The sequence below is a fragment of the Dryobates pubescens genome, chromosome 14 (genome assembly GCF_014839835.1).
Source record: "Dryobates pubescens isolate bDryPub1 chromosome 14, bDryPub1.pri, whole genome shotgun sequence".
In the NCBI taxonomy this organism is placed as follows: domain Eukaryota; kingdom Metazoa; phylum Chordata; class Aves; order Piciformes; family Picidae; genus Dryobates; species Dryobates pubescens.
Genome location: NC_071625.1, coordinates 19,211,135 through 19,355,313, shown reverse-complemented (window position 1 = coordinate 19,355,313; position 144,179 = coordinate 19,211,135).

The window sequence follows — 144,179 nt, the reverse complement described above, 5'->3', positions numbered from 1 at the left end:
AGCAGAGCCACAAAATGTCCTTTGGCAATGAAACTCAATTGCTTCCCTTGATAAAGTGTTGGAATTGTTTCTGGTATCCTTTTAGTCAATTGTTCCTCATCACAGCTCAGTAATTAGCACAGCCAAGCAACTATTCCCAATAAGCAGTTTCCATGCAGCTACATTTTCCTGGAGGACGAGACAGTGAGGTAGTTTGGATACTTTTAGTGTAGCCCTGTCAGTGCCCAGTTGCCTCAGTGCCAGAGGATAGTCCTAAACACAGTTAATTTGTTAGAATAAATCTAGTTTATGTATCCTGATTCTTAGATGTTTTGTCTAAGCAAAATCTTATCTGAATATTTAATTCCAAGCATGGATGCTGACACCAAACAAAGATCTGAAGAACAAGAGAGACATCTAAGACTGGAAGGAATTAAGCAGCGAGATGAAACTTAATTGTGTAAAGAGAAGGTTTGCCTGAAGTGCAGGCACATGACTAGAACGAACACACTGCTGACTAATGCAGCTTGGTTTTCTCTATTTTTAAAGTATGCTTTGGCATTGTTTCAAAAGGAAGGTGCAGTCCATGTTAGAGCTTTGCCCTGATATTAGCGGCTGGCCAATGTCAGCTCATTAAACAGCACCACTCCAAAACACTAGTAAAGTGACAATGGCTTGAGCCTGCAGCTGGGAGGATGCGAGCTCTACTGCTTTCAGCAATGGGAGCAGCTGTAAACTTTGTACAAGCAGAAGCAGGAGTTGTGCCTATCTGTGCTAGTGGCAGCTGTGCCAGGGATTTTAATGTGAGAAAGCCATCACTATAATGAACCTCAAATATATAATTCTTATTGGGTTGGAACAGAGTGCAGACAAATGTTTTCTTTCTGCCTTGGTACACTGGCTCAGACCATAAAATTTGTCTCTCACTCTTGAGTCCACTGTGGCAGGTAAAAAAAACTAGGAAAATGAACTGTTATGCTTGTACTACCCTACCCATCAATGACATCCTTTGGAATAGTGCATACTTCAGAAGTCTTTTTCACTAGGTGGTTCTTAAAATTATGTTTCCAATGCAAACACTTTCCCACAAATCTTGAAGTACTGTTTCTAAGCTGAAAAACATCCAGTTGGGCTGAAAGTCTGTCTGTTCCTTTCATCTCTTCTTCAGCATTATGTATTTCATCTTTTGCAGGGCTTATCTGTTGTTCCAGCACTTCTATCTCCTGGTGAGGTATTTTCTTAGATGTTTGATAACCATGGAAGTATTTGTAGCCATTAATCTCAGGGACTGAATTTCCTTTATGTGTGTAGTAATCAGAAACTGCAGATCTTCCACTTGAATTAGCTGGTGACAGATTTCACTACTTCCTTTCTCCACCTGCTCCCTCTAAGTGCAGTAAGTCCAGACTCACAGACTTGCTTGGAACACGACCTGCTTAAATGCCACAGATAACAAAAATCAAAATGAAAATGCTACTTAAACAGGCCAAAATGAAGCTGGCTTTGCAAGCTGCCAGCATACCTGAGGGAGGCCTGGAAGTTGTCCTTAACAATAACTTTGTAACAATAACTTTATAACAATAACACAAGCCAGGCAATGAAGGATGTAGGGAAACCCAAGGGAGAGCAGGGAGCTCAAAGAGACCTGCCGGGGGCAGGCTGGTGAGTCCTGGAGAATGCCAATGACCAGAGCACTGTGCGCAGGGTGTGGTACAACAGTTTGTGTGCAGGGAGGGTACTGTATCCTGCTTGGAGATCCACAGCCCAGGGAAGTGCTCTAGGTGTCTGCCAATATGGTGAGCACTCACTTTAGAGCTAAACCCATTGCTCCTGTGAAAGCCCCTGTGAAGCCTGAGGTATCCACCCAGATGACCTGGACAGGAAGGATACTGCAGTACAGGTGGCAGGTTGCAGCAAGTGCCCAGACCCTTCTTTTGGTATAAAGGGTGCCAACTAGAACACCAGAAGTTCCACCTAAACATAAGAGAAAACTTTGTTCCTTTGAGGGTGGTGGAGCACTGGAACAGGCCACCCAGAGAGGTTGTGGAATCTCCTGCTCCACAGACTTTCAAAACCCACCTGGACATATCACCTGCCTCAAGAATCTTATATATTAAGAAGATAACTATGCAAACAACAAAGTATGTAAAGTACACAAGTATGCAAACACCAAAGGAGATCAGGCAAAGTGTGATGAAAACTTTTTCTGTCAGAACACAATAGGATTTGAAATACTTTGCCATTTTGTGTGGTTTTTCAGCCATATTTTCAGGAATTCTCTTTTACAGTGATGATTAACTAAGTCCACTGTACAGGACTTTTCATTACTTTAGGTCACTTAATATTGATCCATAAACCACAGCAGAAATGTCAGCTAAGGGCCTCCACAATCCTCTGCATTTCTTGCATGTAGGCTAATACACCTTGCATACACAGTCAAGTTTTTTTTACCTCCCATTTCTGGTGGATCAGTGTCGACATAGCTTCATCTCTTCTGATAACTCAGAGCCCTCAATGTTTCTTGTGGAGTGTAGTTACTTGATTTGTCTGACCTAACATTAGGTGTCTACCATCTGCCTTTTATTATAGTCAGTGGTGACCTGATCGATACAGTCCATGGAGATTAGTGTGTGATTCATCAGGCCAAATGCAGCTCTCTCTTTTAAGGTGAGATGAATCTTTCCATAAACTTTATTAATTCTGCTGACTAGCTCTCTGCTGACTACAAAGCATTGCAGAGTGATTTGCTTAGAAGTAAAAGTCTAACTCTATACATAGGTGTATTTAGTTAAATAGATCTCATTTCACACCTCTTTAGGGCTCTCATCACTTCTGAAATAACTTTGACACCTGCATTTGAACATCTGAACTAGGAAAGTCCATGTTTGAGAATTCTGTGTCTACTGATGCTTAATCCATTTATATTGCTAGGACATAAGTGATGGCTCTTCCTAGTACAATATACTGAGGTGTTTTGCAATACAGTCCCAGGGGTGCAGGAGAAGTTTTTGTCTTAAGGAAACATCGAAGATATGATGGAAAGGATTCAAATGATTCAGCTTGAATATAGCAAAGGATCTAGGTGATTCATCTACCTCATCTGTGGTCTGTTCTAAGCACCTGCGAGTGAAATCCTTACTTTAGTGAGATGATAATTGTTCATGGAGGGTAACAAAGGAGAGGCAACATCAGAATACTGACAACTTTAGCTTGCCTGCTATGGCACTGTTCTGTGGGAATCGCACTGCATCTGACGAACTCAGAGGAATTCCTGACTTTGATTTTAGTAGAGCTCAGATTTTATCCTAGAACAGTAAAGCCAAAAACATACATTGAGCTGACTTCTTACAAATTCTGTAACATTAAGACTTGAAGTCTGCAGGTGGGATCTCATTTGGGGGATCAAATTAAAATATGTATAATAGACATACTGCTAAAGCCAAATGAGGAATAATCTGCCCAGCTATGTTATAGTAGATACATTTTTTCTCACATATTCTCTTTCATAACCTGTGATAAGGAGAGTCAACACAGTTTCCCACAGAGTTAGTCATGCCCATGGCATGATATAATCACGAGATTTTAGATGGAAAAAAAATTTAGTACAGCTAAATGTTTATTTAAAGTGTAACATTACCAGTAAGGCTTATCGAGATGTTATCAATAAAGGAATGACTAGGGTCTGAAAACATAACAAAATTAAAACAAGGAAAAAAAAAATATCTACCTTGAATATATAAGAATCTGGAAAATCATTAATAATGCTGCAGAGCAAGGAAAATCATTACCCTTGGATATGTTCTGGACATGGCCTCTAGGTGCTACTGCAAGCAGCACTAAAAATGTTCAGGAAGTGCCTATGTCAGGGCTTCAAAGAGTACACTAGAGATATTTGTTATACTGTATGTGTCATATTTCTCCTTTCTGATTAGTTTAAAAGAAACATCTGCAATGTCCTCCTGGCACTGCAGATTTAATGCCAGCACAGTACAATTTAATCATACACTATAGCAGGTGTTTAGCAGACTATTCTGGACATTAGTGGAGAATAAAACCAGGGCTGTTGTCTAGGGGAATGAGCAACATGATGTGAGAACTCTTCAGTAGTTCCCTGATACCCTCCACAAACACACAGAATGCTGTAAGAATATAATGAGGTATTCTGTGCTGGAAGGACACATCTTGGGATTCCTGAAGAAACTCTGCAAATATTTGTTTTTCCTTTGTAATGTCCTGTAGTGACCTAGAAGAAAGACTTAAAGGACACAGATAGCATTTTCATTGCTGCCTCCCCTTTATTTTTGGAATGTAACCCTCTTGTCTTGCACATATAAGTATTCCAAAAAGCATGTATGAAAAATTAGCCCTAATTAGAAAATTCATTCTCTTTCAGGGAATTAACCAGAAGCCTTAAAGACATTTCATTAGTCAGCTATAAATAAGCCACTCCAGGCTGTATAGATGTGAGCAATATATTATATGTAATATTAAATGCTTTTGCTTATTAAATACTCCTACTGTAAAGAAAGGAAGAGTATTAGGTATTAGGTGTTTTTTTTTTTTCAAGCAGAAAATTAATTTCCTAGGAAAAGGAAAGTGCTACCAAGGTGTGTGAAAAGTATGCCAGAATACTTCCATCACAGGAAGGGCAAAGAACAATCCAAAGGGAAAGTAATTCTTCTCTTGTAATTGAAAGAAGCTGAACATTTGAATCTCTTCCTTATATTCATTATTATCTTTGGAAACAAGGCTAGAGGTTGTGTTTCCTGTATTTTATGGTGTATATTTCACCTAGATGGTGCCATCTGTGGAGCTATTATCTACCCATTGAGACAGACAAGCCCTTTTATTTCTGCTTAGACTTCCCCTGTAGGGTGAATTCTCTCAAACAAATGCCTAGAAGACTCGGTTATACAATCATAATTAGGTGAGTTGAGCCTTATTCACAGTTCATTATTGGTAAATATTTATCACTAATTTTTACAGCATAGAATGTGACACCATCTTTGTAATATATGAGAAATTAAATTGCTCCTCTGAGAGGAGCAAAGAGTTATTTTTTGGGCTGGTTTGTCTAAAGCCAGCTAACCTGGGATCAAGAAATGGGTTCATATTATTGGTCTATGTAAAGGAGTGGTTTTACATTTGGGTGTAGTTTCTGCACATCCCAAATTTTGTTTTGCAGGGGAAAAGAAATATGCCATACCATAAATAAATGTTGAGTTCCTGAGAAATATTTCATATTAAGACATCTCTCAAGAAAATTGTACAAGAAAAGGAGATCTGCTTTAAAATGTGAGCCAAATTGCCTTTAACAGCAGCAGACACCTAATACAGGGAAGACTGCAATAAGTCTCCCCAGGCTGCTTGCTGTCCTGAAAAACAATGTACTGATGTGCAGCATGAGGATGTTGTCCTGAAGGACAAGCTGAGATTTGTTGAAGAGAATCTTCATTTTCTCAGAGTTTCTCCCAGCCTGATTGCTTTTCCCCTCCCTCCTGAGAGTGGTCCCAGAGATGCTGATCAGCTTCACTAAAGCATTTTCCCATTCCTTTGGATCCTGTTCCTTTAAATGTTGACCCCATGACTAAGAATCTCTGATGGTTTTGTTGCATCTGTGCCTTGCAAGATAGGCATCTTGCCTTATCAAGAAACAAAGTAGCAGGGTTTTTTTTTGCTCATCCAGAAATTTTGAACAGCTATGTTTTCTCACAGCAGCAACAACAACAACAAAACCATGATATGAATTAAAAGAATGCTGGATTTCTCTCACTTCTACCTGAGAGTCATTTCTGAGGTGCACTGGCAGCACTGTGAAGTAGAAGCTTATGCAGCTCCAGTCCAGTCTGTGTGTGACAGATGACTGCACCTGCCCTGTGATTTATAGATTTAGTAACGATGTTCTTAGCAGTTGCAGAATTAAGATGAGACAGATTGCTGCATCTGAAAATATGATGTATGATGTTGCATTAAAGCAGTTAGGCAACTGAATCTTAAACTTGGTGTGATTTCGATAGACACGTGTAGCTGGTTACTGAAGGCAAATGAGTCATTAACATGCAAAAACATTTCTGTAGAGAATGATTGCTCCTGAACACAATATGGAGTGTGGACCCTTTGGATGAACTCCAAGTTGTCAGTACTAGAGCTCCGTGAATGATTCAGAGCAAGTAATGTGACTGATTAATTTTTCTTGCTGCTTGTAAAGTGTCTTCAAACACATCAGCACTTCCTGAGACTGATTTGTCTCCAAACAATTTGTATAAAGGGAAAAAACCCCAACAAAACAGCATAGAACCAAACAAACCTTAACTTTATAGACTTGAGAATACACACTCTTAAGCCCTTATGGTCTAGTGCAAAAGGGTTTGATTTTCTTTTTTTTGGGGGGGAGACAAACAAGTAGATATGTCCTCTTATCAGGAAGCTGGGGAGAATTCATAGTGTTCAGAAGGATATGCAACAGACAAAATTCTAGTAAAGCTAGTTTTATTTGTTAAGAGATGTTGGGTTAAATTGGGGGAGGACAGGCTGGACAGATGGGCAGAGTCCAACGGCATGAGATTTAACACATCCAAGTGCCGGGTTCTGCACATTGGCCACAGCAACTCCATGCAGAGCTACAGGCTGGGGTCAGAGTGGCTGGAGAGCAGCCAGGTAGAGAGGGACCTGGGGGTACTGGTCAATGGCAGGCTGAACATGAGCCTGCAGTGTGCCCAGGCGGCCAAGAGGGCCAATGGCATCCTGGCCTGCATCAGGAACAGTGTGGCCAGCAGGAGCAGGGAGGTCATTCTGCCCCTGTACATAAACCAATAGTGAACCCAATACCCTTGATTGCAGTTACATCATCACCTCCACTGATGCTCTGGACAGGCACTGGGGAAGTCCTGGACTGTATTCAACAACAGATGGGAACTAGATTCAGGAGCTAGATTCAGTAACTGGATTCAGAAATACATGAATTGGGATCAAAAGCAGAATGGATAAAGTCCTCTCTGGATGCTGGCCATTGTAGAAGAGAGCTTGACCCTTGTAATCCTTCGGTTTTACACTAAGTGTATATACACACACACACATATATGTATACACATATGCATATGGAATGAAATCCCTTGTCGGTCAGTTTAGGGTCACCTGTCCTGTTGGCTTCTTTCTGCAGGTGCAGACTTTTAGTCTGCACTCCCAGTGTACTACACAAGATTTAGCAGTGACTTTGGTCTGCACACCAATCCTTGGTACTAACTATAAAGGTGGAGCATTACTAATGCTAGAAGCAGACACTGTCACCAAAGTGTAGTTACTCAGAAGTGCCTGAGCTGAAAAGTAAAATCACTGAACAGAATTAGTTCTCTTCTAGCTCAAGACTTCTGAGCTATCTCCACACTACCATTGACAGATTTCTAACAGAAGATTTGTGGCTCATTATTCAGTGCTTCATGTACCATCTCAAAAGTGCAAGCAATATTTTGGAGTACTCAAGCAATCTTTGGTGGTTTAGGAAATCCCTTTTGTTTAAGAGCCCAAGAAGAAAACAGCTGTGGGAACACAAAATGATTTTTTCTTTAATGGTAGGAGAACAACTGTCAGTATATTGAAGGAATAACTTGCTTTGTACTAAGCTGATTTTCCCTCATCAATAGTATAATCTTTTCCTGTAATCAATGCTTCAACTTTTCTACTGAGGCAAGATGGTTTATATGTGTGTGTACTGCCTTGTGGCAGTATTTGCAGAGGATGTAGTAAGTTTAGTGCTATCTCTGGAGACTTGGACCACTATTATTTAGAGTCATGTGAGTGTAACTACTTGCATATAAATTCTGAGATGTCACCCTGATAGAGTATATATCTAAGTGTGAAATTCTGTGCATGTTTGTGCCATCAAATTCTGGCGTGGATTTGGAATTTGAAAAGCAGAAACTGGTCCTACAAATAAACTGCACCTCATGGAGTCACGCCAGCTGCTTCCTGCTAATGTGACCTTTACTTCCATGTTTCTCTTTCCCTGTCTTGCTGATGGATAGGATGAGTTTAAGAGACTTTAGTACATGATAGGGCTGCCAGGTTTGGATCCACATCCAATTATTTCCAAAGGTCAGAGGCACTTGCACAGGGCATTCTTGTTTGCATTCCTTCTCTTAATTTCCAGGAACACTGTTGATAAAAATAAGGCAGGGGATAACTTTACTGAATATATAGACCCTTGGCTAGGTATCCCTGGTATACTTCTTACTATAACATATATTAAAAAAGAAGGCAATTTATTCCATAACTGCATCCTGTAGGGCTTTTTGTACCTTCCTATTCTAGCATTAGTCTTCCCTTGAGACAAAACTGAATTAGAGAGATTGCTGAACTGATTCAGTCTGGCGGTTCCTGTGTTAATATTGGTCTTAACTTCTGGAGTTGTCAAACAACGAATGAATGAATGCCAAAACAAACCAAAACATGCCAGAATTTTTATTTTTGAAATGGCAGAAGAAAGGACAATGTGCAACACATGGCCTCTGCAGTTCACAAGTTTAAATATCAGGAATATTTGCCCCTTGGCCAAAATGGTAAGTTTGCAATTCTTCTATGGAAATGTGTTATTAAACACAACACTGCTTAGCTCTCCTTCTCTGCTTTATCTGTCCTGTGATAGATATCTGGTGATACAGTTCCGGATCAATGACCATTAAAAACTTCTATTAAAAATAAAAAAAAAATATATATAAATGAGAAAATTGTAGACTAAAGGCATATTCTGCAAATTAAAAGTCAGATTTATGTTGTCAGCTACTCTTATTTTGGACCCCTGCATGCTGGCTTCAAATATAAAGATACTGCAGCTTCCCTGAATTGTTTTTGCATTTTATCTTTCTGTGGATCCAGATCTTTGCTTTTGGTTAGAGGGGGAAAAAAATATTAAAAAACAACAACAAACAACTTCCTGAGAGCTACAGTGTTTCAGATTCTGTGCAAGCTGTAAAGTTCCCCTGAAACCACTTTCATTAGTTTTGCAAAAATTGCAGCCTTAAGGCTGTAAAAAGTGCTAAGCAATCAGCAGTCACTCATTTGGGAGCCTAATTATGGAGTTAGAAAACAAATATGTCTTGGTCTATCACTTGCCTTGCATAATATGTGTAATGGGATTTAACCCCACACCTGCTTGTACAGATGTGCAAATGGTTGTGGATGCTGTGTACCAATGCAGGGATATCTCTTTCCTAGTTTGTCACGAAGTGGCATGGGAAAGCATCTGGATCCTCCTGCTTTGCAAGGCAGGTCTCCCTGTGGCTGAAACAGGTACTTCAGGATTTCACATTACATCTGAAATATTAGAAGTAACCCTGAGGAGACAATGATAATCTCAGGAACGTTACTTGCTAAATGTTCTCACATACTGATTCAACATTGTGTAGCCAAGTGCAAACCTGCTTTCCCCCTGATGCTCTCCGCTTGGCTGAGGGTCTCAGCTGGTCCTGTAGAGAGGCTGTTGTAGCTGGCTGGGTCTGGCTGGAATTGGCTCTCTCTAGCACAGGGTACACAGAGATAGCTTCATGGACCTTCATTTAACATAAACACCTCTTGGTTGTAAATCACCTTGCTTTCTGAGAGCACTAAATTAATTTGCATTCCTGTTCCAGAGTAGCTAGGCACCTGTCCCACAACCCACCAGCATCTGGGCATGGACAGTCAGCAGAGTAAAACATTGCTGAGGATTTAGATGAGGAGTTTTTATCAACCAAATACAGTGACGATTCGTTTTTGATGTCAGTGTCAGCAGTTTCTCAGAGTCAGTGACCTGGTGTTGGTCAGCTGGTTTCCATTTCAAATGAGGCATTCTTACTCATGCCCATGACTTAGTGTCACTCCTAGGACAAGCTTTGTGGAGATTTGCCTGCTCCAGGCCTCCTGCCTTCACACTGAGACGTATGTGTTCTTCTCCAGGACAGTCATCTTTGCACACAAATGAGCTCTACCTCAATATTCCTTTTTGATGCTGGGTTTCTTTTTGCTTTCACGCTTCACAATTCCTTGTTCTATTAATGGAGTCATGAAGAATAGCTCAGATGAAGAAGAAAAAGGCACTAAACCAGGAAACTCGAGAGGAGGCAGAAACGCTAAAGCTGTTTTTAGGAGAAAAGTGACAGAACAGATTCTGTTTTGAACACAACTGAGATTTGTAATTAGAGCTGGTCAGAAGATAGGTCATCTTAACTTTAAAAAAATAATAAAATCCTTGCACAGAATTGGTCTGAAATATTACTCAGGGTCAGACCTATCATCCCTCTTCTCCTCTGGTTTCTATCTGTGACTGCCAGCCCTCCAGGCCTCAAGGAAGAAAACTTCACCTCAGCCCGAATCTGATCACATTGTCAGTTTTTCTCCTGGTACCTGATATGATCTAACATCCCTACTAGAAATTGCCAGTTTAAATCATCAATTGCTAATGATTAAATTAGCCTAAGCCTAGTTAGCTATCTAAATGTTCAGTCCCGTTTGAAACTACATTTATGATTTTTCTGATTAGGGAGGCATAGGAAAATGCCCAGCATCATCTTGCGATGATGAGAAAAATGAAACATTTGTGAAAAACTAAAGGCTTTTCCATCTGGAGAGATTAAAATAAGAAAAAAGGGGAAAAAAAAAGAAAAAAATATGTTTTGAGGAGAAGTTGCTTTTGTTTTAATTGGAGAGATCATGGTGAAATAAAGACCAAACAAATCAAAACATCAATAGGGGTAGAATATTCTGAAAAAACTGAAAGGCTTTTTTTTTTTATTGACAAGCAATGTGAATGAAAAATGTCAACCAGTCCTATTTATAACTGGGAATGGGCAAAGAAGATGCATTTAAATGGGGATGTGGGAAGTGTTCTCATTTCTGTAGTCTGTGAAGGCTCTGATTTCTCTGACATGAAAAACTAGGCAAGCAGGTAGGATCTAATGTTTACAAGCATAATCATTTTAGCAGCTCTGAAGTCATCAACTCTATGACAATTTATGCTGAATGAGATTTGCTTCCTGGTACTCTAAGTTCCTATCCTTTGGTGACAGCAGGAAGTACATAATTTTGCTGGTTTATTGTAAAGAGCTCTGCTACTGTGTTGGCCTCTGCATGCCCATTGTGTCGGCCTCCGCATGTCCTTTTTTTATCCCCATTCTCCAGCACTGCTCATTGCATTTAAGTCAATTTTTACTAAGTCCTCTCTTATCATTTGTAGTTCAGTTCCATTCAGCCTTCATCCAGAAATGCAGTTTCTCTTATTCTTACCTGTCAGTATTTGCAGTGATTCTAAGGCCAAAGAAGCTTACAGATAAAATTGTACATTCAGATGTTTGGCTGAATTAAGCCTTATTCTGGCACTAATGCAAGACACTAATTTAAAATATTTGAGCCCGCTCTGGTTTGTACTACTTAGTCTTGAGGGTCATTCCACTGAATTATTATTTCTGGTGAATTTCAATGGCCTCTTCCTGCCCATGTAATTGTAGTACCAGATACATTTGTGTTGGGTTTGGTTTTTTTTTGGATTCCAGACGTCAAAAAGGAATCCATTCCCTAATTAGATATTATTGTATCCACACTGACAAACTGTGGATAACATTCCACAAAAGACACAGCAGTGCATGCCACTTTCTATGGCCTTATTTTGTGGTGTGATATCATGTGATAATTTTTAATATCCCCAGTTCACAAGTCAGGTATTAAGATCTTGTTTACAGTTTATAATCAACCATTCACTATACAGCACAGTTTTTACTGGCAAGTAATTCATTACTTTACCAGATCGGTCTCTAATCTGTCTGACAACATTTGGGGAAAAATCCTATCTTAAGTAACCAAATACAACTAAAGCTGCTTCCAACTCACTTTGGGCTTAACCTTTCCCTTTGTCAAGCCTGCCCTACTCAGCTGCATGATTTTCAGAACACCCACAGCTGCAATTCAAGTGACTAGATGAAATTCTGGCTTCCAGCTGCAAAGCTCTTACTGACCTCAGTTACAAAAAAAACCAACACAAAACACACACACACAAAACCAAACCAAACAAAAAACCACAACCCCCCCCCCCCCGCAAAATAAAAAGGCTTTTACCTAGTGGCAGTCATTCAGCACCTTTGAAAACTGGGGATTTAGTAACTGGCCGAAGGTCAAAGCAGAAATCAATGGCAGAAAAAGAACCAGACCTCTGTAGGGTCTAACTCCCAGTGCTGCCCTGGAAGCAGAGGTGCTTTCTGCCCATGTGCCATGTCATGGAGTATTTCTGTCATTTCTAACCCTTTTTCCCTAGTGCATGATGGACTGGGGAAGAAGTGTGATAATGTACTGATAAAATTGCAACATGCATCAGCTCCTTTACCCTGCTGTGTGAGGGAATTTAAACATTCTGGGAAGAAAAATGTCTCCAGGCAGAAGAAGAAGCAAAAAAAAAAGGTAAGTTTTCAAAAACTCAAGCTATAGAAAAAAAGTGAAAAACACAAGCTGTTAGGAGTATGAAAGGATCAAAAGGGCAGAAGCACTGATGTCTTGAGATTCTAAGAAGGGCTGTGTTGGCTTAATAGGAACTTACCCCAGCTTTTTTCCTACTTTGAGAATGGGGAGCATTACTTACTAAAAGAATGAAAGGAAGAAGCCTGGCTGCTTTGAAGGCTGTTAAGTGTGCTCACCTACTGGTGAAAGAAAAGGTAGAACCAGCTCTGCGAGTTGACAGCACATCAGAAATTGAGTTGCTCTTAGCACTGTGAGGCCAGCAGGATTTTCTTGATCTAGTTTAATAAATCATCTTGCTAATCCAAATTCTTTTCTTTTGGGGAAATATTAGGATACAGAAACCGATTCTTGGGTTTTGGGGTAAGATTGTTAATACAGCAACACAGACAGTAGATCTTTGATTAGCAGGATGAAAAAAAGTAGAAAGCTGTAGATAAAATACACCTAATCCAGGTCCTGTTTGTATAAACATAAACACTGGTGTATTTCAGGTTAACAGTGTCATGGGGACCAGCTTCAGTCTCAGTATGTGTCACCACCTTCTACTAACCAGAGTGGTTGTTTTTCTCTGTCTCCTCCCTGAGTACGTGAACAAAAGCACAGTTCATACTTGCATTTCTGCACTCATGCATTTGGAAGATAAGGGCTTTGGATATTTGGCAGTTTTGCTTTGCTTTGTTTTTTTTTTTTTTTTTTTTCTTAAATAAGAATGTTTTGGTTTTTTTTTTTCCCTCAGTTTGAGTACAGAAATCCAAAACCAGTTTGGAGCATTGAAGGTGCTTTACAGCACCTTTATGCATAGAATGAACTGAAAATGTGGTGGGTACTGAAGTTCCCTAGTATCTTTTAGGGGAAGAATACGTAGTAAGACTGTAGTAGGTTGGGATGCAACGTGCTCCAGCATAAGGACTACTGGATTTCAGGAACCACTGGTTTGCTACACCATCTGCCCTTATCACTCCAAACTCTACAGTGGTGAAGCATGATGAAAACTCAGCTCCTATAAACTTTATGCTTTGATCACAAGTCCTCTCAGATAAACCTCACGTTCTGCATTTGTGAAGGAACTTGTGCTGTGAGCCTCCTCCTGTGGCGTGCATACTCTGGGTAATGCAACATTACTATAAGCATATAGGTACATTCAAAATCAGAGAAATGTGTATGTGGCTAGGATTTGAGCTATCAGCACTATACAGTAATCAACTGGGCTATCAAAGAGGCAGAAAGGTGTCCTGGCCATTTGTGTGACCCTGGAAACTAGTGCTACCTTACTACAAGCAGCCAATAATAAATTCTGCAAGATCTGCTTATAAATCTGTAGCTACTGCAACAGAAACCAGGTTTTGTTCTTTTTTGACAAGCTGGATAGGTGCAGGTTCTCTGTGCTTTGTGCCTACAGTTAATCATTTGATGACATGATTTAACTTACACATGGTGAGAAGGAATTTTTGGCATTTGCTCTGTGAGCTGGCAGGCTGTCAAGTAACTGTAGGATTCACTGAGTCTGGAAGAGGCTCTGGTCTGACCTGCCACAAGTAAATAATGTTGTTTTCCTTAATCAGTCCACTAGATCTGGTAGCTTGAGTGCCCTTCATCTAATTTTCTTGCATGCTGGAATCTGACGAATATAATAATGGGTTTTTTCCCTCACTTGCTGTAGTGTTTTTCATTCAACAGTATTGAAGTAGCCCTCAAATGCCAAACTTCATTGGGAAAATATTCATGCCTCAGTTTTAGTAATATAAAACTATTATTACTGCCTATCTCCCAGGGGTTTTGTGAAGCTTGTTTAATTGAGGGTTGAGCTGTCATTATTTGTGAGATGAGATTATCTATCATTCATGAGCTTTCAAATGAATACCAGTTTGTCTGGGAGAAAAAAAAAATATAAAAGGCTGGCAAACCCTGAAAGTTCCACGATTTTCAGCACAAATAATTGTTCTTCCAAGTATTCATTCTTTATAGTTTGTTATTTGTGGCTTGCTATTCATTATCCACAGTTTGCAATTTGTTGTATTCCTGTCTAGAAAAATTCAGTCACCCAGTCAGGTACCAGAAGTAATATTATATGACTTTTATGACCATTCACCCACCATAAGTAACACAGAGAAGAACTTGCACAATCAAAGCAAACAGTGCATGAATAACACGTAGACAAAATTTATTTACATGAGCTGTTCTGTGAATATTTATGAACTAGAAACACGTTTGCAGAAATTAGGATCAGAGTGCAAAGAGAGAAGTAGGCCCAAATTTGCTGTAATTGGAGTTCTATCCATAATTTACTACTGCGTTAGAGTTACAGATGGGTAAACTCCAACCTTAAGTTCAGGTGAGTTGTACAAAGTTGTATAGCAAGCTGGTGTGGCCAGAAGGGAAATGGTAACCTGGGAAGGCTTCATAGCTTCATGGCAATGCCTTCACTGCCTCCCAGATTATGTTGCTGTGTTCTCATCCCTGCTAGATCGTGTTGATGATGTTCAAACATGACCAGCATGTCATCAGATTCCCCTATGCTCTGCACTGGTAATTTCCTCCAAATTTCCCATCACAACATGGGAAATGTTCCTCATGCTCCAAATACAAGAGAAGATGTGGAAGGAAACATCTCCATGGACTGCAAGTGCTTTAGATCTGCCTTAAGGTCAGATGGCTCAGCTATCGTCTGTGATTCCACCTTAACAGAGTTCCAATGTGTTGTAAAACAACCACTATTTAATCCAAAGGCTATAATAGATTTCCAGAGCATTCAAATGGATGGACATGGAGTTTCCTTCATTGGCAACACTTTTTGCACTTAACAGATTTCCTATGCATTTTTACACTGCCAGAGGGTCACAGGGGATAAAGCTGTTATGCATTATTTCCTAGTAGAAAAGCTATCTTCTTACCCACAAAATCGAGCAGGGACTTAGATTAAAAGCAGACAAGAGCCTGAGAGCATAAGCAATGAATTAAAATCCTCTTTTGTCTTTCATCAGGCAATAAAATCCTTTCTCAAGTTTTAAAATACAAATGTTGCCTATAAAAAGCAAATATTGTGTGTGCTACACTGACCAGCTGCAGAAATCTTAGTGGCCTTGGAAAATTAATGCTTTGTTTTAAATAAACCTGAAGTTATTCGTGTTATTTTGCCCTATCAATAGCAAGTGTATTAACATTATCTAGTGTCCAAAAGCACACTATTAATTTACCTTGTATTGTCCCAATAGAGGGAAAAGAATTGTTCAAGGCAATGAGGCGTATCCACTTCCACTCCTTGGGACTCCTTACTTCCAAATAATCAATATTAATGTAGTGAAGGGAGGGCAGAGAGGGAAAAAGATCTGACTGATTTATCATCTAAAGCCACATCACAGTGCAATGAGAGCCTGAAGACTCCTTGCTAGACTGAACAGAGACTAAATGGTTTATCAGGGGTGGAGTCTCTGTCAGAGTAACTGTGTGAAGTCAGGATTAATAGGACGCTTGGCAGCCAGAAAGGTGACAGATATAACTTATTCTAAAATGATACATTCTTGATCACAGGAAAAATCCAATGTGCTCTTTAAAAAAATCTGCCTTCAATACTTTTTTTTTTTTTTTTTTTTTTTTGTGTCATTTTCCCCCCTCATGGACAAAAAAGTTATTTTAGAGAAAACAGTTTTTTTATTGGTTTACTTTTTTTTCTGATGAGGACTACTTTTTGTCCACAGATCAAATTAGTAATGCAACTCAGAGTTTTTTAAGGTATCTGAGGCAGTTTCAGCAAAGTATGATTGGCAAGAAGTAAAACCCTGAAATCCTTGGGGGGGGGGGGGGGGGAGGGTGGAAGGAAGAGGGGATGGTGGGAATTTTTAAGTAACATAAGCTGATTTTTCTTTTTTAAAGCACAGAAAAGCAATTGCCATGGAATGGCTTTTTGAACTTCAGTAAAGAAAAAGTTATTTTTAAAACTGCATCATGGTAGCAAATGCTGTAATCTTTACATAAACTGAAGTCATAGAGAGATCACAAGAACACTGCAGCAAATCTCAAACATTTGCTTCTGGCTGTCCACAATAATATGTTTCCACTTTGAAGATATAGATGACATGCACAAAAAGCCTCATCTGGGGAAAAAAAGGGTGACTGGTATCATGGATCACAGGATGTCAGGGGTTGGAAAGGACCTCTGGAGATCAAGTCCAACCCCACTTCCAGAGCAGGACCATAGAATCTAGCACAGGTCACATAGGAATGCATCCAGATAGGTCTTGAAAGCCTCCAGAGAAGGAGACTTCACAACCTCTCTGGGGAGCCCATTCCAGTGCTCTGTGACCCTCACAGTGAAGAAATTCCTCCTCATGTAGAGGTGAAACCTCCTATGCTGTAGTTTATATCCATTGTCCCTTGTCCTATCACAGGACATGACACCCAGCCCTCAGATTTTTATTAACATTTATTAAATCCCCTCTCAGTCTGCTCTTCTCCAATCTAAAAAGCCTCAGATCTCTCAGCCTCTCTTCATAGGGCAGTGCTCCAGTCACTTAATCATCCTGGTACCTCTCCATTGGACTCTCTCAAGTAGATACCTGTCTCTCTTGAACTGGGGAGCCCAGAACTAGACACAATATTCCAGGTGAGGTCTCAGTGGGGCAGAGTAGAAGGCAAGAGGAACCTCTCTTGATCTGATGGTCGCACTCTTAATACACTTCAGATTCTCATTGGCTTTCCTGGCCAGAAGAGCACATTACTGTCCCATGGAAAACTTGTTATCCACCAGGACTCCTAGGTCCTTCTCCATAGGGCAATAGTGTTAGGAAGAGCAACTTGTTTTCCCCATATGGCTAAAGAACAGAATACAACTCTTTGTAGTTAACGTGCAAGATGCAAAACACAGGTACTTAACTTTCCTCTCTCCTTTTGCCTAATCATTATATCAAATTAAGATGTAACATTTAAGAACACCTAAACTCATGCCTAGACACATAGACGTATTGTACGGGAAAGCACTACTTAGTGCTTGTCAGACCTGCAGTTGGGACTTTAGAAAGAAGTGGGTACCAAAGGGAGACCAGGCAAATTGTTCACATTGTCCCTTAAGCACCATGAGCCCAGGAGATACTTTGGTGATCATGGGTGGATACTTCAAAGCTGAAACTAGAGAACTCAGCACCTTGTAGGTGCTATGCAGTGATCAAGCAAGCTACGCAGTGGTGACTGAATTCACCTTTTCTCGGTGTTCTGCTTTTCTCCGTGCTGGAAAGGACTCAACCCCCGAGACACCTGCCAATTTCTTGGATGGTTTATCACAGTGTACTGAAAGTAGAATATACCTCATATAGGTTTAGGGATCTGCAGTGTGGGCTTTTACACAAACTAACTAGAGAAGAAGAACCTAATTATACAGAGCAGAGAGAAGTGGTCACTTTCTTAGGATATAACTTATGAGCTTTTTTCAGGTATGCATGTTGGGGTCAGAGGAACTGCAACCTGCTCCCTGTTCATTGCACACAGGTGTAGTCAAATGCGCTCTGTTAAGGTTTGTTCTCTGCTTCTTTTCACAACCTGGAGTAAGCACACTGTCTGCTGTAAAGTGTGCGCTGTACTTTTTGTGTGTTGGATAACACAACATGAATCTGCCTGTAAATGCATGGCAGGTTTATGTAGCCAGTATGTGAAGATTGAAAAAAGTGAATCAAAGGGCCATAACCAAGAGTAATGGGATGATACTAAGTGAGGTAAGTGGTACAGTGAGAGTCAGGAAACACTCCTGGGTGCTACAGGGGCTTGGGCTGTGGAAGATGCTCTTGGGGAATGAGCATTACATACTGTACACTTAACTATATTTAAAAGGCACAGCACTGCACTCACTGGTGCCCAGACTAGATGATAATCACTGGATTTTACTGCCGTTTATTCTACATACCAGGCTCTAAATCATGGTTTGAAACCCATAGGACCCAATTCTTCTCTGGGGTAACATTTTTGAAGTTCTCAAAGGTAAAAATGAGCCCTTATAAGAGTACTGCAACACCTAGTGGGAACACCACACAACAACTGAGATTGTAGTGAGAGAGAAATTCAGTTTAGCTTGAGGTAAGAAATAATTCAATTTCTCCCTAGTTTCATGCAAATTACACCCTAGAAAGATTCCCCTAAAGGATATCCAGTTGGAAATACTATGTTAAATGGAAAAAAATATTTTTCACTGGGGGCATATATCAAACTCTCCCCACCTGAGTCTAAACATAAAGAAAGCACAAAAGATAAAAATCTCAAGGAGTATGTAATAAATTACACAGTTAAAATACATGATTTAAAAATGTTTGTTTGAAGAAGAGTGTCTTCCTACAACAGCTGCTTGAAGCTCATTTCTTTATACATTTCTGTCGCTTCTAATTGTTTCAGTCTTTAGAAAGATTGATTATCTTTTCAAATTCTGCTTTCTTGATATGCCTTGCTCTTATACTGAGGAGAACTTTTAAGGTTTTATTCTCATCCTTACTTCTCAGAGATCATCTTAGAATCTGATGGATGTACTCAGTCTGGGTTTAAGAATTCGCATCTTCATTGCTAACCAGGAGAGTGGAGAAGGGTCATTGTCCCTTGGAAACAAACAGGAAAAGGCATAAAAGTTAGATAAATAGAGATGACTCACCAATGAGTTAGAAGAATGACTTCTCCCAAATACCAATATTCTGGTTTTTAACCTTGATTTCTGGAAAGTTCTATAAAAGGCATCAGCCAATATGTGATTTTATTTTCATATTCCTGTTTGGAAACACCTAAACAAGACAAGAACAGCAATCTGCTTGTTCCCTTTCTGTCCTGAGAGGGAGTTCAAAGCTTACAAAATTCTTTGAGGAAATCTCATGAAATTTCCTGGAAAAAATATGTATCTTTGGAACATTCAGGGATTCTAAAGATGTTCCTGAAATATGTGAGATACTTTCTGAACTGCACTGAGGTGAAGACTTGTAAAAGTAACTATAGGCACTCATTCTTCAGATCTTCAAAAGAGAGTAGCAGCAGGATCAAGTCCTAGCTGACTAGAAACCTACCAATACCTATATTATATCATATTATATTGTATGATATGGTATGATATATCCTATCCTATCCTATCTTACCATATCATATCATATCATATCATATCATATCATATCGTGTAATATACTCCCCACTTGAACAAGAACTGAAACACTTTCCTACAGAGCGGGTGCTGTGACTGCCTCCCCAACTCTGTTCTTTGAATCTGCTCTTCCACCTTCTGTACCTTCAGATTTTATCATTACTATTTCTCTAGAATGACTGACATTCTTTGAATAACTTGGCCTCAGTGCAGCACATGGAACAGGAAAGATTTCTCCAGCAACAGCACTAGAAAGGGAAGCTCCCCAAATCCTTCCACTTCCTCCCTGCATTTGCAAAGCCAAAAGAGAATTCAGAGCAAGTAAGCTCCTGCCCTTAGTGCAGCAGTCACTGCCTTATTAGTGCAAGCATGCTCCATGCCTCTTCTTTAAGTGCAAGCCTGTGCTCACATCCTCCTGTTTCTTACCTCCACATTTATTATTGATATTACCTATCAATAATGCTTTCCACTACTTCAGGAGTTTGGCCTATCTGACAGATCATGACTTTCAAAGAGCCCTTTCATTCACCTCATTATATTTTTAATGCTATACACTTTGGTGGTTGTTCCCCGCCCCGGCCTGTCCCCTTCCTCACAAAGGAAGGAAGAGAAAGGAGTTAGTTGAGAAAGTGGCAAAGGCAACAATGTTGGTGTTTTAAGTAGTTGCTTCCACACTGTCCCTCAGCATACTATGCAGCCTATCAACTTCTGGTCTCCTGGAAGCGCAGCACATGCACTTTTTTGTTGCCCTACTCAGGCATGGATGCTTTCCCAGAACAACCACACAATAGAGAAAAATTACATATTTTTTTACAGTTTTGCTGCAAATAGCTCTATTTGATTTTTGAAAAGATAGTCCTCTTCATCATTATTCTCAGCTCAATAATTTGCTATTTTCAGCCCATTTTATTTTCTATTTGTTTTCTGAATCATTTCATGTGTTTTTCTGTTATGATGGCTAAGGTAACATCCTGCTACTCAAAAGATGAAGCATCATTAGAATAGTTATGCTGGGAACAGGATTACAGCATCTCTCCGTAGACAGCCTGAGTGCTCAACAGAAGCAGGATTTGTAAATTATTCTAATATTTTATTTGGCAATTTTGTACAATTGAGGAATCTGATCACAAAGGTTTTGCCAATGATATCAGAATAATTCAAGCACACATATTTTGAGGCCATAGAATAAGCTGCTTCTCCCTTCACCTTTTTAAGAACTCTACCCTGACTCCAGTTTAATACAGGATTCTGCCTCTTGCTGCTATTTCCTCTGTCTGCTTGCTCTGTGAGTCTGTTTGGGTCAAAAGCCACATGTGTTCTGTTTCCAGAAACACAATCAACCAATTATGTCATTTCCCATTATTACAATTATTTAATTGGATAAGAATAACAAGAGAAGAAAAGCAACAGTCAAACAAGATCCTACTTTGATGTTGAGTGGAATGATTCCAATATACTGATTCTGTCTCTGTCTGTTCTGGGACTTAGTGTGAGTGGCAAACCTTTCAGGCTTTGCCAGCCTTGAGCCCACAGAAGATAAGAGTACTATGATCACAAGCAGTTGCTGGTCCTCTAGGCTCTACAAACCACACTGTGACTCCATCCACAAATGTGAATTTCAGAGTATTTATAGAACAGCCATAATGTGATTTATTTTTTTTTTTGTGGGTGGGTGGGTGCAATGATTTATTATGAGGCCAGGAGTCAGAAGATACAGGAGAAAGTTACAAAGACATTTTATCTTAACAGAGAAATTTGCAAAAGTGCCCTTAAGACAATATAAGTGCTCTTAAGCTGTCTGAAAGACATGCACACATAATCCAATTAAGCAGATAACCTCTGGAGACAGCGCAGTTACTCTGCTGACTGGGTATCAACAATGTGTGCATCTTTCCACTGAGCATCAAAGAGCCATTCTACCCACATTCAGAGAAGCACAGGTATAGCTGAGCTGTCTGTGAGATGCATCTTGTTGACAGTCCCTTCATCACAGTGTGTACCTTAAAAGAAACTGGTGAAAACTGTAGCACACAAAATCTGATGGCTGTTGTAATGCAAAAGAATGGCTTTTCATCTTGTCTACATCCTGTTCTACCTCCAGAAGAATTTCTAGGACTCAAGTGTCCATTTTGCTGTGGCAGAGCTGCCCCTTTGTTTACCTTTAAACAAAAGGACATGTAATTTATTGCCTGGTCTTAGACATCACAATTCCATGGTATCAGGACACCAAACAATTCTGATCTCTTACTTGCATGAACAGGGCAGAGCATGAATGTGACTCAATTTGGTGCCTCTGGGTGCATTATAGACTTTATAGATATGGAAACACAAATACAAGGATTTTTGTCTTATCAGATTGATGTCCTCTATGCTCATACCTTTGGAAGGGCTGTGATAATTGAGATAATCCTCATCCCTTAGAGCAGCTTTTAAAGCTGTGATTATTTTGGCAGCACAGCTCAAGTTTTATCACTCACAGAAATGCAGAGGAGGAAAAGGACAAAATAATTCTTTTTGTTCAGCTTTAACTCAAATAAGCCCAGACCACTGAAAATGAGAAACCTCTCTCTCTACACAGATCTCCTCCGATTACTGTTCAGGAATTCACACTTCCCAGAAAGCACATCTCCCATTGTTGTATCAGTTTTATACACTCCAAATGTGCTCACAAGCAAAAGAATTTCTATAACGCACAGTTCTACATTCTGCAGAGGCAATGCTCTGTAACTGTGAGGAAATAAGTCCAAAGCATCAGCAGAACATGGGAATGTCAAGACCAAATCCAGGAACATGATTAGTATTCAGGACAAGAAATCTGTCCCTAACCTTCTTTTAGACAAATTATAATAACTGAGGTTCAGCTTTCTGTATTGAGTCCCCTTGTTGTCTCGTATGTACATGAGATCCAAGACTTACTACTTTCTTTGAGTTTCCTATTTGCTATTTTAAAATCTCTTCTGTTTCTGTTTATTGCTTTTGAGGTGTATTCTCTGCCATGACAATGAGTGGGAAGTCTGAGGGTATAACTCACACCTGCAAATTTAATTAGGCACACATATGTTAGGTCTTCCTCACTCCAGCCTCAAACTCTAGTCCTATCATTATCACAATAAATGTTTATATCGCCTTCTCTTCTATCTACTACATGAGTACCACTGAGGCACACAGTTCATGACTGAAGTATCAGTGTGGTACATAAATCAGGTTAAAGTGAAGGACTAAACCGAGAAATTTAGACTCTGAAATGCCCAGGCATGTTAGAGCAATTACAACTCTAATGTCAATACCAGTGCACAATCAGTTTGATATCTAAAACAAGGATTCACAGAAATCAATGATCAAGGTGAGGATATCTTAAATTATACCTTTCTCTTGTAGGCAATGAACTGTCCTTGAAAAACTGCAAGTCAAACTGCAGGCTATCCTACATCTTGCCCCTTCTTGCATGAAATCCTGCCATGGTGAAGAGTGTGAAATCTTTTTGTAGCTGGAATTCATAGCTGAGAGCTGCATCCCCAGAGCTTGCCACAGTAGCTACTTTCCAGGACTTCTTGATAAAAAGGTATTATACACAGAAGCCATTTCCAGGTACATGAGGGACAAGATGATTTGCAACCCAGAGTCTGGATAAATAATTGGTAATAAATCAGGGTAAATCATGCTTGCCCGGTCTGATTACTTTCCATGATGAAATGGCAGTCTCTGTGGACACAGGAAGGGTGAGAGTTAAATAATTTACATTGACTTTAGGAAAGCTTTTAACACAGTTCCTTTAGAACCCTTGCAGCTGTAATGAGGATATATGCATCTGATGGGTACACTACATGGTGAATATTAAATTAACTGGATTGTCAGGCTCAAAGGTAGTGGTCAACAACTCAAAGCTTACTCAGAAGCAATTATGAGTGTTACTCCTTGGGGGATGATGGTAAGGTATCATTTTCAAATAGCTTGGGCTATATGATCACACCTCAGAGTAGAAAGGATGACCCTGGGAACTACTGACCTGTCAGCCTTACCTCTGCATCTGGGAAGATCATCGAACAGATCCTCCTGGAAGCTATGTTAAGGCACATGGAGGACAAGGAGGTGATTCTAGACATCTAGTAATGGTTTTAAACTAAAAGTGGGTAGAATCAGATTAGATTGAAGGAAGATATTATTTACAGTGATGGTTGCAAAACACCAGAATAAGCTACCCAGACAGGCAGTAGACTCCCTATCCCTGGAAACATTCCAGGTAAGGCAGCACAGGGCTCTGAAGAACCTGTATGTGCCTCTATGATGCTATGAAAGGCCTCTAATAAAATGATGGAGACCCAGGAGGACACAGAGTATTGTTCCCCTGGAATGGACACTGCAGGGAGTTCTTGATGTTCTCAGAGAAATGTGAAAGAAGGCACACAAGGAGTAGAAATATAGCTTCTCTGAGGTAGATTCTTATCTCTTTTTTCCCCTTGTCTGTGCCCTTAACTTAAAGCACTAATCGGTTGAGTGAGAAAGACCGTCGATATTTACACCTGAGGAGCAGAATAGTGTTATCACAAACTTGTCACCCTCAGTGGATACTCTCACCTTCCAACAGCCGTTAGTGGCTTCCCTCCCATTACTTTGATCTTTTGATGTGCTGTTTTGAGGCTGTCACAATAACCTGTAGCTCTACATTTTCATGTTGCCCAGAGTCAGCTCAAAGAAACAGCTGGTTTCAGGAATACTGTGAGTATTCCTAGTGCTTCCTGGGAATCTTAAGCTGAGAAAAGGTGTAGTTTCTGGATCCCAGAAAGGCACAACATTAGTTAGATGCCAGCTTGCTCACCTCTTTCAAGACTTACAGGCTTTTGAGAAAGTTTCAGAAATAAAAACTCCTCCTGTGCATCCTTCTGTAAGGCCAGGAGAGCAAAATCCTTCTTTTGCACACCTGAAGCACTTTGCCCATGCTCTTTCTAACACAGGACTACTCTACTTACTTATCCTGAGAGCTTTGTTTCTCTTTATTATGCTGAAGTGAAGATAAACAATATGCAGTTGTCTGGTGAGATATGATGTGAGGTTCTGCACTGAGACACTTTGGGTTGAGATAACCAGCAAGCAAATAATAGAAATCAGACTTGCTGTCATGTTGTAAGACTGAATCTGTGTGGGCATTTATAAGAAAAATATTAAGTGGTATATCCACCTCTCCATCCTACTGGCTTTTTGTTTTATATCAGCTTATTCTTCCATTGCCTCTGTCTAGTAGTTGGACTTTGTTATTGGTTGTTTGATGGTTGTTCTTTCTTTTTCTTTTTCTTGTTTTCCCCCATCACTGTATCTTATCATTCTACCACTCAGTTTGCCACATGAATTATTAATACTATTTTTATGCTAAATATTCCTGCCTCGCACATAATTTGACCTTACTTACTGAATGAATAACTGTTCTAACCCCTCAGGACACATTACCCACACTCAGTCTATGAAACACATTTCTTCCTTGTGTTTGACTTAGCCAAAATTCAAAACACTTTGAGCACAGTGACATAGCTAATTTTTTTTTATTAGCTCCCTTTCCATTAGGGAATAAGAAAGGAAAAAAAAAACCAACCCACTAACCTTTCTGGAAGCTAATTACATTTTTGGTTGCCAGCGATTCTCCCTGTATTTTTATATTGTCATCTATCCTTGAACACATTGAGAGAGTGAAGAAATTAAAACTTGCCTTCTACTACATTTAAAAAATAACTTGATCATCAAGAAATATTCAGTGCAGCCTTCAAATGAGGTCTAGGAAGGAGCTGTTGCTTGTATTCTCTTCAGGATAATTAGAAAATGTCTCAGTTTATCATATTGGCTCCCTATTCAGCAAAATGTGTTCCTATACTTCTCTCAACATAGCAAAATTTTAATCCTGTACTTTGCTCAGCAGGAACGATTTTAAACACCTGCTGTCTCAGTCATAATGGGCACCATCTTTCCCATGGGGAGTTTAGTTTCATTTCCATGGAAAACTTGAAAGGTAATTCCAAAGTCTTTACTGAAAAGATGTATGTTTACCAGTGATCTTGTTCACTTCTGGTGAGAATAACAGGAGACCTCAGACATTTGGAAAGGCAAATGTTTGCTAACAATAATCCATTACAGAGTAAATAGTTTACAGTCAGCATAAAATATTAATCTAGTTAATAATTAGCAATATGCTGGAGCGTGTCCACAAAAGGAAAATGAGGCTGGTGAGGGGTCTTGAACACAGGTCCTGTGAGGAGCATCTGAGGGAGCTGGAGTTGTTCAGGCTAGAGAGGAAGATGCTTTGGGGAGACCTCCTCACTCTTTACAACTACCTGAAAGGAGTTTGTAGCAAGGTAAGGGCTTGGCTCTTCTCCCAGGGAACAAGTGTTAGGGTGAGAGGAAATGGAATTAGGTTGCACCAGGGGAGGTTTAGCTGGATATCAGGGAAAAATTCTTCACTGAGCGGGTCACTGGGCACTGGAACAGACTGCCCAGGGAGCTGGTGGAGCGGACATGCCTGGAAGTATTTAAAAGATATTTGGATGAGGTGCTTAGGGTCATGATCTAACAGTTTTGTACACGGAGATGTCCAGTTATGGTTGGACTCAGTGATCTTAAGATCTTTTCCAACCAGGCAATTCTGTGATTATTTTAATGACCACTGAAATATCCTTCTGCTTTCTGAACTCTGATATAGTCTTACTTCAATAGAACTCTATGTCAAGGAGTTTCATTGTCCAATTAGGAATGTGTTTCCTTCTTTGATTAGTATTATTTCCTCCAAATTCAACTCTTCTCTCTGTTACAAACTGTTTGTTGTGTCTCCCACATCTTCTTGCAAAAATAAAAGATTCCAGACTTCCACAGTTTTCATTCCTTTTTTTCCTGTGCGTATGTATTTCCATCAATACCTGCATCCCCACAGAATGTTTTTTTGTGAAACAGTGAGAAGCACTGCAGATAGGATGAATCCATCACTCCAGGTGAGTTTACAGCCACTAGCTTTTAGTTCTTCATCTTTCAACTATATTTGATTGAAGAGTGTGAACATAGTTCACTTTCAATAACTTCTATTCACTGTGATCTCAAAAAAGAAATACAGACAGACTACATCTCAATCCTTTCTGACTAAGTGCAAGTTTGGAGATTCTTCTTGAAATCTGTCCTGTCACAGATAGGGGAACTCTGCTCAGTTGTTGTAAGAAGTATTATTTTTGTTTTGCTTAAGGAAACTCTTTGTAACAGCATATGATTTCTTACTGTCTTATCTCACTCAGCCCCAGAGATGTAGGGACTCTGTCATCTGCAACCCAGAGAATATACAGTTGTATATGCTTCTTTGGATGTTGCATGAGCACTTAAGGCAGTCATCATATCCTCTCTATCGCTTGCCTTTTGCCAATGATATAAAGTCTTTCATTTATGCATGACAAAGTAGTCACATACAGTTGTATCCTTAGGTGAAAAAAACAGTCTTAACCTGAAACTACAACCAGCAATAGTATTTATATTTTGTAGATCACCCAAATTATAAATACTGGGTAATTATGATTAGGACTGAATGTAAAAAATCAATCTCATACTTATGTGTTACTATTCTGAAAAAAATAACTTCCCCTTTTTTTCTGATTATCCATTTGAAAAATCACAGAATCACAGAATCACCAAGGTTGGAAGAGACCTCAAAGATCATCAAGTCCAACCCGTCACCACAGACCTCATGACTAAACCATGGCACCAAGTGCCACGTCCAATCCCCTCTTGAACACCTCCAGGGATGGTGACTCCACCACCTCCCTGGGCAGCCCATTCTAATGTCTCTTAGTAAAAAAGTAATTGTACCCTTACCAGTTTTGAGGACTTCATTGGTAATCAAAGTTTGTTTAGACTCTGTTATCTGGTTCTGACACTTGCTTTACATTGCTTTCACATGAGTGCTGCATACTGCAGCCTTATCAGAATATATTAATTGCAAGAAATATAATGGATTTTTTTTCTTAATAGACAGCTTCGGTGTGTAAATTGCTTCTGAATGCCTTAAAACTTGGCAAATTAAATCTCCCATTTTTGCCTTTGCACAAGCAAAATCAGAAGGAGATAGTATAAGACAAATGGTTACCATCATGACTTTTACAGTAAATGGTTTTTAAAAAAAGAAAGTCAATTAATTTAAATGTCAGTGTTGACTTACTATCAGGTTATGCTCTTAAGAATTTTATTTTATTTTTTTTTCCCCCTTCAAAATGTCAGTCTGGAAATAAAGTTGGTGTACAATATTAAATTATGTATCAGAACCTTCATTACAAGATAAAGCTCTAGCTAGGAGTGCTTTGACACCGTTCTACCCAACAAACACCTATTTGAGAATGTTTCTTTGTTCTGATATTGGCATTCAGTGCATGCCAGTGGGCATGTCCAGGTTGAATACCATTTGTGCATAAGTATTTGCATGGGTGGATTGTCAATATGTGTTGGAGATGAGCCAAATGTCTTCAATTTATTTTCCTGCCTGTCTTTATTTTTCTAAAAAGGAGAAAATACCAGGATAGAATAGAATAGAATAGAATAGAATAGAATAGAATAGAATAGAATAGAATAGAATAGAATAGAATAGAATAGACCAGATTGGAAGAGACCTTCAAGATCATCACATCCAACCCATCATCCAACACCACCTAATCAACTAAACCATGCAACCAAGCATCCTATCAAGTCTCCTCTAAAGACCTCCGATGATGGTGACTCCACCATCTCCCTGGGCAGCACATTCCAATGGGCAATCACTCTCTCTGTATAGAACTTCTTCCTAACATCCAGCCTAAACCTCCCCTGGTGCAGCTTGAGACTGTGTCCTCTTGTTCCGGTGCTGGCTGCCTGGGAGAAGAGACCAGCCCCTGTCTGTCTACAACCTCCCTTCAGGTAGTTGTAGAGAGCAATAAGGTCTCCCTTGAGCCTCCTCTTCTCCAGGCTAAGCAACCCCAGCTCCTTCAGCCTCTCCTCACAGGGATTGTGTTCCAAACCCCTCACCAACTTAGTTGACCTTTCACCAACTTAGTTGCCCGTAAAAACAAACAAAACAACCTGAAAAACAGCAGTGTCTTTTTACTCAGCTTAATATCCACTCATTTTTGTAAGGAAAAACATGTCCCTTTCAGTGTATTGAAGTGAAATGGGCAAATCCATTGACAGAGTTCAGTGACTCTACTGGAGTTGCACTCACTGACAAGAGGGCTAGATTTTAAATGTAAGGACTAGATGTTACTATCATCCATAGTGGTAACAGTGCTATTATTACTGCTGTTATGATAAACAATGTATATAAATTATCACTGATGCGTGACTGCCAGTTCCCTATGGATCTAGAATTTCTTCATTATTTGTGATTAATGCATGGGACAGAAAAGATCTAGTTTATGAAGTTCCTTTTGGTTCAGTTTACCATACTTCATTCCAAATTGCTAAAGTGCTGCAGTTCCCATACATTCATGTCCCAATTAATGAATTTGGTGTTACCATTCCTATATTTAATAGAGTTTTCACAGTAAATTAAGATACTTTTGTGCTGCTAAGATTATTCAATTTGGAGTCCAAATTCTGCTGCAAGCTGTAATGAGCTTAGCAGGCAGGATACTACAGGGGAAGCTGGCACAGCGCTCTGGAGCCTTGTGTTTGTTTGACTCTGGCAAGTCACTTCATCTCTCACCCAACATCTGCCCATCTTGTGTAGTCAGCTTGCAAATTCTTTGCCTGTTATGGCCAGTGCCAGCAGTGCAGTGTGGTGGCTGGCAACTTTTGGAAGACTGAATCAAGACTTAGAACTACATTAAGAATTTTCTGTATAAACAAGCAGCGTAACAGCGATAAAGTTAATATGTGGGGGAAGAAGGCAATACTAGGAGTTGTCTTTCTTATTAAAGTGCCCTCCCTCACCCAGTCTGAAGGGCAGTATTACAGTATGCTTAAAGACAAAATTTCCCTTTAGGGGGCTGCTCTGAAAGAAGGTATGAACCCTGCAGATCCCTACACCGACATGCTTTGGGTTCATATTGCTACCTTAAACATAGATACAGCATCCTCTGAAAATTAGACAGACATGCAATAGCCAGTCAGTCTCTTTAAGCCATCTTCCTTAGTTTCACCATTTTTCCTACACTGAAGTGTTCATCATTGTTGGTTTTTGTCTTTACGTGATACAGTTTCAGTGTATGCATCTGTATTCTGAACAGGGAGCTAAGAAAGAGGCAAGAGATTTTGTTCTGTATATGTAAATTCCTAAACAGTACAGTCTCTGTGCTGCTGAACAATGTATTACTTAAATTGTGATTTGATAGCAGTCACTGTTGGTTACACAAATTCAATATAAACTCATTTTCTGGGTGTTCCCCCCCCCCCCCCCCTTATTATTATTTTTCTTTTTTTCCCCCTTTCTTTTTAGCACCTTTGGAATAGAAAACATATTAGAAGTGAAATCTTAACAGGAATCTTGTGCCAGAAAAGCTCAGCTCAAGAGAGAGTGCTGGGTAATCCAATTTTTATTTCCCCAGTTTCTAATGTGTCATATGATACTGGGTCACTCAACAACATTCAGCCTAGTAGTCTACCTTGCATTCATAAGGAAATGTAAACTGCCCCTTTAATCTTGAAAGAAGAAACAATTTGCTTGATTTAACTGACAAGTGACAGGTTTGTCAGTATGCAGCAGATAAAGATGATTATGATTTGTTGAAGTCCCCAGTGATAAATACTTTTCCCAAAAACTTTAAGGAAGTTGTTGCTGTGGTGAAAAGCTCCAGCTCTTGATCTAGTTACAGTCTCCAGTTAAGTCATATTTTAGGTATGCCCAAGTGTGCTTTAGTCATCCAGACAAGTTGTCTGCCCTATCAAAGTGCACTCAGACCACCCAATAACAAATTGGTGCCTGGCAGTACTGGTGTAGAACTGAAGTCTAAACTTTTGCAAACAATTCTGTTATACTAAGCTATGATCAGCTAAACTAAATTTGGAGACTACTTTGGATTTACAAAAGCAACGTCTGTGTTCTGTACCTCATATAAACTTTACATTCAGGTTATGGAATCTGGAAAGGGCATACATCAAATGTATATCATAATTAGAAAATACTGATTCCTAGTCAATACAACTTAAACACAGCACCAGATTTGGTGATGGTGGATTGGTGAGGTATTTGGCACTGGAGGCTGGATGGGTGAACTTGCATGGAGGTCTGTCATTTCATTCTTGAAATCCCCATTCTTTCTTTTCCACCTTCCTAGCTGAAACACTGGCACCTTTTCTTCTGTTTGGCTGTAGGCCAACTCTGTTCTACAGAATAGAGTGATCTATTATAATGTGTCCTAGAAGTGACAAGGACCTTGAAGAATAATCAGAACAATGTTATAGGAAAGAATGGCAGTGGAAAATTGCAGTTAACTGTAGAGTTGTACAGATGTCACCCAGAAGAAAATCTGCATAGCCTTTCACTACCGGCTTGGAAGAATGATGTACTGGATTGGGCTAGGATGAAGTTAGAGTTAACTTCCTTCATAGCAGCCCTTATGGTGCTGTGCTTTGCATTTGTGGTTAAACCAGGGTGGATGACATAGCAGTGTATTGGCTATTTCTGAACAGGTCTTGCACAGCATCAAGGTTTTCTCTCTCTTTCCCCAAACTCCAGCTAGCAGGTTGGGCATGAGCAAAAAGCTGGGAAGGAATATATCTGGGAGAGGTGATTCAAACTGATCAAAGTTATTCCATAACATATGGCATCATACTCGGCAATAAAACTCAGCGAAAGGAGGTGGAAACAGGAATTTCAGAGTTATGGCATATGTCTTTTCAAGCAGCTGTTATGTGTGCTGATTCCCTTCTCAGGAAATGGCTGGACATCTGCCTGTTGATGGGAAGTAGTGAATTAATTCCTATTTTAGCTTCACTCACACACACAGCTTTCATTTTTCTTATTAAACTGTCATTATCTTAACCCACAATTCTTTTTGCTTTCCTTCAATTTCCCTCCTTCCATCCCCTCGGAAAGGGGAGTGAGGGAAAGTCAGGGTCAATATTTGGCTGCTGACTGGTGTCAGCCTACCACAAGTGGTCTTAGAGAATAGAAAAATTATGGCTGGTATTGCTTTAGAGGGAGAACACACTGGGTAAGTGCAGAGAACCTTGCATGTTCTCTTTAACACACCTTATATTATGGGAGCAGTATTAATCTTGTTTCCAAACATTGTGTGTGAGATTGGGACCCAATCTAAGACAAGCACATTTCTACTTTTTAATGTCCACTGGGTTCTTACTGTGATTAATGGTGATATACGGGCCCTGTTCAATCTCCTAAACATGGGTATCTGTTGCTATGTGAGATGTAGTGGGGCATCTTTCCTCTTCTCTAACCATTGATCCAGGTGAGTCTGGGTATCTCATCAGTCCTGTGTTGTAACTGCCAGCCCCATATGCCTGTGCTATCTTAAATGCCTACCTAAGAGTGCCTGGATATTGTATCTTAGACACAAAAAGCAGAGTTCAACATCTATTTGTAGATACATAACAGGAAGTCTTAATCTTAAACTGCATCTCCTCTGGTGAGGGCAGGATAAAGGTGCCCAGAATGGAGAGGTGGCTAGTGCCATTTCATGTGCAGTTCTGCTCAGTCCCCAGCTGCTGCTCCAGATGATCACTACCATCCCATAGGTTCTGTGCAATAGCTGCCAGCCCTGTGAAGACGTGTCACTTGTCTGTGGGTTCTGCAAATAACACCTTATACCTTTGAATAGGAAACTGTTTCAAGCCACGAGATTAATTTCAATAATCTATAAAACAAAAAAGGAAATTCCAGCACACTGATGTGTTGTGAAATGTTACGTTTAGAATCTGTATAATTGCAAATAATAGAGGTAAATGTCATTTGTCTGTACTTGCTGTGATTATCTAAAATGAAGTTGCTGTATCATCATCAAAAGATGAAGGAAAATATCTGTAGCCTAAAACCTGAGAGCTTTAAGTAATGTCAAAGGGCCTTGGTATAATTTAATGAGAACAAACATTGGGTTTATTAAAAAATAGGACAACAAAAACTCTCCACCAAAATACCTCCCTCTGCCCTCCCCCCCCCGCCTTCACTGTGAAATTCATAAACAAAGCAAGAAGCAAACAGATTCCACGAGGGCATAGCATATACTCGTGATGAAGAGATGTTAATTTGATGATATGAGGAAACAGATTGGCAGGTGCCTGACTGAACCTCCAAACTCTTCCATTAAGAAGACTTCAGAGTTCAGGTTTTGCTTTCAAGAGCTTGCCCAGCTTTCATTAGAATGTGTGGTATTGGTGATATTAGCTGGCTTCCACTGAAACTTTTTTGACAAAGCCTTCTGCTTGGAAATTTTCAGTATGACTCCCCAGGAGTTAACACTATGCAAATGGATATTTAGTTCTCTTTGCAGAGCAGGGCACACTGATCAGCTGCACCTTCTCAGGTGCATTTCCTCCTTACCAGTTGTTTATATCTTCACATTTGCATGTGCATAACATATCAGTGTTGTCCTTCTTGCATGTGTTTTGTTTGCTGTGTAAACATGGCTATTATACCTTTCCTAAATGCAGTCATTTTTTTAGCAAGAGTTTTCTGGAGTTGACCCTCAGATGATTGCTACATCCCCTCAGGTAACATGAATTCTCCAATTGAATTTCAGTACAAACTGAAACAGACTTGCTCTGAAGAAAAATAGGTACTGCTGGTATCGCTGGGAAGGCACAGAAATGAAGAGGTGGACAGTGCTACTCAGCTGTTGCTGCAGAAGTCTATGAGTGGGTAGCTCTCTTTTGACAGTTCATATACTTCCTGAAATAAATAATTAATACTGTTATTGTTAATAATAATAATAACCCATGGTAACTCTAAAAGCTAATAAAAATCACAGACTCTGGCAGTCTATAATATCACAAAATCTTAATAAAAAGTGAAGGTGTAGATCTTCAGAAGTTAAGCTGTTAAATTCTAATTTAAATCAGTTGATGATTTACCTGATGAAGTCTATAACCTTTCACCAGTAGTAAATTAAAATGATACTAAATACATCCAAAAAACCCCACAGATTAGTTAATTTACATTTAAAGAGAATTAAAAAAATACTGTTGCAATTGTAACTGTAATTATTGCTTTGTGTTCTCCTTCTCAAATCCATCTGGTATTTCGTACCTTATAACCCATTTGGAAATCTTAGTCATATTTCTACCCGTGAATATATTTATAGGCATATTTCAAGGCAAAGTAAAAGGATGCAGTGATCCATCGTTGGAACTCCTAGCTAGTATTAATAGCACTGTTATAGATTGTTCCTAATTAAGAGGGAAGACTGATCTTTTGAATAAACCACAGAAGTCAAAGAGAGGAGCATATAAAGAGAAAAATCTAGTTAAACTTGGAATTTACTTGTACTTTTCAAACAAAACAAGAAAACAGCCAGAAAAAAATAAATATTAAAAATTGAAACCAGCAGTGACTCAAAGTGAAGTCTTAATTCTACCTTGCAACTGAGATGTCAGTTCTCAGTCCAAGGTGTTTTAATAACAGCTGTGATGAGAAATGACTAAAGCCTATATTTATAAAAGAAGATTTCACAGAAGCCTGAGAAGCAGATTTTCAGAAAGCTGATTCTTTAGAAACAGCTTCTGTCTAAAGGCACTTATGGGAAGAACACTTATTTGTACAAAGGAGCTTGGCATCCGAAAGATGCAACTTACTGAGCTAAAGGTAGGAATTAGGCCTGAGAAACAAAGGTGTTCCTTACATGAACACATTGAAATGGAGGCCAATAGCACGTAAGAGTTGTATTTGATGATAATTGTTCTCTTAACCTTGGAAATTTATTAAAGAGTGAAAGACATGACATATCAGACCCACAGTTTGCCTCTATCCTGCCTGCAGAGACAGTAGAAGATAGCTATTTATTCTAAGTTTTTCCTGTGTTACTTTCCAGGCAGAAATTTAATGACCCTGACACTGAATCTTTTATTTATTCAAATACCACTTACAATGGAATCAAGATTAACTTCTTCATGTTGTGACCTTGTGAACATTGAAACAGCCACCTCTGCAAGAAGATCCAGGTCCTATAACTTGCTTTGTGTCTGACTTCTCAATTGACACTCTTCAGCTGTCTGAAAAAAAGCTCTTTCCTTCAAGAAAAAGATATAAATATATTTAAGGAAACAAGATTTTCCCACAGCAGATTTTGAAATTTTGATGAAGCCCTGGAAATATTTACACTCTGAAATGTCACTTTGCTGTACTCCTGGTTCATCCAGGAATCACAGCTTATGCAGAGAAGAAAGGACCTGAGACGCAGAAAGCATGAGTCAATGTCACAGCCAACAAGCTACGTGTCATCTGAAGCTAAAAAAAAACAAATATTTTGAGTCTAAGCTGCCACAGAAGACACTTTCATGGACATTTAATTGAATGCTGATTTTATTTATTTATTTATTTTCACCTTTGGGACAGAGTCAGGATATTTTTTGTGTGGTTGAGTTTTTGGACAGTGACACTATCGATGTAAATACTCATCTGCTGCAGCCCAGCTTGTGTTTTCACAGTGGAACTGGTCATTTAGATGTGAAGCACATTTCCTCCTGCTAATCCTCTAAATCAGTCTGTTCATTAATTTAAAAGAGAACTTAATTTTCACTTTATGTTTGCTGCATCATATTTGAAGATATTGATCTAAACCCCCACTATTTTTCTCACCTTCCTCTTTTTTAGTTTTGATAGATCCCAAATACAAAGGGGGCACCAGCTCAGTTCTGAAAATAGTATTGATTATGGTATTATTCCATTGATATTTATTTGGCTGTAAATTACCTTAAGAACTTTTTATTCCCCAATGCTTATTTCTACCAAGAGAAATATTTCTATCATTGCCTCTTCACCTGTACTGAAACAAAAAATGCTGGTGGTGCTGTGTAGTAAAGTGGAATATCAAATGATTTTCAAAAGAAAACTAAAAGATTCCATGAAGTTCTGGAGTGTTTTTATGACTAAGCTATTCCATGCTAGAATTCTAGTTTAAGACCATCTTGATGCTGTGCCAGCACTCTGGTTTAAGAACAGTTTAATGTTTATCAGTACAAATGAGACAGGACGAGTACTGAACTGCAATGGAAACTGTACCAAAAGATGATGAAGGCAGAAATTTCTTTAAGTGGTTCATTAAACAAAGACAGTGTATGTGAACTTAGCATCTTGAACGTGAAGATGGTTGTTATCTTCTCATAGTCTGCACTCTGAAAGAGAAATCCTTGCCCTAAACCATGGCAGAGTGACAGTGATGGGAGAAGGAGAACCAAGCTGACACAGTGCACTTTTCTTCATTCAGTCACAGCCACTTAGAACCAAGAATCTCTGTGTCAAGGCTGGATTTTTTGATCAAAGTGTTGCTTCTGACTCAGGCTCCTAGGGCATATTTGGGGGTGTTTCTTGTAAGAAGTAAGAGCAAATGGAACACTAAGAACTTCAGTGCGGTGGTGTAAAGAGCTTTGGAAGGAGAAGGTTGGCTTTCCTTAGATGGTGCCAAATGGGAAAAACAACAGCTGAGTTCCTGCATAGATATACCAACCCACTGGATATCACACCTTATCACCCAGACACTGTAGAGGTTTGGCATGCAGAATCATTCCTCTGCCATCAAGATATGAAATTAAATAAGGTAATTTCATTGAAAGGGCTCAGCTTTCCTTACTTGGAGATGTCACTCATCACTTGAGAATGAAGATGACTGATTTAGGCTAGGTATATAACGTGCATGGCTAGAATCAAATGAAATGAGTCACAGCCCAACTACTTAGAAGTAGGACAATCTTACTTGCTGAGATCATGTGTCTTAGAATCCACAAAACACCTGCTGTGGTCTGAGCCCACCTGACTGGCAACAAAGCACCACAAACAACAAAGCTCACTCCTACCCTCCTCCAATGGGACATAAAGGAGAAAAATGGAGCAAAAGGCTCAAGGGTTGACAAAAAGGACAGGGAGGACTCACTCACTAATCATGGTCCTGAACAATAGACAGACTTAGCTTGAGGGAAATAAAATCAATTTAATTGAAATAGTATCACCATCAATTTACCAATCATATCAGAGTAGAACAGTGATAAATGCAAATGGACCTTAAAAGAAATTGCCCCCTACCCCTCCTTTCTTCCCTGGGGAGTAAATGTCCATGTTGATTCAATGTTCCATGTTGATTCAGCTGCTCCTTCCTTCTTCAGGGAGAAAACTCTTCACAATACTTCCCTGCAGCAATATGGTGTCACTTGCATGGGAGGCAGTCTTCCATGAGCTTGTCCTACCAGCATGGGTATCTTCCATGAGCTATGGTTCTCCCAGAACTAAATCACTTCATCATGGGCTTCTCTCAGAGTCATAGTCTTCTTTGGGATCAGCCTCCTGCTTCAGCATGGTGTTCTCCACAGGGCTGCAAGAGCTCAGTCCACCATCTCCCTGTGGGCCTCAGAGTAATGAATGCTCCACTGTGTCTTCTTACCTTCTTTCTCACTGACCTGGTTTTCCCTCTCATGTCCCAATACTCTCCAAGAAAAGGAATTCCCAACACAGAAGAACCTGCCCCTCTTAAATATGCTATCACAGAGACACCAATCAGCTCAGCTTTAGCCAGAGGTGGATCCATCTTGAAGCCTGAGGAGCCACACCAGCAGCTTCCCTCCTCTGCTACCAAAATCATGGAATGACAGAATCACAAAATTGTCAGGGTTGGAAGGGACCCCAAGGATCATCTAGTTCCAACCCCCTTGGGCAGGGACACCCTCCACTAGACCAGGCTGTCCTCCTAGACACAAAGCCAGCACACACCACAAAAGAGTATCTAAGCAAGCCATTTTGTAAAGAGACTTGCAGAATGATGCTGTTTTTAAATTTTATTCCTTCTCTGTGGTTTTGTGGGGGATTATCTTTCTAATCTATCAGCATTCATGAAATGACTCATAGCATCATAGAATTGTTAGGGCTGGAAGGGACCTTGAGGATCATTTAGTTCCAGCCCCCCTGCCGTGGGCAGGGACACCTCACACTAGATCAGGTTGCTCAGAGCCACATCCAGCCTGGCCTTAAAAATCTCCAAGGATGAGGCTTCCACCACCTTCCTGGGCAACCTGTTCCAGTGTCTCACCACCCTCAAGGGGAAGAACTTCTTCCTGACATCCAATCTGAATCTACCCATTTCAAGTTTTGCTCCATTTACCCTAGTCCTATCACTACCTGACACCCTAAGAAGTCCCTCCCCAGCTTTCTTGTAGTCCCCCTTAAGATACTGGAAGGCTACAGTTCTATGTCCTGAGGACCTTAATTTTCTACAGAATATCTAAACCAAAGTGAAGACTCCTCTTTTTGTATAAAAACACACATTTTTACGTTATCAAAAAGAGCTTGAAGAAATTAGCAGGACAGCGTTTTGAAACCAAGGTAGAGAGCATTAGTATATAGCTCACAAACACTTAGGGACTGAAAAGAATCTCTGCCTTAATTGCTTGGAAATAAATTTCCAATTAATTAGGAAAAAAAGAAGATGAGCTGGATAAGGATTTTCAATTTATAATCCTGAAAACTGAAATTAAGTCTCAGTCATTAAACTCCTGTAATGTCTCTGCACTTAATTATGATTTCCCTAGAATTCCACTTAAATTTATACCTCACATTATCTGAACTTAATGGCCCTCTTATAATTGGAGAAGATGTAAACTTATCCTTAGCTCCACGCGTAAGACAAATCCTCACTGAGGAAACTACTTCTCCATGTACAATGTGAATAATAAAGCAAAACTGCTGCATAAAGGCAGGGAGACATCTAGAAAGCCACTGAAGATATGGGTGAAAACTCCCCACCCCTCCTAGTTAATTATAATATTTTATTATTAAAAGGGTGTAATTTTCTCCCTGGGACAAGTGTCATGTTTCTAACCTTCCCTGACTAAGGAATTTAAAGAGGGCAGGTTTAGATTAGATGTTAGGAAGAAATTCTTTACTTTGAGTGTGGTGACACTGGAACAGGTTGTCCGGAGAAGCTGTGGATTCCCCATCCCTGGCAGTGTTCAGCGCCAGATTCAATGGCTCTTTGAGCAACTTGGTCTCATGGAAGATATTCCTGGCCATGAAAGAGGGGTTGGAATGGATGAACTTTAAAGTCTGTTCCAATCCAAATCATTCTATGAATCTATGATTTGGTTTTATGATTCTGTGGTTCTCTGATGACTGCTTACTGTTAGGAAGTATATTACTGTAAATCAACCTAGAAGGAACCTTGTGTAGGTGGCACACCGGAGCATGAATTTCTGATGTGTACAAAGCTCATAGAATCATAGAATCATAGAATCAATAAGGTTGGAAAATGTTCACAATTGTCAAAGCTTTATCACCTGACCAGCAGAGGTTTTGGATAACCCAGAATCCTGGTTTGTAGGGTGAAGTAAACCAGCTGCTAAAGGCAGCACTTAGCAACGATTTAATCTCCTATCTGCAAAATGCACTTGGAACTCCATTTTCGACCCAGCTCATCAACATTCCTAGTAAGCATTTCGTGGATGTGAACCTTTCTAACATTTCATCTGATTCTTAAATTCATTCTTAAAAATGTGTATCTAACATCTTTGTGAATGTATCTGTTTAATAATGGAGATTACACAGGGAACCTGAGAAACTTGTATTATTCTGTATTAGCCTATTAAAAATTGTGATTAGGTAACCTGAGGCCCATGTTAATGCCTTGTGTGTACATGCAGGTGGGTGTTAGAGCTTCCTGAAAAGGGGGAGGGGGCAAGGGATGGAGAGGAAAAACTTCAACATTTAAAAGCAACAAAAAATACAAATGTGGAATCACAAAGGCTTTTGTTTAGCTGTTGAGAAATTCTATCATGATTTGTGCTCCCAGCAAGACACCTGCCTGTAGGATAAATGATCCTAGAGATCATTTAGCTGTTTCAGATGAGATGAAAAATGGCAGCAAGATAATGAGAACAAAAAAATATACACAGCAGAAATTAAAGGAAAGTAGAACCCAAGCTAAGATTTTCAAAGCAGCAAGGTAAAGCAAGAGCCTAGTTCCTCTTTTGTTCTTTTGGTGTTTTATCCTTGTGGTGGGACATGAAGACTCTTTAAAGAGTTGTGAGGTAAGAGAAAAAGGTTCACACCTCGTGAAGAGCCAATATACCTATAGCCCCAGTCAGTCAAGATGAAGTGGCAGGAATCAGTGTCTCTAGAGCACTCAACTGCCCCATCACTACTAGTGGAGGTATCAGACTTCAAATCCTAATGCCATTTCTTTTGGGTTAAGCCATTTGGAACATGATTGAAGGGGCTATGTTATCTGTTCCAGACAGATCTCATTGTAGGTCTCAGATCCTTTCTTTTCCAGCTGTGTCTCTTCAATATGCTTAGTATATAAGACCTTAACCTAGAGAAAGAAAAGTAGGAAATCAAAAAGAAAGCACTCTTCCTGGGAAAGGAATGAAAGTAGAGGTGGATCACAGATGTCCGTTGTGTAAAACCTATCAATGGAATAAACCACAGTGGACCATTTTGTTAATGGTGATACGGAGTTGCAATGAAAACAGTTTGTCCTTTCCATATTTCTGAGTCTGAAGTTGTTGCTTCTTGTCCATTTCAACTAGCTACTGATTAGAGTGGCACAAAAATGGAAATGCAGTTTCTGCCTCAAATCACTGGGAAGAAGTCAAGCCACTTTAATATATTATTCTAGATCCTGTCTGTGCTTCTCAGGTGAAAAGCAGTATTTTATTGTTGACAATAACAGGTGCTGCAAAAGGATTTGGGAGGACTCTAATAAAACCATTTATCTGTTGATAGGAGAATTTAATTAACCAGTATCATTAACATGGTTTACATAATTCTGTGCCCTTGCTTACATTCAGAAAAAGCTATGTCTGCCTTACTACTTCTGCTCAGAAAGGCTTGAAGTTGACCTTCCTGTAAGTTCCCAATGGGTATTCTCAAAAGTAGCAGATCTGACACTGTACTTTTTTCAGTACAGCCAATAAATCTAGGATAAGTTTATTCAGTGTTCAGTGGATTGTGATGCGTTTGATGGAAGATGGGAAATTATTTCCCTCTGGCTGAGGCATGGATTTGGAGTGAAATTAGTTGCTCATGATTTTCTTGAACAAATCAGGAAGGAGATAGGCAAGAGCCACAAATTTGAGATAGAAAACTTCGTAAGATGTCAAGACCTCAGTAAATCAGTAGATGGAGCTTCAAGAAACACCTTAAGGGATAGTTTCAGATTGCCTGAGAAGCCTTTGCAGATGTTTGTGATCAGGGCCCTCCTGTACTGCTCAATTCTAGAAGCTGAAGGTGAATTTTGTGCTCATTATAGACTTAACGGATTTAATTGTAGCATAAGTCTTTCTTTGCAGCCACCAGTTTGTCTGTATCTTTTTCATTAACACCATGATCAGGGAGAAAAACAGAGTGAGAAGATGTATCAGAAGCAAATGTAATTGCACAATGCTAAGTATTTACCAGAATCTTCCTTTCTATTGAGAACTGCAACACAGTCTCTGGGTGAGAATTTTTGTCCTGGTTCAAGCAAAATCTGGAATTTGTTTACCTTCATGCATTTTTGTAGTCTAACAGAGGCATCTTTTGTGTTTTGGGAGCAGAAGAATTTTGTCAGATGCTTGACCTTAGTTTGTAACTTTCTATAGATCCTCCAGGGAGTGTAGAGAGACTGCACTCCTAGTAAAGGTGCTGTAGTTATCTTCCCAGCATCCGATAAGATGAATTAGGGTCACGGTGAATTTGGTAGATCTCACAGCAAGACTTTGACTCTCAGTTGTCTGCCAGAAAGGTTTGCTGATGAAAACAGAGGTCAGAATTTTACAGATTGACATCAGTGAAAATCATTCTTCTTTTATACATCTGTTCTTTAGCACATACAGATTTTTTGATTTTTTTTTAAGATCAGCTTAGCTATTGCCAATGTAACCATAGGTACTATGAACTGTATTTCTCATCCTTTTTTCTCATATTTGGAAATTCCTGAAGCATAGCAGAATATTTATCCTAAAGTAGCTGCAAGCTGTTTACTTCTCAGTGTGGATTTCTGCAGCTTCTGGCTGCATTTTTATTTGGAATACGTTTCTAATTACATGCTTGCTGAGGAATTTCTTGATGACTAATTTCTTTTTGTTTTGTTCAATATATCACTGCATATTTATATATTATGAAGCAGAAGATAGCTGTCTGTGGGTTTGTCTAACTACATTCAAGAAAAAAAGCCTTCAGCAAAAACCCCTATCATTTCCTGCATTACCTGGGGCCCACAGGTACACTTTTGTAGCTGTGCATTAATTTTCATGGAATCACAGAATGACAGGAGTGTGAAGAGACCTGTGGGGATCATCTATTCCAATCACCCTGCTAAAGCAGACTCACCCACATCAGGTGGCACAGAAATGTGTCTAGGTGGGTTTTGAAAGTGTCCAGAGAAGGAGACTCCACTACCTTACTGGGCAGCCTGCTCCAGTGCTCCATCTGCCTGAAAGCAAAGTTTTTCATTATGTTTAGGTGGAACTGTCTGTGTTCTAGTTTGTGCCTGTTTCACTTTGTCCTATCACTGGGCACAGCTGAAGGAGTCTGGCTCCATCCTCTTGACTTTTGGTATTTATAGGCATTGATAAGATCCCCTTGCTCTCAGTATTCTCCAGACCAAGGAGCTCCAGGCTTCTCATCCTCTCCTTGTAATACTTTGTGATATTGTGAATTAGTTGGATAGGGAGAAAGAAAGAGGGTAGAATTGAACATCTGAAAGGCACATGAAATGAAATAAAAACAAAAATATCCATTTCTATTGCATATTGCAAATCACAGAATCACAGAATGATGACCTGCTAGACCTGCTACACATTTACCTTGATGCACCCCAGGATGCCATTTGCCATCTTGGCCACAGGGCAGATTGCATGTTCCCTGACTAACTGCTTGCACTACTAAAGGTACCCACTGACACAGCTTAGTGTTTTATACACAGAATGACACTATGGTCAAGGAAGCCTGATGTAACACAAAAAAAAATTTCCTAAGTTCCATAAGGTCAACATAGAATCATAAAATCATAGTCTGGGTTGGAAAGGAACTCCCAAGGTCATCTAGTCCAGACCCTTCTGCATTAATCAGAAGCACTCTCAACTAGATCAGGCTGCCCAGAGCCTCATTGAGCTTCACCCTGAATATCTGCAGTGATGGGGCCCCAACCACCTCCCTGGGCAACCTGTTCCAGTGTTTCACTACCCTCATGGTGCAGAACCATGTCCAGCTTCTCACTCAGCAGTACCTCCAAGTCCTTTTCCACAGGGCTATCACCTCATCCCCCACTCTGTATTGATATCCAGGATTGTTCCAGCCCAGGTGCAGAACCCTGCACTTGCTCTTGTTGAACCTCATGAAGTTCACCTGGGCCCACCTCTCCAGCTTGTCCAGAACCCTCTGGATGACATCCCATCCCTCTGGTGTATTGACAATGCCACACAGCTTGGTGTCATCTGCAAACTTGCTGATGGTGCGCTTGATCCTGCTGTCTACATAGTTGATAAAAATATTAAACAGTACAGTTCCCAGTACAGACCCCTGAGGGACACCACTTGTCAATGCTCTCTATCTCAATTTTGAGCCAGTGAGCGCTACTCTCTGGATGTGACCATCCAGCCAATTCCTCATCCACTAAACAGTCCACCCATCAAATCCATATCTCTCAAACTTGTCGAGCAGGATGTTGTGGGGGACTGTGTCAAAGACCTTGCAGAAGTCCAGATAGATGACCCCATAGGTGTCCCCTTATCCACTGACATAGTCACTTTATCATAGAAAGCCACTAGATTATTCAGGCAGGATTTGCCCCTAGTAAAGCTGTACTGGCTACCTTGAATCACCTCCCTGTCCTTCATGTGCCTTAGCATGACATCTAGGAGAATCTGTCCTGTGATCTTCCCTGGCACAGAGGTGAGGCTGACAGGTCAGTAGTTCACAGGGCCCTCCTTTCTACTTTTTTTAAAAACATGTGTAATGTTTCCTTTCTTCCAGTCCCTAGGGACTTCACCTGACTGCCATGGATCATGGAGAGTGGCTTGGCAACTACATCAGCTAATTTTCTCTTTTCAACACCTTTGTGATTTCTAGATGAACTTGATATCAGCATCTATTTTAAAAACAAAATCTGTTTTCTCCTTAACTTATCTCCTCCCTCCCTACAAAAGATATAGCAATTTCAGGCAGGAACAGAGGAAAATTACATTCCCTTTCCAAAATATCTCGAGGGACCAATCTTGGTTTCAGACTATGCGTGAACAATGACAGAGAAGCACTTAACTCGACAGGTCCCAAAGTCTGCCTACGATAACCAGCCGAATCTCTAAATCTGCACCGATGTGTATGTTGCACATAGAGTAAGGGGAGGGGAGATGTGTTTTGTCTGCTTTTTGCTTTTTTTTTTTTTTTTTTTTTCCCAGTGGCAGCATGTTTGTAACTCATGAATATTGTTTGCTAGAATTGCTTTCATAATTTAACTTTGCCAAAAATGGCTGTGCCTCTCAGTAGTTTTTCATTATAAAATATTCCCTGTGTTACACCTAGATAGTCTCTAGCCAATAAAAACAAAGTCATTATTATATTTTTCTTTGTCAAATGGAAGCAAAAAAATACCCAGTGTGCTATAATAATAATGGCAATAATAAAAGATACTGATGATACTTAGAGATCGGCTGAATAAGCCTGTTGACTGCGCTATTTCGTCTAAGGGATTTTCATACCCCTTCTTGATGACACTGCTGGAGTGGATGCATTCTGCTTTCCAGATGACACATTACTTTTAACTTCTGTGTACAATACAGGGTAATAACATCTCCTGGCTTCTCAGTTGTTAGTTGTTCTTTGATAAACTGACAGCTTTATGAGCGCTACTGCAAGATGCTATTTTCGGTACAATGAAGAGAGAGTTGGAAATTCTATGATTAGTGACAGATTTTTGGTGGCAATAATTGTGTAATGCTAATGTTGAAACCAATAGGAGAATTCTAGAAACAGTGCTCTACTCCACGCATGAAAAGGATATGACCCATCATTAACAGCTTCAGGCAAACAAGTGAAGATTTAGGGCACTTAACAAAAGTTCATTTGTCTCTTAGGCTTTTGAAAATGGGGACAGAAATTGTAATTACAAGAGCAGGGAAATTTTTTTGGAGCACTTGGGAGATTTGTGATTGAAATTGCTTGTTGGAGTATTTTATACTGTACTGTTGTACTTGAGATGTACTTTGAAGTTACATCAAGGGCATCCAGTGTGTGCAGATAAGCAGTATCTGTCATGTCCTAATATGGAAAAATGAATCACAGAAATGTGCTATTACTTAGAACAGATGCTTTAATGTTACCATTATAAACTTAAAGAATTAGAGCCACTAAAATTAATAAATGTCAATAAAGAAGGCCATTGAGATTGTGAACCCCAGCATAAAAATGAAATGCAAATAAACACTCTCATATTGTATTAACAGCTTTCTAGCCATTCTCACGCTGTTAATCAGTGTGGGCCAGTTAACATTCTTTCCTTCCTCTACATATGCTGTCCAGTATCCAAAAAGGAGGAATAACAGCTTCATATATTTTGGTGACTTCCTTGCTTCAAAATACTTAATGCAGGATCTCAAGCAACCAAGAGAGGCAAAAAGCTTGGCAGACATGCTTAAACCAATTGAAAAAGAAGTGTTCTTTTTTTCCTTTTTATTTTCTCTTTTTTCCCACGTTATACTCCTATAACAACTCTCAGCCTTTCTGAACTCTGCAGGGAAAGTCAGAGTTTTAGCCGGATAGACTTGTGAACATCCAAAAAACTGCATTTTGGACATCTGGATGGCACACATCAAATACTTCACATCTTCTAATAAAACACAAGGTTTCAGGTCAATATTTTGACTGGATAAACCTCTTCATGTTCTTTCCCCAGTTCCTAAAGAAGGAACATCTTTGTCAGAAGGAACATCAGTGTTTCTGTGTATTTGGGATCTCTTTCAGTATCACTTTGTTTCACAAATGCTTTTAAATTCTGCTGTGTGGTTCTCAGGCACAACAGATACCCTGTCAATAACTCTGAATGAGTTTCTGTGTTTCAGCTCCTCCATTTCATACCTATAAATTACATATCACATTATCCTGTTTTTCTCCTACAAGAGGCTGCATAGAAAGTGTATCAAGCCATTAGGTGATTTTCCAAGGTACATTAATCATCTTACCAGGGTGTAAGGATGAGCTTACAAGTGCCAGTATTCAAAGCTGAGTGGTGTGCTTGGAGGTGTCCCAGTGCTCTTGAGGAAGGTCGGATAACATACAATAATGTAAATGAGAATGCTTTTCACTAAACAATTGTTCTCCATAATGTTCCATAAAATGAACACAGAAATAGATACATTAGATCTAAAGATGATATTTTAAATCAGAATGTCAGAAGGAGACACAACAATCTCTCAAAGAAATACTCGTGAAGTCCCTTTAGATCCATCCTTCAAATGCCAGCAGTTATAATAAATTGAATTGAAATCAAGTTCAGGAGTTTAGGCTCTCTTCAGATTCAGAAAAGAAAGCTTAATGAGTTTGCATTAAATCCACAGTGTGAAACTTCTGATGACTGCAGTGGAAGGACATTTAAAATTTGTAGACGAATTCTTAGGTTCTAAAACTGAAGCCATGTTCCTCCTTTGGGATTTGAACTGTCTCAGCCTAACGTCAGCAAGCAGCATTCGCCCCAGCCTGGCATATCAGGTGGTTGTTAATCAGGCAAGCAGTCATGAAGCGTGCACTGGGGTGCACAACACCAGCTGCATCAAGATACTATCCAACTTCTTTGGATAGCATACAGGTAGGAATTGAAAGCTGTCTCTTTCTGAATGCTGTATGAGTGGAAAGACTTCAGATTATCTGTGCTACTGTGGCCAGAGAAATTTCCCCGCTGCCTGTGGTTAAAATGAGGTGAGATTTAATAGTAAATTTCTGTCTGAAGGCATGAGACTTAACAGCTCTACACATGGGAAAGTAAATTTATCTCTACCCCTGGCATGTCTCTAAACTTCTCCTCTGGCCAGAATTTTCTTTAATATAGGACCCGGTGCAAGTTCTGCACAAAGAAACAGCTTTTCACTTCTTTGCCTTCAGGCATATTGCAACTTTTTTTTCCCCTTTTTTCTTTTTTCTTTTTTTTTTTTTTTTTAAAGGCTCATCCATCAAAACACAGACAATCGTAGACGTGACTATCTTGGCAAGTCTATCTGATCATTACAAAACAGGAGTGGGAGATGATGACAGCTGTGTATTTCAGAGAGAGGAGCAGGAATTTTAGTTCTCCTCTGATTCTCCACTCTTAGTGCCTGTTGCGAATGGTAGGATGATTGCAACGTCTTCATTTCCAGAACAATATCAATTCTGTAAAGCCTCAAATTTCACAGAATTACTTTTGAGTCTGGATATCATTCCCACTCACTATACAAAAGATATTAATGCTCAGATTAAACTACAGAATGACATCATCCAAATTAATTTTCTGCCCTTCCATCTCCCGTGTCTTGTCTGTAGTATGAATGGAAATTAATTTCCTATGGAAGGGGAATGAGTGTGAGGAATATTGAAGCAATTAATTACTGTTGACTTTATTCTTCTTGCCTGAGACATTTTTATTTTTCCAATGCTTAATTGAAGCATTAGAAGCTGAAGTGGTATTGCTTACAATTGTTTTGGACTCCTCTTCTTCCTGCACATCATCTGGAATGCTTGTTCACGTTTTGTAAGGGAATTTCAGAAAGTTAAAACTTCTAGACAATAATATGTAAATCCTTGAGAAATAGGTTCTGATTAAGAACCTATTAAGATTAAGAACCTATTGAGTAAGACACCCTTGAAAGATGAGGTATGCTGCAAACACCAAATCCACATTAGAAACATAATAATGGTTGAAATCTATGGCTGACTTACATAGTAGTCAATAGACATTAGGTCTTCAGTGTCCTCATGCACTTTTCATTGTTACCATTGCATATTGAAATTAAAATGCAAGGTTTCAATACATCCTTCATAGCACTGTCAGCATATCTAAATAAACTCTTCTTATCTCATTTTCTTTCACAGCTGATTGCTCCTTTTATTATGTGACCATCAGAAGTACAGTGTGCATATGCATGCATGTTCTGTGTGTCTACATTCTTCACACTGGAAAGAAGAGCAACATCTCAGTTCTTATCCAAGCATTATAAAACACTGTTAGCAGGCAGCTCTCCAGAGCTAGTGGTATTTCGGCCCCTGGTTTAATAGCTGACTGATTCTTCATGCCTAGTGAACCAGAAATCTGTAGTCAAACTTGTCCAAACATGGGGATCAGCATAAACTCTCAGCGTCTCACTTCATGGGACAGCATAGAATTTCTGTAAAGGGGCTGTATCCTCTATAAAGAAGCACAAACACTTTCTGTCAGTTCTTTTCTCCCAGCAAGAGAGACTCACAGTTTGGAGCAGTTAATTAACTGCAATCTCTACACTGGTATATTTTGAGGATAATGAACCCTGCCCCTAGAGAAAAGTCTGTGGGAAGTGGAACAAGACAAGCCCTCACCTGTATCTAGATACACAGGTTTGAAACCCAGAACTGGTGGCAAGAGCATCCTATGGTCCCATGTTAACCATTTCCTATCCATGGAACTGCCATACATTGGTAGGATGAGGCTGGCTACAATAGTTGCTCAGTACTGTGAACCACCCAGTTTCTGGGCAGCTCATGTTTTCTGACTCGCTTTCCAATCCTTCTCTCCCCTGATTTTCTTGGCAGAAATGTCTTAGCATTTCTGTTGCCAGATTCAAGTTGTAGCAAACTATTCAGAGTATCCTTTGCAAGTAAATTACTAGGAGCATCCATGGTGCACAAACAGAAAGTTCAATACCAACCAATTTCAGAAAGTTTTTTACGTTTTTGGACACCCTGCACAATATGCTGATGTCCCCAAACTGCCTCTGGAGCACTTGTGGGTGATTAATGTATGTGAAAAGCAGGATTGCAATGGCAGGCAAGAAAAATCAGAAGTTAATTTCAAAATGTCTGCTCAGTGAGACCAGCTTTAAGATCAGATAAGAAGTTCTTGGAAGAATTAAAATGCAAAACTAATATGAGCGCTCATTGCCATGCTTAATGCAACAGGGATGTCTGTTTTCAGTTGTGATGTTTCCCTTTTAGGGAGAATTACTGACAGAGACATTCCAACCTGACAGACAATATTTAATGAGACTGTGAAACTCCAATGAAGTCAAAGACAGGCTGGGTGTTTATATGGATAAATAAAATATGCCGAATTAATTCTAACAACAGCAGCAGCATATTTCAATGTTGTAAGGGAACAAAGTGAATACTTAATAAACAGCTGGTGATTGTTTCCACTGATTGGTTTATCTACTGTGGTTTTGCTTTATCTAAACCTATAGGAATTGACATTGCCTATATAGATACCTAATATTTTGTTCACATTTTATGTAACTTGTACTTTCTGTTTCTGCCTACGTAATTCCAAGCCTCGAAGTGCCCCTTTGAATTTTGGAGGTCGTCAGTCAAACTTTTATAAAAGTCATGATTTTTATTTTGAAAACTTTGAAGAGAAACTTTTCTCATCAGCATCACACACCATCTTCTTAGATCTGTCTATATGTGCAGTGCTAAAATGTCTCTTGTCCTGATCTTGCCATTCTTAGGGCTTGATCTCATTTCCTGAAGATGAGATCTACTGCTGCAGCATCTAAACATTCCACATGAGACTGGCAGGTCTGACACAGGACCTCTGGAAGACATATGTGCTTTTGGGGCATGAACTGGAAGTGTTTTCAAATGACATTTGAGTACCTTGTTTAGGCAATCAAATTTCACTCTTTTTTTTTGTGTAATTTTGGCAGAATAAACAAACTTCCACATGCCTGGATGTTTCAATTTTGAGTTCTCAATTTTGGTTAAACTATAAGGGGTATAGCTTCTGCCCAGGTACTACTGGTGAAACAAGTCAGTAAAACCAAGTCACCATCACCATTGCTTAGTATCCACAGTCAGATTCATTAAAAATGAGCAAATCTTACTGTTGAAGGCTCCTTTTCTCTGTACCTCTACTGCCATTTACCAGATATAAAGTTGTATAGGAGCCGAACCATCTATACCATAACACATAAATTATGTTATGGCTGCAAAAACCTCATTAAGCCATGCTTGTATTCTGATGAACTATAGCTCTTACAAAATCACACATACAAGCCACTCTGTCAGGCTTATGTATAATCCTAGGAATATTCAATAACTGCAGGCAGGAATTTCTTTTACAGTTTGCAAACTGTACTTCAAGAAGGATCACAAGGCATTTGTGATACTGCACACTATCCTGCTTCCTTCTTTGAATTTAGACATGGAAGAAGTGGGGAAGTAAGCCAGGTAAGAGATATGCTTGCCACACTGGAGCTTTCCTGAAATCTCCCTACACACTGGCTATCATCAGAGCTTGTAATTTGTGGTGTTTAAATAAAGCAGCAACAGGATATCTACATAATATGTAGATACTTAGGACGTTGTGTTTGCCAAGGAAATGCCTTGGAAACACCTTGAATATTCAGTCCCAAAAGGATATCCCTACCACTTCAGCAAAAAAGGATCAGTAGCTCTCAGCACTTCAAGGCGATGTCACCAGCACTGCCTAGTTGTTTGACACCGCTGTTACAAACATGCATTCAACCCCTTCTTATTGGCAGTTACTTTTTATTTTCAAGGCAAGCTTGTGTTTAATTTCCTTATTTGGTACATATAGAAGAGCTGCCTAAAGCACTGGGTGGGAACTTTTGACATTTCTATAAAAATCTAAGTGCAATCAATAGCTAGATATTGAGGTCAGGAAAGCAGTTACTGAGAAATCTCAGTCGGTTACTGTAGTCCACAGAATGGAACCACTTTTCATTTGAATCCACAGACTTAGGAGAGATGCTGGTGAAGGGCTAGAGGGATGACATTATGTCAAAATAAAAATACATTGTCAGTACAAATCCAGGGAGACATTGTCACAATATCAGCTTGAAACAAAGTGACATCAATGCAAATTTTATAAGAAACAACTTTAAGATGTCAAGACAGTGGTAAATTGATGTCAGCTCAGGTCTGCAGGGAAACTGTTATGATTAAAAAAGAAAAACCTAAACAAACTCCAAAACATTCCCAATGTGTCTAGTTATAATAAGAGGTTCTAATTTTGTCAGATGAAGTTCATTATAGCAGCACAAGTGTAAAGATATCACAATTACAATGTCAACCCAAACCCCCAAAATCCAACAAAAAGACTCCAAAGTTTCCTTTGTGTTATACACACTTCTTAAATTTTAAATTGCATGTACAGATAGGCAATGACATTTCTACAGTTTAGATTGCTTCTACATCTCTGATGCTAGTTCAGTTAACTAAGAAATCTGGAAGCTTCTTCATGCCATACAAACCTCCGTGAAGTAAAAAGTATGAGCTTTGCTTGAGATTTTACTCATGGAAAATGCAACAGAGTTTAAGGTGAGTAGGATAGATCAAGTAGACAGCAGGAGCAGAGGCTGACTCTTCCGAAGTCTCTCATTATCAGGCTTTGCTGAATCTGCTTGTCATCAATTCACATGTCTCATAGCCCAGTATCCTGGTAAATCGGAGCCTATACCCACTAGTGACAAACGAAGGTTCAGAAACACAAATGGATATATCCTCAATGTCTTAACAGGGTTTTCTGGGAGTGTTTTGAAGCATTATTTCTGAGAGATATTGGGGGCAGTTGTGAGAACACTTAATGCCTGGCATCTCCTGAAGTCATTTACATTCAGGCAAAAGTGGGTGGCATTTCTGCCATGTGAAAACGACATTTGCAAATGTGTAAATGACTGCACAGCACTTGAAACCGTCAGTAACAGGGGCCCCTGCTCAGTATTGTGGTTCTGCCATGTGCAGCATTAACCTTTACCATGTTCTGCTTCTCTTGCATACAACAACAGCAGATCTTTGTCAGGGGGTGGTTACACAAGATGGTGCATATGCTTCTAGGTACCTAGCCCTATATAAAAAATACATGGCATGTAACACTGAACTGATGTATACTCATTCTCCATTCTAAATTGATTCGAAACCCTTTAGGGAGTACATCTGTCTCTGAAGATTTTTTGTGCGTGTAGCATAAAACCTGTTTTATTTGCCCAGCTATGTTAAAAGATATACTATTATGCATTTAGGGGCAAAGTGGATCCAGATACATACTTCCAGGAGATAGGATAAGTCACAGGTTCTCTGATTTTCACCCATGTCAGCTCAGTTGAAGTGAAATATGTTCTGCAGTCCATCTTTGGATGTGTGTTCAGTTGTACAAATCTAAAGAAATAAAATCCATCTGGCAATAATAATTACACCTGAGAAATAATTGACTCCTGAGTTTGTGTTTAGAAGCTAACTGAAAATACCAAAGGGCCAGATTTCAACACCTTCTGTACTGGAGCCTATCTGAAGTGAAACCACTGACGTCAGTGGAATGATTCCAGATTTATAGCTGCCAAGTTATGCACATCTCTGTATGTGGAGATGTGTCATTTTATGCTAGTTATTCAATGCATTGATTTGCATACCATAGCAATTTGCATAGAAACAAAATTTGTACGGAACAACACAGAGACATACCAACATGCCCCAAGATTAGAGATAGGTAAGACAGCAAGAAGTTGGGGTGAAGATGTTAGTGATTGTGTGCAGGTGGGAGATGATGGTCTGTGGCTGATGTGCATGCAGATGGCTTGAATACTTCACTGCATCTGAGAGATGTTGTGTCTTGTGTCTTTTGACTGCTCTTCTTGTGAACAGAAATTGTGTCTAAAGGAGCCACTACAACAACATCTTGCACTGTTTATCCAGGGCAGTGCTAGTGGGAATGAAGAATTAAAGTTGTCACTGTATAGAGAGAAGATTGTGGAAGTAGGAAGGATGCTGACCACATTTTCTGATATCTATGAGAACATCACTTGGTGGCTAACAGTTGCAGTGCCAAGTTAAATTTGCAGCCAGATGAGAGCAGGCTGGTAAATATGTGTGTGAACCATATCATGAAAAAAACATGGACTTGCTAAGCCCACAGATGTACTCTAGAATATAGTTAAGACTGACATAAATCATTGATATAAAAACCCCCACAAACCTCTTGCCAGGAAACCCTTAGATCATCAATAAAAATCTCAGATACTCTGCTCACAGCACACAAATCCGGTTACTGATGCCTTACAAGAGTTGAACACTTCTTCAAAATCACAAATCTAGTCTTGATGAGCTACAAGATTTTTACCTGGAACTATCACATAGAAATTAACTTTGTATCATTCATGTCCTTTGTCTTCCATGACAAAAGTAATATTTTTCTACATTGACATTCCTCTGAGATCAGTTACCAGCCGGTGTTGTCCATGCACACGTATCTAGTCAGCACCACCTGATGTCTATGAAGGGCAGACTATGGAAAGTGCAAGCCCTCAGGTTGTCTGGCTCCCTGGGTACCTAATGCTTGTTCATGCCTACAACAATGTCCTGCTTCCGTGCAAATCTTCATTGCTGGTTTTTAATAGCTTGGTTGCTTCATCAGACCCATTAAGGTACATATCCTTCTCTCTAAATGTCTTCGGTGGCTTTGACCGCTTTTCAAAGACACAGGAATAAAGGCTGCAGCCATCCTTATTTAAAACCCCAGTTAAGGTAGCTGATCCACCATGAGCAAGTGGAAGAGTAGCCCTGGAATCATGTTTCAACCTTGACAGATTCAAGCCACCTTTCCCAAAAGTTTTGATGCTGCTTTCTTTGCTGGCAGCCAGAAGATTTTTCTTGTCCAGGCATCCTAATATTGGGACTTAATCAAAATGCAGAGATGCTGCCCGCTCCAAGGGCTTAGTAAACAGATAATTTCTGTTAGGAAAGTTGAAGTGTCTGTAAGGACAAGACCCATCAAAAATAAAGCTTCACCCAAGGAAGTTAATTTAGTGATACTGTAGGCTTTCAGCTCACATTTCCCCAGAAAAATCTATCCATTTTGTAGGAAGGAAAAGGTGGTGTATGCCCTTAAACACCATATTCCTTGGGGATGAAAGAGTTCTCATTCATAACAGGTAGCAGAAATTGGTTTATTTGCAGCAAAACCTAGGTAGGTAACAGGTTTTGGTTTTCTGTTTTAATGAAGATTGAGTGTCAGTTTACCAAGCTGGCAGAAATGCAGTCAAAACTGGCTGCAAGTCCTTTGCTTAAGACAGATCTGTCTGCCATTGATTTAGTGGGTTGAACTAAGTTCAGCAGGTTCCAGGTTTTAATTAGACTTGTTAGTCATCATTAGCAACATGTACTGCCTCCTGTTTTTCCCCCTTTTTTGCCTTTTTTTTTTAATGCTTAGATAATCTGACTTTGTTTTTTAAAAACCCACTATTTTTCTGGCTGAAGGCAGGGCCTTTGAGGGCAAACTCGTTACAACAATGATTGAAGGAGAAAATCCAGTTCTTATGTCTTGTGTGTTGGATCCTGTAGCAATATGGGGCTATTGTTTATTATTATTAATTATGAATAACCTGAGGTTATTTAGCTTTATACACAAAGGTGGAACCCAGCTGTGGCTTTCAGCAGCTGTCATTAGTGAATTGTTACTATGACAGACAGACTTCAAACGGTCAGCTCTGCTTCTGCCACTGCAGTCTGGATCAGTTAGTCAGCTTGTTAGTGATAATCATTTCTAAACAAACAAACCTCAAACAAAACAGGAAGCCCACATGCAGTTATTGCATCAAAACCTGTATTTAACTCTAAATGGGTGACTGGCTGCAGTTTCTGCTCTTTTTGTATTGTTTGGCTTCTCTGTATTTGTCTCTGTCTATCATGTACTGTCACATTTATTAAGTTCTTTTCTTATGAAAATATTTTCTAATCACAAAATATCTCTCTGTGCTTTAGCAAGTTAAACAAAAGCTGCTCACGATCCTTCAGGCATCATAACACCAATGGCTCTCATAAACCTCTCCATTTTCGTCTTGGTCACAGTTCTGCTCCCAGGCATCTGAAATACCATTTCAATACTTCTAAAGGTAAATAGACTTCTGTCAATAAACTGAAAATTGCTGACCTTGTCTTGTTCATCAATTTAGCCATCGAAAAAATTCTGCCTTCTGGGATTAGTGGTGCTTTTTCATATGAAGTGAAAAATGCTAAGCCTGCTATATTTAATGACAGGCCCGGGAGGGTTAATGAAAGAATATAAGTGGCATTTCACCTTGACTTGCAGCTGCCCTATAACATTGCCTAAGGGTCCAGCTAAGTGTTAGCTCCATCTGAGAAGTACAAGGCAGGAGTAAAGACCTGTAGAGAATTCTTACAGAATATCCTCGCTTGCCCTGGTTTCATTCTTTTTTTCGTATGTGAAATCTGTAACCAGTGAAACCGCAGAGATTTTTGTCTCCATCACTTACAAAAGCCTGGAAACACTGTAAAGCTAAGCAAGAAAAAAATGGAGGGTGAATGACTGAATGATCTTCCATCTCATGCCCGATGCCTCTACCAACATTTCAAATTTAACTTTCTTTATTGATAGATCCATTTTTATAAGCAAAACATTGATAATTAGTCTAGACTGCTAATTAGGAGGTATCCTTTTACACAGAGACTTGGATTAAAAGCTTTTGTGATTTCATGAACCCTGGTTTGTGTGAATGTCAATTCGATACTTTTAGTGTGTTTATGCTAAGTATCAATAGGCTCCTGGGATTCATGGAAGTGCAGTGTTGAACCTCTCAGACGCTAAGCAACAGCTGAGGTGCCGCTTCCATTTGAAAGGCTTTCTTCTCTCCTCACTAATGGAGGATCAAAAGTCATCCCTTCAATTAAAAACTAAACTCCTGGCTAAAAATAAAGAAAAAAAAATCCTATTCTTTGGCATTTTATGTCTAATTAAGGATTTTAGTGGGAAGTGTACGGCAGTACTCACTGATTAATTTATCAGACACAAAAATCCTTCTTTACTCTACCAGTCCAATTAGCTGGGCATTTTATATGGCTAGAAGATTGAAACACTGCTGCTACATGGAAACCAGAGGCTCTTTGCATTTGAAATTGCATGGTAAAAAGACTGGAAAAATTCTCATTTAATATTGGTGCATATTTAGAGTCTAATCCTGTGAATTATTGAAAATCCCTGCTAAAAAATGTATGGCCCACTGAAGGTCCATTCTGGTATGATATTCAATACCCTGAACACGCAGGAGAATCAGGGGGAAGCAGAAGATGTTGAATGCCTTGGAAAATAGAGTGTTTACTGTATAAAATGCCCAAAGGGAAGCATAGCTGATACTTAGCAGATCTCAAGCACTGTAGAACATAATTCACATGTAAGCTGCTGCTTTCTTAGCTTCTGCTGAGATCTTTACACATTTCACAAAGCTGGAATTGATCTCTCATTCCACAAGTCAGCTGTCAGAATCAATGTGGAAATATATTATCAATCATTTGTCATTCCCCTCTAACACAAGGATCATGAATTGTATTCCTGTTTGTCAGCTCGTGTCCTTTGACTATACATCATTGGGGTTTATTATCATCTCACTGTTCCTCTTCTCAGAGCAGGCATGCTAGCCACAGCATTCAGGTCATTCCCACCGCTGCATGAGTGTCTTCCAGAAAGGCACTAAGAAATGTAGTATTGTTCATATGACCTTTATTTGCTTATTCTGCCTCTCAGGGTGATGTTTGGTGGAATGCCTTGTTTTCTGTTATAGTCTTTTTTGATACTTGATGGTTTTGTTGTTGTTTGTTGTGGTTGGCTTGTTTTATTTATTTTGAAGAAATATAGTATTGCACTTTTGTGCAAGGGATCAAATGGATTTGAACAGCTCTGAAGCATGGTGATGCTCGACAGATCTAACCGTGGCTAAAGAGGCAGCTGGAAAGTGAACAGCTCTGATTAGACCGGATGAGAGATGCTGTGGCCACAAATAGATGGGTAGATTGATGAGGTCATATCCAAACAGCTTGAAGTACAAGCCTTAGCATGTTTTCATCAAGAACATGCTCTTAAAGAAAGCCTCCTCATTCTTTCCACTTAATGGTCTCTGGTTAGCATTGTACTGAGATCTCAGAGGACATGAGTTGGGTTAATTCCAAATGAAGCTAAATGTGAAGACAGGTCCTTTGGCCCTGAGGGCACTCACAGGACATGGTGGTCGTGATCTGCCTCACCCAGTACCTCTCACATCCCCACTCATGGATGTAGAAGCCTCATTTTGGTCCAACCTGAGGCTGTTAGTGTGTGCTCCATCATCCTGTCCAGCCATCCTGGGCTGTGTCTGACTTGCCTTTTCCACATAAGGCCTGGTCCTGACTCTTTGTGGTAGTTAATCTTGACTATGGGCTAAGGACTTCCTCACTGCCCTTCTTCATCAGTTAAGAGAGGGAGAAAATACTATGAGTAGTTTAAGAAATAGTATAGTAGTTTAAGATTCAAAATCACAGGATAGTAGGGATTGAAAGGACATCTGGGGGTCAACATCAGTCCTCACACTAAAGCAGGTTTGCCTACATCAGTTTGCACAGATGTGATTTTGAATGGTAGAACTAAATATTCAGATCTAAAAGGAAAAGTTTTACACTCAAGAAATGTGTCACTTTGACAGCTAAACAGCAAGACTGGTTGATGTGGAGTTTTAACACAGTCCACACTCTTCAGAACTGTCCACATTTCTTGAGATTTCTCATTGCAGTGAGAGCGTCTGATACTTTGTCTGAATATTTTCAGGCAATGATGAGTGTTGCGAAGCATGTACATGTCTCCATACTTCCAAAAGCTAAACAAGCATGACTGCAAACCCTATTTTGCAAGCAAAAAGGTGAAGAGCCACACTTGTAAGAGACACTAATTCATGATGGGGGAATACTCTGATGTCTATGAGGCAGATTGGTCTTTTTGCAGTGTGAGGAGAGGATAAGTGTATTGACATTGTCTCTTTTGAAGTATCCATCCACTCTGCCATGGCCTCTTTCCTTCTGCTTCATTCCTATTGATTATCTCTGCACTAAAGTTCAGCTGACCATTTATATTTCAAGTGAGAAAGAGGGAGAGCTAAAGATTTTAAACCGTTTGAGCACCTCTTGCTAAAGTCAATGCTTGAATGTCATCAGCATTTGTCAAGACTCAGGCAATGAAATTCCTGAGGGCAGTTCATAATGATTCAATTTGTCAGCATTTCATGTAGGAAAATGCAGGTCTAATATTCCAGTACAAGGGGAATAAGCACAACCAAAAGAGTACATTACTCACTAGTGAAATGCAGAAAAAAAGGACATGGTAACCCAGAGCTAGTTGTACAAGTTAAACCGACTGTATTGGGTGATAAATACGGGTTGCAGAAACAGAGGCTAGTGAAACATTTCCTTCCTGTAAGAACTTTCCTAATTTGTTGTATCACCCTCTCTGCTGTGGTTCAGCAATGCTGTGCACGTAAATGTAGGAAACTCTGTGGATCATGTCTAAAGCTATACATGTTCTTTTACATTCACATTTATGTATAAGACCTATGCTCTGTTTTTATGTGTGCTTAAGCCTTTAAGAGACCCTTCAGTAAAATCTGAAGCCAACTTCTGCAGGTTTTTCTGGTCTTGGGCTGTTTTTGCATGCTGGAAGATCTGCACAGACAAGAAAGGAAATCAAATTACCAGCAGACAGTACAAGGTACTGATTATTCACCATTATTAAATTCTGACATCTGTCCTGTTGCCTGCTTTGTCTTTCCAGACCAAGTACCTGGTGCACTTTGTGTTGTACCTCTGCTAAATCTGGGATAGTTTTTTTTTTCCCCCCAGTACACTAAGTGATAGATTGGTGACCCCAGATGGCCTCGCAGTGCAAACACATGGTGAAGTGTTGTCAAAAGCATAAAGCAAACAGGATAACAGGAAGGATATTTTACTTTCTTCTCTCCTTGTGTAAGGTCAGATTTTAGGGGATACATGTAAGAACAGCATGTTGAAAAAATCTAGGGAGAAAAAAGAGACATTCCTAATGTTTTCATAAGTGTTGATGCCTTAGCTTCAACTATTTTTAAACTATTATCTAAGTTTGATGAGATTTTTCATTAGACTGTATCTGCAGCCATTTTTACTTATGGTCTGAGAAACATGATGGTTTGATGGACTACTCCTAAACAGCATTCATGAAAGGTGACTAAGAGAAGGCAACCTATAAACTTACAGGTTTAAAGCAATTCTTAAGGATCTATGTTTTCTCTACTGGGAAGCATGGCTATTTCCTGAAGGGAAAGAGTCTGAAAATTTCCCAGATAAGAAAACTGAAAGGGCAAACAGCAAACTAATCATATAGACCATGTACAGTCAAATCTTATGTATTGAAGCCTGTTTGGAGTGCCTGTGTACTGACGTGAAGATAAATAAGTAGGGGCTGCATATATGTGAAAAATAGTATTTCATCTCCATTGGATTTTAATATTTGTTTATCTGTGAGAATCTCCTATGTCATTTAATGTAATGAGCTTCTCTGTGGTAGCTTTTTTAATAAAAGATTCAATATACTGCTCCTGATATAACTTATTCAAATAACTGATTAATAAAGTTGCACAAAAAAAGATTTTCTGTTACGCTGGTAGGATGACTCTATTAGTGTAGAACCTTTATAGAACTTCTACTTCCCTTTCCGTACACTACTTTCTCTTTAATGATTTATTTAACATGCTCAAATTTAAAATAAATTTAGCTCAGAACATTAGTACATCTTAAATCCTTCTAAGACCGTGGAGTTTATTCCAGAGTGCTTTCACAGGGCAATTTCATTAAAGGGCAATTTTATTTGCTGTTTCTGTCTGATTTTTCTGAAGGTAGGAGAACAAAATTGTCTTGAAACCATACTAAACAGACATCTGGAATGAATGGTTCATGAGGAGGGAACTGGTGCTGGTTTCACTATATAGGACTGAGGGGGAACATTGTAATGATATTAAAATCTGGAAAGAGAAAGGATGAGATTAGAAACACTGGGCTTGAAGTTCTGGGAAAAAATTCTGACAGGCATAAGGACAAAATACATCAGTGTTCAAAAGATGCAGAATCATTATAAAATAAGTATTTATTCTATAAGTATTTTAAAAGTCCATAAACATTAATGTTCCATTTCAATTTGACACATTCAGTAACATCTGCCATAGTCTTTAAGGAGAGCAGGGCATAATTAACAAAAAGAGAGAGAATTTAGGCTCTGAAATAAATAAAAGCAGAGATACAATGAAGTAAAAGGAGAAAGTTATAAAAATATGTTTCAAACCACAGAGCAAAGAATTTCATAGTTTTTGTGGCCAGTTCTGAGAAATACTAAGACATAATGTCATCTTTGATTGACTTTTCCCAGATCATACACTTAAATAAGGCTTTTCCTCTCTGTTTATTTTTCTTTGGAATCCACTGTTAAAAAATCCAGAATGGGATGTTGCCAAGAGCCTCTATCACAGAGATCAATAGTCATAGAAAATGTATTATATTCTCATATATTACACCTAGTTATTTTTTACTTGCTGTCATGAATATTATAACATCTTCTCCATGTACTGCAATAATTAAGGTGGAGATGACATTTCTATTAAAAAGATCATATAACTCAGCAGGGAAATACTAAATGTTCCAGCTGGGCTGAAGTTCAGCTTTGGACATAATCTGCCCAGAAGAAAATGTTTCCATCAAATTCAGATTTTAAATTGAGAAGTGTCTAAATAAAAAGTTGTAGAAATATGATTTTCCATCAAATATTGTCAAGAGAAAAGCATTCTGAGGTAGGATATTTCTCCAGCATAGCTCTCGACATGGGGTTTAGTCAGTAGAGGCCATATTTATCAGTTTAGGATAGAAATTCCTCTCTTGAACCAGAGGAACAATTCTAAATTGAGGTGGTGACTCAGTTTTCAATACATTTGGGCCTCTAATGACTGACAAAATGCAGGTGGTATTTGAAAAGAGAATTCTATTCTTCAGATAGGCTCTGATGTTCTCAGATTTCCCTTTCTCCTTCTCCCTTTAGATCTAAGCCAGACCATATCTTCCTCAGATAGATTACAGCAATTGTTTCCCTGGTAATGCTTAGCTCTTCCAGGCTTCTCCTCCTTCAGTACCTCTCTGCTAGAAAGGAGAAGAGTGGGACTCTTCAGGCAAGGGGCTGTTTTTAAGGGGCAATATGACATTGAAGTAGCTTATGAGAAGAAAGAGAAATCCTGCAGTCACCCCAGAGCCTCACAGGTAAAGCATCCAGTATATGTGTAGAGGAGAGAGAGTCTGGCCCTGAAACATCCAGGGAGTTTTCTTCTATGGTCATGTTCTAATGAGATTATTAGGATTAGAAAACCAAAATGCAATCAGAATGAATGCTGATACATTCATGAGACAATAAATGATATGGCACTTTGGATGATAAGGCCCGCTCCCAGTGATTCCATCGCACCCTTCCTCAAGAAGCGTGTAATTTGGGTCTTACTCTGTCCTAAGGATCAGCCTGGGTAGAGTCATAAGCATATGTGATAACGACTTAGACTGAACTATGTGTCCTTTGGTATAAGGCTAAGACCATTACTCATCTTCTTGCTGACTGTTCTCACAACAGCGTAAGGTCTTCTGTTATTGCAGATTCTCATCTTTAAGTGGACTACTTGTTACATACTATTTACTTGAAGAGCAAAGCAGACAGGAAGTTTCTGTAATAAGCACAATAGATTTTGATCTCAACTCACTCCTCATTTATCTCAAATCCATGTTCCAAAGGCATCAACTAGGGCAAGTGGAGGAAGAAAAGGAGGATTCACAAGGATTAGCTAAAAGATCAAACTGCAGATAACAAAGGCCAATAACACATATGACCAATTTAAACAAAGAAAACAAGATTAGAAATTATGTGAGAGCATCTAATGTAGTCAAGGTGATCCATAACAACAACTGGTGCTTTAAATCACAATCTGTCTCCATTTGTGTACAAGTTGGATGGGACATCAGGCAGGGCAGAACCTGGCCATTCATTAAGCACTCTGAACAATACACTGAAACTGCTTTAGTGTGATCTGGTTCTGATGACAGGTACAAATGTATGCAACCTATAAGTGTAAATTGCTTTCTAAATGCAAGCTGGAGTGTAAAACACTTCGTCTGGATTTTGTGTGTTACAGAAGCTCAGGAGTTCCTTTATAACTGTCTCATAACAGCCTAAAATTTTAGTTCCAAACTCAGAAACAAACAAACAAACAAAAGCCATAGTAATTACCTAGTTTGGATCATACAGTTGTTTGTTGTTTGTTGGGGGTTTGTTTGTTTGTTTTTTAACTTTTGACATCTTACTTTGCACTTTGACACTCTGAGAGCTCTTGCTGCATCATTATGCAGTCACAGCATATCGCTAAACTTCTCAGTTAAAAGTGCAGAAGTGGATATTGAATGTCACTTGTTCTGTTTGCACACTTCTCAGTTTTCCTCAAAGCACGTTGTGATCTAAGCAGCTTCTGCCTGAAATACAAGCCACTGAATGAGATCACTAGGGGAGACTAGCAGGAAGGCATTTGTGGCAGGTCGATTTAGCTCATAACTTCTGCTTCAGCAGAGACCTCTGCATACTCGTGGGACATAGTCCTGTGCAGCATCATATGGAAAGAGGGGCATCCCATATACACTGTTACCATCTGTGCTGGTTCTGTCTGGAGTTAAGCTAATTTTCCTCACAATAGCTGTGTTTTGGATTTGTGCTGAAAACTGTGTTGATAACACAGAGATGTTTCCATCACTACTGAGCAGTGCTCACATTGAATCAAAGCCTTTTCAGGTCCTCACCCTACCCCATCAGTGAGTGGGCTGGGGGTCCACAAGAAGTTGGGAGGGGAAACAGCTGGGACAGCTGACTCCAACTGACCAAAGGGATATCCCATATGATGTCATGCTCAGCATATGAATTTGGGACAAGAAGAATGGAGGGGGGATGTTCAGGTGTTGGTGTTTGTCTCCCCAAGTAACTGTCATGCATGATGAAACCGTTTTCCTGGAGATGGCTGAACACCTGCCTGCTGATGGGAAGGGGTAAATGAATTTCTTGTTTTGCTCTGCTTGTGCACACAGCTTTTTCTTTATCTAGTAAACTGTCTCAATCCATGAGTTTTCTGATTTTGACCCTTCCAGTTCTCTCACCCATCCCACTGAGGGATGGTACATGAACAATTGTGTGGTGCTTAGTTGCTAGTTGGGGTTAAACCATGACACTGTCAGATGCAGAAACCTTTCTTCATTTTCTTTTGTGCCATTTGAAGAGTAAGAGAATCCCTTTGTTGTCTCTGAGTTAACATGAAAACTAAGCTGGGGAGATGCTTATCCTCTCCTGGTAATGTGATATGGACCTAGATCTTCTCTTGCAGCATTTCCTGCATGTCAGAAGTTAACAGGACATTCAGATGGACCATATTTTTATTCAGTTGCTGTGGAATAATATGGTGTCAGCCTGGGGAAGAGATCTGCATGCTTCAACTTCCCTTAGCCTCACTAATGTTTGTTATTATATAGACACTCATCAGAGCTTTTAGCTCTAGCTAGAGCTCTCATTAATCACCACCTGGGAACACCATACACAGAGCAGGCATACGTGAGCTTTTGTGAGAAAAAGCAGAGGGGAGGATGTCTGTGTGTCATGTGGGGGTGTGAGTGATGGTTTTGGGGTACAGAGTGAGAGACTGAAGTGAGGAAGAAGTAGAGTGTGTAGGAAGGAGGAAAAGAACACCACAAGAGCTGTTTGGAGAGACAGAGAATGAGAAAACACAGAGGGGAAAAGAAAAAAAAGACAACCCTATTACAAACAAATTTGGCAAAGGGGAAAGTGCACTCTACTAACAATAGCACATTTAGCCTGCTCTTGTAACATAATTACTGTCAAATACTAAAAGACAAAATTGCAATTAGGCCAGGACCATTCGCCTATAGCAAAGATGAAGCCAGAAGGAACTCTCCCCACAGTTTCTGAAGTAGTTCTTTCCTCCCTGAGAAAACTTTCATGTGGAGCTCATTATGAACAATTTTCTATTTGTCCTTAATTTGTTCTAAGAATGGCACAGAGAGTATCCCAGGGCAGACATCTCTCCCATTTCCTGCAAGGTTTTACTCTGATGTCTGGTAATTGGTGGACTGTTAAAAAGGTTATTATTATTTATGGTGTTTATTATAGTCATGCCTAACAGCCAACAAATGATATAGTTTCCTCTGTTAAATGCTCTGCAAACACATAGTGGTAGAAAGCCCTTGCCCCAAAGAGCTTCTAGTTGAAACACAGACACAGGTATGGCTGAATTTAGTGCATGGAGAGTGAAGAGGCTGCTGGCAACAAACAGAATATGGCTATAACTTCATGATTTTATTTTACTGACATAAGGAGAGGAATAAATGCAGAATAGAAATCTTGACACACAGAAAGAAAGAAATAAGATGCATGATATGATGTCAAGCAGCTCTAGGAGTACAAGACAGACCCAGAGAGCTACAGATATACCTCAGAAATTCAATGGTCCCCTGGCTTGGAGGATTTTGCATCTATTTACTTAGTCCCCCCGAATGGTGCTTCTGTACAGATTATCATTTTAGTTTATTATTTATGTATTTATTTAGCTATTTCCCTAGGGTGCATGGCAGGTCAAAAAAGGGGAAAAAGATACTATTGCTTGGTAAATTGCAGGAAGCTCATCACCAGTCACCTGCAGGAGATTAGATGGTGTTGGTTGATGGATTGGAGTTGATGATCTTGAAGGTCTTTTCCTGGTCTATTCTATTCTATTCTATTCTATTCTATTCTATTCTGTCAGAAGATCTATCCCAGCATTATATTAGGCACAAGATGTTCAACTTCTGTGCTGGAGATGAAATCCAGTGCTCTAGTAAAGTTGCTTGTCAGTGCTCAGGGCCTGTGCCATTGTTTTCCTGGTATATAATAGCAATATCACTGAAGCAATGTATTAAGAATGGCAAATTCTCTAGTTCTTGCTGATTTGCAAACAATGGCTTTTTTTTGTGTCTTGAAATGCAAAGAATTTGCATTTTCTTTGCCTTGAAATTTATGGGAGCAAATTATTTGCTTAAGTCAGAGGTACTGTCCTCCTACACATTAAAGCTTCCATCAATACCTATAAGGTTCATTACAGGGCTCAGGGATGTGGGTAACACTTAGTAACTATGATATAGAACCAATTTGTAATTCTTTTCATTATGGAGAAACAATAAAGGAAGGACTTGGTTTTCAGGCTGAGAGGACAGACAGGGTGGTAGAGCTCACATATGTTGAATAGTCTCTTCCCCTTCTCTCGAGCACAGTGACTTAGCTATTACCAAGTAACAGGAAGAGTCCCTGAAAAAAGTTCTAGCTGGCACAAGAGTATCACGACATAGAAGTATAGATGAACATGGATCAGCTTTGTTTCTGTATCTTGGCCATACATAGTCCATAGTATAGACATAACTGAAAGAACTGATGCTGTAAACTGACATAATGAAGCCAAGAAATCTCTTTTCTGTGTGCTGTTTTTATTTTAGGCCTTCTTTGGTGACTGTGCCTGGGCAGAATACAGGTCTTTTTCAGGTCTTTTTTTTTTTTTTTTTTTTTTTTGGTATGTGATAAATTTGTCACTTATTTTAGATTCTCATCCTTGAGGCTTTTGTCTAAACCAGGACATGCAAAATGGATGGCCTTTGCTGGGAATAGTCGCTCCACAATCTGGAGCTGGAACACTTTGATCTTAGATTCTTTGCCCCTTCTTTTTTTTTTTTTTCTTTTTTTTTTTCAATATTTCAATCCAGTTGACAAAATCAGCCTAAGCCATTTCTTTGCTTAAAGCTGCTCAGATGCTTGCTGGATCAGTATGCGAGGCATATTCTTTGACAACAGGGAATGACAGACTAGTGTGACATGTGTTTCCTTTTAGCTAAAGCTGCCAGTATCTAGTGGTTTGGTGACTGTGGTGGTTTCTGCCATCATTCAGCAGATGGCTTCGATATGCTGGAGCACAGGCCTTTGCTTTGAAGTACATAATCTCTGGCTGATTTTATGGTACAGAAAGACACTGTAGGACACAAAGTTATATACCCTTTATCACCAGTAGCACCACACACTTGATGTTACGGTGACAATTATGCATTTCAGGATGTCTTAAAAAATGGATATGCAAGTTTTAATTTGAAGGGAAAACTTAAATTATTTCTTCCTTTCAGATCTATTTCTATGTTGAATGTTCCATACCATTTGAGTAATGAGATTTTTGCATAAATATCGTAATTTTCTTCTGAGCTTCACTGTCTAATTTCATTGCTCATTAAGATTACTTATACAGAGCTGTGCTTTTACATAATTGGAGACCATCTTTAGTCAGCCTTTGGGCCACACTTATCAGTGTGATATTTTAAAGGTAGTGTATGCTTTTCACCGTTCTAATATCTGCGTGGTTTAGAGCTTAGGACACTGGTTGGATCTTCACCATCTATTTTAAAGAATCAAAATGCTGCCTGCTGTTGTCTTCCAAGGTGGCAGAACAGACACAAATGCTGCAAAGCGGATTTAAGATTAATCTTTTTGTACATGCAGAAAGTGCACGCGCTTCCCAGCATCTTTAGTAGTGTGTTAAGATAGCAAAGAATGTTACACAAGGAAGGGAAATTGCTGATTTGTGCTGCTGAAAAAGTCTTCAGATTTTAAAATGAAGATGTAGATATGGAAATGAAAAAGACAAAACAATGTAGGATATACAGAAACTCAGTCGTGACTAGGAACCACGAGCCAATTATTGCACTGTAATTTGGAAGACCGAGTAGGATTGTTCTATACAATGCTTATTTCTAGGCTGACAAGGAAAATGCACAATTGCCTTTATCACAAAATTGTGAGGTACATGTGAATCACTTGTAATAGGATTGCCTAAGTAAGGAAATTCTATTTGTTTGATGTTTATGAATTTAGCAAGACCCATAATTAAAAGTCAGAAGGGAGAGTGCCAGGGAGGTGTTAGGAAAATGGTGGAAGTGAAAGATTTTTGCTTTTTTTTTTTTTTTTTTTCAGTAAGATGGTTAATTTTGTCTTTTAATGTAGATGCCTTTAAGAAACTCTTACAGTACAAATCTGATAGCCCCTGTTACTTTCTAGCTATTTTTTTGGGTGTTGATTATTTGTGTTTATAACCACATTAGAATCATGGACAGAACTTCACTAAGGTAGATGCTCGGATTCAGAAATTGCATGTTCCTCCTCTGAAGAGTGTATTTTCTGCTGACACAAGATGAACTTGAAGGATTGCTGAAGAAGCTGTGGAATAGTCCCCATTTTGTAGAGGGGAGCTGAGGCCCACACTCATTAAATGATATCCTAGAAATCACATAAGAAATCTAGGGAAGCATCTGGGAATTAAACCATGGTCAGAGGAGCTTGAGCATGGTTTGTACCCTGCCTTTACTCTATTTCAGTCCAGAGGGTCTTGGGCTAAAAATGAGATGGCTCCGTCCAAAGCTCAGCTCTGATATATCAGGTGGGCAAGGCAGAGCATGCATCAACTCAGTAAAATTTATATTTTGGCAGCATGTATTTCCCAGCAACTGTAAGGGAAAATTCACTTATAAATTATGTGACTTATGAACACCTACATTAGTACATGAAAGATAACTTTAAAATAAGTAAAGTACAACTTAAAGTAGAAGGTAACTAAACAAAATCTCTTGGTGATTTTGGTAGTAGGGCCCAAAAGAAGGCTTCCAGTAATAAAAAAAACCAACAAAACAACAAAACCAAAACACAACACAGAAAAAGAACCCAAACAAACGAACAAAACCCCAAAAAAACCAAACAACAAAAAAAACAAACCCAAAACCACAACAAAACCAAAAACCAAAACCAACCAACCAACCAAAACACAAACCAAAACAAAACCAACCTAACAAAAACTCCCCACAAGCAAGCCAGTGCCTCTCTCTCACATATTGCCTTCACCTAGTATGTTGTAAGTAGGACACCCAGAAATGCAGATGCAACTGGAAATGGATTTTACTAGCAATTATAAATATGGGAACACAATGGCAAAAGTGTAGGAGGAAAAATAATGCTTGAAAGAAAAGACACTTTTGAATTCTTCATGGCCCAAAGTAAGAATATATAGGGAAAGTATTTGCCATTTAGATAGCAGCATTTATCTTTCATCATATTTTATTTTGTTTCCTCATTGTGAGTAAATAATCTTACTGTGACAGAATGAGAAATATTCATCCACTGCTAAATTCAATAAAATAATATTTGATTTTCTTCCAGCCCTTTATAGGCAAGCTTGTTAAAATTTAGTGCAAGCTTTTTGTGAGGACTTCAGAATTTACCTTATTTCAGAGACAAATTCATTTAGTAACATGTTCATTACAGCTTTCATCTTCTAACAAGAAACTCAGCTCCTCTACTTATGAAATATATCAATTTAACTGGATTTGTCCATGCATTCTTTGGGAGAATGGAACAAACATTCTGAAACTCTGTGTCTCGTTATTTGTAACCCCTAACTTTTGCTTTGTGGCTGATTTAGGTATATTCATGGGTTTGATGGGACCTAAAGTAAGCCAGAGCTCTGAGACAGACTGAGAGCACATCACAAACACCAAACACTCTCTCCATCATCACCTATGTGCTTTGGAGGACACAAGAAAGAAGTAGATTTGAAAGAAGAATTTTTAAATGAGCTTTCACATCAAATATTTCTGTTGAGGTAATCTAAAGGATTCCCTCCTTCCTCTGGAAGTCCTTACAGGTCTGATTCTTTCTTACAGTGTTGGGCTCAGTCTGGTGGTTTTCAGTACCTTTCCTGCCTGAAATAACCATCACATGAGTATGATTTATTTGGTTCCTGGAATAGTCTAGAAGTTTACCAGCCTCTGTATTTGCTATGGGTTTTCTACTGTCCTTCTCTTGCTCTGTACTCCAGCCACTTCACTCAGGTTGCTCTAAGGCAGAGCTGCATCCAGCATACCACATCATGGAAGGAGTCTGTCAGTGAAGGCAGGCAAGCAGCTTTCCTTGCTGCAGCCCTTTTCAGCAAAGTAGAATATGTAATAAAACAGATCAGACTGTAAGCAAAGAGATTAACCAACTGTACAATCCATCACCATATCCTTTCTTAATACTGTCTCCTTCATTAGACCTCTTTGGATTCCCTGCTACTGTTTCTTGTATTTGTTTGGCTTGCTGGAAACAAAATTTTTAATTCTTCTGACCTCAGATTTCATTTTCTTGGGAGTCTGAACAACTCCTCACATCATGAGGCCAAATTTTCTCTCAACCTCTTGGCCATTATCAGAACACAGAATATGAATTCCAGTGTTAATACGCCCGGGCAGAACAGTTTTGTTCCTTTAATAGTCCTTCATTCTCATTTCTGCTTTGTGTTTGAGAGGTGCTTCGTGATAGCTTAAAGCAGATTGTGTTGCATGCATGCTAGGAGTGGTAACAGAGGGGACAGAAAAGAATTTATGTTGAAAAAGTGGCCGCTCTGCTCATGGGTCAATGTGCAATATTCATTTGCTCTAATTCCAATTTCCAGTAAGCTGTCCAATATATCTCTGTTTCAGTGCCTATTACATCTGTGTCATCATCTACCCTCAAACTAATAAGAGTAATTTCATTAGTCTGGACATTCAAAAAAGCAAAACTTTTGTCTGAAATTAATAACTCCTACAGATTAATCAAAGGTAATTATATTAGGAGAAGTTATGTCTTCTTGTATCCTGAGTCATAAAATGAAATTCTCATTAAAATTGTATTACATTCATTACCCATGTATACCCAGATTCCCAGAGATATACATTATATAAGAATCTCCATTTCAATATTGCTTGGCAAAACTCATTTTGATTCAGTCCAGGGTTTCAGCACTAGAGTGTTCAGTCTGAGGAAACCATGCACTTCCTACACATGCAACTTGGATTGTACTACTGTGAATAAAAAAGTGCTGTATTCAGCTTAGCAAAAGCTGTAATGTTCACTTTGTCCACTTCTAAACTTCAGCTTTGGCATCTGATTTGAATGTGCTCCCATTCTGCTCTAACTTTTATCATTCCTTTCTATTGGGTTGCTTTGAGCAGCAACTTGCTCCTTCCATGAATCTATACAATGCCAGCAGAAGGTAGCTCTGACCTTGGTTGGGACACTGCAGTACCACGAACAAGAAAAATATTAATTAACTGCAATGTCCCAGCCAAACATTTGCCCTTCAAAGGTGCTCTTCCTATTGGTTGCAATAAGGACTGCCAACTATGTACTTTTGTGTTGAAAAGTGCTAAAGATACATAGTGTTAGCTTTTTCCAAGGCACGATTATTATTCACAAGGTTGCTCAGAATAAGACACAAGGTTGTCTAATCATTTTTTTTTTTTGAGGCCAATAATATATTAATTACTTGAACAAAGAAAGAAATCTCAAAGAGGGTTATTCTATTCCTGTTTTAACTTTGCTCACCATCATCTTGTCATTAATGACGTGCTTTCCTACCATATCTCAGAAGACTCCATAGCTGCCACTTTCCTCTTACTTGTGCCCCTACAAATTGCCTCTGAAATCCATTTTGCTATTAAAAATACCATGATAAAGGCTGCAGTCCATGGGAGTTGTTTGAGTGGGGATGGTATGGAAATAGTAAAAATGAAGTTGGGGTTTGGAAACCTTAGCTGCTTCTTAAAATCACCCTATTCTTTGCTTGAGGACTCCCAGCCTTGCTGTCTTTCTGTCATCAGCTCCAGTGCAAAGTAAATCAAAGAATCAGATTGTTGTATGCTGACGTGAAAAATACCTGGTTAAAAAAAAAATGGCACCCCCCCTCAAACCAAAGCAGTCATTTTGGAAACACCAGAACCTAGTATTAAGCATAATCTCTAGTGCTTTACAGATAATTGAAGATTTTTGTATCTCTACTCATTCTTTTTTGATCAGTTTTACTGTTTGGATCATTACTGGATGCACTCTCCATCTTTCATGTGGGACAGCTCTGTCTCTGGAACTCTGGCTTTAGAGCATTGAATAATTTACTTGGTAGTCTTAGTCCTAGGATTTACCAGGGCAAAGGAGCAGTCAGAAATGCTCCTTACACACTAAAGTGAGTGTGAATGAAAACATTTCACCAGCCTAGAGGTATTGCATAGCAAGCTGTTGAAATAACCTAAAACAAAACAAGAGCAAGCCAATCTGTTCTTATGCTACCAAAAATTAAGGAGTCATTTTCTTGTAATGCTAACCCAGAGCTAGGAGGTAAGGAATGGAAGACAAGGCCATGCTGGTTACCTGACTGTATCATGGCTGCGCCTTTCATTCCAAGGTGAGGTAGCAGAAGTATTATTGTTGGGATGTAATTAAAGGTAATTATCTGCATGCTCCTAATTTGGACAAGATGGAACCCATTCCTCTGAAATGCAGTTAAGGGAATGTAGTGGTGCTTATGAACTACCAGCACGCCAGGGTGCAGGCCCCTACACACAGATGAAAGAAGACAAGAAAAAAACAAAACATAGCACTCATTCCTTTCTTGACAGGTTACTGCAGCCAGTAACTTTTAGAGGAGAGGGATACATGACTGACAGCTGCTTCTCTGCTCCCAGGCATAATATGGTCAATGTGATCCTGTTGTCAGAGGAGTCTTCAAATGCAATAGAAACATTTCTTTAATTACACAGTACAGGACACTTGCAAAAAACCTTCTTGGCAAGAGCACATGATAGGAACAATCATGTAAGGATCTCGTGAGCAAAAGAAGTGGCAGCACATCTGTGACCAACCTGTCAGCTATAATATACCATGCAGGGAAACTTTCCAGGATGCCTCTCATGATGACAGGCACTGACTGTGAAATACCCAAACCTTCAACCTGCAAACCACAGCGAGGGCTGCAAAAGCAGAGACCGTGTCAGCAGCAGCAGGTGCAAGGACATGAGTCAGTCATGCAAACAAGTGTGTATTGCTGTACTGGCCACCCAGGTTCTGAGTTATACAACAGAGCTGTGCTAGGGGCATGATTTTGCTCTACTCTTACAGCACAACACATGTTGCTGATGAATCTGGTTACACCTCTTCCATTTACACCCTCCTTCTTTGTGCTGACCTTGAGATGCTTTCTCTCAGCTCCTCACGTATTGGAACACATCCCAAGCAAATTCTTCATAATTTGGCAAGACTATCTCATGCAAATGATGGCTTGATGTCAAGTGGGCTTATTTTTATTCATAGGGAAGCTCAGAGAAGATGTTGTCAAGAAAAGGCGTGGACAGAAGAATCATTTATACAGATTTGAGAAACTAAAAGTGTGATGGAACTAGATAAAGACGACAAAACTGGGCAGAAGCCAGAGTTGCTTCCAGCACCTCTCAGTGGAACACTAGATGGCAACAGCAACAAATCAAGGGATAATGAAATGGGCATCTTCCCACTTTAGAAAGTCACTCCAGTGTATCAGAACCTTATGGGAACTTCCTCATTTGTTCCCCAAAACCTTACAGAACACCGAGAAGGTTTTTGTTGTTGGACTTGGTTTGGTTTGTTGGTTTTGCAGTTTAGTTTGATTTTTGTTGTTATTTTATTGTTTTGTTTTCTTTGCTTTGTTTTATTTTGGCTTGTTTTTCCATTTCTTTAACTGACTTCTACCAGTTGAGAACAGATTAATTCTATTTAAGGTAGCAAGTTCAGCTGAGTAACAGAGGTGAAACTTCCCTACATTCATCTCTTCTGTGAAAACTGTGGGTACTTTAATATAGATACTTTTGTCCCATTCTGAGCTAGTCTGCATTTATTTAATATTTGTACTTAATCTAAGCAGGAAAGTGTCTCATAAATTCCCTTTATTGGAGGGTAGCATTTCTACTGAGGCAGGATGATTTTTCATGACTTATCTCAAGACCTGTAGATCAACTTTTAGGGAATGTGGCCCTGATGTGGCCAGATCAATTTTTCAACCACAAGAGCATTTTGCACTAAAGCAAGAGATAACCATCTGACATATCTGAGTCTGTGATCTTCCACTTCTTTTCCCTACCTTACACCTAGAATATTTATCTGGAAACTGTTTTAACCATTTTTTTTAAATGCCCATAAACACATGGCTTCTTTTCTAATTTAGTTTGGCAGTGCTTGCTCTTCTAAGGAAACATGTGCATGATAGAATTGAGTAAAATTTGTAATTAAGAAAAGACTCTTCCAACAATTTTATGTGCTAGATGAAATAATTTCCTAGTAATAAAAGCTTTATTTGCTATCTGTATCATGGTTTAATCATAAGTTACTAAAAGGATGCTGTGATCCAGACAGCCTTATGTTCACTCTAAAGTATCTAGTCAGTAACACTAAGAACTTTTCACACTTTGAAATCTTATAAATAAATGCATGTTATTACATATGAATTAGTTATTGTTGAGTCTTTTTATAGCCTAATCATCAGCTTGGCATACACATTCCTCCCATTTCATTGGATCGTGGGCAAATATATTTTGTTTTCCAGAACTCATTTAATTTCCTGAAAATTTTCTTTGTTGACAATTCCGTGCTTCTGCCTAAATCAGAGTAATTTTCTCTGATAGGGGATTATGATGATTATTAGCAGGAGCTGTAATCATTACTCGTAACAATATTTTTTACTTTTTTCTCATTTAATTGCCAGGAAACCAATTCTCTCCAGAATGAAGCAATTTGTCCAAGCACAACTTTGGGTTAGGGGCATAACACAGTGAAGAATGAGGCCATTGAAAGAAGACATTTCCTTACTGTTTTCTCTGATGGATTAAAAGTATGTATTTGTATCTTTGCATTTGAAATCATTTAGGCATTTTATAAATCAAGTATTGTCCTTCTCCTAGGCTGTTTCGCCCCCCACACACACACCTTTTAATTACATTAAAATAATTTGTTCTGTTAGCCAAAAATGTACTTCCCTTTTTTCCTAATATTTTAAAAAATTCTGATGTGCAACAGATGAGAGTAGTACAGTGCACACTACAGTAGTACACCATGTCCTCAGCCTACTTTCTGCTTAGTTGATGCTGATTCCTTATCATAAGCGGCTCCAGTAGCACAATAGGTGATCTGACCAGCTCCTAACATCGCTGTTTTCTCTTTCTTGCTCCCCCAGCAGTAAGTGAAATGCCTCATTTCAGAAGTCCTTCTTCACTGGTTTCAAAACACACATTTCTGTGCATTTATGTCAGTGAAGACACGGGCATTGCAGCTCTGGCAAAGGCTGTTGAGGTTTGTAATGTTTGCTGCTCAGGATCATTGTCTCTAGGCAGTCGTTCGGCACAGAGCTAATACAATGTAGCCAAATACTGTATTCGGTACTGTGCCCAGTTGTGAGCCTCCATACCAGTTGTACTCATCCTGTCTGGTGCAGTGGAACTTGAGCTTGACCAAATGCCCTCAGTCATGCATCCATTCTCACAAGCCAGGCATTAGCCAACATACCTGCAAAAGTCAACAAGAGTGGGTCTGGACATGATCATGAGCCCTACATCAGCACTACAACACCTGTTAAATACTCTGAAAGCAGTGTTTGAAACCCAAACATGATTAGATTCAGAAAGGTGCTGGTGCAGAGAGAGAACAGCCTTGATATTGTTACTTGAGAAAGGTTTAAACTGCTAAAATTCTCATCAACCATTCAGGCTTCAGTGCCACAGACCATCTTGAACACTGCCACTTGTGAGACTGGCTGATCTTGCACACCCTTCTGTTGCTCAGCATCAATTTCATCTCATGTTGGTTGGCATCAACTGTTCCCGTCCTATGCCTAGATGGTGTCTCTGGCTATCATGCAGGTTCTAAGTATCTGTTGTGTTGGATCTGAAGTATCCCTAGGCCATTTATTATTGATTTTAATTTCAAAAGTGACAGATCTCTGCCACGCTGCATGACAGTAATGTTCTTGCTTGATTTGCAATTTGTTACATTTTTTGTTATTGTTCCTCTTTATAAATGTTATTCAAAATAATAATAAAGTTATTCAAAATATTTTTCTCCTAGGCTCTCTTGCTAAATTATATAAATGCCATTGTTGTGATTAGTGACACTAAGAAATTACTAGAGACTGAAGTATTCTGGTGAGGCTGACCTCAAGGAAGGTAGGAACAATCTGAAAACTTTGCAGCATTTTGCCTTAACCATGACTTCTACTAAATCACTGTAGTTGCTTAAAGGTAGAATTCAGCCCTTTTTGTGGACTTCAGGACAGTTTCCATCATGGAAAAACAAAATGCAAGAGTTTATGAAGTTACTTCCTACAGGAAAAAATTTGTGAGGGTCATGGTGATGATATAATTTCTTCCACTTACTTAGTACTACATAGTAGTAGATGCTTGTTGCAAATATCCATGCACTTGGATTATTTTGTTCATGTGTGTTTCTGTACATACCCACTGTGCAGCAGTGTAATCTTCAGAGGATCCAGCCCTCAGTGTTGCTTAACAAAGCTGAGTAGCTACATTCCTCCTGTGAGCTGCATGCGATCAACCTTGATGTCCAAGAACCCAAGTCAGAATTTGATATTTTGCAGCACAGGGTGAACCAGGCTGCTCCCAGGTCTACACCATTCTCTCACTGACAAAGTGACATATTATGCAGGACTTTTCACATGCCAGCAGCAAATAAGTGAGAAAGTTAAAAGGGAACATACAACATGCCATGGCATCCTTTTCCGTATGTACAGTTTTGACTAAGTTAGTGACACAACTCATGTAAGGAAAAGATTAGTAGAATCAAGGTCTCGACCACAGGCTACTGAAATAGCTTCAGTCACATAATTAAGAAATTCAGCTCTTGAAGTGGATTTGATTTTATATGCCAGCCACATGTTTTTCTAATTGAAACACTAACAGTGCATAAAACTTGTGAGGAGCATGTGGGTGCACAGCTGCTTTAGAAATGACTGTAAATAAATAGGTGTCTTAATTCTTTCTACCTGAGTGTTTGTAAAGAGGTCATAGCTGCAGTGACAATTTATGGGAAAATGAGGGAAATACTTGAAACTAATAAGAGTGGGAGTCCATTTTTGAGAGCTGTACAGGGAAACTCATAGAAATGTAGCAGTCAATATATTCTTTCACTGTGCTGAGTAAACAGTAAAAAGAAAATGTAATTTGCTCACAGGCTATTTCATTGTAGAAAAAATAGTGGAAAGGGTATATTTTTATTAACTTATAAATATATGTGCATATATAGGACAATTTAAAGGCTAGATTTCAAATACTGATGAATGTGCAAATGCCATTTATGTATTACAATGGAATGAATACACTTTGGAGAGGATGAAAAGTTAACTTGCACATTTTGAACAGTTGCAGTCCAACTTTTAATACAGTACCAAAGTGAAAATACATTAGATAGTTGCCTGTGCTGAGGGTGTCAAAGTGCACAGTAGAGGTACCATCTTTAAGCGTCTTTCACCTAGACCCAGATTTATGCTCTGTGCCAACATCTCTGCAAAGTGCTGGGGATAACATACGGTTAGAAATGCCATTCTCCAGATGCTGCTGGAAAGCAGAGTTCTTTCAATCTATCTCCATTTTATGAGGCTGCAATGATCCATGGAAAGTTTTTAGAAAGCTATGTAGTATCCTGCATCACCAGTATTCCTTGTTTCCTTAAAGTCATGTGTGCCACTTAAGGCTTTGAAGAGCTAATGATGAATATTAAACTGTGTTCACAACATTCCTGCATAGGAGTTTCACCATGGGGTATGGAGAAATTCATGGTCTAGTGCACATATTGAGCTAGAACAGGGCCCTCCTTGAGCAAATTAAGGTATCACAGTAAAGGAAGCAATTCTGGCTCATCTAGTGAAGCTCGCTAAAAGGTTAGGAGGAGGTTTTACACAGAGAGAGTGATTGCCCATTGGAATGGGCTGCCTGAGGAGGTGGTGGGGTCGCCGTCGCTGGGGGTGTTCAGGGCGAGGCTTGACAGGATGCTTGGTTGCATGGTTTAGTTGATTAGGTGGTGTTGGATGATAGGTTGGACACGATGATCTTGAAGGTCTCTTCCAACCTGGTTTATTCTATTCTATTCTATTAAGTCATATAAAAGGCCAAAAGCAGTTGTCATTATCGGTGGGAAATTCTTTGTTAGTAGTGTTATAGCTGCCAGTTACCTTCTCCAGCTGCAATGCACTCCACAAAACTCATGTGTCTCCACTGGTGGGCTCCTTGTATGAAATCCCATGTAGGAATACTAAACTTCACTTGACATTTAGGACTATGAAGGGGCTAAGAGGGTCAAATCTTTTGATACAAAGCATTCCATATTGCAGGACCTGACTTTCAAGGGACTGACCAGCCACAGGAACATCCACCATTCAGATGAAGCGTATTAGGAGCACTACACATTACCCAGGAAGACTCAGACCCCTAATTGGAGAAGGAGAAGGCATTACTGTACACTTTGCTCACCTAATAACTCAATGGATGGAACAGTCATCTAGCTAAAAGGAGACTTGACTCTGCATCAAGGAGTTTGGAGCCACATTTTCCACTACACAAAGTAGTCAGCTACACAGGTCAATTAAAATGTATATGCAACACAAAAGGAAGCCATAGATCAGAACTTAAGAGTGGAACTTCTATAAGAGAGATAACTGTTATTGTCTCCATCCCTATCTGCTGATGGAACTTCTTTACTTTTTGTTTTGTTTGTCTGAGGGCATGATCTGACTATAGTGAACCTAGATATCCCTTCTTTTTTTTCTGCTTTTCAAAACCACTGGCCCAGTTTTCACCCCCAATAAATATGAATAACTTGGTTAGGAAAGATGGCAAGGATGAAGAAAGAAGCTTATTATCCTCTTCCCTACCAGCAATTTTTGATACCAGCTGCCACTGTGACATTGACACAGTGGGATCAAATATGACGAACCACAAGGTGCCACTTTAACTGTCACTTCAAATTCCTGGAGTCTTCATACATTTAGTCATGTTTATTTATAGGATAATCTTCCTGTTTCTATATTGGCACTGATTTTAATCTGTCTGCAACTAAGCATAGCCTGTCAGAATGAATCTCTCTTTTCCAAAGTATGTATCATGGTGAATATCATATCCATAACCTAGAAAATTATTCTTTCCAGTCTATGGAACCAGACAGCTATTGTATTGTATTTACTCTTCAGCCAAATCAACAGCCCCATTTTTATTTTTCCTTTTTTTCCCCTTTTTCACCTAGCAGATAACTCCTTCATGTAGCTGTGAGCTAATTTCCAAGTTTTCTTGAGTGACTTTCAAATCACCTGACCATCTGTTTCAAATTTAAGAATCCCCAAGATGCAATCAGTCTAAATATGTAAGCTATGTTGCAAGTTCTGTTCAGAGCTACTCTTTAAATTATCTGGGGGTTTTTAGTTGATATTAACTATTCCATATGTATGGCTGAAATGGACTTTAGAACCTGTAACAATTTTATTATCTGGAATTTAAAATTTAGTGTTTACATAAGGTAGATAAAGGCAATGAACAAATCAATGCCTGAAGCAGACTCACAGAGTAAGTCCAGAGGGATTAATTAATAGTACCTCACTCAGGATGGGTGATATCAGTAACTGTAATATTCCAACACAGAAGGCAAGAAATGACAAACCATTTCCACATTCCATAAGGAGTAGATCAGTTAAAACAAAACAAACAAGCAAACAAAAAACCGCATCCAAAACCCAACCAGGAATGAACCTGAACCTGGTGTTTGTGAGTAGGTCAGCTTCTGTTAGATATGTTACATACATGAGTTAGGAACTCTGTTGAGCTTAGACCAGAAGATATTATGTCCCTTCCAAAACTTCCTGTCTAGGACATTGTAGGTTTAGGATCCTGAGGTCTTTGGTGGTCAGAAGTCATTGTTTTCTAATGAAACTGATTTTTTTAAAATGCAAAGTGCCTGAGTTCAGCTTGGTTTTAAATGAACAAGTTTCAACAGGACGAGACAGAAGAGAAGTTTCTTCTGCCACAAAAGTGCAACGCATGGATTGACAGGGACACAAAAGGTAGGAGAAATACAGAAACTTTTCACTGCTGAAGAAAGTATTGTAATGAAATATGTTCTTTTAGTGTCCTCTAGTGAAGATGCTAATCTCCAGTGAACTTAATCTGGGGCCTTGCACAAAACCTAAAATTTACTTTATAGACAGACTTATGTGAGGTTATTGTTAGGTGTCCCTTAGCTCCAGAGCAAATTTATCTAACAAGCACTCAGACTGAAGCACCACAATTTCAAAAACATTTATTTTTTTCTGTGAAGGCTGAGATTTGATGTGCACAAGGGTTTGTGAGCAGGCCTGATGTATAAGAACTGTACTTACAGAACCAGATGGATGCAAGGAGTGCCAAGTCAGCAGAGGAAGATCTGCTGAGTGTGTTTGCTCTGTAACAACAATTAAGAGAATACAGCTGCATGAGGTGCCGATTCAAACCAGAAATGTCTTCATCTAACAGTTCAGATTATACTTTTAAAGTGAACTGAACCATAGAATCATAGAATGCTATAATGGTTTGGTTTGGAAAAGCCCTTAAAGATAATGTCTTTCCAAACCCCCTGCCATAGCACGGAACACCTTCCACTAGACCTGCTTGCTCAAAGCCCTATCTAACCTGACCTTGAACACTTTCAGGGAGGAGGCATCCACAACCTTTCCAGGCAACCTATTTCAGTTCTCACCACCTTCATACTGAAGAATTTTCCTTATAACTAATCTAAATCTACTCTCTTTCAATTTAAAACTATTGCCCATCATCTTGTGAGTTCATACTCCTGTGAAAATTCTCTCTCCATACTTCTTATAGCCTCCCTTTAAGTATTGGAAAGTTGCAATAATGTGTGCATGGAACCTTCTCTTCTCCAAGTTGAACAACCCCAGCTCTCTCAGCCTCTCTTCATAGGAGAGATGCTGTAGCCTTACGATCATCTGTGTGGTCCTCCTATGGACAATAGGTCCATGTCCTTCTCATGTTGGGGGCCTCAGAGATGAACACGGTACTCCAGATAGGGTCTAACAAGAGCAGAGTAGAGAAGCAGAATCACCTCCCTTGACCTGCTGGTTGCTCTTCTTTTAATGCAATTAGCTTTCTGGGCTGAAAATGCCCATTGCTAGTTCATATTCAATGGACTTAGTTCATTTATGTGCCAGCCTGTATTTTGCTTTGAACTGTCCTGATGCATGTACTAATTTCTGTAAGATGAATGTGAGGGATGTATTTTTATCTTTCTCTGGGTCTTTAATATATGCTCTTCAATCCAATTGTACTGACAATTGTGGTAAACTCGTCCCAGTCAGCAGCACAAACATGTTAAAACTTCACCATTAAATAAAATGAGCTATTTTAACTTAAATTTAATTTGATATTGATGCACTTCATTCAGCCTAGTCTGTATGTACTTACACAAAACACATATGGCTCCTCTGCCTTAACATACCTTTGATGTCCTTACTCCCTCTTCAAAGCTCTCTCAGGTCCCTTCATCACTCACTTACTGCCCTCTGGGCAAGAGTTAACATGCACTGAAGATGATTCCAAATAATAGATGTGAAGACTGGATACCTTACACACCCTGGCTACCTTAGTCTGTTAGAACAGACTAAAGAAGAAAGAGAGCTATCGGCTTGCTCATAATCTTCTCAGTGTAGTGCTACCTGAACCTTTTCTCTCTAATGGATGTGATGGTCTTCAAAAAGAGATGTTGATCATGCAAACACTGGAATATCTTTGTGACCTGACTCCTTTGCAAGAAAGGTTTCAACTGGATGCTACATTCAGAAGTTATTGCTGGTAGAGGAGAGGGAACCATTAGACAGCCAGACAGAATGACAGATGGAAGAACTCTGATCCTTGGGCAAGCAATTAAAAACATCTCACTGGTTTTATTTTTAATAAAAATTTATTTAGCAAAAATTGCACTTCCTTATGCTTTTCATTTGTTAATAATAATACCAGCCAGCAAGACATTCCAGGGTTTCATGGATGGATGGAGATCTCAATACACTCTGCATGGGCTGAATGAAGCAGAACAGAAATTGGCAAAAAGAAGGTTATTATCTTTGTTATTTAATATTCATAATAGAGTGATACTCAGAGACTCTAACCAAGTTTATACTGCAGAGGTTTATCATCTTAGGCCTTTTCCAACAAGTTCAAACTCTGATCTTACTGTCTGAAGAAGGCTCTGAAAAGTCTGTGATTTGCAGAAAGTTCAAGGCCAGAAATTAATATTAAATCAAGTACACATCTTTCAGACAGATACAGTTTCAGTTTGAGACTTTCCAGGTGTAAAGACATAGGCAAATCATTACACGAAATAAAGTTATTTTGACATTGGTTGGAGGACACCAACAGTAACTTTGAAACTAGTCTTCCAATGATCTTAGAAAAGAGCAGAAGGAGAAGAATATGTAGGAAATATTTTTGGGAGTGTTCCAGTTCTCTAAAGTAAGAGAAGAGAGAAGGTGGCACATTGTAGGAGTTGGTTCTGTGCCAGAGAACTGTTCTGTTCTGTAGGACATAAAGTATCTGCTTTGAGTAGCTGCATGTCAGCTCTGGATATACCTATGTCTAGGATGCTAAGTTAGGCTTAACAGTAAAACTGCTTTAAATGTCTCATAAAGGGGAAAATTGCACAAAAACACTGGGCATCTAAGGAGTATGATTTGAATGGCTTTATTATTTACATAAAGGAAAACAGAAGCTTGTGCATTGTCACGAAAGAGTAAGTCCAAGCCAGTTAGGGTTTCCTGTGATCCCACTGCTTGAAGATCTCTTCCAAACTTACCTAACTCATGGCTTCCACAGCATGGACTTTTAAGGCATTTCTGCAGTGGGCAGCTTGCTAATTACACCTGCCTGACCATATCAACAGTTCCTGTAAAATTTATGTACAGATCTTAGAAGTGGCATATTTCTGAAGACTTTTCTGTTCTGGAGTAGTTACAGAAAATCAACATCTTGAAAACAATATTTTGTTTATATTTATTCCTTTCTTCCTGAGATTCACTTGTGCTTGTTTGACTTTCATTTCCTGTATACTCAACTTCAAAGAACAATAATATCTTCATCTTTAGGGTGAACTCAAAAGGATGGTAGAGGGATGAGAGAGGCATCTGGGCAGAGAAGAGTTCTGCCTTTGTGACTTCTTAAATCAATAAATTAAAAAACTTCTATTGTTCTTACCATCTTTCAAATGAAACCAGAACTGTGGAGTTTATATTTCTGTCAAGGACTAAACAACACTATGTTCATGTTTGGAACAGAGTTTCTACTGTACTTTGAACCACTTGTTGATTTTTATTTTCACACAAGGAAAGCAGATAAAATACCTGGAGCTAGCATTCCTTGTGTGTATCCTCCTCTCTGTTTTGAAAATTCACCATTGATGTTGCATAACACTTTAAGCATATATAGGCCTTTCTTTCTAGGTTGGACTCCTTTCTAGGTAGTTTCATCCATAGTTTAATTTTCTGAACTTTATGAAAGAGTTGATTCACAGACATTGTCATGGGAAACGCTTAGGGCCTCACACAGCTGTCAGAGCGATATTTTCCCATCTTAATTATCTTGTTTTCTAGATATTCTCCATGAACTTAGGCTTCTTTTTTTTTGCACTCATGTTCTCTTCATAAAATTTGAGAGTCAGGGGTGACTAAGGTTAGAACACAGTTGCTGAGATTAATGTGTCTAATATAAATTTGTGTTAGAAAATTAATGGAATTATTTTCAGAGATTCTGACCCACAAAAATTGTTAATTTTGTTCTTTCTTGTTGAAATTTAGTGTGAAATGTAAGCACATTCCTGACTACTCACCCAAATACATATGTTTTTGGTAACATTCCTTGGGCTGGTATGTACCTTTGACATGAATAAAAGAATTTTCCTTAGTAACAGTGTTTGAGGAGTTCCAGAATCCCCTACTATGGAGAGCCATTTATTTTTCACCTACATATTTTCTCTCACAGTAAGGCCAAATGAGTTGTAGTCTCCAATATCCACTAAATGAGCGGTCCTTTTGACCACTATTTTTTGTAGGCAGTTCTAGAGTTTTTACAACTCTGGCTACTAGAAATTGAAATAACACCAAAAAACATCCTCAGAAATGAAAAACTGAAATTGGGGATTTTTTTAAGACCTGCTTTCACAGCCACTTTTTATTTTATTACGAGAATGCTCTGCCTTTTTTCTTTCATCTATGAAACTGTTTTGGTAGTGTGTAATCTTTTGCTACTTGAAGTTACACTGAAATAATTTTCATTCATTCAAAAATGGGAACTTTAAAAAAAAGAATAAATATAAAAGTTGATTTTCTTTGAAAAGTCATATTTATAATTAGACATGTAAGGGAAAAGCAAGCCATTAGCTATTCTTAAGTACATGTTCTCAGAAATACAGATTTTTAGTTCTATATTTATCAGTTTATAATTGTAAATATCTAATGTTCATGGACTGTGGTTTTAAATATTGCAGTATGTAGCACACCAAACTTAAATCATTCCCTGAGAGTGCAAGAGGGATTTAAAGAACAACAAAAAGGATGTGCATGGGGTCAAATAACTTACCCTCAGACACTCAAGAGGTCTGTGTCACAGCACTCAGTTGAGCCCTGTTCTGCATGCCAATCATGTCCTTCAATCATAGCACTTTAAGTCTGCATTTAAACCAGCCATTACACATTCAAATAAATGCAGTGTGAGTTCCCATATATATATATATATATATATTATTCTCACATTGCATATTCACAGAAACACACGTTTATTATTAATGTTGATAATGAGATATTAAGCTGTCACAGGGGATTGTGATAAGCAGCATCAAGGCAAGTCTATTGCTAGCATACACAGTGGAATTTCTGCCAAGGAAATGTGATGAGGAAGATTGGGTTAAAAAAAGAAAAGAAGCAAGAGTACATGATAGTATGAGGGGTGTGTGGGATGGGAACACTATCTTGGGAGATCAACAGTTCTGCTTGTAGAGATGCAAAGTTTAGCCTGTGATTTACTTTTTTAGATTTCCTTTTGAAATTAATGTCATGCTCATGATATGTGTCAAACTGACAACCCTCAAGACTAAAGTTCCCTCTTACAAAATCAGGTGTAGCAAGCATCGGCAACAGAAACGTTTTTGCATGTGTCTGTCAATAAGTGTCTACATTGGACAGAGAAGGATGAAAAATGGTTAAATTTGTCTTTATTCTTTATTTTGCCTGGTAGCAAAGGGTCTTTTAGTGACACTTGTGTAGTTTCTACTATGACTTTGGAGATGACTTGATATCAACACATTCATCTTGGATCACTAACAAGCCCTAAAGAGGGTAGGAAATATGCAGGAATGAGGATAATGATGATCTTTGTAATTGCCTAATTAATACCTGTAAAATGGCCTTCAGGTATTTTTGATTAGCAAAAATGTTAATTTTATGTTTTGAAATGTATACAGATATGTCACTGAAATAAATAGCTTGGACTTGTATGTTACATTTTTAAGTTAAAAAGGAAAAAAAAGAAGATAAAATAAAAGAAGCAGCAAAATGAAAATTATCAACCCCCAAAACTCCTGTCCTCATCCATCATGTGTGTGTTGACCTATGAAGAAACTTCGGTGCACCCAACTATAGCATTGAAAGGGACCTCTGGACATAGGGGAACTCAAAGATAAGGATTTGATATCTCTATTTCATGGGACCTTGAGGTCAATGACTAAACTGGCATTCAAGCAGTTGTGAAAGGCCAGATGAAATTTGCCTTCTCTGTCCTGTAAGTTACTGTTCTTTATCCTGTACCAGAGACTTAAATTTTGTAGCCTCCTAGAAGAGAAATCTCAAATGAAGGACAGCAAAACAGGCTCTTATTGACCATAAATCTCTTCCAAGCCACAATTTCTTCCATTGTTTCAATAAATTACAGTAGCAATCAGCGTTGACTCTTCTCCTCTAGAAACCAACACTAGTAGAAATGGGATGGTTAGCAAACCCACAGAACACAAATCTGGGGAACATGTGGATTCCTGGAAGTGGCCCAGACCACAGAACAATCAAATGCCAAAAAACTTTACTAGCTTTCTCCATTCAAGACTAAATTCTTCATGCAAGTTTTACCACAAAACAGATGAAGTCAGTGACAGTCTCTTGATGGCCTCCTGAGAGCACCAGTGAGAATGTATGGATGGTAATAAGGAGGATCAGCATGCTGAGGGACTCTGTGGGCAGTGTTAAATGTTTTTTACAACACTGTAAACATGGTTAGACTAGAAATGTTGCTCGGTCAGATTAGGAATGGGAACAGATACTTGACAGTCACTCCACCAGTCAGGCCTTCAGGCATTTTTGATTAGCAAAAATGTTAATTGTATGTTTTGAAATGTATACAGATATGTCACTGAAATAAAACCTTGGACTTTTATGTTACATTTTTAAGTTAAAAAGAAAAAAAAAAAAGATAAAATAAAAGAAGCAGCAAAATTGAAAATTATCAACCCCCAAAACTCTTCTTAAACTCTCATTGTGATGTATTGCCTTGGGAAAGCCTGCCAGACTGTTTAAGCCCTTATTGCTTGATCCTGGGAGCTCAATTTGTTATTTACCGATCCTTCTCCTGTCACCAGTCATGATCACATATCTGCTTATATTATTCCTAGCAGGTTCTCCAGTGCATGTTGTTTAAAAAATCAATCACTTCCCAGATCCATCATTTCTGTCCTGCTTTCGGACTACATGTCGCATGTGCTAGTCTGCTGGCAGCAGTCTAATGCTGATTACACTAGTATCTGCTTTTGCCACATGAGGAAAGAAAAGCTTCCCTTGTGTTTCTTCAGCCAAGGCACTTTAATAAATAGATGATACAGACGAATAAATGCATATATCCTTCCAATAGTACAGAAGTTCCCTGTTGTACATTTATTTATGTTCTGCAAATTTCCACATGGCTTCACAATTACTCTGGGAAGATGGTTCTTTGAAACATCAATTCATCAAGATTTGTTTGAATTACCCTTATCTTATACTACCTTGATCTCAGTATTTTCTTCTTACTTATTATTTAAGTGATATTCTAAATCATTTTCATCCTCTTTTTGCTTATTCCACTTTATATTGCATATTTGTCCAAGACATACATTCTTGATTTTGTTTACCTTTATTATTGTTCATTTCTTTCTCAAAGTTTTTAACATATGCTTTTGGGTAACTCTTTTGATGATATATTTTTACACTTAAATTTGAAGGCATATCCCAGAAGTATGGAGAGCAATGGGTACCTAAGCACTGGCCTATTTTCCACCCATGTTTCATTGCAATCCACCGAACAGCTTCTTGTCGTCTTTCTTAGAACTGTACTTACCAAGTTGGTTTTCTTTCATGGAGTATTGAATAGTTATCTTAACTGATTTTGCTCATTTGCAATTCCTGTTTTGTTCTATTTTTCCATCCATGTTTAATCTCTTAATTCAGGTAATTTTGATCCATTTCCCCATTTTCTCTGATGTTTGCAGCTCATTTACTACTTTGTCAGGTTAGAATTGCGCTAAGCTTGTAAATACAAATGGAAAGAAGGGCCTACCTTAAAGCAGGTGCATTGTAGGTTCATAACAAATCTTATGAGTTGACCCCAGCTAGATGCCATGTGCCCGCTGAAGCTTTTCTATCACTCCTACTCCTTGGCTTGATGGAGGAAGAAGTATAAAGGAACACTCATGGGTCAACATAAAGACAGAGAAAGATCATTCACTGGTTACCATCACAAGCAAAACAGGCTCAACTTAGGAAAACTATTTTAACTTATTGCTAATCAAATCAGAATAGGATAAGGAGAAATAACCCTAAACCTGACAAAGATCATCCCCTTATTCTTCCATTCTTAGTGGACTCAACTTCATTTCCAATTTTCTCAAGTCATCTGGTATTGGCTCTACCAGACATGGGGGAAGCATCTAGCATCTTCTCATAGAAGCTGCCTGTGTAGCTCCCATGCTACCAACACCTTGCAAAAATGAATACAACAAAACCAACAAAGTAATCAGGAAGGTAACTACTCAAACAGGGCCACAGAAGTTAGCATTGAAGACGGAAGAGTGAGAGTCATATATTCGGCTGCTTAGAGGTATTCCTGAGGTATTTCACATTCTCAGTCAAAACTGAAGATGCAGCTGAGATTTTAGTTTACTCTGTAAAGACATAAAGGTTGACCAGTTGTGATTGTAAGGTTGGTGTGAATTATTTTAGATACTCCACAGGAGTTCTCAGTTCTTAGGAGATAATAATTTTTGTTCTGTCTCCTTGAGGGCCCTCTGATATGAATGAAAACATGGCATGGGCAACAACTATAAGGCCCTAACATGGAGAGCAGTGCTCAGAGAAGCACTTCAGGGAATTTATATCAGTGTGATCTTCCAAGGAATTACAAGGAAAAGATTTAATATTCTGCAATAACCCTCTAAGATTATTTAAATTAAATTGGAAATGCTCTAACTGTCATATAAACTCAGATTAAGAAAACCAAATGAGATAATATTCTCTTCTGTTCACTTCTACAATGCTGGTTTTGTGGGTTTTTTTTGGTTGTTTTTTAAGGACTTGGAAAAATAGCGGCTCATATTTTGAGGATATCTATCTATTTCTTTTTAAGAAGTGCATACATTTGAATATCCTAAACATAACAAACCCCTAGTATTTTTCTTTCAAAGACACAGTCTATGCCAAAGAAACTCTTTCAACAAAACAAGCTTTCCTTAAGTGACCTCTGCTGGAGCTGCTTTGTTTTTGTCCTAAAAGAGACTCTGACAAGCACTTGCTGGTTCCAGATTTACTCTGTGATTCTTGCTCATTCTGTGTCTCTCAAGTTATTGTCCATTATTTATGGCAGAACTATGTGTACCTAGATGACCTTCAACAATAAGCAGAACCTACAAAACAAAGCAGGATCTCTGCATAGAGGATTTTACAGTCTTAGTGGACTACTTCGGAGAACTGTGGAAAACAGTTGAGATCTCACCACTATTATAGTACTGAGCCCAGCAGATCTCTACATGTAAGACATATTTTCCAGAGCTGTTGCACTCCCAGAACAGCTTCCCTGGCTAATGAGCCACGCTTTGTAGGAAAGCAGCTGCTGTAGTCTTTGCTACTTTTATATCATGCAATTGCTAGGGTTGTAAGGAATCTCTGGAGATCTAGTGCACACACCCTGCTCAAAGCAGGATCAGCCACAATATGTTGCTCATGGATGTGTCCAGATGGGGTTTTAAATGTCCACAAGGATTGAGATCTCACAACTTCTGCAGTCATAACTTTCCAGTTTTTGGTCATCTGCACAGCAAAATGTTTTTATTTTTTCTTATGTTTGAGCAGAATTTCATATGTCTTAATTTGTGCCTATTGTTCCTTGTCCTTTCAGTGAGTATTAATAAGAAGAGTCTGTCTCCCTTTTCATTAGAGCCCCCGCAGTCCCTGATCAGGTATTTATACACATTGATGAGATTCCCCTCTGAGCCTTCTCTTGTCTGGCAGAACAGTTCCTTCTCTTACAACCTTTTTATGTATGCCAGATGTTCTCGTCCTTTGACCACCTTTATGGCCCTTCACTGGACTTGGTCCTGTATGCCCAGGTCTCTCATGTCCTGAGAAGCTCAGCACTGGACACAGCACTACAAACATTTCATAATTCTGTGTAGGGGCTACCTTTCTGTTAAAAGGGAAAAAAAAAAAAAAAAAGAAGAAGAAGAAAAATGTAAAAGCTCATTGGGAACATATCAAAGGCCATATCAAAGTTCTGATCTGCCTGCATGTGCTATCTAACTTCTGGCATCATGCTGCATTGCATCATGTGGTTGCTTTCAGAGCCAACAAAGGATCATGTATCAGTATGAATGTGAGGCCCTTATATGTTGTTTACTCCTGATCCAGATCAGTTTCAATGAAGTCTGCATATGATTGAATTTGGGTGCCCAGGGATTCCTTCTTTCCCAGAGAGGTTTCTAAGATATTTAAGTGCAGTATTGGGGTGTGCCCTGGTATGTGATAGGCTTCTTTTGAAACACAGCTCTTATGAAAAATTCAAGAGGAAACGCTTTCCTTTTGTTCACTGCCAGTTCATCTAGTTTTCAGCTAGTGAAAAGGGAGATGATTATTTTGGGGTACTTTAATGTGTAGGAGCTTTTAAGTGGATATAGATTTGTTCTGTTTGTTGTCAAGGTGCCAGAAGTTCTTGAAGTCTGATAATGCTGTTTCTATGTTTTATTCAGGTTGTCATCAGTAATGAAATATAATTTAATTTTACTTTCCTATTATACCTCTCTCATCTCACTATCAAAAAAAAGTGCAGAATATTTTTTTTATCACTGCTCACAAACAAGGGAGCTTTAAAAACAAATGTATGCAAAGTGTGTAGAAGGGCTTTAATTTATTATTTAGCTCTATTTCTCCAGTGATAACAAGACTACGCTTTTTAAGAACATCATAGTACCGCTAATTCTCTAAGACAATTTACACATTAAAAATAAATTGTAAAATCCCAGTAGGATTCAACATGTTGACACATTTTAGATTAAGGATGGTAATGTTGATGACTGCTAACTTTTAAATGAGTAAGTTAGATGGAAAAAAGTCATTAACAAGATCTGTGTTTAAAAAGTCTTAAAAGAAAAAAAATAAATATCCTTGAAACAGTTAGCCTTTTCTCCCCAGAATGGGATCTCAACACTTTTGTGTTGTTGTTGTGTCTTTAAAATAATAATAATAATAATAATAATAATAATAATAATAATAATAATAATAATAATAATAATAATAATAATAATAATAAATCTTCTTAAGATGTTAGTCTGCAATCTGGACAGACACCGTAAATATGTTTTCCTATAGGTCCACAAAGTCTGAATATTTCTTACTGCCCCCATTCCTGTGAGAGCTAGTTAGTCTTTCATTGTCTAGTCTGCTATTCTTTGTAGTCTTTAATATAGTCATGTCAGGTCGATGTCCAGTCATGAAGACAATGCGCTAATAAAAGAGAAATTGCTGCACTGGTTCCTTCTGGCCAGACCTAGTAAAATTATCAAACAGGATTGCCACAAACCAAAGAGAAGTCCTATTCGTCAGGATTGATCCCTTTCTGGCCCTTTGACTCAAGCCCCACTATGGAAGATCACCGTGGAAGTGTTTCTCTCTTCTCCCCAGCCTACTGTGTCACACTGTGGATCCATTCTGTGCTCTGACTGCATCTGCATCATCATCTCCTGCATGCCTGACACCCATTTCCTAACAAAAATCTTCATCTTGGCAATCATCCACATTCATTTTCTCTTGATCTTCCTCATCATGCTCCCATAACTCCTCTTCCTGCTCCCAGAATTGTACTTTCTTAAAACATATCTTAAAGAGAACCAGCCCTTTGGCTATCAGGTACCTTTTATGTCCTTCCCCAGATTTTTATTTAAATCCTATTTCTTTTGCATTCCTTCATTAGGTTGCTGTCAAACCTCCATGCATTTTTGCCTCAGGATAATAGACTGCATATGCATAATACATAGTTTGGATGTCAATAGATTTTATTACAGTTTAGGATAGTGGTTCTGCTTAATTTCATGCTATCCACAAACTAGATGGTAAATTGTTGTCTCTGACAGGAATTTTACCCTGAGTTATATTTGTGTCTTTCTACCAGAGTGAGAATTTGGCCTATAGTGCATTTGGGACTGAAACAGAAAAGCTCTGGTCCTCTTATCACACGATATATAATTCTGTTACATTACCAATGCACCTCCTTGATATAAAGAAAATTTAAAATCTCTAATTCATGATGAATTTAAATGGTTAATATTATCTGATAAAATGCAAATGAATGAACAAAACCTTGAGGGAAGGTTGGATTGGTGAAAAAGACAAGGCATCCAGGGAAGGGTTGTTACATGCCCAGCAAAAGGACAAAAGCCAGCAACAACAGTAAAGTATTGAGAAAATTCCAGAAGAAGCAAGACAAAGTGGCCTATGACAAGGTTTGCTCCTCCTTACTTCTCAGAACACAGTCAAAGCAGATCTAAAATCAGTTGCACCAGTCCTTTCCCCTTCCTTCAGCAGTGCATGAGAAATAAGGTAGCAGTTTTGCACACTCACCTCTTTATGTCCACTGGGTCACACATTTCTGAAACAAACCCCCATCTGGGAATATCATCAATAATTCTTTCTTGTCCATGGAAAAACAAAATCACGCAAGACACTGATCTGACCTCACTCTGTGAGTGGAAATACCACACACACCATTCACAGAAGATGATTTCTTTCTCAGCTATTTACCAGTGTGGACTGTTGTCTCCTGACTCCAGACTTCAGCAGAAGCAGTCCTCCCACGTAAGGAGGATGACAGCAGAGCCTGTGCATGCCCTGTGCTTTTGACATGTGCAATAATTAAATTGAGGAGTGGAGACTATGAAAAGTTGCACAAGAATTAGGAGCACAATCAAAATTAGAATATTCTCAAAGAAAAAAAAATCATCTGACTACACTCCTGTATTTCTCTCCACCTCCCAGATTGCTTTCTGTCATTTAGCTTTTATAGACCGTCCCATGCAAGTAAACATGTGTCAGATCCAAGATCACTGGGACATTTCAAGGGTTGATTCAGCCAATGATAAGCAACTGTACCCACAAGGATGACTCTTTTCTTCATAGAGCAGGCTTTATGGAGCAGATATTTGGAGGCCATTAATCACAGCAAAGACAAACAAACATAGACATAAATCATTAAACTAACAAGAACATGATCTGCTTCTCTTACCTCCTTCCATCTCATCTGCCTCCATGATGCTTTGAAGGGAAACTCCTGGCTTGCAGAGAAAATACCATGTTCCCTGTACATTCTGTGGCTTGTAATGATAGCAGAAAGGCTTGGTTTTGATATTTTCTCCCTTTTGTGTAATTTTTTTTCCCCTTGTGTGACTATGATGTATGTCTGTCTGTAGGTGTTCCATACTGATGACTCCAACCATATATAAAGAGAACACACTCTGTTCAACCATCGTGAAGCATCATTTGCAATCTCGTATTTTATCGTCAGTTTACTGTCCATTCAGCAAATTTTCATGCTTGAAATATCCATGCTGACCCTTGAGATGTGTCAGCTAGTTTGTGTAACAAACTAGTTCTGTTAACATGCTTTTTATTACTACTATCTTCAGCAGCCCAGCTCTCATTCACATTCATTGTACAATACAAAAGCCTTGTCTCTCTGACCTTATTCTCCATGACCTAGTTGTAATACTTTAGATTTAATGGTCTTATTGTTGAGCTGCCCTTGGAGGGATCCTTACACTTTTCCTATGGAAGTCTCCTTGAGATATGGTGTCTTATCACAGCATTTGCACTTCAAAGTACTCTAGCAGGGCCTAAATCACCAGCCATCTCACCAAGTATGTCTGTAGGAGAAGTTCAAATGGTATCCTTCATGAAGGGCAGTTATTTTAGGAAATGATAATAAATTACAGAAGGATAGACAACAGACACTGATCTCTGCTTTACTATTCCATTGTGTTTTAGCAGGGATGTCCAGAAAAGCCCTTAAGCTGGCATGTGCAAGAAGCACACTCCTGCTAATGCATTACTAGGTGATGAGATTCCTTGAAATGCAGAAGGGAAGTTACACAGATGGTTACATATTTTGTTGCATGTAAAGTGAAATAGTGACAATTTTGGCACAGATAATACTGAGGCACGAATAACTGGAGGAACCAGCTAGCCAAAACAGAAATCTTGGAACTGGACCGCATTGACTTTAAGAAGGATGGGCACAAGTGTGAGTGGGTTCATGATGCAAGTATGTTAAGTGTGCAAATGAAATACCCAACAACATCTCTCTTACAGAAGAACATCCTGTGCTGCCAAAGAAGTGACAATAACTAATTATGTGTAGACTTTTGGCTACAGGAGTCTTCAATCCTATGGAAAATTATTTAGTCAGAAGCACTCAGTTCTGTCCCATTGGCTGCTATCTCTGAATAAAAGGGAAGTTGAATTATTGATGTCAAGAGTCAGACTCTATAGAAAGAGTCAGCATGTAACTTTCTTAGCTTGATATAAGTTCCTTCTCATAACAAGGATTTTGTTTATGAGAAAGCTACATGATCCATATGATAGCAATCTGTCCCCAAACACAGGAATCTTCTCAAAAATATAGCTAATTAGATAAGGGCCAAGTCCACCTTTACTTAAAAATCCCTTTGGGAAGGACTCTTTAACCCAGCTTTAAGGCTTTGCAATGTAGAGACCTCTGAGTTATCTCCAGGTACAGTCAATGAAGAGAAATAAATGCACTCAGGATATGAATAATTTGATGTATTTTATTTCTCTGTGAGATGAATCATGTCTTGCCTGCTTGTCTTTGACTATGTGGGGAGTCTAGATTACTTGTTCAGATGTAGGTGGTTACTTTGTGGATGTTTCTGTTGGAACAGACATGCATTATCCTTCAGAGCTTTCCGAAATGTTGCACAGTTGTGAGAAGAACTGAACCTATGTTCAGTTCTTGGAAGTGAAGAGGATTAACCTAGTAATGACAAGAAATGACTGCAATAACTGGTGAAACAATAGATTAGTCCACCTTCTGTTTCTTCTGAGAGCTTAAAAGGTAAATTCATAGCTTAGTTCCCAGCAAGTAACTAAGCAAAATGCAGCTGCTTGCTCACTTCTATCTACTCCCCTGTGGGGTGGGAAGGAGAATCCGGAGAAAAAGGTAAAACTCCACAGGCTGAGGTAAGAAGAGTTTAATAAAACAACACAATGAGAGAAGAAACAACAGTAATAACCATAATATTAATTAAATAATATATAGAAAGCAGCATACAACCCAAATGCTCAACACCCAGAGCCTGCTGGTAGCAGGGTGCTGCCACTGCTGCTGCCACTCAGGCCAGTCAGCCACACACTCCACCTGTTTGAATTGTGCCAGTTTCCCCCTTTCATATACTGGGCATGACGTCAGTATGGTATTCCATATCCCACTGTCTGCTTCAGTTCAGCTATCCTGGCCGCAGCTCCTCCCAGCTTCCTGTAACAATCCACCCTGTCCTAGCCAAAGCCAAGACAGCAGCTGACAGCTACATACTGTGGCACCTACAATTCCTGGATGGGAATGCAGAAACAGGGCGAATGATGACATAGCATGCACCATATTCTCCATGTGCTAAAACAGTTACTGCTACTTGTGCATACCTGCCTAGACACTTGAGGCTGTTAAGTAGCAGAGTGAACCAGCTAGCAAGAGAAGGAAACAAAAGACATTTAACAGATATCTAAAAATGCAGCAGAGCTGACAGGGACAAGGATCTAGTTGTAATAGTTTCATGAAAGAAACAGTGGTCTAAACATGAAGTACAGACTGATGGCATATTTACTGCATGTGCTTGTAAGTGAGGCATATCTACTGCAAGGACAAACCAACACTGCCCTCTGGGTCACCTACCTTTCTTTATGGTTGTCTTTACATCAGCACTGCCAGCTCTCTGGGAAAGCAAACATTGTCCATGTCTTTGTCTGAATCCAGTGTTGGGTAGAATTCTAATACCAGTTCTGAAAAGAGAAAGAGTACTGACTCAGGCATGACCCTCTCCTCTTTTTTGTTTATTTCCTTCTTAATTTTACAAGTCTGTAAAAGACATTTTTTTTTTTAAATTATTTTTTTTTTAGAAGAAGCTCAGTAGAGTCTCAGAATAATTGAGCTTCTAAAACTAAATGGGCTGGTTGCAGATCCTGGCCTAAGAACCCACAAAATACTGCTATATTTTTGAAAATAAAATCCAAGTGAACAAAAAAAGAAAGTACTCTGTCATGTGTGCAAAACTCATTCACCCTTTGAACAATCCTGGGCATCAAAATGGGCCATCTCTTCGTGGTGTGAATGGGATATAGGCACCAAAACACAAAGAGAAAATCACTAATATTAAAAATACCATGTACATTTCTGAAAAACAAACAACAGTGATAGTGGTAATATTCAGAGAGGACTGATAATTTCAGAAAGGGTCCCATATGCCCACCAGTTATATATAGCACTGAGGAAAGGTAGCCACTGTCTGAAGAGCATCCCCCAAATATATTAGGCATTCTATGGAAGAGTAAGAAGAGTGATAATTTGATCAAAGACATGGGAAAAATTCTGTGTCTGGATAATTTTGTTGTTAATGGAGAACATCTATGCCTCTACAGCTTTGAGGGAGAGCATATCCAAACTGTTGATATCCAAAATGTTGATTTAAAAAATGCAAGAGTGGACATTGCCTGCTGTTGCTACTAAGATCCACAATCATCTGAGGGGTTTTCAGAGTATTATATCTCTTAGTTCAAGAAGAAAAGAATCCCCTTCAGTAAAACAAATATTATATCCAAATTTTATAAAGTTAACAAGAATCTTTGGCCCCTGCCCCCAAATCTTGTGTTATCTGTCTCTGAAGACACAACACAAAGGAAATATAGTTAAAAAGATCAATGACCTTGGAATGCACAAGTCTCTTAGAACAAAGTTGTTTTGTTTTCCTGTCAGCAAATTTTGTATTCCTTTCATGGAACACAATTTCAACAACCTATTAAAATGCAACCATAGATCTCATTAATGAAAAGCTGTTAATTTAACTTTTCTCCAATTGTAGTGTAAGAATTGGTGCAGGAAGAAAACAAAACCACAACACAAACAAACACAACCAAACAAACAACAATACCCCTCCCCTCCCAAGCCTCCAGACCCCCCAAAACAACACACCAAAACCAACTGATTTCTCTAGCCTTTCCATTGTCTGCAGTAGGAAAACTAAATTAGAGTTTTCTTGCAGCTAAAAAACATGCAAAACCCAATTATGTCCTTCTTCACTTTTAAAATTCCCTTTTCCCTATCTATCTATATTCCTCTATAAAGGGATTATTATCAGGAATAATAAAATCTGTGCCCTAAAGATAAAAGATGAATAAACTTTATGGAAGGTGCAATTTTCTGAACCATTCATTTGCAACTTCATTTAATGTTCAGAACTCTTTTCTTCTAGTTGAAATCTGTATGGTTTGAGTCAGATGTCTCTTAGACCAGTTTACACCTGAACAACTGGGCTTGTTTCTGCACTGCATTGCATTTCACACAGCGATTTATGCCTGAAGAAAAGTGAGAGCTAGATGTTACAGTCCTGCTTTGGAAGAATTCTTCATGCACCCTGGGAAGAGGCAGGTGATCATCTGTAAAACACAAAGCAGCAGAGACCTGGGCCCTTTGCAATTTATGGGTTTACTTCTGAATTTCAGACGCATTAAAATCAGGCCACTTTACATGGATCATTCCTCTCAGTGGGACATAGTGGTTGGTCATAGTGTCATAATAAAGTGGTTGGCTGGCTTCTGAAATGACTGAACTTCCAATCTTCCCAGAGCATGTGCTGAGAAGTTTGGAACTGTGTCTGAATCCATCTCTGCTATATTAGACAGATGGTTCACACTTAAAATGGAAGACAGTTGATGTTCTTCCTGGTTCTCACTCTGGGAATCTGTAGAGAGGTAGGTACTAATTCCAAGTAAATACTTGCTTCTCAAACAGAAAATTTTTGCCAGTATTGAAACCCTTCCCAAAATAAATCCTGTCAACCCCTGCCATCGTTTCAGAGCCTTATTTGGTGTTTCACACTTCATCCATTGCACACTTCAAAATAATCAGGAGGACACAGTACTTTGCTGTTAGCTGGTTAGGGAAGGGTGTGTACATGGCACCCAGGGGGCTGTATCACTTAGGGTTTCTCAAGTTTCACAGCCTTCCTGGCACATAGTTCAGCTGATAAGTGACAAATGTGTGAATTACTCTGACCAGTTTATCGCTAGAATATGGAGAGCACAAGCTGCATACTGCTGTCACACACGTTGCAGAGCATCATCAGCAGTTCCAGCACTTAGGCCATGATTATACCAAGCCATAGCAAATTCCAGTAATGCTCATTTCAACATATCTATGCCTCTTCAGATAACAGCTTAATTTTTATCTAATAAGGAATGTAGCCTCAAGTTGGAACAGTATCTTGCAGCCCATGTAAACATCAGAAGGCTGCCAAGACAGTGGAAATATCCCAGGCTCCTGTTTCCTTTTGTTGAGAAAAGCTACTTAGGAAAGGAGGTAATGCCTCTGCTTTCTGGGAAAAAAAAAAAAAAAAGAAAAAACAGTGAGCAAAGAGTCCATTTAGTATACATTTTCTGGGAAACTATTTCTGAAGACAGAGGTTTGAAATCAGAGCATAAATAATCTAAGACTGTTCAGAGTTGCATGAATCACATACCCAGGAGTCAGGGGGGAGAGCACAGAATACATCATCGCCTGTGAGACAGCAGATTTGGGAAACAACCAGTTCACCATGGGCGTGCTCAGAGGCCTATTAGCCTAGCCACTGGTGACTTGATATTCAACACAACATGAAAAAGTTCTTCAAACATCGTAAACTTTAAAATTTAATGTGTTAATCCTCACAAGCCCTTAACATTGTAGCTGAAGATTATATCCACTACCCAGGGAAAGAGCCTGTGGCAATGAGTCTGAGGGCTCTGACAGGAAAGTAAAATCAAATGGTCTGAGACAGCACCACTATTCAGCTTTGTGCCTCATTCTTGTTTCAGATTTTTACCCCTTCTATGACAGGAAAGCTGCAACCTGGTCTGTTAAGCAGCAGGATTTCCACCCAGTTCAATCAATTATTTCCAAATTATTGCCCTCCCCAAATAGATGCCCAAATTACCTCCCCCTCCAGGTCCTTGGCCCATTTTGTACTAGGTGATGAAAGGGACTAATGGAATCTTGAGTGAGACATCTTTAACCCTTGTGGAATTTCCCACTCCAGTGGGTTAGAGATTTTTTTTGGGCCAACTTGAGAGGCAAAATGTCAATAAAGCTAAATGTCCCAGAGAGTATCAGTATCCCTGGAGCAGAGTCTAATTTTAAAGTAGTCAAGACATTTAACTTTAGACTCTCTTTGTCATACAAGCACAATGGGGTATGTTTCAGGGCCAGATTTAGAAAATGTTAAAGTGCTCCAAATGTGTAGTAAAGAAAAAAATATTCCATAATCAAAGAGAAGTACACTTGCCTGATGACTCCTGGGATACTTATTCCTGACAACATGCAAGATATATGAAAACCTACATTTTGGATTTTCTTTTTTCCTTGTAATTTTAGATGTTTGGGAATCCATTTTCATACATTCTCTGGGTGAACTGCACTTAACCTAAATATCACAGTAGAATGGAAGAAATGTTGATCTTGTCTTCACTCCCATACTGACAATGTAATACCTCATTACATTAAAATGCACCATCAACAAGTTATACATAGTAGAGAGAGAGAAATCATGTTTATGACCACTTTGCTTCAATGTGATTAGAGCATGAGTGGTGAAAGTGCTTGCTGCTTGCCTCCTGCTTGGTCCCTAACCCTCCTTATGCTGAGGTGTAGCACAATAAAACTAAACTCCACAGTCAACACACAAAACAATTACAGGAGATACTGTGATAAACAGCCAATACATTTGCCAAGCCAGGTGCCTGTAATTGCCTAAAACAAGGAAATAGAAGTGAAAATGACACCCACAAAGGAAATCATCACAGTGAAAACTCCCAGAAGATGAAGCAGCACTTGCAAAGGATCATTTTGATAGTGTTACTAGCAATGAATTTCAGGAAAAAAGTTTAAGGTTGCCCATTCGACCACAAGGTAATGATGAGAATGAACACACTTGATTTCTGGGGGTCTGTGCATAGCAGCAGGGAAGCCCAAATCAGCTGACATGCTGTGCTAAATTGGCCAGTTGGTAACCTCATAGCTAAGGCTGGCCAGAAAGCAAGAACTTAACAGTGAAAATGATCAATTTTTGACATTTCTCTCTCTTCATATGAAGAAGGCTGTTCAGATATTATTGCTACATATATACACTAAGAGAATTAACTTAGCTAGTGTCCAAGCCTGGACATCACTCACGTGATTAAATGAGTCTGACTGGTGGTTTTAAGAATACACAGCAAGAATAATGGTTTAAATGTCTTCTCTGTATTACTTAGATTTGATCTTCCAGGTAATAGCTTAGGCAGGTTGTTAGTCTCCTGGATAGTGTTGTCTCACATTGTACAAACAGGAAATGTTAAAACAAGACTACAAAAGGTCTGTCATGGCTTAACCCCAGCCAGCAGCTAGGCACAATACAGTTGATTGGTCCTTTCCCCTTGGTGACATGGGTAAAAACAAGTGGAAGGGTAAAAGTGAGAAAACTCATGAGTTGAGTTAAAGACAGTCTCAAAGCAAAAGCTGCATGCACAAGCAAGTCAAAATTAATTCAGTCACCACCTCTCCTGGGCAAGCAGATGTTCAGCCATGTCCAGAAAAAAAAGAAGAATCATATGTAAAGGTTACTTGAGAACCATTGTTTCAAATGCCATCCCCTTCATTCTTCAGGCACCAGATTTAGATGCTGAACACAACAACATATGGTATAGAATATCCTTGTGGTCAGTTAGGGTCATCTGTCTCAGCTGTGACCTGCTCCCAGCTCCTTGCTGACCCTCAGCCTAATCATTGTTGGGGTGGGGTGAGAAGCAGAAAAGGTCTTGACTCTGTGTAAGCACTGCTCAGTAGCAATTAGAACATCATTGTGTTATCAATACTCTTTTCAGCATAGATCCAAAATGTAGGCCCACACTAGCTACTGTGAAGAAAATTAATTCTGTCCAAGTCAAAACCAGGACAGGAGCCAATTAAGTTTTCTGGGGAATGCAACTTCCTCCAGGTAGATTGCCCTGATTTGAAACAAACTCAAGCTTACTCTAAGGGATTAAGGGGTTACTCTTTTTATTTTTTTACTGTCTGTCTTTGTTGGCCTGGATCATTTTCCAGCTTTTGACCAGACATTCAATGCTTCCTGATTGTTACAGAATATTAGAGCTCTGGGACTGAAGGTTCAGTTTCCACAGAGACGGATGGTTGAAGCAGATGAAGGCAAACACAGAGAATATTTATTGAATTAGACCATCCTTTATTACATAAACCAATGTTCCAACTATTATTGATAATCTTATTAGAAGTGCTTGTTATACACAAACAGTATCCCACCTAATGTGTATACCACAGAACATACTCAGTCATTCAAACAAAAGCCCTGCTGGCATGTTTACATACCAGCTGCCCTGAGATGACAGAACCACCACTGTTCATCAGCCTCTTGGTGTGGCAACATCATGGAACTCGCATTCCCAGGAACTGGGGATGTTATCTGAGATGATGGTGATGGACAACTGCCAACAACACTGGTGAAAAAATTAAGGTTTTGATGAAAAATTTCCAAATAAGCATGTTTTGGGGACAGTTCTATCTCAGCCTGAAGCTGAATTTCTTTAAAATGCATTGTACAATTTATACTCTGAGTTATGCTTATAACCAAATCAATACCAGCTGGTTTCAGGAGCAAGAAAGATATTGCACTACCTTGGCCTCATATGACATTTTCAATTTTGGTCTGTCATGGTCAGTGTCATTAGCCACACTACACACAAAGCCAGATACAACTAAACTAAGCAGCATAACTTTCCTAGTGCTACCATCAATCAGCAGAGCTTGAAATACCAGTCTTTGACCACCCTTAATCCAAACAGCCTCATGCTTCCAACTGAGAACAGTCTGAATGAAAGTTAGACTAGCAATGAAAGGAATTCAATGTAAACAGAGGCCGGAATCAGTGCAAACAGGAGCAGTGCAAATATGGCACAGCTCTGCAGTAAACTGGGTGTCCCTGACAGAAGCCAAAGCTTTGTGAACCTAATGTTAACATCCTGTTTAAATCTCTCATCAGAGGCAGAGATGAAATTGATTATCACTCTAGTTGGCTCAGAATGAGAAATGACTTGTATTTCTTCTCTGCTGCCCTCCCTTACATCCTAATAGCCTTCTTACATACCTGCTGTTACATCATTTAAGCTAAGCATTCCTGATAATTTCCCCTAATGTCTTCCCTCGTCAATCCTTGAAGAGGAAACTTGCATAAACTTATGAAACAATGGCATGGATTCAGCATGGAGATACTTTTCCTCTTACAGTAGAAGAGAACCGTCTGGGGATGCCAGAGATGAATCCTGAACATTTGCAGTACTGTTAAGTGCTGCTGTTTTCCATAAAAGACTAATCCTTAAAAATGCCATGGCATTTCTTGGGTACTTCCTAGGGAAGTATTGACACTTTTATGAGAAATTTGTATGCCACCCAGTTGTTTTCAGTAGTAGCCATTATATCAAATAATGATATGTTCATCTGAATCAGTAGCATACAACTACATTTATAACCAGAGTGATTAATTTCAGACTAAAGTACATACTTACTTCAAAAGGTCAACTCCAGCATAGATATCCACATTTTAAGAGGATCATATTTTAATGAGATGAACTCCAGGCATTTTGCTTACTTAGTTTTGTTGCTTCAATCACACATAAGGACTGCTGGTCACTGCCCTGTACTTGTCTTCCAGTCCAGGATACTTATGTGATGGACAGATGTTTGGACTGTGGTTTGGATGCAAGAGTTGAAAGTAAAAATTCAGCCAAGAGCTGTTAGTCCAATGAATTTACTTTTGACCCAGGTGTTAAGGACCATCTGCTTTTGGAGCAGAGATATTTAAGTGCTGTCTGTCTCCAGCTGCTCTCTAACTTATGAGTTCTTCTCTGGAACTATGTGGTACTGCTGTAGCCTTTTTAAACAGGTCAGCTGTTATCTCACAGAATCCATCCACATTGCCATGAATTTTCAGCTGGCCAAAGCACACAGAATGACAGCTTTGATTAAGACAGCTGTGTATAAAAAGTGGCACTCCATGCACTAGGCATAAAGAAAGATTATCTGGAGTTGCATTAGAGACTTTTTTGTTTTTCTCTTTTTTTTAATCAAAACATCTAAATGCTCATGCATAGGAGCTATATCCACAAAATGTTCTCCGACTTACTCACATGAGCTAAGCTATGTATTTCCTCATAACAGGATTTGGACACCAGTTGGTATCAGATCTATTTTCCCACAGTGAAATCAAATGGAATCACCATACAAAAATATGCAGACTGGGTAATTTTTGAGAAGGTTGTAAAGTGCCAGCAGGACAAATGATGTGGAATTTCATGCTGTTTCTTTTCCTTTCTAGCTGAATTTCATTTTCTTTAGTCCCTTGGAAGTGCATTGTGGTTTGTTTGATCTAATTGGAGCTTTTGGATTGAAATACTTTTGGCACTTTTCTTTGTTCAGGTCATTTGCTTTGTTAGGCAGCTGGGTTTTCTCTCTCTCATTCCGCCCCCCCCCCCCCCCCCCCCCCCCCCCCCCTCCGGTTTTAATTAATTTAAAGCTCATTGCATCAAGAAAGGAAAATTGATCCATTTTCCTTTTCCAGTTGACACAGACCTAACAGATTCATTCCTTCCCACCTTCTCCTGCCCACTATGTTTTATTCACAATTTTACCAGTTCTCATTTATTAATAGGTCCAGCTCTGTGTGTTTCTATTTGATCATAATATGATGAAACTCACAAAATCCAATATCCATTTCCTCTTGCTTCATCATCACCCTTCAACAGCTACTGTATTCCATCCCACAGTTTTCCTCCTACAATTCTTTTCTTTCCTTTCTGTTCTTTCTTTTTGTCACTTACTATGTTGATTTGAACCTGCTGAGTGGTAATGGCAAGACTGCTAGGCTGCTGAGTGACTCATAACTATAGCTGATTGACTGCACATTTCCCAGCTTGCTCCTCTATGGCCTCTCTGCAAATGGAGATGAAATTATTCTTTAATTATGTCCAGTATGTTGTGTTACAAGGCACCAGACATTTTTTCTCTCTATTTGCAATAATGCAAACTACAAGCCAGTGTTGAGGTACCAAGAACCTGAGCGTATCATGACAGAGTTAAACCACTGTCTGTGGGTGAACATCCTAAATAGTAGCATTTGGATGGAGGAATAGGGCAATGGAAAAGTGAACAAATCTCTGAGATGTTGTACTACTGTCAGGTTTTACTCTATGTCCTGTACAGTGATCCATTTTTATTCCTTCTTTTTTATGCTTAATAATCTCTCTGAAGCAGACATGGCAAAGCACTTAGCTGTTTGTGCTGTTTCAAACACAGTTCATGACATCTACTTAACACCTGCAAACAGAAGTCTTTAAACTGAGAACATCTAAATAAACACTCTAGAGGTTGTACATCACGGTGTGATGAGCAAGGTCAGCAAACTGGACTCAGTGTAGTTGTCATGGTATGGCAACTCCTTCACCAGAAATTGTGAAAGCACAATTAGGTCAGCAGTATAGACCACAAGTGGTGAAGATGTTGTGCAGGGAGATTTTGAAATCCGTGCTGAGAGCTGAAGCTTGTTGAATGAGAGCTCTATGGAACACCCTGGCTCCCATCTCCAGTCTCCCTAAGTGAGGGATTAGATGCCATCCAGAGGGCCTCTCTTGGTGAAGAACTTTCTCCTCACCTCAAGCCTAAACCTTCCCTGGCGCAACTTGAGCTGAGTGCTCCTCAGCAAAAACAAAACAAAACAAAACAAAACAAAATCCCCCATAACAAAACAAAAAAAACAAAAAAGAAGGAAAGAAAAGATGAAAGCTCTGGGAATCCCCTTTTTTTCATTTTCATTAAGCTGGAGGTAAAGCTTTATATACAACTTCTGGGTTATTAGATAGAGGATAATCTTCCTAAAAGACACAAAGGAAGCAAACTGTCATTAATTGTTCTTCACCTGGAATTCCTCTTTTTCTTTTTTTTTTTTAACCTTTTCTTTGTCAGTTGCTTCATACCTGGAAGGTTTCTCTGTAAATCAGTCTGGGGTGCTGAGCCCTGCAAAGAAGCCACAGACCATTCACTGCTACTTCAAAGCAACTCATGCTGTGTGTAGGGAGCATCTTCCCATGTCTGGTCTCACTGTGATAAGATAAAACTGGCTGGGGAAACACACAAATGCGAATTCAAATAATGGGAATTTCAGAAGATGATGACTAATTTAAAAGATGAGAAACCTATGAAAACCTATAGAGTTAACTTTGCTGTGCAGAAAGCTTTAGGCTATTTCTGTAAGAGTGGCTATGCAATCCTACTATATTTAAACTATCTCAAAGAGTCTTGTTTATACCTTGTCTATAAGGTAGACACTCTAAGTGCCACCATCATTTTACTGTCTAAAACAAGCAGGAAGAGTAAAATGCAAGACATTCAAGGTGACAAGACACATTTGCAGCAGAGCAAGTCATTTGACTTTTGTTTACTATGTGAGGATGTATGTGCTTCCAAAAGTTGAATTATAGCTAGAAAAGGTCTAAGAGATTTATTGCATTGCACCCTACGATCGTTTCATCTAACTCCATGTTTTGTCTCCTAATTTGATGCATGAAACTGATGGAAGTAGAAACAAGGTCATCTCAAATGAAAAAGACTGTTCACAGAAAAGAATGTTACATCTAATCAAAAACCCAGAATTGCTAGTGAGGAGCTGGAGCCTGAAGATATGTGTAGACAAGGAAGAGACTGCAATTAGCTGGAGGGGGAAAACAGTGATAAAAAGAAATAAAAAGTCACAAACAAGTTTTTATAATGCTTTCAGCTGATTAAAATAACAATCTGGAAATTAGCAGTATGATGCTTGGGCCATTAACAAAACTTGTAATTCCAGCTCTGTAGCGTTAACCACAAAGCCATGGAAGATGATTTTGTGCCAAAGTTTCAATAACGCTTGGTGTTTGGAAAAATATGCTTTCTCATTTTCTTATCTTTTTTTAAAAAGAAGGCATTGCAGGTCTCTTTTTTTTCCTGAAAGTATGCCATCCTTTCAGCTCTGCATGGTTATTCCCTCTCTTTATGAAAAAACATTCTATATATATATACTCAAGTACTGTCACTAGCCACGCATTTCCTCTAAACCAGCAAGAAGATGACCTCAAGGTGACTCATTTCACTATGAAAACCACTTTGCTCACATCAGGTTTCATGACCTTGAGGCCTGCTGAGGTACAATTACTCATGCACAATTAGTTTTGTTGGGTTTAACTCATTTCATTGGACAAGGGCATGTGACACTCATATAAAACAGGCCCTGGTTTAACTGATGGCCTGAATTTAATACTTAGAAACACTAAAGTTCAAACCAGCACCTCTTCATTTATTCATGTGTCTACATCATTCTGATATGAGCCAGAACCAAAACCAGAGCTGTTAAGATACTAATATTATTAGTATACTATTTTTATAGAGACATTTTCAGCAGCAGCTCTTCAAACATTACCTAAAGTAGTTCAGATCTACCAGGACCTCCTCTACATTCAGAAATGCGTGTCTGTAGGCAGGAAATGATGTGTTCAAGATTACACAGCTACAGAATCCTGTGCAAGCTGCTACTCTCTAGTGAGAGCTCTATATTTTATTACTAAACTAGAACACAGTTGTGCTGCATTGACCTTGGCCAGCTGCCAGATGCCCACCTAGACATTTCTTACTCCACCTCCTCAGCACAACCAATAGACAAAATAAAGGCTGATGGTGCACCCTCTTATTAAGGTAACAGCTCTTCGAATTCTGGATTTCATTTATTAAATGAATATCAAAGCTGCTGGTCTGTGGGACCCAGGGATTTTTGACTTGGCCATCCATATTTGAGGCTGCTGCTGTTGCCACCTGTAACAAGTAGCAAGGATGAGTGGGTATCAAAGATGCAAATCCACACACAGCAGATACATGACCAACAGTGCTCACAGAGGCATGAAAAGCTTTAGTCGTGTTCCTCCTTTTCAGATGACCAGGACTGAGGATCTCTACTGGGCACATACATTTTTAACTCTCTAGTAAATACGCTCAAACCCTGAGGTCATTATTCAGTCACCAGCTGTAAACTTAAGTTTTCCCCTGTGCTGGCTGCCTAGTCTAGCTTGAAGTTCCTATATGAAGCACAAAGAGTGAGGTCACAGGTGGTACCAAGTTTCTTAAAGGGGGCCTTTATGAAAGACGAGGACAGACTTTTCAGTAGGATATGTTTCAACAGGAAAAGAGGAATGGTTTTCTACTAAAAGAGTGTAGTTTTAGACTAGATATAATGAAGAAATTCTGTACAATGCGGGTGGTGAAACACTGGAACAGGTTTCCCAGGGAGGTTGTGGGTACCCCATCGTTGGAACCAGTTTGATAGGGTTTTTAGCAATGCGATCTTGATGAAGATATCCCTGCTTATTGCAGGAGGATTGTAACAGATGATATTAAAAGGTTCTTTCTAACACAAACCATTCTGTGGTTCTATGAAAATGGGAATCAGATTTAATAAGAAAAAAGTATAGACTGCAGTTTTTCATTTTCCCTTGCTCATTCTACTCTGATCCACCTTGATCCATTCCTTTCTTGCATTTGCCCCTTGCCCTAAATGGTCCATGATAATTTTCATACATTCCCCCAAAATTGCAATTTTTCACACATTCCCTTCCCCAAAGTATCCCATGGGCAGCTTTATGCAACCCCACAAGCTCTATCAAATATCCCATAATGAGTTTGCTCTTTACTGTGAGCCATGTGGGAAACTTATTTCCTCCCTTTTTATCAGTTACAAAATTCTGGTCAAAGCCTCCAGATGCCCAAGTCATTTGCTCAATGGACCCCCAGCCAGTGACCTGAGAGCTCAGGTCTGTGCTGTTGTCTGTTATCTCATTTTCCTGAGGGCTTGTATATCTAGGTGTTGAATTTATCTTTCCAGCCTCTTATCTTTGTCTGTTATCTTCGTTTCTTATGCTGATAGATGTTAACCGGATGTCCTTACATTCTACATATCCTTGCATCAGTCAGTGCTTGGATTAAAGAGTATGAATCAAAAAGAAAAAGACACCGAGTGTAGTGTAGACCTGAAAGCATGCTAAATGCTTCAGCTCCAGTGGCACAGCTCAGCAGCTAACCCTGAATTTTAGTTTACAAGAGGTGCCAAACCTCCTTCCTCTCTATGTTTATCTGGTATTTATACACATCACAAGAAAGACCAAGGCTACATAGAAATGAATGTGCTGTCTTTTTGGCCTGCAATGAGCTGTATAAAGGTTAGTTAGAGATAGTCCCAATCTTGTGACACTGACAATGACATTACACAATGACAAAAAAGTGGTATTATTTCTGGTTTATGGCTAAGGGTCTGGGTCACAGAGACTGAATAGATAATCCTAAATCACACAGGAATTTTATGACAGATTGAGAATTGGACCTTGCTCCCTCAAGTCTCAAGCTAGTGATTCAGACACATAAAAAATCCCTCAAAATTCAAATTTGGTACCTTTCCTAAATATAACGATACCAAGACAAAAGATTAAATCTGTGCTCTTCCTGGGACACTCAGTTTCCCTTAAGGCTTACAAAGATTTTTTTCTTATCCTTTCAGAGCCCCAAAAGGCTCCACTCACAGACAAATCCTTCATCTTGTTTCTAGAAGACTGCTGAACTGACTTAGGGGTGCTTTTGTACCAGTTTACGCTTCAGTGAGACGTTCTCACCCAGCCTTACTTAAAGAAGGCAGAGCAGGAAATGTCAGAGGAGCAGTAGACACATTTTCATTCTGTTTTACCCACATGATCTAAATTAAATTAGCATTCATGTGCTAGCACATCCCTCAGTCACTACGACTTTGTTGTATTGCTGCAACTGTGCTGCTACATGCAATGATGTCTACACAGCCCTTCACAGTCAGATACTTGGCTGTCATGTGCATACCACGATCTCCTCATCTTCACTTCACTGCCTGTGAAGTCAACAGTCTGTTTGAAGGGACTCCTGTCTGAAAGCTTGCTCTCATGCACAGGGTGTTTTCCTTCCCAGAGGCATCTTCAAGCTAGCTTTCAAGCTTACTGACAAAGGGGACAGCAGACATCATCTATAGGGCACCTTCAAAGATTATTGAAGGTAAACAAATAAATAAAATGCTAAGTTCTGCTTTGTGGTGTCAGTAACTCTTACTGGTCCCTATCTGTGATCTGTTCTGCACTCACCTGACCTCAGTCACAGCCGAATGTGTAGCAGCCACTGTGCTCTGCCCCCAGAGAATTTCAGGCCTGAACCCTTCCAAATATTTTCTAAAACATACAATAATTGATTCTCAGTCTCCCACCTTCTCTCTTCCCTGAAGAATAAAACAGGAAAATCTTGATGTAAATTATACAGCATAATAATCTGCTAATTTGTCCTTAAATTCAGCTCACAGCAATGCAAAAGGTGTGGGTAAGAAAAGAACTTCCAGTCATAAACCAAACTGCCTGAGAGGCTACCATTAACAATTGTGATGCAAACTACACAGTCTACTTGAGATTTACATCCTGTTGCTGATTTCATCTGAACTTTGTATGATATGCAAGTGTTGCTGCTAATCTGTAGTTTAGCTTTGTTGATATTAGAACATTAAAAAAGCATGTGATGAATCAATATTGCTTTGTTGTTAAGTGATGACTCCTGAATAAATGTTGACAAAGCCAATACAAGCAGAGCGAGCTGATTTGGCCAGAGATCATAAAAATGCCATTTCTTTATTAAAAAATTTATTTGCTCACTGAAGAACTATTGGAACAGGAATAAAAATTTTAATTTTAATGATCACTGAACTGCTAGTTGTTCTAAATTGGAAGATCATATATCCAAAAATTTGCTTATTTGTAGTGGGTTTGCACAGTAAGCTTTTAGTAATGGGGTATTATGAGGGTGGCTTCTGTGAGAGGCTGCTAGAAGCTTACCCCATGTTCTATAGAGCCAATGCTATCTAGATCCAAGTTTGACCCACTGCTGGCCAAGGCTGAGCCCACCACTGATGGTGGTAGCACATTTGTGCTAATATATTTAAGAAGGGGGAAAAAAAAACAAACCTTGCACAACTGCAATTGCAGATGGGAAGAGAAGTGAGAATATGTGAGAGAACAACTTGTGTTCAGCCAAGGTCAACCCACAGTATCACTATCACTAAGGCTGGAAGAGACCTCAAAGATCATCGAGTCCAACTGGTCACCACAGACCTTATGACTGGACCATGGTGCCAAGTGCCACGTCCAATCTCCTCTTGAACACCTCCAGGGATAGTAACTCCACCAGCTCCCTGGGCAGCACATTCCAATGATGAACAACTATCTCGGTGAAGAACTTTCTCCTCACCTCAAGCCTAAACCTCCCCTGGTGCAGCTTGAGACTGTGTCCCCTTGTTCTGGTGCTGGTTGCCTGGGAGAAGAGACCAACCCCTTCCTGGCTACAACCACCTTTCAGGTAGTTGTAGAGAGCAATGAGGTCACCCCTGAGCCTCCTCTTTGCCAGGATAAACAATCCCAGCTCCCTCAGCCTCTCCTCATAGGGCTTGTGCTCAAGGCCTCTCACCAGCCTTGTTGCCGTCACATTGTTGCTGACAATTAAGTTTTGTTTAACTTTTAAAATAAGTTAATATGTTTAAATGTGAACAGCCATTACTAAGCTGTCTTACTAAACTAAATCTGTCTGTCTAGTAGTGAAAACTACAGAGTATGTCTTTGTGAAGCAATTCAGTCCAAAAAAGAACTAGAGGTAACGTTGTTCTTTCATTATAACCATGCACCCATTTATATCCCTCTCTTTTAAAACCCATTTAGTGTTCCATTTTCTTTTCTTTTTAAATTGCTTAGATATGGCACACTTGTTTTGGTGACATTTGTAAAACTCCTGCAATACCTTTAAATCTGGTACAAATTTCTTTAAAGACAGGTGCATGCTCACTGATGTATGGATGGAAGTTTCCCTCTCAAAACCCACAATCAAAATCCACAATCAAAATCCACAATTTCATTACTTTTGTTTTTACCAGGGGACAAACATTCCAACTGAAAATATAGTTCCCACACAGTTTCAAAAATAACAAAAGTGTCATCTCTAAAGTCAAGCAGTTGATACTGCAATTTTAGTATCATACTCCTGAATAAAGTACAAAAAAACCCCACAAACTAATGCCAAACAACAAAACAAATGAAAAGCAAACAAACAAAAAAACCAAATTGGTAAATCTTGATGATGGAAGAGGCATTTTACTGTAAATATTTGATGATTCTTTCATACTCTCACTAGTGCTCTTATTCTTTGCAGACTCAGGTGCTCCTCTATCAGTTGGTAGTTGTTTTATGGGTAAAATGCCTTAGTTTATCCCATTAGGCACAGATCACAAGTGCTATCAATTCACGGACAGGCATTAACTCAAATTTAAGGCATCTACATGTAGTTATCTCTAGTGGATGGCTAAGCTGCAGGCATCAAAGAAATGAAAATCTAATCAATACCTTTATTTGAAACCAGCTGCAAGGTATTCTAACCAGATTTGAGCAATGTGTACTTCTAAGGCAGCTCATGTTAGAGCTTTCCTCTTGACTTTAAAGGAAGCTGAATCATGTTTCCTGTTCTGTTTACAGACCTGGGCACCGACCCTTCTCTTTCAATATATATTTTTGAGTGTACTTACAGCCCTACAACATAAAGAGTGGGGTGAATCTTATTCCATTTACATACTTGAGACACTGTTTCTGTGAAGTAATGATATCCAGGACATACATACACTGCCCTCAGAAAAGTGAGTTAGTCCTTTTCCTGCCCTTCTTTTGCCAGAGATTAATGTTTAGAAACCAGAGCAAACCCAAGAAGATTCAGACACCTGCTTTTGCAGAATATAGGGTGTGCTTACCCTGTTTGATGTGGTGCAAAGAGAGCATGAGCTGTACTACCTCTCATAAAGTAGCGCTCTGCTCAGTAACCTTAGGGTAAATAAATGGCAGCATGCTGACTAAAGCATTGAAAAATTAGGACTTTCTTGATGTTTAGCATACTAAATTGTTACTTTTCAGATTGATTTTTTTTCCCCTACTGACTCTTATTAATTTTCCAGTAACTCAAGGCAAAATATTAAAAAACCCAAACCAAACAACAATAAAAAATGTCATTTCATGCTACACCAGGAAATGTAAAACCCAGCTTAATTCTGGAGTTGTGGTTCACATCCAAAGTTCTTTGATAAAACAGTGTATAACCAAAGGAGCTGCTTAATTCTGTTCAGTTTGCCCATCCCCACTCACACCCACAATGAGTTCCTGCATAAATTAAGTGATAATTAATCGTGTGACATTTTGGACCACATGTTGTGGATTTTAGAGGTAAGATTTCCTGATGGAATCGAATCCATGCATTTAGTTTCTCCTTGTTTACTGTAGCAGTTTCCCAAGTTTTTTCACACTGAAGTGGTTTCATGCATAATAATCAGATCAGGGTAAGGTTACATAACAAGAAAGAACTTCACTTTCATCCTCTCTAGGTAATAGATGAGCAAGTCAGGAAATCAGTCTGCTTTCAAACAGGGTATATTTAAAAATTTATCATGCACTGATATCTTATACTCCCTAAGTTTAGAGAAAAATAAGGCAAGGTTTGATAAAGAGGCATCTTACACCCAAAGCAAAATGGTAACACAATAGCAAGTGTACAGCATGAAACAGAACCACTGACAATATCAATCCTATTATTAATCATTCTGTTGAGAATGGCTATTTATCAAGCAATGAATCTCCCAGCAACTGTGGCTTACATGACTTGAACTTAAAGAGCCCTGAATGATCCTTGAAGGATAAAGGAAGCGTTAAATTTTCACATATGTCACACCAGACTTTGCTTTCCTGGGTCAGGAGAAAAATATGGAACTATCATTAAGGCTATAACGGTTAAGCTTGTGCCTCTTGCAATAAATCAGGGGAGGGGAAACAGAAGAAGAAAGCAGAAAGATTTCTCTCAGTTTGCCCTTCAACTCTCTAATCTAGAGGAGCAGGCAGCACAATGACTCTTCCTGGAGAAGGAAAAGCTGCTTGCAGCCCTTCCAGCAGCGATGTTCTTCACCCATGTTCACATGAGTTCCTGGCAGAGCTGTTGTAGGACAGAGGAGAGGTACCAGGAAGTTTGTCTCTTTTCAAATGGGAAAGAAGATGGGTCACAAAAATTATCATTAAAATGGAGCACCTCTGCTACAATGACAGGCTGAGGAAACTGGGGTTGTTCAGCCTGGAGAAGAGGAGGCTCTGGGGAGACCTAATAGCAGCCCTCTAGTAACTGAAGAGGGCCTACAAGAATGCTGGGGAGAGACTGTTTACAAAGGCCTGTAGTGATAGAACAAGGGGCAATGGCTTCAAGCTAGAGATGAGCAGATTTAGATTGGACGTCTTTACTATGAGGGTGGTGAAACATTGGAACACGTTGGGGTCCTATCCCTGGAGATATTCAAAGTGAGGTTCAACAGGGCTCTGGGCAGCCTAGTCTAGTTGAGGATCCTCCTGACTGCTGGCGGGGGTTGGACTAGATGACCTTAGAGGTCCCTTCCAGACCATTTTGTGATTAACAGGCTTGGAACTTAACCCATCTTTTCATGACCTGCTACAAGTTTCCTAAAAATTAGAAGAATTGAAGGACTACAAAAGAGCTAGTCTCAGACAATCTTCCCTACAGAGATCCTAGCTGGAAGTCAACAGAAGCCCTGATGATTGGAGAGTCCTCTGCTGCTGGTACTACTGAGAAGAGGACTCTCATATGTATATAATAAAGTGGGCAGTGTGTCCAACTGGGGATGGACAATGGGGAAATGCTTTTGATACCAGCACATCCATTTACACATCTGCTATTCAGGAGACTCTTTCCCCTGGCTTTAATGAGGAAAAGAAGGATGCACTGTGCATTGAGGGGAGTTTGCCCTGCTGGCATTATAACTCTCCATCTGTTTTGCAGGAAGAATGAAAGCTTTGGTGTCAAAAGCAGTGACATCAACATTAAATGTAGGGTTTTTTTCTTCTCTTTTTCAGAAAAAAAAAAAAAAGGAAAGAAAAAAAGAAAAGAATCAGAAAGAACTGGATAAAAGTGCATAACTTTCCACAGGCACTTCTCCTCTGAAGACAGAAAACAGTCTGGGTAGATGCTGAGTTGAAAGAATTCAAGAGTGAATATGTCAGTTAACAGCGATTTGGCTTGAATGATACCTTCCCAGAGGAAAGAAGTAACTCATAAAACTTTCCTTCTGGAAGCTCTCAGATTCCAGCTAATTAATTGCAGTGAAGTATCTTTTAAACTAGAGGTGTGCCAAGGCAGAGCTAGTTGCTTTTGAAACACTTACTGTTGCCAAGTCCTGCTATTATTACTTTAAAGATCAGATTCAACATATATGCAAAAGTCCTGGCAGTATAAAGATAATATAGACATACTGCAGTTTTTTAATGGAAAATAGTATTTCAATGAAGACTAGAAGAGGATGAACCACAGGAAAACAGGTCTTTCTATGAACTTGGATGCCTTGGAATACAACTGTCCCCCATAGGTCCAAAGGCTGGTGAGCAATGAAGCTGCTTTGCCAACGGAACAGTCTGGGGTAACCACATCATCTTCCTTGCTTTAAATATATCATTGTACTGATCTTCAGGGTCCTGCCTCCAAACAGCCATACTTACCTGACTTGGAGAGTGCTGCTTCTTCCTGTGTCTTATTCATTTGAAATGGCACTCCATGGGATGAGATTTGTCCTCTGTCGAATGGTCCTGCTTTTATTGTGTACACCTGGGAGGCCTATAATGCAGACTGAGCACTATGGTCTATTGCTTGAGCAGATTTTCAGGCTCCAAGAGTTGCATTGAGGCTGCAGGATGATACAAGGAAGGCCAATATCATCTGAATCTCTTTCCCAGCAAGATGCAAACTGATGTGTGTGACTTTACTCTCTTGTGGCAACTCCCCTAAATGTGCAAGCTGAACTTGTGCTTATTGCTTGCTTGTGAAACAAAGTGAATATAGAAATTCTCCTCAATAACGTTCAGCTTTGTTCCTGATGACAAAGCTGGCATAGGTGGGGTACATCTACACTTTATAAATAAATTGATAAATAAAGATGTGTTTCTCATTACAGAGTCTTAACTTCAGTTAAAAGAGCTGTATAGGCAAGAACACTTCCTTTTTGACTAGCAGTAGCAGCTCATGACAAAACCCTGCCAACCCCCCCAAAAGACTACAGTGCTGTTTGTTTCTTTTTGTTTTCCATTGCTATTTAACGTGAGATAAGACCATAACTTTTCTCATGGTGGGTAGATTGGCTGAGATTTACCCTTGCCTGGTTTCCAGATAATATAGAAGATGTTCAAATACCAGGGTGATAGCTAACCTTAGGAAAACTTTGATACATACCTGGTAATTCATGTGCAATACAGCATGAAAGACTGAAATCAGTGAAAAAACCAGTTTTGTTTTGTATCTTTACCTCTCACAAGAAAGGTAAACTTAAAAAAAACCCAGCAAAACCAACCAAAACCAAATCAACCAAAAAAAAAAAAGCACCAACAGAGAGAGTGAGCAATGACCTAAATAAGCTGTATTTTATCACGCTTAAAAATTAAAAGCAAAGTGGAACCTCCATGTTTATAGCCCTGAGCCCCACAGAGCCACAGATGGAGGTTGCCACTTTGAATTTTTAAAGGAAAGTTGTGCTTTAAAAAGTGTGGAGGAATAATAGGTAGCAGAAAACTTGCTCAACTACTAATGGTGTCATTCTGTTAGAAAGATGTAGAAGAAGAGATAATAATGATTATCACAAAGTGGGAGAATAAGGTGGAAAAATAATCTATTATTTCATACGCCATAAAAGCACTCAGGAGGCATTTTTTCATCCACCTTTTTCTATGTCTGACTTCTGCACATCAGAGCAGAGAGATCTCAATAGAAAAACAGTATGAAAAGATTGATGAGAGCTAACAGGACTAGAGTTTTCTTTCACAAGTGACTGCACATTCTGATTTAATATTCAGGCTTATTAGATGCAAAAGTGTTAAAACTCAAAGTTTTGATTCAAAACAGTCTCTGTAAGGAGTCTGAGACAGAGACTTTATGGTCAGGAGTGGCTCTGGTCAGCTTTATCACATCCCACACTTAGATTTCTTCCTGAGGTAGCTGCTTTCTTGGGGCACAACTAAATAAGTTTCCCCAGCTGCTTCACTGACATCGTTCACAGGCTAAAATTGGTCTGGACCTACTTTAAAACACTGGCTTATAAACTGCAGAAATTCAGCAGGTGCTATTCAGAAAGGGGTCAAATGACAGCTAAGCCTGGGAAATACCAGGGCTGTCCTGAGTTAACCTCCTGCAACAGAGAAGGGAAATTTGCCCTTATTCATGGAAGCACATGTGTTCCCATTAAGCATGTGCTTAAACTCCATTGGTTAGGGTTTAAGCATACATTTAAAGATAAGCATAAGTGTATTGGACTTCACAGAAGGCATACAGTTTTGAATCAGTCTAAAGTAATCGCGACAGCAAGCTCATCTTGAATACAGCTCAATGAAGTCAAGAACACATTTCTATTACTGAAAAAGAGCACCAAATTTGTATGAAGTAAATGCTTCACAAGCTATCCCAAAAGATTGTTCCTCATACAGAATTTGAATCATTTGATATAAGAAGAGCAGGATGGATATAATACATCTTCTGTATACAATCCTGGTAACACCAAAGTCTTGAAATCAGGCAAGCACTTAAAGATTTCACAGAGTTAGAAAGTTCTTCTGAGTTTGAATATTATCTTGGTGATCCTGAGGTAATGAATTACATCATGATTGTGAAGTTGCAGCATATCTTTTCAAAGAGAAGTTAAGCCATAACATGTGGTGACCACTGCGTGTTTTGCTCTGGCCTGGGACTGAAATCTGTGTGGGTCCAAGGTAAATCAATAGCCATGCTCCCAGCCGTGTCTGTAAACAGTATCAAATCCATCAAGGCTGTATCGAACTCTCTGTAACTCCAGGACAAAGGAAAGTCCTAAGACCTCAACTGTTAGCCCAAGTATTTTATTCTTGCAATACTGTCAATAAATATGTAGTATCTTGCAGAATTAGTGCACAAATGTTTTCAACAGGAAGCCTCAAGTATATTACTATGACATCAACACAAAATGCCTTCTTCTGTCTATGTTGTTAGAGTTGCAAAAGTGAAAGTAGCATAGCTATGTGCTTCTCTTTATTCCTCCTTGGGAGATGCCCAGTTTCTTATCTGAATATATTTGGGTATGTTTTCTGACAAAAACGTGGATTTTCATCTATTGCCTCAATTTTCCAAACATTCTTATTTACTCCTCATTTTTCTCTTAGCATCTCAATGATTCTTTGCTTCCCTCTGCTTCTGAATTGCTTGCACCAAGCTCTCTGCTTTACTCTATTTTCCTGGGAGTTATTTATATCTATATTATGGTTTATAACCCTGCAGGCAGTCTCTTCAGTCTGCCTAGCAGTATTACCATCGCAAATTTTGACAACTTCTCACATATAACCAATATCAATAGCAAAGTCTCTTTGGGTTTTTGTGGAATCCTCAGGAATAAAAGCTCTAGCTGAGGGTCAGAAGAAGACTTACTTTCTGATCCTTGTTCAAATTCCTGGTAGACCCAGGAATGTAAAGGATTGTTCATCTACGGTGTAATGTAATGTGGAAAACTTTCTGAGACTCTTTCTTTGGGTACACCTGACCAGTGATTGTATCTCAGCTTCTAAAGCTGAGTGCATTTGGTACCACTGTGCTAAGCCTTGATCTTGAGCTTTCATCATCTGCTTGAGCCTAGTGAAGCTCCATTCCTGTCATAGGGAAGTGTGGTTTGGAGGATAACGTTAAGTGGGATGGGAGTCTTTGACTGGCTTGAGACTTAGACCTAGATGTTCATGTTTGCACCTAGGATGGACTGAAAATATTAGGGAATCTACTTCTGGAATGGCATTGTCATGGAAACCTAAACCACAGGAAGACAAACGGTTGTATGTATGTGAGAGAAACGGTCCTCATATTCTCTTCCCAGACAGTAAGGACTGTCTGTCTTGGTGGTGACAAACACGTGGACCAATGCCAGCAGTCTCTCTGCCCCTTTCAGATCTGCTTGGCTTCATACACAATCATTATCTTATTATGTATGAAAGCAGATGTGGATTTTGCAGTGCTAAAGAGTTTGAGTTCCACAGCTCATCTGTTACAGCAGGAAAAAATGCAGTGTAATATCTCAGCCCCCCAGCAGCTTTGAGACGTGGTGTTTTACAAGCATCTTTTGTGCACCACAGCAATTTTCTCATGATTTTCTCACTTGACTTCCCAGCCTATTGTAACAGCTGGGCTACAGGAGGAATGAATTGGCCCTGAGGTCTCCTGTGACCACTCCCTCTTACATTACACTTCTGGTCCTTTCCTTTGGGAAGGGAGCTACACTGGCTGCAGCTTTTGTTTTCATTCCTATCCAGTCTTTAGCAGTTCCCCTTTGATGCTTCCTGCTATCTCTCTCTTTCTTGCTGTGCTTTGACGGCTTGCTACTGCAGGCACAAGAAAGATCATGCTGTGATGAGCTTCCTCAAAGCAATGTCTTGCTGGTAACAGGTATTTCTGCAGTGGAAGCTCTCAGTGTACTGCTGTAGGGAGACAATATGTTCCTCTCTGTCTTTTCAGATTCAACCTCTCTCTTGACTCACAAGGGCACCCCTCTTGACCAGAAATGTCAAACCACAGTTTGAAGCTGGCAGTAGATAAACTCTGACAGGGTTCAAATCTGCATGCCCTGAGAGCAGTAGCTTTGCACCGATGTGCTTCCTAAAGGTCTGCATCTGCATTAGGAGTGCTGCTAATCTCTCCCCTTAAAGGTTTAACATAATAAAAGGTACCATGGTAGAACACAGAGAGGGGGCATTATCCTCTCTCTGAGTTTCTGAAACTCTTCAGACAGAGCCTATAAGGTATTATTTCTTTTCCTGAGAAATGAAACATTGAAAATGAACAGAAAAAAAAAAAAAGAAAAGAAAAGAAAAAAAAAAGTACTAAATATATATGCAGAGAAAAAAACCAACAACAACAACTAAACAACACAAAATAATTGAGAGAAGGAATGTATATTCAGAAATTAAGCATGAGGAGCCAACATGATTTCAAGAGCAAGAGGTAAGTAGGTTTCACAGTGAACAGAAAGAGCACTCAAAACACACCAGATTGAAGGAAAATTTCTCATGGCTTCTGTGTACTCCAGATGTGGTCTCACCAGGGCAGAGGAGAGGGAAGGATACCCTCCCTTGACCTGCTGGCCACACCCTTAATGCATTCCAGGATACTATTTGCCTTCTTGGCCACAAAGGCAAGATGAATGACATCCTTCTGTTATTGTATACAAAATAAGTTGAATATATTCAAAGATTTACACACACACATGCCACGTCTCAAGTTTTATCAATCAAAAAAAGAAATGAAATCCTGGCTGTATTCTGTGACAGCTGGGCATTTGACAGTCTTTGTAAATGTATAAATCTAGAGTGACAACTGGTTTGAGGTCAGGCTTGTAAAACTTGGGGGAGTGTCTGAGCAGACTGAATTGTTAGAAAAGTCTTGGAGTTTGTGTTGGTGTTTATTTTTTAGCCAGGCACCTGCACATTCTGCCAAGGAAGACATGGGAGGTCCCTCCTAGTTTTGAAGAGTAAAACAGGGATTATATGTTGGAAAAAAACCCCAGATGGGGTCTATGTTTTTTATTCCATTAAGAGAGCATTATTTCTGCCTGAATGCAATAATTTATTTTGAAAGAAAACAGAATATTAGGGGAAGGAATGGAACAGGCCTGGGTCAAGCATAAATTCGAGTTAATTCTTATTTAATATTCTGAGACATCCCCTCTGGGTAGAAGTTACATCCTGGCATCTTTTTCTGGGAAAGTGGCCACATATGAGTGACCCCCAAAGAGACAGTGTCTGACCTTCAGTGACTTGTAATAAGAAGGTCATTGGGAAAATTGGTCTCAACATACAATTCTACTTCCATGTAGAAAACCAGGGAAATTAATAATGAAGCACTAATCTGACATTAATGGAAGCTGTACAAGGGGACAGATAAAAAAAATGAAAATTCCTGGACTAAAGAAAGGGGAAAAAAAAAAAAAAGGTTTAGACAGCTCATATTTTTTAAATTGTTTTGGCTGCTTGTTGTTAAATTATGCCCATGTGCAGATGATCTGGGCTATAAAAATAAAAGTGTTCTACTCTGACACCTACCAACACTCACACTGTTAGTAATCAGTTCAAGATACTGGCATCCATATGGTTGTGGGGAAGATTGGGGGAAAGTTCTTCATTTCAAGTCAGATCATCACTGTGAGCTCCCTTTAAAATACTTTCCTGAACAGCAAAAGGAGTTGATACTTAAGACCACTGTAAAATTGACATCTGCATTGTAATTAGATATCCTTGGAGACAATATTGGTTTTAACATGTGATTTTTTTTAACATACAAGGCTTCTGTGTGATGTCCTTGAGTGTTTCTGCAAAAGAGCCTTTGCAAATAAGTATTTTAAATATAAGAGGGAGGGATTCATCTGAAGACAGTAGCTGTTTCCACACCAACAACCTATTGTTGTTGCCAGCATAGACACTTTAACATCTCAATCTGAACTACCACAATTTTGCTGTAACTGTTCAAGCCCCTTACAAAGGAATTAAATTTGAAAGCAAACAAAATACCGAAGAAGCTAGTGCAGCATCTTTCTGCTTCCTTTCAACATCTTTCTTTTCTTTTAGCAGTTTTTTTGTTTCTGATTTTTAGTTCCAGCTGAAGAATAGGCAGCAGTGCAATAAAAGCATTTCCTTTCTTTCTACACAATATGGTAAGCTTGATGTACTGCTTTATACAAATGTTGAAGATTAAACCTGTTCTTAATATTTGTAAGAATTTTAAACCTGATGCTCTCCTTAAAGATATAATAAAGCACACTCCTCAAGGCAAAAGCTATGAAATAAATATTTTTTGAGACAACACTTTCCTTCTCTTTGCATAAATTTAACACTCTGCTCTTTGTACAATATGTGATCTTTTTCCTATTCCCCACAGACGTAAATAGCTCTGGTGAGATGTCATGAAAGTAACAGAAGCTTGAGAAAACACCATGCATTAAGGATGCTGAATTTAATTTTCTACTTCTGTTTTGATGGCCTACTTACTCTTCAAAAGCCTTGCTATGTCATGGTGCAAAGTGAAGATGAGGGAACTATTCGACTATATTCAGCCATATATTAAACCTCAGCTGTAAACACCCAACAAACAATATTCATGGAAGTTTTGAGGTGTCTGTAAACAAAAGAAACGCCTTGGTGAAGTCACCTTCATTCAGAAAAGTCACCTTCATTCAGAAGTCATCTTCATTCAGTTTGCATTATACGTTGTGGTTTACCAGTGGTCCTGCCTCCAGGTATTGGGCTAAAGTTCGTTTTTTACAGGTTGATGAGTATGAAGGGTGGAGGAATGGGTGCCTGCAGAGATCAGCCTGAAATAGCCGTTCTACAGAAGCCACCTCTTATAGATCTTGTGACTTCTTACCTGAAACTCTCCTTTTTATTTTTTTTGTTCAAGAACATAGGGACTTCTATTGTGAAATGCCTTCAGAGCTTGTGCACATGACAAATGTTTCATCCACATGGAAATGCAAAGGGTACAAGAAGAGCAATCCTGGGAAAAAGATTAAAAATTACACATCACTGGTGAAATTTATTGAAGTCCAGACTCTCCATGTGCATTACCAACTATTCTTGGTTGTCTCACTCCCTCCACTTTGCATTTCCAAATGATATTCTGCCACATATTCATAGAGTTAGGGAGGATTTACTTCTAGTAGCTCAGCAGCTTCTCATATTTCCCTCAGCTAGGAAACTACTGACCTAAGGAGACTAAAGTTTGAGGCTCCTTCAGACTTGCAGATTGAGCCTAGACATGGCAACAACTCAGATATACTCTGTTACCTCATTAAACCACTTCCAATGCCTCCAGACAGGGAAATGCTTTGTGGTTTCACCTTCCTTAGTTGCAGGTAGGTTTCATTTAGAAGCTGAAGGCACAAGAACTACTTTTTTCCCTCTGGAAGGCTGGGTTAAATTTAATATATGTTCAGGTCAACCTCAAAGAAAGAAGCAACTTCCCAATATGTATTTTAATCCATGATCTCTCCTTGATTGACTCATTTCAACATTTTTTTCAGTCCTTTCCCCAAATCCTCCAATGTTTCTGTCATTATCTTTCCTTCATAAGAAAGTCAGACAAGGGCAACAATCTCTATTGCTCCTACCAACAGCAGTTTTTCTCTTATTCTTCATTAATAATTAAATAATTGTCAGTGGTTAGCAAAATTTTAGCTAGGCTAGATAAGAATCATTAATGTCCTCATATACTAGAAAACTAAGGATAGTGATAAAATTAAGGGATGGAGGCTGTAACAGTGAACAAAGAGCAGCAAGCCAATGTGTTCCTTCTCTCCACTATACTTTCTGTCTTCATTGCTAATAGACTGTGAAATTATTGCAATGTTCTTTCATAAAAACATTTAGAGAATGTTTGGATGACAAATTCCAGGTGTCAGTATTTACACAGAACAATGCAGAGTTTGTATAGGTACAGGTGAAGGCCTCCATGATAGAATGCACATAAAAATGATCAGGGGAGCTGAAGTCTGGACTGCTAGGTAAGAAAAGTTGTACCAAGTGTCACATGTTGAGTCACTGTCCCTACCACCAACCCATAAAGCTGGTGTCTGATGACATGGCCTTACTTCATAATTGATCCCTATTTGAGTAAAATTAAAACAAAATATTCTATTACTCAATGTCGTTATTACATTTGCACTGATTTGGGATCAGATGCTTAACTCTTAGATGGTTTTCCTCTGGTTTGCCAAATGTTTGGCATTCAGACATTAGTGTCTTGACTTTAGTTGATACTTCACTCTTTGCTATGAATTAGGGCACAGTCTCATTTTCCTCTGATGCCCAGAGCACAATGTTCCAAACAAATACACAGGGCTGCAGCAAAGTAGAAGGAAAAGTTATAGTTAATAAGAAATGTCATAACACAGACATATTAATTTTAGTAGCATTGATACTGTTCTAAATTATTAAGCTTGCAACTTAAAAAAAACAACCTCATTCACAAAAACATGGAACTACAGAATAACAGAGGTTGGAAGTGACCTCTGGAGATCATCTAGTCTGACTCCTGTGCTAAAAGGATGTTCACCTAAAGCAGGTTGTACAGGAACGCATCCAGATGGCATTTTAGTATATCCAGAGGGGACTACACAACTTCTCTGGGCAGCCTGTCACCCTTAAAGTGATGAAGTTTTTCTTCATGTGTAGGTGTAACTGCCTGCATTCTAGTATGTGCCCATTGCTCCTTATCCTATGACTGGGCACCACTGAAAAGAATCTGGCCCCATTCTCTTGACATTTGCCCTTTAAATACTGATAAGCATTGAGAAGATTCCCTCCCTGTCTATTTTCCAGGATAAACAACTCCAGGTCTCAACCTTTCCTCATAAGACAGATGCTACAGTTCCCTTATCATCTTTGTAGCTCTCCGTTGGACTTTCTCCAGTAGCTTCTTGTCACTCTTGAACTGGGGAGCCCAGAACTGAACACAATGATTGAGATGTGGCCTCACTAGGGCAGAGTAGAGGAGCAGAAGAACCTCCCTTGAGGATAACCTCCAGTGTCTGTATCACCATACACTTGACTAAATATTTTCTTGGTTGACTATGCCTTAGCATCAACCAGTTTTCTCAGTTTCCAAAGTAGAGATGACCCAACTTGCTTGTACAGAGGGAAACAGTGAATTTGGTCATCTGGAACATAACCACCCCTCAAAAATTAGATGAATAACAAAAAAAGCTCATGAAAATTCTCAAAGGTAATGTCTCCATCCAGGGTTACTGTGTTTCACTGGCAAAAGAAGCTTAAGACTTTTTTTTGAGAGCTGTGTGTTGGTGAATTCAGAAAAAAACCTCAATAATTCTGAAATTCCAACTGAGACGTGCCATGAAACCACACAGCATGTTCAACATGGAATTCCACAGATCTGGAGTCGCCATCATTGGAGGTGTTCAGGAGGAGACTTGATGGGGTGCTTGGTGCCATGGGTTAGTTGATTAGGTGGGTTGGATTGGTTGAGGGGTTGGACACGATGATCTTGAAGGTCTCTTCCAACCCGGTCTATTCTATTCTATTCTATTCTATTCTATTCTATTCTATTCTAAATAACTTCATATCAGATACTGATGAATGAAACAAACAAAAAAAAACCCAACCAAACAAGCAAAAAGTAGTAACCTGTAGCGAATAAAACAATTTCTTACTCATCTGGTTTGGAAAAATTGACTGAGGGAGGAAATTGTCACTTGTGACAAAATTTATCTTGTAAAGTTTACTTAGTGGAATCTACATGAAATCAAAATTTTGGCTTATCCTGATATGTTAAATGCTATGTAAAATAAAAAGAAATTAAATTAAATGCTATTATAAAATATCTGTTTAGCTTTTTTATTTCTGTGTCTTTATTATTGGGCTACAGCTGTTAACAAAATGCACTGCAAGTTTACAAATAAGTATTCTTAAAATCCCTTTTCCAGTGATTTATGAAATAATAACATGGAGCTTAAACAGTAGATATGGAGGAGCTAGATTAAGTACATTTATTTCTGTTTTGACATCGAATTTAATAATTCTAAAAAGTAATTTGAGTCAAAATGAAAAAGAAATGTGATCACCTTGGGTCCTAGCAAAACCAAAGTAATATCTAAAATAGATTTATTATGGGTTTTTTTAATCCAAAACATTTAAAATCTATACCACTTCTGATATGTTCCACCATGTTCTTTTACAGAAGTACTAGGTGGCATAACAAAACACTTATTCCTGATGAAATTTTACTGTCCATCTCCTTAGATCAATATTGCTAGGAAAAAAAATGTATGGAAAATAAACCTTTGCATTTTACAGTGTAGCACTCTTTAAACAAACAAACAAACAAAACAAACAAACCACACCCAACCAAACCAAAACAAAAACCAGCCAACCAAGCAAGCAACAACAAAAAAGCCACCTGTATAAAATTCAACAAGCATTTGTGAATTATTTTATTTCCTCTCACCAAAAACCTTAATTTTTCAGTATCTTTCCCTTAATTTCTGCTTCTATTCTAAGTGTTCATCAGCATTAAAATCTGAAAAGCTGCAAATCTTTATGCTTCAGAGAGATATGCTTCTGGCTGTGCTCAAGGAGAATTTTCCATTGTGCAAAGCACTCCATAGCTCTGGGCATTGTCGGAATCTGAGATTCCCTCCCACTCTCTCCTGTGCTAGCTGCTTTCCCAGACAGGGTACATGAGACCACATCTCAGTTCTTATCATTTCAGGCATATTATAATTACAGCCTAAATAAACTGACTTTACAAGTGATGACAACATTTAATTCAGTCCATTAATCCACCCCTAACTGTTTCTCAGTTCTATAGAAAAACTCACAGATGTTGCTAATGTTTGCAGCATGAGCAGTTAAAAGGTGACTACATCACATCCTCGGGAGAAGTTTCTTCTCAAATCCTTCATATTACAGAGGTGCAGAGAGACTCTAATTCTTGCAGTTCCTGTACAAGAAACAGGTATATCCATCTGCTTAGCCTGTCACACATTAATATGATTTTCAGCTTAAGAAAGATCCTGAGAAACTCTTGCCAAAGACTCAGTATTTTACACTTACAGTAAAAAACAGTCACCACAAGGTGAATAAATGCTGTATGGTTTAGCTCTGTAGACCAGCAATTGTCTTCAAATTAGTACAATCAAAGAAATGAGTTTTACATATATATATTTCGCACACATATGAGGGATCTTGGTGGTGGAAAGGGGGACACACATTTCACAGGATGCTAGAGGTTGGTAGGGACCTCTGAAAATCATTGAGTCCAACCCCCTTAACATAAGGGGTTTCTGTAAACTTCACAGATCACTGCTTGAAGCCCTCACCATGACACATGGCCAAAACCACCCTCCCATTCTCTGCTTCTTGATTCCCTTCTCATGGGTACATTTCCCACTAAGACAAGGAGAAATTTTATTTTCAGAGAGTGAGGACAGCAGAGACTAATTTTGGGGACGAACAAGTAAGGTCAAGTAACAGCATGTGTATAGAAAGGCTAAAGAATATATTTCTCTCTGAACTGCCACACACAGCAGATATTTGTCCCCAATTTGTCATCACTCTGGTCAGTCAATGAGCAGATATCCTTTTATGTTCTGCTCTTTGCTGTCTACTCTCCTCACATTTCTCCTCTCAGAGATTATTACCCTCATTTTTTGAAGTGACTTCAAGGCTCTGGATATCCCATGGAAGGGGAATTCCATCTGTCTCAGAGCCACCTGTCATTGTACTTGCACTTCCCAATGGGCTTCTGGGTCTTGGGCTGCCCCAGAGGGTTGTAATAGGCCCAAAGCCTTAGTTAGGGACATGTTACCCTCTCTGTCACACTATACATTACATATTGGCCCCTGAAAAGTTGCATTTCTACCTGGACTGCAGTTTCCTGGTAGTGCTCCATGTGGGGTGGCTGGTTGCCTTTCTGCATGCAGAGCCAGACTCAGCTGATGAGATACTTGCTGCTCTGAAAGGTAGTGAACAGAAATTACTGCCTTCACTTGATATGAGATCATGAAAGGGGGAGAGGATGAAAATCAAGATTTCAAATGCATTTGAGGAAGCATTTCCCACACTGTATTTATTTTTAGTAAATATTTTTGTCAAAATCACTAGTGCTGTGCTGGTAAGGGAAGCTGTCTAATCCATCTTTCCTTCAGGGCTCTCAAGGAATATCAGAAGAAGTTCATTAATCAGTGATGTGTGGGCTCTAGGATTAAACCCAGGACTAAGGCATTTATGAGCAAAGGAAGGAAAACAGTCCTATTTTCACCACCTTATGCAACTGAGACAGTCCAAGGCATGCAATGTGATGATGTCCATTTCTGGACAGTCCTTTTCATCTCAGTGTGCTGCATCTGGCCTATTCCAAGACCGTGCATCTGAGTGACTCTAAGAAGATGACCTGATAGATGACCATTCAGTCACCAGTTTGCAAACTCATGTTTGGTGCCTTCGTCCTGATTTGAGAATGTAAGATAGGGTCCAGAATACAACATTACAGAATATGGCTGCACTTCCTCCAGAGGGCTCTGAAGCTCTGCACATCTGAAATTTATCTGAACAAAGCAATAATGGCTGCTATGTGCAGTCCAAATCCGGCTGCATACTTGGATGCATGGCACCCTTGGGACACTGACACAAATGTGCATGGAGGTACCCTGCCCTTTGGAAAAATCAAAATGGAAAATCCCCATACACATGCAATTCAGACAGTTTATGGTCATTCTTCTCTCCCAAAACCAAGGACTTTGCCTGTGACTTCACCTGGTTGTATTGAGATAGAGATAAGAGATCAAACCTTAAAGTTCAAAATGCTAAATTTCAGATGTTATTTTTTTTCATGTCATATTACTCACCTTTCAGGCAAGATACTGTGGTGAGTCTGCTAAGAAGTATGAAGACATATAAAAGGGTCTGGGAATCTGGCCTTTCAATTCTCTTTATTTTTTATGTATGTTTATATGTGTGTGCATATAAATTTCAATGCACACAACTATCTTTTAGCTATGGCCCCTGGACTAAGAGCAAGGCTTAACCTCTGCTATGAGCCTCTGCAGGCACTGATCAGGTATGAAAAAACTTGAAATTGCACCCCAAAAAGCCTTCCTGTCCAGCCCCATTGTCTAGCACAGCTGTGAAGAGGAGTTCATTGTGTTGGTCCAGTCTATACTATAGAAGATTTAGCCTTCCTCTAATAGCAAAGAATTCCCTTCTGATGGTAGACATTGCACATCCAAGAGATGCTCTGCCAAACCACAGTCTTGGCAGGAGCTTTCTAGGATGACAATCTTTTACAGAAAAAAACATTTTCATTTGTTTAGGGTTTTCTTGCAGGGATATGTAACATTTTTAATGAATGGAAGAGAAGAAAAGAGTAATTGAAACACACATAATGAGCACCAAGAAGGCCTTTCAAAGAACCAATAATACTATTCCCTTTATCAGAACTGCCTATACTTACTATAAAGGGCTTAATTGAGATTTCACACAGAATTGTACTGTTAGAAAATGGCAATCATTATTTCTCAGCAAATTTAATTACCATTGGGCATTTGCATGCAAATCATTTGATGCAGTTCATTACAGACCAAGGATGATCAACATATGAAGAAGAATGAGTTAAATAAAACTCTGACATTCAGAAAAAATCATAACAAGTCTGACTAGTGAAAGATTGCACTCATATTTCTATCAGGGCAAGACAGATAAAGTAGATTTTCACTGGATCAACAATTACTATAAAAGGCATTAAAGGTCAAAATGGATAAATATCAAGTCATACAAAGCCCATCTTTAGCTAACAGCAATTTGGAAGACTCTGCTGTTTTAATAAAAACTCATTGTGCAAAAGCCACAGGAAATGCATCACACAGCTCCTGTAGAAATCATATGTTGAAGTTGTGTCTTTCTAGCTATTAATAATGCTACACAAGTATCCTCCTGTATCATATCAGTGGTTTTTAACTACTCTTTATAAATATTTCTGGAGTTGGTTGAATTAGACTTCTAATGATTTCCCCATTAAATGTGGTCTGATCAATTTTTACGGCATCGCCTGAGGAATGAAATCAAACAAATGCTGGGCTGCACTTGCTTTTCCTCTATGGATTTTTGAGGCATTCCTTAAAAAATATATTTTTTGTTTGACAGTAGAGACATCGATTTGACAATGTGCTGTACAAAATTAGAGTAGCTTTCAAGCACGGCAGTTATGCTGGATGATCTGTGTACTACTTCACTATTATTTGAGGTTTCAGCTCACATCCCATTCACATGGGGCAATTTGTCATTACCTCTTCTAATGAGTAGGTGAATCTGGATCAAACTGAGAAGCTGATAAATAAACACGTTGATTTCTGGCAAACTGCTATCAAAGAACATGATTTAAATATTTATCATTTAAAAAGATGAGACATACTACTTACAGAGATATCATTTTAAATCTGACTTCTCAGCAGAGGACACATGGACAACCAGTGAATCAAGCTCAAGGCCCTCTTGTCCTGGTGAGTAACTGCTGATTACAGAGAGACAATAGCCACTGTTGAAGTTGATTGGGATGGCTGAGTATTTTATGCTCATCTATTAAATGAGATATCAAGACTAATTCTACTTGAAAAATGAAGGGATTTGCTAAACTATATTGTAAAGAATTTCAGGAAATGTAGGACTGAGATGAAGAGGAAAACATATTGAGACTAGAGAAAAGCACCTCATAAAAGCCCCGTTTCATTAGCACAGCTTGTTAAATCACTAACTTAAGGTTTAATGAAGGTCTATCCACTGCAGCAGCTGTGGTCCTGCAGGGTTCTAGGTAGAACATCAATTGAATTATCCTGACAAGCAGCAGAGAAGGGTCTAATGGCTTCTTCATTGAGGTAATAGCTGCTTTCACTGGTATGTACTGAAAAGATATCAGGTTGTGCAGGCAACCTTTTTCAAGTCTTGCAAATCCACTTTAAAATGGCCAAATTTCAGCACACCTGAACAATAGCTCCGATTAATTATTATCTATACCGAAATAAAAATAATTGGTTAACCAACTTGTAATGGGAGACTGTGGTGAGTTTGCAGAAGACTTGTCCTCTCCCCTCTTTTGAAATGACTCTTCTTGTGTTTAATAAATGGCTCTTTTGATTTTACGTTGTGGTTGCAAGACTTTAAGTTGCATACATTTTCTGTAGGTTCAGGGAATAAGAATTTAGAGGAGATTATTGTAAGCTTTTCATCTTCTTCCACCTGAGCTCTTGCACTGATCCCCTATCTTTCTGCTGTTTGAAAGCATATTGTTTAAGACCCATTTGTGCTTTAATTTGACTGGAAGATGAAAAATCAGTGGTGCCAGCTATATGCCTTGTGTTATGTCTACACGATACCTGAGCATTTTCTAACATAGAAGGGACAAATTCTTTGTCAAAAAAATGTGTGGCCCATTAAGTACATAGAACTGCTTCTATTTGCAGGACTGAAAAATGGTTTATGACCATTAGCTTTAAAGCACAGATTACTGTGTGACTTCAGTGGCTTGCACTGTTTGACACAAAGGTAAAACTAATTCAATTTACACAATGTGAGGCTCCAGAAAATATGTCTGAAGTGAGAATGCTTTAACACAGCAAGTGGAGTTGAAATTGCTTTTACCAGGCAGGGAGCCAATTGTTTCAGAGGATCCCAAGAATCCTGAATTAAGACCTGGCCCTCTTCATGCCATTTGTAGCCAATCAAAAATCCTAAGAAAAGAGTTAACCACGTGCATTAGGAATGAGCATATAACTAACTTCAGACTTCAGGGAACTGGATAACTAAAGCAGGTTTTTCTGAGAAATTCTGATGTCATTTGCTTCTTCTCCGTGGTTAAACAGCCACCAGTTTTACAGATGATCTACCTTCATATTCCCTTTCCATCTGTGAACATTCATTCCCATCTTTGCTGTAGGACTGCATGACCTACTAAGTGAGACAAGACCTGAAAGAGAGCTCTGGAGACTGGAGAAAGAGGCTCCAAAATTCTCCCATTTAGGGTGTTCAGATTCCCTAAATAGTTATTGGATTACTAAACTTGCATTAGCCTAGAGTTGTCCAAGATCTGACTGCTCCCGTGTTTTATTGTTTTCCATATAAATCCTATTTCTCATAAACATATACACCCTGGCTTCCACTGTGCCTGTTACAGACATAAACTGGAGTTAACTACAATGACTGGTATTGCATAGGTTAAAAAATTCACAAACCCAAATAACAACAAACCAGCCCAAACAGTGGTATGAAGAGTTAAAGTTTTTAACACAAGTTTCGCTCAAAAAGTCTTCATTCCCAATTCTTTCCTATCCTTTTGCATACTTCATAGACAGACTGAGTCTCCATATGCTCAGAATAATCCAACTCATGGTGAGACTAATCTCCTGAAAACTAACTCATTAAATTAATGTCAGTGATTTTATATGCCTGACTTGGGGAAAACGACAGGTCCTACGTGCTATAATGCTATAACAACACTGCCATTGAACTGACCCCTATACATAGTTTGAACCCAAATGGTGAAGTTGGCAACTTAATTTCAGATGTATTGGAGTAGGAGATGCATGTGTCTGCCCTGTCAGGACAGCTTTTCCTGATACAATAGCCAAAGGGTGCCTTCAGGAGAGAATACCTTTGGCCAGGCTTCTATTTCCACAAGCTACCATATTGTTAGAATATTCATTAGTCCAATAGATCATCCCTCAAACGAGTGATTATAACAGCAGTACCACACACAGAACTATTTGGAGGTTAGGATGTGTAATAATACCATGGTGTCACAAAAAGGAAAAACCTGCACCAAGCTGAATTCATGAAAGGGCAGTATATTAGCAGTGTTCTGTAAGTTTTCCACTGTGCTTGGCTTGGGCTAGGTCTCAGTGGAAGGGATTTATTGATTCTGGTTCTGGCATTATGGACCAAATGAATTACCAGTGTCATGACACTGATTTACTATTTGTACTGCTTTAGAAAATAGTGCCACTCTTATAAACCATGACCCTCTTATTCTAGGTGCTTTACCACTATGAGATAGAAGTATGGTCTGTGCTCAAACACCTTCCAGTGGAAAGCAGGAGATGCAGACAGATGGGAGAGTGGAAGGAGCCAATGCATCAATACCCAGTCTCTGTGGTTGGTCTTGGTTTCAGCACAACTGCAGCCCAGCAGTGCCAAGCTTGTCATACACAGGCAGAGGAATTTTAAGGTGGGATTTGATGGAGGGAAATGAAACAGCTTTGGGAATTTTGAGAGGGAGATACTCCTAAGTGAACAGGGGGCCTGAACAGCTCATGTCTGGCTTGGGCAGGAGGGAGCTATCATGTTGCTAGAGCATGGGCAAAGTCTGGATTGTGAAGGACCTACACAGTGAAGAAAGGAGGCATACTTGATGCAGTGGAGAAAGAGAGTCTCAAAACAAGAACTGGAGAGGAAAGTGGCATGATTAAAAGTGCCAAAACAGGAAAACAATTTTTATGGCAGTATTTTGAATTGGTATTGGAAAATGTGAATAGATAGGAATAAAGAAAAATACTGATATAGATAAAATGGACAAGGGAAAGCATGAATGAGCTTGTTCCAGGCAACAGAGAAAAAAAGTCAAGGTAGATCTGGGGCCATGGTGTCTTTGGTTTAGTATATGGCCATGGTATGCCCTTGGTTCAGTTATGTAGGAGTCTTGAGCAGACCAATTAACCTGCCTGTACCAGGGCTCCTTCCCTGTAAGGGATGGATGATAACAGAACATTTATCATGGTTTATTCCTCAATTACTACAAGTTTGACCTTTTATAAAACTGGGACTTAAAATGCAGTACTAAATAATAATAACTTTAAAGAGATACTGAAAAATCTAAAGCAGCTTATGGAAACACCTGAAGATTCTAAACAAATAAAATAGGAAGGAGCCACACTGAGGCCTGAAGTTTATCTCCAAGTTTTTAATGATCTCTGTAAGGAAGCCACTGGTGCAAATGCAGTGCCAGGACTACATCGGGATAATATATCTCTTTATTCATAATGTGGGTGTCTTGATAGTGAAGCACAGATATTCAAGTGGATGTTGTCTCCCGTGGATGTTGTGATGCCTGAGTGGCTTCCCAATAGCTTTGTTCATCTAACAGTTGATTTTTTGGTTTGTTACAGGGCAGTTAGAAGGAAAGGGGTTTTTCACTTTCATCCTCATTGGATAATACAGATAAATGTATACTAACTGCAAGACAAGAGCTGGTTTGGGAAAAATCTGAGAACTGGACTTGATTATAGATTAGGGAAAATTTATTCGGTTTCTTGACCTTTTTGTTCTCTCTGCCTCATTAACATATATTGTTTAGTTAAGTAGAAAACAGTTTCTGCTTATCTGAACTGGAACAGAAAGATCCACACTGTCTCTTCAGATCACTGAGTTTTTGCTATTTGATTCCTACTGAGGATTGTATTTGGGTTTATTGAAAAGTTGTGTTTGGGTTTGTGGACACATTTCCTTTGCAAAATGCATAATATCTAAGCAAAACAGACTCAAATTGCTAACCCGTACCCTTTAGCAGAGTACAGCTCTGACCTTTCTTTGGGAAGTGAAATACTGAGCTTGGTCCATATAGAAATACAATCTATGTTAAACAACAGCAACAACAAACCTGAAGTCCTTTAATAAGGTGTCTATAGTTCAGGGTTTGGTTTTTTTTAGAGTATTAGAAAAGGGCATTCCCTTTCTTCTTTTTTCCCTCCTGTGAAAGCTCCAATATAATGAGAGAAGAGAGGACAGGTTTGTACCATGAAAACTGATGCTTCATGTAACAAAAGAATCAGTATCACAGTAAAAGTGCTTCTAAAAGGAGCCATTGTAGTGACAAAGGAAAGAGAAAAAAAAAAAAAGGGTGTGTGTGGAAATCAGTATGGAAAAAACCTTGGTTTTATTATTGTGATGAGAATGTGATTAATATTAAGAAATTAAATTCCAGGGAAGAGTCCACATTACACCTCCTCATTCACGTGTTACCAATGAGAAAGAAAATGTACAGCCAAGTCACAAGAGAGAGTCACTTCAAGAAAAAATGCCCAGGAAGATATTCACACAATAGCTGTTAGAAAAGAATGATGAATATTTCTATAGGTTTCAGCTGTAAACGTATCCCATTGCTGTCTCCGAGGAAATCTTCACAAATCAAATCACAGCAAAGGTTGTGGTTAAAGTTTGCATAGAATAAACCCCATTTTTTTGAAAGCATGTGATTAATTTGCTTCATATCATAAATCTGATCAGCTGGTAGGATGATTAATCAGATGTGCTGGTCTCCTCTCTCAGATCATTCCTTGTTTATCGATTATAGTGTGGCTTTTTCTTCCCTACAGTTAAAGCTCACTAGTTTTCACTTAAAATGATCAGATTAGAGCTGAAATGTTTACTGTGTGTAAGCTAATTCTAGTCACTTGAAACTTCATGTAGCATATACTCTGGCTAAATCTGATTAGAATGGACAATTGACTCCTGACTTGCGCTCACTTCAAGGGACAGCACAGCAGCCTCCGATTTGTAATTAGATGAAGCGCATGGAGTCCCCTGTGTGGGAGGAGGTGGGAGCTCCTGGTCAGTCTGCCACTTACCATTACCCAAACCAACAGAGGATGTCATTGAAACAAAAGCTGAAGTCAGAAAGCAAAGACTGAAAGTGCCCAGTCTTTGAGTTGTATAAATGACCTTGAGATTTCTCCTGTAAATGTCAGGGAGTCTGGCTGTATTCTCGGGCAAGAACCCAGTGATGCTTTTCTCAGTCATGGAGTACTATTTTTGAATTACTGTTCTTGTCCTACAAGACTCCACAGGATAAATAAATTTAATTCATGGTAGGCTGATCTATTTGTATTTACAGGAGGTGTTGAGCTCCTTCTGGATTCTGAACCATTTCTGGTTCTCTGTGTCTCCTTTCTGCTTTGCTGTTCAAGGTCTTCAAAGAGCTCTTAGTCATATTAAAACTCAAGTGCCTATTTTCTTCTCATTTGCCTTGACCCCTCAGACACTTCACAAAGACACATTCTTCCTTAAAATCAGACTTTTTCTGTCAGTAAGTAGACAGCCCATAATTACAGGCTACCCCTTTCTCCTTTCTGCTCATGCTTTTACTTTTTACATTATTTAAATTGTACTATTTTATTTTTTTACCTTTGCACTTCCATGGAGTCCTCAGGATCTCAGCCTCTGCAAAGGACATGATTTTGACTAGTGCCTGCAAGCATGCTTCTCAGTCCCTGGCATGTCTCATCTTCCAATCTTTGTCTGTGACACTTCTTGCTAGCAACTAAGTATAAGCTGAAGCAAAATGGGTTGCTTCAGCCTCTTACCCGTGCCATCTTTTCCACGTGCACTGCAGAAAGAATGTTAGTCTAGATTTCACCCCTGACCTCTGGATTGCTACCCTACTCTTAAATCTCATCTCTGATGTGCTGTTAGCTTTTTATAGGCACTATAGCTATTTTCTTGAGTCCCTTCACAAATTTTCTGTGAGTCTCTGACGTCAGATGGTTACTTACACATCTTTATCTGTACAAAAATAGTTGCACTTGCCCTTGCACGTTTTCATGACCTCCCTCTTCCCAGGTCTTTCCTGTTCACACCACTCTCCTACAGAACCCCTTGTATGCTTTTCAACAAACTCTTTATGTTTAACCTACAACTTGGGAACAATTTCTAAAGTACATCCCTCTTACAAGTCCTTCTCAAAAGTCTCTTCAAGAATGCCTTCCACCTGTGCTTCCTGTGACAAATTACAAGGACTGCCCAGAAGACAAGAATCTTTGGCTGTTTGTAACTCTCTCATTCTATAGATTTGATATTAACTTAATACACTCCAGGTAGATAAATTTAAAGATAATCAGCCTGAACTTAGATCCTTCCACCTGCTCTATTGTTTTCTCTTACCTGTCCCTTTCTATGGACTGTGACACCTACTTGTTGCATTGTTTATAAGACACAGCTAAAAAGTAAATTTTACTGCAACTTGCACTGAGAAATGGTTCTGCAGCATTAACAATGGAGAAAATATAACAGACAGGCTATGACTTAAACATCTTTCAAAAAGAATCTGGCTTTTGGACATCATTACAGATGTGAACCCTGAGAAAAGCTTATTCTCATATTACATAGACAATTTAGGTTCTAATAGAACTATCTCATAACAGCAGGATTAGGCCAAAATATATTCCAATGAAACAGAAAGAGAGAGGAAGTAACCACTTTGATCAATGTAAGAAAACTAACTGACCTTGCATTTTCCCCAAGAAGAGATCATTGTTATTACTTATTTATGTGACAAAACTTAATTCCTTTTCTCTTCCTTTTATCAACCAGTAGGAAAACAATATGTCCTTCCACAAGAGTACTGGAGTCTATTATCTAGCCTCAGAATAACAACAAATCTTGCACATGCTTTAAAAATGGATCAGTACACAGAGGCAAGAATAAATGTAAATTTTAATTTAGGGCAGCATTTTTTTATGTTATATTATTACACCATTTCAGAGTAATTTTGGTGTTTTATGTAGTGTTTAAAGTTCTACAGCTGTAACTTCTATAGAAAAAAAAAGTAGAAGCCAATAAAACTCACAGCAATTCTTTGCCCTATTATCGACTGCGATTATTTTTTTTGAAGACCTCTAAGATGTCCAAGAAAAAATAAGACCATGAGAGAAAATTTAATCAAAGTAATTGGCAAAAAGTGAGGAAAACTAGAAGAAACAAGTTTCCTAATGCTAATATGAAACTTCCTATCCACGTGCCTCTTCTAACTTGTAAAGAAAACCAGCAGAGTGTGTGAAAACAGCCTGCTCATTTTGTCACAACTATTTTCTTTTTATTGAGTAGTCATCACCTAGTTTGAAGTTCTGAAGAACAGTTACATATCAGTGAGCAGACCATAATGAATGTGCCCCCCATCCCTCCCCTTTTCCCCAAGATACACACTTACCCAGTTCACAAAGAATGAAGACCTGCAGCTTGCAAGCATGAAGTTGACTCCATGCTTCCAAAGAAATGGGTGACCACGCTAGAGGGTATATTCATCTGTAAGATCTGTCCTGAGTTTAACAGACTTGCCAGACACACTTTTATCGATTATTAACCATACTCCAACTGAGTATATCATCTAAAGAGAGTCCTGGAAAGTCCCACCAGAAGAGTATCTGTGTTGAAGACTATACCTCCATTGGAGAGTTTGCAAGGCTATGCTAAAAAAATCCCAATCAATTACCTTAAAATATTATGGATATGTACTGCCTCATTCAGGGACAGGATGGGATTCACAGAGTTTATTCAATATATACAAGTTACTACAGGGTCCCAACTTGTCAAAGAATATGTTTTTTTTGTTTCTTAAAACTGATGCTGACATTTTGTCTAGTGAATCATACTCTAAATGCCAGTGTCTGACAACTGGATCTCCACTGAACAGGCAACTAACTTCAATATGGATATCAATACTGACAGCTGAACTTAGGTGAGGTGCATCCCACTATAGGAATGGGATTCTGCTGCCAGAACAAAGGTGCTGGTAGCACCTTTATCTTGACATACCAGACAAACCCAGGCACCTCACTCAGATAACAGGTATGGGACAGGACTGTTGGGAGAGACAGATCCTTATGGAATTTCAGGCAGAGATTAGGCAGGATATCCTATGACATTGTCCCTGGAAATTCTTATGAACTAGAGTCCGTCTCACTTATGAACTGCATTTTGTCCATTTTGTTTTAGAAACTCAACAGAACTGACTATGTGAGGAGTGACAGCACTTCTAGGAAGTGTAGAGAGCAGAAATATAAAGCAAAACAAGACTTCAACAACAGTCACTATAATGTGTGTGAAAGAGTTTAAAGACTTCTAAGACTGAGATTGCTCTGACTGAAAAGGCAACAAACTAGAGATGTTCCATACACAAGGATTACCACATTGCTGTAAAACAAGAGAGAGGTGAGAAAATAGAACCAGCAAGTTTAGAGGAAGGTGCTAATATTTGCAGGGATTCTTCAAATGTTTTTTGCACACTGTTGACTCCGGCTTTGAGACTTTCTTGCTTAGCTTCAAGTGTTCATTTTATTGTTAGTTATGGATTAAAGGCTTTCTCTTTGATTGTATATATGCCAAATGCTCTATTTTTAAAAGCAGTATTTGTTTTGCTTACATATACAACATATTCTGTCAGTGAAATTCTCCTGTAAGTCAAGGATTTTTGTACTGGAGGGAAAATAACAGTTCCACAGTGCTTTAACCAAGAGCTTGCAATAAAGATAGCATATGATTTTTATAATTAATAGTTTGATCTTGTTTTGTTCTTTGGTATTATTTCGTGACTTTATGTATAAATGCTTTATGTAGAATTTGTAATGAGTAGAGGTTTCTCTGTTTAGGAATTGTTTGTTTGGGGTTTGTTGTTGTCATTAATCTCTGTGTAGCGCCAGTCTTTTCCTGTATCCGAATTTCAAGTTCATTGAGAATACTCACTTTGGAGATTTTCAGAATAACCAATAGTAGGCAAGACCTCAGGTTTTGTAAAAAAATCATTGTCTTCAACACAGATCTTCATGCTCTTGCACTGTCTTTTAAAAGCACATTGACAGTGAACCATAGAACTGTCCAAATTCTCACAAAGAATCAGTGAAAGAGTTGATCGAAATCCCCAGAGCTCTCCAGATAATACCCATGCACTTTTCTGCACCAGTTTTTAGTTACCAAAAATAACAAAATGTTCATGGCCCCCAAAAAACCCACAAACAAACAAAATAATAAAGCCCAGATCTAGACACGAATATTTAGAACACTTAGCTGCACTATAAAAATACTTATTCTTGAAAGTTTGGAATGGAGCCAAAACCAAAAGATAAGAAATTAGCACCAAAAGCGTCTAGTACCCTTGTGGTTGGCTCCTTGCCTGGAGTGTGGGTTCAAAGATCTCTGTAGAATAAAAGACTGAATCCACGCCTCACACATCATAAATCAGTGCAATGACCACATTAGAAAGCAGACACTGACTGGGCTCCAGGTGTTTCTTCTGTAAGATTTTATCTGTGCTCAGAAGAAAAAGCCTTTGAAAATTCTACTTCAGGTCTTCCTCTTATAGATAAGGACCTGAGCAGCATGGGAAAGCCAACAGGTAGCAGTTAGATGCCTTGGGGATTATACAAGAGATGAATGTGGTGCTGAATGCTTAAAAAGACCTGCTGGTGTTTTAAGGCCACCTAGGATTCAGTGGTTTATAAGGCTAGCGTGGTTTAGGTGAAATGAGCTTGAAAACCATCAGTATGCAAAGGAGTGATGAGATTGACTTCTTCCAGCCAAAATTGCTGCCCAGAGGATAGTAGTCCTTCATAGGCAGTGTCAGGCTGAAACCAAAGACAGGTAGCTTCCTTGGTTTTGCAGTTCTCAGGGCATCAGAGTTACTTTCCATTGCTTCATGTGCACATAAAGGTCAAAGGAGCTGATGTTACTCAGCTACAAAGGGACATGAAGTCACAGCAACATTGAGACTCTCCCTCCCCGGGGTGTTCACTTCAGGCCTTTGCAAGTAGATTGGCTGAAAAGTGAAAATTGAAGCTGGAGACTGTTCTGACCAGTTGTTACAAAGTCCCATGGTGTAAGTAGAGGGACAGACATCATTGGTCCTCACATGAAGTTATCCTTACCAAATGCCAGATTTCAACAATGACCGCTATAGTCTGCAGACACTCAGCAAGATTTAAGGCAAGGTCTTCATGTAGGTTTTTGCAGGCTGTAGCCATAACTGCTTTCTGAAGATGACTGTAGCAGTTTTGTGTGCTGATCATAACTGTCACTTCTGCAGCCATCTACACTTTCTGTCTTGCAGCACACTAATCTTAGGGCAGCACTTGGCAGTTTCAACACTGGTTTGTGCAGCCATTGCAAGGCTTGAATTGTGAGTCTCCTTTCCTTCCTGCACAGTCCTTGATGCTAAATTTGTGATGTCTTTTTCTGGGATGCTGCAAGAACATTCTGCTTCTCTTTTAATGTTCCTGTTACATTTTGATTCTTTCTTCATGTCCCAGAAATTCTTCACCAAACTATGTATAACAAAGATGCTCTCAAGCGTTATTGTTCTCTGCATGGCAAAGAAAGGAAACACAGCGTATTCTGAGTGCTACTTTGAGATTATCACAAGGGACATGGTAAAATCTTTGGTAGCTGGCTTAACTGCTCCTGTGATCTTGTCTGATTGTTGTCATACCACTTGCTTTTCTCCAGAGTATTTCACATCAATGTTACAATTCATCCTGACTTCTCGCATGCTGAGAACAACATTTGCAGCAGGACCTTCTTCACTTCAGTGTCTCTGCTGAAATAGCCATTAATTTGCCTATTTTTCTTTATGATTGTTATACAACTTTTTGCTAAACAGATGTGATAATCATACTGACAGTGCAATGACAGGATTACAGAAGTTTGATTAGTACATAATGAAAATTGCCTGTAACATGAGTATTTTGCAATTATGTAAAAAGCACAATGCCATCTGGGTCCTGCTTACATTTCTCTCTGATTTTTTTTTTCCCTAATAATTGACAACTAGCAATAAAATGTCACTCTGTAGTGAAACGTGAAGTACAGCAAGAAAAAGTTATAAAAAGCATTTTGTGGTTTTTTCTTATTATTGTTTTGGTTTTATTTTTTGTTTGTTTGTAGGTGTTTTTTCTCCTGAGCATTTTAAGACTTAGAAATCAGTCCAGCAAATGTTTATCCTACTGAGTAGTCCTTATTCACAGAAGGAGACATTGACTTTAACAGTGTGACCTGTCTGATTAAAGATTATTTGCAAGACCCAAATGTTTCCAGGTCTGGCAGAGAATGGGGAGGGATTGATTCAGGCTCCCACAGGGTAGTAATCTCCTATGTTTTCTCCATTCATCTGATCTGTAGAAGAACGGTAAATTGTAATGCTATAGACAATAGTGTATCATAGCGCTTCTATTTATACTGTTATTTAGTGCCTCTGTACACCGAGGGTTTCTGAACAGTACATCTCACAATGGGCAAAAGCTGCTAGCCAGGAGCCTGACATCTTGACTCTTCTCTTTGACCTCACAGTACGGTGGTTTTGGATCACTGAAACTGAGTACTTTCTCATGTTAGACGTTCAGAAATCAGAAATGAGAGCAACTAGCTTGTCAAAGACTCTTGAACATGCTGAGGGAAATGACCTGATTAGAATCTCAGTATGAATCAGTGAGGGAACTGGAATTACCAGCCAGGGTTAACTATATCTCAAACTTTTGCTACATCCTGTGCAAAAAAAAAACCCAAAAATGAAACCAAACCAAACCAACCAAACAAACAAAACCCCAAACAAACCACAAAAAACTTGAAACAAACAAACAAAAAACCCCAACCAAACAATAAAAGAACCACAAACCAGAACCAAAAACCCAAACCAGCAAATTTATCCAACTCCTTGTTGAAACAGTGGGGGATGAGAGGAGGAAGGTAATTATCCTTCCATAAATGTTGAAAAATAGATAAGAATTTCTGATTTAAGGGTCTGCTGGATCTGGGCTTTTATCTCTGCAGAATGGTATTCCTTAGGCACCAAAATACATAGTTAGAAAAGTTCTTGCAAGATTCATGTATCCATGCATATATAATGAATTCAAACAAGAATTATATAAACCTCAACTACTTTCATCTAAGTCTGGGAAGTCCTCTGTGCTTTCACAGTCAGAATGCTGTTTGCAACTACTTTGACTGGATGTAAAGAATGGTCTGTTTACATAAAGAAAAATAGCACAGTGTTCCACTACAGCCACAGAGAGAATTGTAGAGAGCCCTTACTCCTGGTGAACACTAGGTAAAGCATTTCTACAAGCTGTTTTTTGCCCTGTGGGTGCTAAGCACAGGGCAAAGGAATGATCAGAAGTTCTAGAAAAGGAAAGCTCCATCTGTGAGGTGGAAAGAAGTCAGGTGGGCAGACTGGATCACCCCTTTTCCAGGCTCCAAGAGGTCTGCCAGATGTAGATCTGCTAAATGATAAGGAAGGGTTTGTTCCAGTACACCTGGAGGACAATTCATTGTCAAGTGAGGGGAAAGGCAAATGACTGGAATAAGTTACAGTCCAAAGTTTTGGCTTAAATATTTCAGTAGTTTAAAAAAAAATCAAAATTGAGGAATGTTAGTGACATGGAGTAAACAGAACACGAGATAAAATGCTAAAGAGTTTATCAATGATTGATAATGTTTGAATAATCAGATACCTCTCTTTGATAGCATAACTGATTGCCCAGGCAAAGGAAATGCAGTAGATGAAATCTGTCCAAATTTAACTAGGGCATTAGACACGATGCCACATGGGAAAACACTAGTGTAATATCTGCAAAGTGGGAAGAGATTTAGCTAAGGGAGACTGGCACCCAACTGCACCCCATCAGGGAGATGTCATACCAAAGAGAAGGTACTAGGGAAGGTCTCCAGAGTTCTTTCAGACCTACGATTAATATCTTAATTATTAAACACATCAAAAAATGGCTACTGAAATTCTCCATTGACCTGAAGTTGAGATAACCACAGATCAGGACTGGATGGATCCAAAGGAGCAGTGATTTGTCTGAGTCATGTCACACTAGAAATGAAGAGATACTTGTCCTGAATGCAGGGTCATGTACTACTGGCTAACAACAAAATTTGTGCTATAAACTGGGAAAAGGCAAATAAAAACCAAAAGAAAATAAAATTCAACTGTTCTACTCATTGGTTCCTCTTAGAGATGTGCTCCCAGGAGGGCAGTGCAAGGAAGAGTACAAGGGCATGTAGATATTTCCACCTCAGGCCTTTGCAAATGATGGAAGAGCTAGAAGTCAAAGGAAGAGAGCAAAGGTCATCTGAAACTGTTATTTCTGCTGTCAGCAGCTACCTCATGGCACATAAGAGAAATGGATTCTGCAAATGTGAGCAAGAGGAACCAGTAGAAAACTCCTCACATCTTCAAGGTTCCCATTTCCCTGTGTTGGCTGATGTTCTTTGTTAGCATTTGCTCTGCAGTGGGAGTCCACTATGCTACTTCAAGCTGTCAGCACCCACCTTTGGCTTTACTCTCTTAATATCTCTGATTTGATGACTCAGTTAGACACTCTTTGACACCTGAAAAGTTACAATAACTAAAGGCAAAGTGCTTCTTTTGTTTCAAAGTGTGCATTAAAATGACTGTCAGACTGTTTGAAAGCCTTACTGCTGAAACCTTTCACTGAAAGACATAAGGAAGTCTTTCCTTTAAATACTTGTGAGAGAACAGCTGTGTTTACAAAAAAATTCATGGTCACACAAACGAATGTAAAAAGCAGAGCTAGCCACTTCCAAATTAGACTGCAAAAGTTACAAACCCCATGGTGTTTATATCTTGTTTAATTTCAGAGGAATTTGTAATAATTAAGACATGTAACCTGTTTTTCTTAATTAATCTGAAGTGACTAAACAAATGATAAAGTTTTGGGACTATTTCCAGCTTGCAAATTGTTTAAGTCTGTACTAGTTTATGATGATTCTTGTATATGAAGTATTAACCCTGCAGAAAACAAAATACTAACATTTGTTTAATGAAATCATTATCACTAAACACTTATCATCTGTTTAATGAAATTCAGAAATTCACAGATGGTTGTTCTCTTATACAGCAAATGCATGTTTAACAGAAACAATGTTTAGAAATAAACATAGCAATCGGTATGATAAATCTGTCTTTTTCTGCAAGAAAACTTAAAACATTTTATTATTCAAACATAGATATGAACTATCAGCCCACAGTGAGATTATTTATCTGTTCTGGAGAGTCTTCTTTAAAATTAAAATAGGAAATAATCTGCTTTTTGAAATAACAGATTAGAAAGGGGAAAAAAAAAGGCAGAATGCTACCCTGATCCAGAGGTTAGCAACTATCCGGACGTCTCAAATCTCCAGCCACCACGTGTGTAATAAACTTTGGTGAGGCTGATAATTATACTGAGGAATTATCTAGGATTACAATGGAAATAATTGTTATCTCCTATCCAAAGCAAGTATAAAGTTAGCCAGCCTTCATCACAAGCACATTGCTTTTGTTATGCAGAAGATACAGCTTTGCAATTTTCTTTCTTCTGTAGATTTGACCTGCCTGTAGGCATTTACCCCTCACTGCCTGATTTTGTTCTGCTCTGCTTTAGATGTTCTCAGTTATTTAACTGTTCCCATATGAAATCCTGGGTCTGCCTGAAGTCGTGTCGTGTTGAACTGAAGCTGAGATGTTAAAGCATGTGATTTAGCCATGCAGCATAGCCTCACTCCTCTTCCACATCCACAGAAGTTCAGGGTATAGAGCTTGACAAAATGTCTACAAAATCAAATTGCTTCACAACATTTTGTCCTTGGATTTGTTCTTCCTATATACAAGGACAGCAAAGAGGAGAATAATACAGGAAAGGAAGCTGGAAGGGAGCATTCACTTATGGGGATTAAAATGATACAGCATAGTGATTTTGCAATCTGCACTTTAAAATACCAGATGTCCCATTACAGTAATCCCCTTAATTTAAAGGAATACACGTACAATTTTTGTCCTGCTTTGTTCTTGTTAATAAATTCTGTGTTGCTGTCCTGATGGAAAGTCCAATTTTTTCTGTTTTCAGTTTGCTAACAATCTCAACATGAAAACAGTGATCTCAGCTATGGCTTTATTCAAGAAATAAATGTTGGGTGACAGCTATTGTTTTATGGACAACCCAAGCAAGAGCTGGCTGCTCTAGACATGGAACTGCATACACTAGTTGAAATTTGAGTTCATGGAATATAGATTTCATTTCACCACTTTGTGGATCTGGGAGAAGAGCTATCTGTCAGAATACTCTTCCAAGCAAGCTTCATGCAACCAGGTCAAAAATTGGCCACCCTTTAGAGATAACAGCCTGAAAGAGCTCACAACTTTCCCAATCATGTAGAAGAACAGATTTCTAGGTTTCTATTGCTGGTCTTTATGCTTGCCCATGATTCAACTCTATGGTTCAATCTGCTCTCAATTCAAAGCAAGACTGATGGGATGAAAAAGGAAATCTGAGCAGAAATGAAGAGATGAGTTAAGTTATATAAAGAAGCCCTAGGGGAAATGGGAGATATTATTAGTGCAGTCAGATTTTCTATTACTTTTCTATGGTGACTTTATGTGTCTGGAAAAATTCCTGTTGAAGGCATCATAGTTCCAGCTGCAGGACTACCATAGAGTAGGCAAGAGAAGTGAGAAAACTTGGAATCCATGACATAATAGCTCTCCTGTAAAGGTGCTGGGATCCTTCCACTCTGCAGGGCAGACACTTCCTTCCACACACAGAGATGATAAAAAACCCAATAAACAAAAATGTTGCAGAATCTATCAGAAATATTATGATGAATGGAAATAAATAAATAAATAAATGATCTCTTTGGATTTCCTTTCCTGAATAATTTCTGCAGGATCAGCCCAAACCAAGGCAATATCAAGGGTATTTTGTCTCTCTGGTTAAGGGTAGCATAGTTAAGGAATCTGAGACAATGGTGGCTGCCATACTGGAATAACTAATATTTACAGATAAATTTCACTTTGAGACACAACAGTATAACTAGGGAACTTGGGTTTACAATAAAATCTCCATGGAACCTCAAAAGCCTAAGTAATTACTGTGTATTTTCCTTCCAAGTGCTCCTCTGCCACTTTGTGTTTCTGACACTTGTATTATTGAAAGGGAAAAAAATGAAGGGCATGTTCTCCTTTCTACTGCATGGTTAAATCTTTGAATGCTTTCTATTTTCATCTAGCATATATCCTTCTCAGACTTATCCCTGCCCACCCTCCAAGCAATAACAAATCCAGATTATGTTAAAAACATGAAGTGTTCAGTGCATATGCACATTATATTTAAAAGAT